This window comes from Chamaea fasciata, unplaced genomic scaffold (assembly GCF_029207755.1).
Source record: "Chamaea fasciata isolate MVZ Bird 193981 ecotype frontalis unplaced genomic scaffold, bChaFas1.0.hap1 SCAF_13, whole genome shotgun sequence".
Taxonomy (NCBI): domain Eukaryota; kingdom Metazoa; phylum Chordata; class Aves; order Passeriformes; family Sylviidae; genus Chamaea; species Chamaea fasciata.
Window position 1 is genome coordinate 334,312 of NW_027094098.1, and position 114,805 is coordinate 449,116.

General features: G+C 40.7%; 1 protein-coding gene and 1 long non-coding RNA gene across 10 annotated transcripts; both read right to left on the minus strand.

Moving 5' to 3' along the window:
• Window positions 1-2,090: 2,090 nt before the first annotated feature.
• On the minus strand, window positions 2,091-71,598 carry LOC136296474 (uncharacterized). 9 transcript variants are annotated; one of them, XR_010722942.1, is made up of 6 exons: window positions 71,463-71,598; window positions 63,410-63,479; window positions 58,050-58,249; window positions 26,977-27,025; window positions 6,056-6,477; window positions 2,091-2,370 (listed from the first exon to the last, which is right to left on the minus strand). It is a non-coding gene; the product is annotated as an uncharacterized lncRNA (long non-coding RNA). The 9 variants fall into 9 exon arrangements; XR_010722938.1 differs by lacking the exons at window positions 2,091-2,370; window positions 58,050-58,249 and adding an exon at window positions 46,053-46,205 and having other exon boundaries at window positions 5,184-6,477; XR_010722935.1 differs by lacking the exon at window positions 2,091-2,370 and having other exon boundaries at window positions 5,184-6,477; window positions 58,050-58,246.
• Window positions 71,599-99,583: 27,985 nt separating this feature from the next.
• RFT1 (RFT1 homolog) lies at window positions 99,584-112,205 on the minus strand. Its single transcript, XM_066195501.1, has 13 exons — window positions 112,131-112,205; window positions 111,939-112,024; window positions 111,202-111,318; window positions 109,561-109,750; window positions 108,891-108,992; window positions 108,031-108,165; window positions 107,030-107,108; window positions 106,722-106,772; window positions 106,031-106,161; window positions 105,034-105,178; window positions 104,610-104,715; window positions 103,358-103,607; window positions 99,584-102,547 (listed from the first exon to the last, which is right to left on the minus strand). The coding sequence occupies exons 1-13, from the start codon at window positions 112,191-112,193 to the stop codon at window positions 102,383-102,385; spliced, it is 1,620 nt and encodes a 539-aa protein (XP_066051598.1). The 5' UTR covers window positions 112,194-112,205; the 3' UTR covers window positions 99,584-102,382.
• Window positions 112,206-114,805: the final 2,600 nt, after the last annotated feature.

A 114,805-nucleotide genomic window follows, 5' to 3' on the forward strand; every position in this document is an offset into this window, starting at 1 on the left:
TAAGCTTCAGTCCTGTGGAAACAGCATTTGTAGAACTATACCTTCTGTTCTGCAAACACCTCAGTCTAACCTGGCCCTATATCCCCAACACAAAAAATGAGATCAAGATTTAGGCCATTGAGGCACGGGGCTCCTTGTGGCACCCCAGATGATAATCCACATCTGCTTTTGGCAGGATGCTTCACTTGGGGCACTCATTCTTGACTGCTGGGTTTTCCCCATCTGTACAGGAAGGCAAATTATACCTGACAGCAAAGGGGAAGTGCTTGTGAAGTGCTCAGGATTGTGCCAACAGCCCTGGCTCCTGCCAAATGCAGGAAAATCAATTAATCCATCTCAGTGGCAATCAATCAAATAATCAGCTGTCTGAATGCTGTCATGAGAACATACATTTCTCACCTTGTTTTGAAAACAAGCATAGTTTATTTGAGGGAAGGAGTGTTGTACACCCCACAAAAGACTGAAACTTAACTTCATACTAGTTTTTCTCTCTCACAAAATGCTTATTCATCTCTAATCTCTTTCTGGTATGAAGTCAGGAGCCAGGGAAATGCACACTCAGGTTAATTTCTACACTCAGTACCTTGATATCCCTTGAATGAAAGAACAGAGCAAGTTATGATTAAGATGCAAAAAATTGCTGCTCTTTTTGGAGTAGCAAATGGTTGGAAGTTGCTCTCAAACTACCCAAAAATGTTTCTGCTATGATGCTGGGCAGCTGGTGTGCTGTGGCTGCTAGTTATTGGAATAATCCTTGTCCTATTGCTGCCTCGGTCGTCTTTTGTTTCTCCCAACAACAGTACAGGGGTTTTCACAGCAACGTGCTTTTGTTCTGTGTCTTGTCTCACATCAAGTGTCCTTAATTGAGGCTGCTACCTGCTAAATATTAATGTTTAGCATTTTCATGTCTTCCATTATGGCCATTCTGAGTTGGCTTGTGCTGCTGTAAGGGAAAAACAATCAGCTGTGTGCCTCCAGGGTAATCGTGGTTTTAGCAGAAGGAAGAAACTGAAATTTAAATTCAATGCCTCCTAAGCCAGGCCATTTCTGCTGACTCAGGTGTGTGTGATGAGCAGCTGCCCCGGGGAATCCAGCCCTGCTCCCACACCCCCAGGCAGAGGGGAATCCTTCCTGCCCTATCCCAGCACAGAATGCAGGGACAGCCGTGCCAGGGTGGGAGGATATTACAGGGATGCCAAAGATGGGTGGTGCAGATGGGCTGGCAGCTGGAGTTACTATAAAAGCTGGAATATTAATTCTGCAGAGACCCCTATTTTATAGAAGCCCAACTCTGCAGTCTCTTACAGACTTGGGACTTATTTTCCCAGCAGATTTTTTGTAGGCTGTGGCATGGAGCAAAGTCAGAATAACCAGGAGAGGCTCAGGATAAAGTGGCAGCACATAAAGATAATTGAGCTATGTAAATAGTGCTCCAGGAAACACAATACCTCTTCTTTAAGTGTGTAGCAGAAGGCTTCATTAAAAGTTTGTTTTGAAGTAGTTTTTCTGCTCTTTGTTCTCGCTCAGTTCCTTTAAAGTTGTTTGGGCTTTTTTTCCCCTTGAAAACAAATCATAGCTAGAATAAAGAGACCGCTGACCTACATTCTCACAGCTGTGTTATACTTAATTGTGAGACATGTCAAATGAAATTCAGGAGTGATCATCACCAAGACAGACTGTGAAAACACCTACTGCTTAAACTCCTAAGTCTGCCCATTTGAAACCATCAGAATAATCTCTTTGAGAGATCCAAGCAGGACATCCAATGACTCAATTTTTCTTTGGAGACATCAGAGCAAGGCTCCTCACCTGGTGCTCAGCCCCCTTGCAGAGTCCCTCAGTGTGGCACTCTCCTTCGCTGTGGTTTTGGTGCACTGCCAGCACCAAATAAACCCGTGAGTATAACAAAGTTCAAGCTGAATTTGAACCCCTTGAGTAAAAATTTCCATAATCCATGAGTCTACCAAATGTACGCAGGTGATGTGAGAAAATCAAAGTTAGTGAAGACTTGGGAGATGCATCTATTCCTATAGCAGAGAAGCAAAATATTGACAGTGAAGAACTGAATGTCTTTATTCCATTTGCTTATTTAGATAGTATTGTAAAAAAACCCTTCCAATTTCTTGTTCTCACATTTAAAAAGCACATTCAGAATGTGTTAGAGTTCATGTTTAAGGCGGCAGACCATTTCTTGAGAGTGCATGTTTTTCCTTTGTGCAGCACTAGACACTCCATAAGGGAACAAAGGCTGGTAGTGAATTTCCAAGCTCATTCTAAGAGGCTTTTGCTTATATTGCATTATTTCTCTCTTCATCCACTCTTTCAATGGTCTCTTGAATGGAACACCTGATACTCTCAGGGGTGACAAATCTAGCAAGCAAGCAGCATACAAAAGATAGTATTAAATACCAATTGTCAACCTTTTTTGATCTCTGAGAGGGTGGAGGAAAAGGGTCTGTTTGTATGATGACGCAAAGTAAACAGTGGACTTGGGGAATGTTTGCTAAGCCAATAACCAGGTACCACCACACCTGGAACAAGGAAGCAGCTGAGACTGATGAGCTGCTTTTGCTTTCCTTGAGGGGACTTCCATTTGGAGAAGGAGGGAGTTGTAAAAGAGGGGATGATTTAAAACAGTCCCCTTGAATGAGCAGCAGCCAGAGGTGCTCACTGAAAGGGATGAGCTGTGTGGGGAGCCTGGTGCTCAGGGAGAAGGGCAGAAGGCAGCCACGTCTCTCAGGGTGCTCTGAGCACTGCAGCTGGAATGAAGGTGCTTGGCCTCAGCCAGCAAGGCCAGAAACACAAAACAAACCAAGCTGGCCCCTCCACAGATTCTGGCACCGGTGATGCTCCAGGTGAGCATTTGAGTAAGAAAAAGCAACCCCTGCTACTGATCTTGTGACCCTACTGAGCTGAGAGCCTCAGCCCAGAGGAGTGCACTCCTGCCTCAGCCCCACTGCCTCCCCCTCACTCTGGCAGCTCATGAAATATCCTACCAACATTTCGTCCTGTGAAACTCCTCCCTCACCACTGCTGATTGCCCAGACACGGCTGCTAATGAGTCCCCTGGTATTTACAGACACTGTTCATTTGGAGCAGTGTTGCCTCATGGATAATTTTCTAGCATAAGCAGGATTGATGCCCACAAGGGCATACCTGACAATCATCGTTTCTGTCATCCATTTGTACAATGACTACCCTGAAAATTCAGGTGAAAAATGTAATTCTTGTTGGAGAGAACGTGGCCCTGCCACGGGTGTATCAAGGAACATCAGTTCACGTTATTTGAAAGTGAGATTTGTCTAACCTGTCCTGCCTTTCACCATATCAAAATCGACACAAACTAACCAAAAGAAACTCATGTCTCTCATATTCATTTCTGAGAAGGCTTGGTACATTTCTGCTGTTCTCCTGTTGTACAGCAGTCATAACTAAAATTATTTTCTCAGCATGTGTAATAATAGTTTTAAACAGATTTCTCATGAGATATATCACTGTCTCAACAAAGAAAAGGCTTTTATCTTTTAAATACATTGTTCTGTCTCCATATTTACCATCCTTCACCAAATCTATTTCATCATTGTCAATTTGTAGAGTACGCAGTAGACCACAATCCAAAAAGTTCATGGGAAATAGTTAATCCTAACAATGAACTTCTCCATTCAGGACAGGACACGACACTAAATACTGATTTTGATGAATTCCATTTCAAAATATCCCCTCGTGTGCCTTACACCTACACCCAGTGGAGCAGCAGGGGCTGTGTGAGCACCAGGTATGTTTTGCATCCTTGTTCCCATTTCTGCCCCGGTAAAGACAAAGGCATTGCCTTTTGTTCATATAAAATGAAGAGCAAATCCTCCCATTTATGCCAGTCTGAGCCATCTCAGATAAAAATACTGAACCCAAACTCTGCTCAGGTCCTGATCCTGCTGGATTTCCTGTTCAGTTTGGCTAACACAGGAGATTCCACCCAAATAAGCAACCAAATATTGATATTTATGCAAACAGAACAAGTGGTGATGTAAACTTTTGAAGTTTGCTTGTGTGTGCTTCAAAACCAGTAACAGTATTTTTACTTTGAACCTTCTATCTCAAACACTAAGAAAAAGGAGCCTTTCAAGTAAACAAATGTAATCCAAATCAAGACAGTACATGCAGCGTGAAATCTTCCACCACATCATAAGGCAGCAAGTACAGTACAGCTCAACTGTACACCACTAATGCCAAGATTTTGTAGTAAAAACATTGACAGACCCTTAATTATTATAGTGCCTCCTGGCAGTGCTATAATTAGATTGAACATAACTATTAGTCATCTTAATTAGTATACACATTCCTTGTTTAGCACAATAAAAATTACAAAGCCAGGATGCCACTTAATTAGGTGACCTGGGAATTGATGCCTACCTATATTTCACTTTTACTTTAAGTGTCCTTACCAAGATTAAATCTAGTATTTATAACCAAGAATGGGTATTTATATGGCACTCCACCTGTACATAAAATCACCTGTTAAATTAATATTTATTAAATACCTCAAGGACATTTCTGAAGTTATGCCAGCAGTTCATTTGGAATTGTATTCCAAGGAAGGAAATACATCACAATTTTAGGAACTCAAGGTTAATTGCATATTCTAATGAGTGTCTTACATATCATAAATTTAAAAGAAAAGAAAGTGCATTCAGTTAAATCCCCATCAACCTTCCAGTTCTCCTGATGGTGACTCAATGTGTCCTAGAGAAGTGCTTGGACCTCTTTAAACCCTCTGCCACAGACACTGTCTAAGGGCTCCACTAAGTAGCCACACTCTAGAGAGACGCTTTTTAACTCTGAATCTCATCCATCACACATTTTAAACAAGTGGAAATTTGGTATAAGTAATTTCTGGTTCTATGAAAACCTTCTGAATTTCACAAGCACCCTAATTTCTGCAGTGCTGACAAACTATCTGGGGACTTTGACTGGATTTTGGATCTCTGTCTTCACCTCAGAAGGTGGCAGAGCAAGGTGGTCTGGACATTTCCCCATTTCACAGGTCAGCCGAGGAGTTATTTGTCTGAGGCTTATTGAAGCTTGTGGTTACAAACGGTCCCAGCTGTTTGTTTCACACCATCAGACAATGATGCTACAGAATTGCTAATTATGTTTAACAATTTTAATTGCACTAGATTCACACGCAGGTTTCTTGAAAATAAAATGTGCCCACTTTGCCATGCACAGATAGACCACATCCATCAGGAGGGACAGAATAAAGCAGCTGGGGGGCTGTGGTGTGCACTTTAGTTATGTGAAAGCACTGACACCAGCCCGTGTTGAAGCCCTGAGTGGGCAGAGTCTTTCAGATCACAATGAACAGCTCCAGTGTGATACTACAGCTCTTAGCAATAAAACTGCTGCTCAGAACAAGAGCTCAAAAGAAATATGAAGACAAAACAAAAATGTCATGACATTTGGTGCAGAAACCAAGGGTGTTTCCTTGCCAGGTACCTGCTGACATTGCCAGACTCCAACCTCTTCCCTCCAGCCAGAAAGCTCACCACAGAACTCAGCAATCTGTTCACACCATCATTAAACCCATTATCCCTTAGTGATGGAAAAGTCTCTGCAAATGCCAAGATGCCACTGCTCTGTGACAAGTCCCCCTCTCTCTAAAATGGTGAGCATTTAGTATTTACTATCACAGATTAATTTGAATTTAAAGGGAAAAAAATGCTTCTGTAGGCAGACTGTGGTAAATATCAATGTTTCATCAGAGCTCCTCTTTCATTAGTTCCAGACCAATTACAGCAAATATTTCTTCTCTGGGATAATTCATCAAGCTATTAATTAGAATATGGAAAACATGAAATTCTCTCTTACTTCCTCACTGCAAAGGACTTTCCAATCATAATTGTTACAGATAAGAAGAAAATGGAAAAGTTATTGTTTGCCACAGATTAAGAGACTTGCCAAAAAATGTAGAAGAGTTGATATTCAATGCACCCAGCAACAGAAAAATAATACAATACATGTGAACAATTTAGGGCAACAACAATATAGTTTTTCTTACCATGACTGGTTTCCCAATTTCTTCTACTCCATCAGACTGGAAATTTTCAAACCACAGGCTCCCCAGGAAATACTTCTGGCTACTTTGGGAAAAATCTTTCAGTGATGTGGCCCCAAGGGGATGATGGCAGGGTGTGAACCCTTTTGAAAAGCTCCACTCTGATTTCTTGTGCCCCCATGAATAGTGAGAAGAGGCAATTACTGTGAATGCTTTGTCCATGATCCCAGATAGTCTGACTTCTGCTGTAAAAATCTGCAGATGGAACTTTTTAACAGGGGCAGATAAAGTGAGGTCCCAGAGCTTCAGCTTTGGCACACAGGAGACGGAGGTGGCACCATCTCTCTGTTCTGATAAGAGGGCACAGGTCAGTCTGTGCACTGGATCACGTTGGATGTGCCAGATTTCCTTCATACAATGATAGTCTGCAAAAACAAAAGGAAACAGATGAGAACACTGCAAGGCTGAGGTTCCTGAGAAGTAATGATGCCACAGAGGAGACACCTGAGTAAGCTGTGAGGGGGACTCCAGTGATCCACCCAAACCCAGCAAGTATTTATTCCATTTTTATCAGGTGCACGCAATTCTCTTTCCTTCCCAAAGCTGTCTGTGCTGAGCATCCCTGGCCATGGCACAGTGCACCTGCGGGGTCTCAACAGGGCAGCCCAAGGTACCACACTACTACATTTAGATAATTTCCTCAGTCCTCATCTCCTCACTCCTGTCAGTCTGGATCTCTCCTGTCACAGCTCTCCTCTCCAAGAGCAGCTTTTGGGTCACATTTCTCAGTTCTGATTCAGAACAGGCTCTGCCATTGACAATGACAGTGTAGAGCAAGGCTCTGCTTCACTCTCCCCTCATGATTCTGTTTCTGTTCTTTCAGGCAACCATTGGGAGTACCTTCTCATGGCTCAGGTAACAAACCACTTTTCCCTTCACATTGTCTCTCCAAAACTGTACTTAAGGAAGGGGAAACTGGTGCCTGACAGTGAGGGTGAGGAAAAGAACAAGGAACAGCCCCACAAGCAGTGAGGATGAGAAAGGAACTGTGGTTACCATCACCGTCAGTCAACTTTATAACTTATTTCTCAACTTCAAGACCCCAGTCTTGACAAAATCTGAAAGATTAAATAACAAGGGAGCAGGTGATTTGCTACGTGAGAAGACATTCTGCTCCAAAATGAAACTTGTTCAGAAAGGGTTCACTCATCTCCACCAAGAGCAGTATTTTGCAACTGGGGAGAACTGAATGAGCAACACAGACTCTGGTCTTTCACTCAAAATACATGCACTTATTTTTGAAATATAGGACTAAAGGATTTTTCTTTAGGAAAGGTTTATTCATAATAAATAAAAGAAAAATAGTTTCAAGCTGAACAGCCTTCCAAATTAGAGCTTGACTTCAGCATTTTCCATTTTATGAGTACAGCCTCTTGCTTTTATTAAGAGCAGTTGAAATTTCAATTTACTCTTGGTTGGCTATAGTTCTTCACTCAACCCACAAAAAACCATTCAATTTATTGAAATGTTTCAGTTTCAGATCATTCCAAGCTAATATTTGTTCAGCTCAGCTAAACTGAAAACCAGGAGCATATGTGTGTTTAAAAATAGTGGAATAATTTCCTCCATCCCGATATCTATGTCAGGCTAATCAGGTCACCAGTGGGAACTGTTGACTGGTAGAAACACGAGGCTTTCTCTTTAGGAAAAATGACTGACCTCGCTTTAGAGCAATTTAGTTTGTGTCAACATTGCCTTTCTCATTAAATAATAGGCTCTAAGAGGCATATCCATTCTTCTTCAGCAGAGACAAGAGCTCTTCAGGCAAGTTCTGGGATGCTATTTTTAGGCATCTCATAGTAATAACCTTCTCAGTGCACTGTTTGGAGTATGTCTACAATAATTATTCCTTGTCCGCTCTGTTGTATTGGTCAACCCCAGAGAGACCTCATAAAAATGTTAGATCTGCACCCTTTCTTGGATGCAGAAAGAATTTCAAATAAATGTAAACATTTGGTAGCACTCAGCTGTAAATAATACCAGAGCAACAAGTTCATTAAACATACACATCCCTCTGTCTGAAAATGCTGAACACCTTCAGCATAATTCTTCCTCGTTTAGTTACTGGGATGACTCTTCAACCACTTCTCACTAATTCTCCCACATTTTCTATTTCTTCTATATATTACCTGGCCAGTCATGCAAGTATTGGTGATGATAACATAGGTAATTTCGTCTGTCAGAACCAAATGAGCAGTGAGAGGAAATATTTGATTCATTTGTCATTTTTCTTTTTTAGTATTTCTTTTTTCCTCTCTTTCCCCCCCCCCCCCCCCCTTTTAATTTATTTTCTCATTATGGCCATTTCAAATCATCTCAGGCTGCTTTGTAAGACGGTTCTCAGTCCAGATCTCAAGGTGACATGCTTTACAATAACCCTGTCCGTATTCCCAGCAATTCCTTCATATTTGCTGTTGTGATTACATAGTTCTCAGGAAATGCACTCCCCTGGAACTAAACATTAGAAAGATGCAAAATCAGCCTAGGAGGATCTAATAAACATATTTAAATACATATTTATACCATCCTCATTATTAGAGCAGGTCATTAAATCCTTGCTCTGTGTTTTGGCTACTAAAGATAGAACACAGGCTTATTCAGACTGTTCTGTAGTGACGAGTCATCTCTGCTGGGAAATCATGTGAGATATCAGTGCTGCTGGAGCACACAAACAGCTCATCAGAGCTCTTTAATGATTTATTAATGTAGTCAATCTGGTGGTGTTTTACAGTGGTTATCAGAGGGCTGCAGTTAATACTGTTGATTGTAGGGCCTAATATCCTCAAGCGCCCTTTGCAACGTTCCACAGGGCAGACTGGCACTGCCTTGACTGGACCCAAGCCTTGGTTTAACAAACCAGTGCACCAGAGACCTGCTTTCAGCCCTCTACAGGCATTATTGATAGCATCCCTTAGGGTTCTCGATCAGATCTAGTACAGTACCACGTCCCCCTTCCTCCAGGTGATGCTGTTGGTCAGCATGATGTGATTTGTTGTTTCTAGGCTGACGGCATCCAGCTCTGTGACTTTTCAAAGCCTAGCCTTGCATATGCTGTCACACCATTTCAAACATATTGAGCTAAAGCAAAGCTGCTTCCTCTTGAAGTCATGTAAAAGGAGGTCTCTTAATGGGTCTGGGAACTATGGAACAAGCTGCTGTCTCCCAGGCTTAACTTTCTAAGGGGAAAAATAATTTAAAGCCTTGTGCTAAGGGCAAGTGTGCTAAATTTGCCTCAGCATGGTCAGAGAAATCTGAAAGCAACATAATACTTTCAGAAGAGTTTTGACTCCTGCTCCAGTGGGTCAGAGTGAGTCCCACAGGGAGGAGCAGTGCAAGGGCAGAAGAGCAGGCAGCAGCACCTGCCTCAGCCTGACCCTGGCCAGAGATGGAAGCAGCACCAGTTGGAGAATTTAAGTCATATTACACACAATTTCCTGCAGCAGCCCACGGGTTGTTGCTCAGGATTCAGCCTGGATGGACACAGGGCTGTGCAGCAGCACAAGACACTCTCTGGCAGGGCCCAGGGAGTGTTCAGGTGCTTCCTCACAACATCAGGGTATCAGCCATGGTGCCAAACCTGAGAGCTTGAGCCAAGGGAGGAAATGCCAACACCAGGACATCTTTAGTCCCATTCCTAATAAAAATACCACTGCTACAATAGACCTCCCTGCTTGTGACTTCAACAGCTCCATGGCCAAAACACGGACAGGCACAAGAGCATTCCCCAAGTCCCACCAGCAGGGAAAAGTCAGATTCTTTACTGAGATGAAGTTGAAGAAAGTGGCACAAAAGCAACAAAAGGATGAAAGAAAACTTAGTTTGAACTGACAAAGCCAAAGCAGCAAGTTAGTGAAGCAATGTGATTTGCTGATCTCTCCAGTGCCGACCAGAATTAATCTTTTTATCTTTTTCTTTTTTTTTCTATTTTTTCCTTAAAAATGAAGATTTCTTTCCTTTCAAATACGTCTCCAATCCTTTCAGTCAGGTTGAAGTCTAGAGGAGGGAGGGATACCAAAGCAATAAATAATTAAAAATACTGCTTCTAAGATTGTCAGTACTGATTACACACGCAAGCAATTTTCTAATAAGCATGAGTGAAAAGGAGACCATAATATTTGGCAACATGAAGCAAAGTTCTGATTCATTAAAGATTGACAACAAGGCCTAAATCTGTTGTGTGATATGCACATATTTATCACACTGATATTGAGTGGAATGGAAAAGTTTCCCAAGACCCGATGACTAAAATCTAGTCTATTGGTTTTTAAAAAATAGGCAATTTTTTTTCACTGTAGAGTTATGAAAATTGTTGAAGAGAATACTGATGCTTAGATTAATTTCCTCAGATTTTAAAACAAATGTGAAAAGAATTTAAAAGGTTACAAAATCCTTTCTATTTGGAAAACTTGAAGTTTGTCCAAATTTCCATGAACTGTACCTAAACACCTGCTTAATCAAATCAATCAAATATTCAGCAAATCAAAGCTGTAGGGTACAGATTACTTCTAATCCTGGAGACTTTAAAAGTCAGCATGATAGTTCAATTTCTAGAGCTGAAGTCTGAACCATAAGGGTAAAAAAAAGTAATTGTACCAGAAAAAATATGTGGATCAAACTTAATTAAGGTGCAGAGAAAACCAGAGCTGTTCTGGATTTTGAAAATGACATAGCAGTTTTTCATCTCTGCCTGAAACACTGGAGGACCTTGTAGTTATTTACCTGAACAGTGAAGAGATATCCAAGGAAAAAATGTAGCAGTTGTCATTGATCTCTAGGATCTTACAAAGATGTTATTTGTGATTTCCAGGACTGTGGAAGGCCTGGTGGCAAAGGCATCAGTACTTACTGGAAAAGAGGGGCTACTTCTGCACCCCAATCTTTCTAAGCATGACCAGCAGAGGTGCCTTGAGAGGCTCCCTGGGCTGATTTCTGCACAGCTACAGGGTGGGAAATAAAATAAAACAGGTTTTGCTTTTGCAAGGTTAAGCAAAAGCTTTGCAAGGTCTTGGTGTGAGCATGAAATTAGCTCAGGCTAGAAATAGTATATGTGTGTGCCAGTTCTTTAACACAGCAGAAACCACAAGATGCACTGCATGACCAAAATTCTACATATGCTATTCCTGAAGCTCAATTATCTCCAGCAGTGTTAAATTATCCCTCATGAAAAAACAGTGAGTACATAAAAACAAACAGACATTCTCCCATGCAACAGAAGAAGCTGTTTGCCAGTAAAGCTAGAATTTGAGCATTTTGCTACCAAATGCTTAAAAGTCCATGAATTCCTATAATTAATGGATTATGCCCTATAAATATCACTGCTGTAATCCACATTCCCAATATTGATATAAACTTGTTTCAAGAGTATTAAGGTCGGTTTACTTTATAAGTAAATATTTACTAATGTTTCTGTAAAACTCAGCTACCTTTTGAAATATTAAAACACCAAGCACATATTCCGTTTTTCTGTCCCCCCTGCTCACAATAAACTGCTGCTCAAGGAGTCCAGAAAATCCCAGTAATTATGATGCAAAATGTAGAGATCAAATAACTAATTCAGAAGGTTTGATTTTAAAGAACGACTAAAACCCCTGAAAATATACAGAGATATTTTAACTGATGTTTAAACATTCACAATATTGGAAATAAGCTATGAAAAGAAATGGAGATGTGGTTATATTTAATCTCTGCAGAGTGTTTCTGCCAGTCTTATCTTCCATATAGGCAATGAATAAAGCCAGAAATAAATTCCTGAAGAAAGAAAAGAAAAGAAGATCATTTGCTATGATTCTTTTCTGCTATGGGAATTGCCTGTAATCTGCAGCATAAAGAAGCAAGCAACCAGTTGGAGCAGCTTTTGGAAAACAGAAGCAAAACCGCTGCAGGTAATCAAGGCTCTGCTCCTTTTCGACTAAGAACAGAAAAAGTCAGACTTATTCTAAGACCTATTCACAGATCAATTTAAAATGTTACAATTTTAGAACTGAAGGTGTTGTCATCCTTTAACCAAGAGCAATCCCTTATTCCAGTTGAAAATATATGATCTTCTCACAACACCACAAAGTTAGTTAGTTCTAGTTGAATTTGTTTCTTTCCTGCCACGCTAGTTCTCAATTTTATGAGTATTTTAAAAAGACACAGAATTTGCAAATCTGAAGTTCTGGGATGATGCTTAGTGTTAGACCAACAGCTCAGTTTTTAATGTCTTTTGATCTTGATGCTGAAATCCCTTGAAAGGATCACAGGATGCTACATTCAGGCTTGTGGATCAGGCTCTGAGGCTGACTTATATTGGATCAAAAGGATCTGGGAACCAGACAGCAATTTGATGCAGAGATTTTCCCGTTCAAACCCAGTGGACTTTGTCCCTAAGTGGAAACTCTGGAACTACAACAGAGTACTGAAATGATATCGTTTGCAGGACTTCCAGAATTTGAGGAACCTAACCTAACCTCGAATTTAGCCCCTCTTTGCACGGAGAGGGTGACCAGGCATTGCATCACCCAAGGTCCCCCCTGCCTGAACTGTTCTTCAATTCTGCCATTTTTCTGTGCATTGGAGGTTCAGAATTGCAGTTTATAACGGTCAGATGATCACGCCCACACACACTGCAAGGCTTTAGTTCTAGATCACTGCTGGAACTCCAGCTCAGGGCAGGCTCTACATTATGTTAAACAGATTAAACTGGGGTTACAGTCTCCAGCTGTGCACTTGGTTCTTCAAATACCTGGGAGTTTTTTTCAACTGGTGCCTTCATATGGCTTTAAGAGAGGCCACAAACTCTGTTTCTCAGCTGACCAACTTGCACAACAGCTCACAGGGATCAGCAAAGTCAGCTAGGCACAGACACTGCCCACATCCCACCTGCCTGAGACCTTCTAAAGCCATCACAGAAATTTCTTCTGATCTCATATTTGCTTCAAAGGAGGAACTACCGGACAATTATTTTGTAACTTCTTTACATTGAGGGTGGCAGAGCACTGGAACAGTGCCCAGGGAGGTTGTGGATTCTCCCCCGGGAGCCATCCAAACCCCAGCTGTTGTGTTCCTGTGTCACCTGCTCTGGGTGATGCATCTTTGGCAGGGGGTTGGACTGGATGATCTCCAGAAATCCCTTCCAACCTGAACTATTCTGTGAATACCCTTGCTTTATAAGCAGGGGTTTGAACAGCTGAAATAAGACAGGTTATGCTTGAAGATGAATGGAAAAATAAGGAAAGAAAGGTCAGATATGTCCAGTAATATTCATATTATTTTTTATCTACAAAAAAAAGAAAGCTTTTATAATGCTAATGCAGTGTCCAAAAACTGCTGAAATTCAACTGCGATGCTGCAAGAGTAATTCAGGTCACAGTTTAAGCTTGTCACATAATTAGTTTACATTTAATCAGAGCGCTGGTATGTAAACATAATTACCATTCTCAGACCTTTAATTGAAATTGTCACAGCACTACTGCAAGCTCCTTCCCTGGCTGTGCTGGAATGGATTTCCTGCTCACAGACACTAAATGGGCACGACAGACTCTGCCACACACCAGCCTCAGCCAGGCTGGGCTCCTCCCAGGGACACTGGGGAAGAAACAGACACACCACCACACCTCAGCCCTAATCACAGATGCAATAAATTAAGTTCAGCTGGTGTTAATCAGGCTAATTACAATTAAGCTAATGCATTACCACCAAACTCATGTACAATGGTTTTCAAGTGTGCCGGGAAACTTGTCTCTAATGGGATAAATCTATACAAACTACAGTTTGTGTGCAATAGTATCAAAGACCATTTGTGGCCTTAGACAGGGTCTTTTCTTCTTGAAAGAGATTACAATTTACCTACCTGAACAGAAAACTAAAAATCTTCATTTAAATTGGCGCACAGTATTCTTTAAAATTTAAGTTATACCTAAGACACCTAAGTCTTGGAAAATATCAGCCCAAGTACTTTGAAATAGTGTGTTAAGAAACACTTTTTCCTTTTAAATGTCTGTTAACACAAAATACAATAGAGGATCAGCCCTGTACTTGCATGCTTCTCCCAAGTGTGGCCTCCAAACACACCTGCAGGTCTTCTCAACTCTATCCCCATTGTCTCTCTCATTCTGAACCTGTCTCCAATTAAATATTATTAAATTTTTTTAAGAACTAGGCTTATACTTAGTTTTTTAATGCTCTAATTAATATTTTCTTCTTGATAAACAGGAGTAGCAGCATCAAAAACTCCAAAGCTGGTACTGAACTTTCAACCTCCTTGTGGCCTTTTGGACAGCAGGGATGAAGGATGTGACACCTTCCAGAGAAAAGTTAGGGTTTAATAACTAATCCCAGCTCAGAATGCAATAGGTTGGCAACATCTCTTTTCTTTGTTTTCTCTTTCTTTTTTTGTTTACTGATGTTTTATTGCTTTTATTGCTGGGTGTGGCCCACCCAGGCTTGATTTTCTTTTGTGGGGCTGTGGAGTGAATGCAATTCCATTAAGAGCTACTCAATATTTGAGGAGCAGCAGACAAAGTTAGCCAGAAGGGAAAGGACAGCCCGAAGCTGAGGGGAGATAATGTGCACTTGCAAATTTTACTTACATTCTCCACAAGTTTAAATTACTTTTAATGAAACATTAAGGGAAGATTTGACAAATGACCCCCTGAGACCAAAAGTTTCACAGGGAATTAGCAGTGAAAATAGATTAACAGACAAATTTTCAGCATGCAGTTTTTGCTGTTAAACCAAAATCTTTTTACTACTTAATTTCTCCTCATTATCTTATTATGTTATACTCAGATCATTCCCCCCTGTGCAAATAATGCAGAAATTATTATTTACTCCCTCTCGCTTGCTAATGTCAGAGTGCCTCTGCCCTAATTCCTTTCAGGAAACTCCACATCCTTCAAAAGGCATCTCCAAGATCCTGCAGAGCACCAATAAAACTAAGTAGTATTTTTCACAATTGTTTAACACATTCAGAATATTTCCTTTGTGCTTCCATAGCAGATGAGCAACCCATGGCTCCAGTGACTGTGCAGAGTCCATACCTCTGATTACCACCTGGTTTGAAGCACAAGGCTACAGGAAGTGTTCCTGTGCAATTGAATTAAGAAGCCATTTCTGCCCCACTGTACATCTGTGCCCCAGCTGACACATTTAAACATGTGAATAAAATAGGTGAGCTACTTTCTTTTAAAAGAGTAATCCTGTATTCTGCACTGGGGCTCCTCCTCTAGCACTAACAAAAAACTATTCCATAGTTATGAAACTAAGGCTTTACCTCCTTCTGCCAGCAATAGCCATTCTTGAGCACTGACTTCTTCACAGACCAAGTTTTGCCACTTTTTAATGTAAATTGTCTGGATAGATTCTTCAGACAACAAAGTGAGCTGAGTTCTAGGTTATTCCAAGATGAGAGGGAAGACAACCTCACTCTGTGTGCTGATCCCAGGAGTAAGTTGCAGATCTCACTGCTAGTTTTGGCTTTAAAACAAAAATAACAGCGTCAGATTCTTCTACCACAGTGGCTGAAAGTGGCTTCTGCATTACCTCAGCCCCAGAAATCTCCCTGAGGTCACCAAGGGGGTTTGCTGCTATCTCAGCCTTCTCTCACCAAGGCTCTCAGAGCATATTGCTATTTTCTATTACAACAAGAACTCTGATTGCTTCTGCAGCCAATTACTTGTGCTCAAAGGGAGCAAGAGCTACAGGAGTGCATCACTTGATGTTAGAACATGTTGTAATTAGTTCAGCCCTAATCACTGGGAAAGATAAAAACTTCCTTTGCAGTTTATAAATGCCAGTATCAACAAACAACATTTTGTTACATAAGTAATTCATGTGATTGACAGAGGGATGGGCTTTTTTGTGAATAAGAATTTCATACATATGGAGTGAAGTGAATTATGTCCTGAAGAGCATTTCATAAATGTCCACTTTTCCAACTAGCAGCACAATTTTGCTGATCACGGCCCAGTGACAGATACCTTATCCTGCCAAGAAAATTCCTGGTGAAGATTAGCCCATTAATCTCTTATGTTTGCTATACACCAGCCTTTGCTAGAAAGGGACACCAAGAGGTCAAGAAAAGAAGTTCAAACCAGTATTTTAATTGTGCGAAAAAAGAATCATCTTCATAACATTCATCCCCGTTCCTAGGAAGAGCTCTAAGAAACCTCTACAATTTTCCAGGACAATCTCCAAATTTTACATCTTGCAAATTTGCTACAATTCAAAAGAACAAAAACACTTCTTAAGATATTAAGAAACTCTTCAGGGGAATTCATTCTGATTTCCACTCTCTTTGACCATCTAACAATAGAAGTGAAGACAATACATTTTTCTTGGAATAAATTCCCCAAATCTGCTGTTCTGAAAACGATCAAACAAAATGTTTCAGCTTCATCATCAGATTCTTTCAGTTTTTCTTAAATTGACAAGTCTACTATGGAAAAGGAGAGGCTCATGAAGAAAGGTTATGCTTCCACAACAGTGGCTTTCCAAACAGAAAATCACAGAAAAACTTATACTACCTCTCCCTAGAGGCAAGATGGGATGCACTTGGGAAAAAAACATCTTCACCAGTGGTAAGGAAACAAGTAATCAGTGAACTCTGTGCTGCTCCAGATTTTCTGTTAAATACATCATTAGTAGATGCTCTAAATAGGAAATTAATCAAGAAAGAAAGCTGTCAGCTATTTCTTTTTCTTTCTTCTTTTTGTCTCCCTGAAACAAATTAAATCATAAAGCTGTGCCAGGTTTCTGTCCTCCTGCAGGGAAGGTGTGGCTGGGCAGCTGAACCTGCAGCAGGCAGAGCTGGCTGTGCCCGCTGCTCCAGGAGGTGATTAAGTGTCACCAATTAGCAGCAGTTGTGGAAATTGGGAGGGACACTGAGGAGCAGAGCTGATGGAAAGGCCAGCTTGAGAGGAACAAGGATTTGTCCATGAAACAGCCACAGCCCAAAGACCTAGTGGCAGAGGGTGTCTGTCCATTTACTGTCCTGTCCCCAGGTCCTGGAACTGCAGCTGTCCCAGACACCCAGGGACTGAATTTGGGATCGTCCCCTCCGGTCTCCACTGCTCCTGAAGGGCAAAGAGCCCCTGAGTGTGCCCCGGCTGACACCACACTGAGTCACCCCAGCAATTCTCCTTGTTCCATCAGGACACTGGGCTGTGGCTGGCCCAGACCCTGCAGCCCTGCTGAAAGCGGCAGCCACAGCCCGTTATCCATTTATCCAACATTGAAACGTAACGCTGCAAAAGTGAGTTAACTACAGGTGCTAAAACTCCCTCCCCTGTGCATTCCCCCTTTCCCTCAGACCCTGATTTGGCCGCTGCATTGCTGTGATCTATTCACCCCACCCAGCAGAATCGCCAGGGTGCTTGTAGTTAAAGGTCAGAGAGTGGTGGGAGCTCCTCTTTAACCAGCACGTTTCCCTGTGCCAACACATCCACAGGCAGTGGGAGAAGCTGTAGCTTTCAACACATTGCAGTGACACAACATCACAGTCTCCAAAGCATCACTAGAGACGCAGTGGGACACTGGCGTTATCAGAGGAGCAGGAAGCGAAATGTCCAAATTGCATCTTTGTCAGTGCCACTTTACTCCTCGCAGGAGCGCCGTAGGTGATAATTGACACTGTCATCGTGTAATCAGCAGCTGCCTCTGGGCACTAATGTGGAACAGGGGCTGCTCTGAGCCCTTCCCGGCCCTGCCGATGAGAGCAGCCCTGCAGCAGCCGGGACATGCATTAGTGCTATCCGGGACATGCATTAGTGCCATCCAGGACCTGCTTTCCCCTACCAGTGCATGGGCAATTCTGCTGTAGACACAGCCGAATTTCAAGTCACTGATGTTATCTCAGCGTGGAGGAGGACTGTACAGCAGATGAACATTCAAACATCCATCAGGAATCCCCACGCCCAGTGAGAGGAGTGCTGAGCTCCGCGGCTCCGGGCAGGGATGCGGGACTGCACACGCGGGCTGGGATGGCGGCTCCTGAGCATCCCAAACTCCCTCAGGGAGGAAGTGTGAACACTCCTACAGCACCAAGGTTAAGGGCAGGGGTATAAAATCCTCTCCACCAACATTAATGTGATTATTGAATTAACTTATCTAAGTGCAGTACCTAACAAATGTTGATCTGGAGATTATTTTAGGGAGATCCCAACATTTCAGGGAGACAAAAAGAAGAAAGAAAGAGAAATCGCTGACAGCTTTCTTTCTTGATTAATTTCCTATTTAGAGCATCTACTAATGATGTATTTAACAGAAAATCTGGAGCAGCACAGAGTTCACTGATTACTTGTTTCCTTACCACTGGTGAAGTTTTGTTGTTTTGTTTGGTTTTTGGTGTTTTTTTGGTTTGTTTTTTTTTTTTTTTTTTTTTTTTCCCAAGTGAATCCCATCTTGCCTCTAGGGAAAGCTAGTGTAAGTTTTTCTGTGATTTTCTGTTTGGAAAGCCACTGTTGTGGAAGCATAACCTTTCTTCATGAGCCTCTCCTTTTCCATAGTAGACTTGTCAATTTAAGAAAAACTGAAAGAATCTGATGATGAAGCTGAAACATTTTGTTTGATCGTTTTCAGAACAGCAGATTTGGGGAATTTATTCCAAGAAAAATGTATTGTCTTCACTTCTATTGTTAGATGGTCAAAGAGAGTGGAAATCAGAATGAATTCCCCTGAAGAGTTTTTTAATATCCTAAGAAGTGTTTTTATTCTTTTGAATTGTAGCAAATTTACAAGATGTAAAACTTGGAGATTGTCCTAGAAAATTGCAGAGGTTTCTTAGAGCTCTTCCTAGGAACAGGGAGGAATGTTATGAAGATGATTCTCCAAAAGTCTGGGTGTTCAATTCACAGAAACAGAAAAGTTTCATTGATGTAAATGGTATCTCCATAAAGCAAAGTATTCACAAAATAATTCCTACGGGATCAGGGCCTCAGTTAAATACAGGAACTCCTTAGGATGTAATTTTTTCAAGTCATTTAAAGATCTTCAACTACAATTCATTAAAATTAATTTTTTTCCTTTCTACACAAAAAAAAAAAGAATGATATTTGGAAGAAAGACAATATGGTCCTCCACAGACACACAGAAATACAGCTTCACCAAAAAGTGAAATCCAAGAAATCTAGTGTGAAGAAAATAAGGTCTAACCCATATGGTGACTGCAGGAAGAAAACTAAAATAGCTTATTCTGCTGGGGCAAAGTCCAAAAGCTGTTGTTTACATCCGACCATTTTATACTCTTAGAGGGTAAGTATAAACAGAGAGAAAAGGTCCCCATGGAACAGATACTTGCTGTTTTAAAAGTCATTCGTAAAGCAGAAGTGTGAAATGGAAATCACTGCCAGTCATAACTACGGTAAAATGAAAAAAAAACCCAAAACATTAATGACCTGAATTGTGCAGGCACTATTACTAAAGTTCTGTGTTTACTTTATTTCAATGCTTCAGCATTCAAGCACGTGTTTGAAAACCAAATATTAAGCATTCATGTTCCGTTATTTTTTGAATTTAGTAAGTGCCTGTTCAGGAATTATGCTTGTGCCAAAGTGAAAATTAACCCAGTTGTCTGAGGTAATACTGTATTTTTATGGCAGGGAAATCTTTTTTATTTCCACAAAATTGAACTATGACTAAAACCTACAATACAGAACAGGCTAAGAAAGCCACAAAAATAACTAATACATATAAAGAATAAGTAAATAATTGCAGATTTTAAAATGAAAAAATGTTCCTGGTAGCTGTGTCATCATTTAAAAAGCAAGCTGTCCTAAAACCCAGCTGTTTTAGAATCTAATGCAAAGACAAAAATCATTACTCTGGGAGAAACAAAAGTTGTCCTGGGCTACATTTCCACAATGTTTTGCTTCAGTCATTCTCCATTTGAATATCAGATCATCTTGCAAATGCAATTTCACTTGCCAGATTTCTGTTTGTGTGTGGAAATCAAAGCAGCCAGGCACTGCAGCATCAACAGTGTATGTGCTGCTGGAGATCTGCCTGTAGGGGAAGTTTCTGACATAGTCTGATTTTGGTCTAGAAAACAAGACACAGAGGAGAGGGCTACACCGTAAAGAATCGCTCAGTCTCCCTTCATTAATAACAACCTTAGACCATCAAGAGATATAATTTAAAATGACTTAATTACATTCAGCTTTACAGAGAAAACCAGACTGTCACACATTTTCAACACTGTCCATGTAAAGGCACTGAGGGCAGAATTAATAGTTCAGAGTACTGGGAAAATGAGGCTAAATTAAAGGAAGGAAGTTTGTGACTGTGTAGTTGGGTTCACACTCATCTGTAGAGCTAAATCTGGTTGTTAGCTTTCAAATGCTTGTTAAGTATGAAATATATGTTAAAAATAAAGATCACAGAAGCATATAACATACAAGCAACACACAAATTCAGAATAAAGAACCAGAAAACAGCTTAACAAATTTCACTCAAGAGCTCCAAATCGTACACACAGGGTGGGTGCTAGGATTCCAACATCTAGACATCAAACAGGTCAAGAATCACAACATCATTCCTCCTCACTGAAAGTGTCTCTATTGTCTTGTTAGTACCACCCCAGCATTTCTATCCTGTTTCATTTCCTGAGAAATTTATCAGAAAGGACAGAGCATGGGGAAGATGTGAACAAAACCTTACAGCAGGGATTAGCACAGAAAAAGGATGACAAGCTGAAAAATGTGATGTAAGAGTTGCAGTGAAATAAAACCTATTAATACAGCAGCAAGCATGTTGCTTGTCATTGTTCTTCAGTGCACAGGACTAAGATCCCACTCTATTGGGCAAATGCCTTGTGCTGTTTTCTGACTGTATTTCTGGTTGTCAGTTCTCTTGTTCTCTCTGTAGGGTTTGTAGAAAATGCTCTGTATAATTGAGTGGCTGCTATCCACCACAACACATTCACAGCAGAGGATATTGCTCTCTCCAGTATGACAGCACAAACACAGACTCGGGTGCCTGTGTGCAAAGTGATGGAGCAAGAGCACTTTTAGCCTGGCTTTTTAGGAATAAGAGAAGTGTTCAGAGGAGGGAACATATGTAATAAAACCAATATAGCTGGAAAAAAAATCCCTTGTGGCACAAAGGTCCTTCCACTGGCAGCTGGAAAGCTGAATGAGGTTTCTGGGTTGCAGTTTGTACTTTACTAGGAATAAAGGATTAAGTTTTAAAAAGATAATATATTTTCATTTTAATATGTCCATGCTAGCAACTTTGTGCAGTTGCTCACAGATCTGGGCAGAACAGAGTAAATTACTGTTAATGTGTTAACAGTTAACTTGCTAACTTCTAAAAACTCTGATGCTAGAAAATGGGGGAAATGTGATTGTTTCTCTTCTAAATAATTGTTTCATGGTGTGAAGCTGGAGAGTCTCCAACCCCACAAAACCTAGAAGTACACATAGGAAATCAACCTGCTTGTCCAAAGATTGAGCTGGACCTGTGAGAAAAGCCATGCAGTGGTAAAACAGAGTTGCAGATATCCTAACCTTTGGGAAAGCAGCAATGTATGTGTTCAACATCAACTCTGTGGTGCGTAGGAGAAAGGAGTGCAGGTGACCTCATCCCTGATAGGTAACAGCTGTGTTAATTACCCAATAGAGCCTCACTCCTGATGAGTCACAGCTACATCCAATAAAGATAAATGTGGTAAATGGGAGTGGGTTAGCTGGTGGAGATGAAGAAGAAGGGTTTTGAGGAGATGGAATCATTGCTGTGAGATCAGTCTGGGCCTGTATTAGTGCCTGTTGTTAGAACCTGCAGTCACAATCTAGCCAGGTAAAAGCCTGCCATCACAGCCTGCACACTAATACATGCAGTCAGTTTAGCAGGAACTAACCAGCAGTCAGAGGCTGCAAGGGAAACCCACAGCAGGAGCTTGCTGCAGCCAGAGTCAGTGAATGGCTGGAGTCAGGATGGCTGAGCTGTAAAGAGGAATAAACCAGGACCCTTTTCATGCTGTGATAAACAAGAAGTCTGTGTCTCAGCTTGTTTCTAGCCTCTAACAAGAAGGCTGCTGCAACAGTGGTGGACCAAGCCAAAAATCCAAGAACTGCACAGCTTCAAAGGCAGCAAGCTCAGAGTTAGGCTCCAGTTGCAATGCCCCTGCCCACACTTACAGGCAGTGCTGAGGCCCCTGCCCACTGTCATGTGAGATCTGACAGTGCTGTATCACATTTACCATGGGCCCCATCACTACTTCCCCAGAGCACTGGGAGTTATAATCCCATCAAACCAAACTCACTTCACTGAGTTTGATTTTGCTTCTGCTTTCATCATTCTAAATCAAATGGGAATGACAGACCGACAGGCCTTGGGAGCACACACAGCACAGCCAGGAATCTCCTTTTGAAGTTTTCAGCAGACTGAAAGCAACAGCTCCAATCATGTGCTGCATTTGAACAACCCTGTCCACATCCAGGGATGCTCTGCAAAGCATCTGACATGTTTCCATTGTTTAGTAACAATGAATTTACACCACAAGAAGCCTTTCCTCAATACCTTTCATTTGTCTATATACTTGTCTCAGTGTTTCCTTGAAGAAAGCAGAAGCACAGGTAGCAATGTGAAATGTACTTTCTGGCCTTATCATCAGTGTTTTACTTTGAATTCAGCATATTAGCTAGCCAGTGATGTCACAGGCTTCAGAAACGTTCACCCAACTCAACAACTTCTTCCTCCCATTCTAGCAGCAGCATGAGAATTCTTCATCGGGGATGGACCTAGCTGGGATAGAGCAGCTTGAGCCAGGACAAGAAAGACAATATGAAAACTTCACACCACCAGGTGACCACAGCTTGCTGTTACTTCTAGATGTGATTCCTAAGGAGAACAAAGCCAACAAGACTTTAAAAGCACATGAATGTGCTCATTAAATGAAAAATGTAAAGTCACTTGGGTTATCTTTTCCTGAATTAGACTCCCCTTGAAGACAAATATGTTAATTTAAAAATAACTACAAAGCAAAACAAATACCTTTTGAGTCTTGTTCTTTGGGGAACCTTTTTCAGACTTCTATTAAAAAAAAAAAAAAACAGCCAACTATGAACCAACCAAGATCAGCATTCCTTGTCCTATTCCCATAAGCATTTATTATACAGGCAACCCCATCCTGAGATCTTCAGCAAATGAAGTCAGCCAAGAATCCCTCTTCTAGCTCTAACATCCCATGGAAGATGTAGAGATTTTTCTACTTTGAGCATCTCTGATTTTAGCCTCAACCTTCCAAATTTCCTGGTAGAACTCCATCGCTGCCCAGCTCTCCTGATCTAACTGGTATAAACTGAAATGTGAATCTGGCTCTGTTAGACACTAACTTCTCTCTGCAGCCTTTTCTAGATGAGCTCTCCACCTGCTGAAAACAAGGGAACTACCAATATTGATAACAAATGTCAAATGTGGTAAATTTGATATCCATGCAGAATTATTTGGATTACATTAATTCAAGTGCTAGGAGGACAAAGAGGGTGATTAGAATGTTAAAAGGATGAAAGATCTGAAGAAAAAGCTTTGCCATGTCCATGGCTCTCTGAAATCTGTATCAGGTATTTACAATCATCACTAGCTCTGAGGACCATGGAACTACTGGAACTCAAGGGAACACCTGCATCTAAACCCTTGCACTTGAGGAATGACAGCAAAGCTGATAATGGTAAATATTAATTCATGAGCGTTCTGCTGCTAAAAAAAAATCTACATCAGAAAAAAAAAAACCCTTCAGATTGTTGCAGAATTGATCTTTTTAATGATTCACATACTCAGGTCTCATTGATCACCTCCATCAACAAGCCCCACTGATGCTCTGTAAAATCAGCACTCAAGCAACAGAATTCTGAATCCTGAGACCCTCACGAAGGGGGATTTGTTATGCCCTGGAGCATGAGAGGCATTGGTAAAAAGCAGCACACCCAACAAAGCACTTGAGTGGAGGTCAGGTCCCGAGAGTTGTGGTTGTGCCATCTGTCAGCACTAATCATGTCCTTCCTCACCTCAAACCACCATTCATGCTCCTGGGAGTTACAGCTGCCCCAGAATGGAGAGGAGAAGGAGGGGAAAAAAGTGCAAGATATTACTGCACACCATTCAGGGTGTTTTGAAAACTCAGAATGTGCACACGCTCTTCTGCCTATGTGAGGTCTTTAAAAAAGTCAGCAGCTTGAGCAAATCCAACCCCCACCATCCATGTTATAGGAGGATTCTCCAGGAACTGTAAAGCCTTATTATTCTACCAATAAAGTTCAATAAGGTATCTTTGATTAAAGGGGTGTAGGCAAGAGGGTTTAACTTATGTTCACAGTCATTGAACTCCTCCAGGAAAAATGCTGGTTATGCATTTAATACTACACAGACCAGTTTTAGGCAACCCACTAATGAACCTAAACTCCAAGCACAGCACTGCTATTGGCATGAACTCACTGCAAAAAGTGTCAGTTCTCCTGCCACCACATGCTTCAATCTAAGGAATTCACTGAGTGTGACGTAGCACACATCAGATTTAGCTCCTGTGTTCACTCCTAGAAAGGAAAATCTCATGCCCTGCCACAGTTGCCAGGGTAACTGCTCTGTCAGGGGGAAGATGGAATCTGTCTGTGTGAGCTCCCCATGACACAACAGCTGCCCTGAGTAACTCAGGCACCACAGAAACCTCAGTGCATCCCAGTGCTTTGCTATTTTGGGGACTGCTCAGGGAAAGGAACACCCTGTGCAGGTTTAAGAAACTGGAGTTTCAGCTCTGCCCCTGTGAGCAACATGCTGCTCCAGCCAGCAGGAAGGAGACAAGGATTGCCTTGGTAGGGCAAATACAGTTGTCTGTGACATTTTGAGTTGATGCAGGGTAAAGAACTCCTCCCCATGGGGCAATTTTCGAGTTAAGATGTGCCTGAAACTGCTAAAAAGTGCACACACTGTATTTTCTGAAATCAATACAGAAGAGGGTCCAACAATACCCCTGAAGCACAGGGTCCTCTGTGCCCCCACAGTAACTGTGCAAAGGCACCAGGCAAAGCAGTGAATAGCAGGGATATAACACAGTTTGGCAACCTCAGGGAGTCATTCAGGAATTCTTCGCTCCTTATCCGCACACTTGTTGCAGTGAGCCTCCCTGCATGTAAAATGCCTCAGTTGTCCAGATGGAAGCAAAGACATCTCCACCAGCTGATCTCAACAGGCATCTCAGCTGAGCAAAGAGCTGCAGCAGGAGATTCCTGCTGCAGAGCATGTGCATCACAAAAACAGGGGCATGAGGGAAGGCTGCCCAGGTTGAAGTGCATAATGCATAAACAGTATCTAAATCAAAATCTTCAAGTTTTAATTGTGCATATGTACCAAGAAATCCAATCCATAAGTGCTTTCACAATAGCCACTGAAACAAAGCCTTACTTGTGCTCTGAAACACAAAACAATCTGTTTGCAAATGGAGATGATGCAACTGTTGTTGTAGAAGTACTAGGTTTACAAATTATTGTTATGCTTGAAAACTCTGCCTTTGATCAACGGGTTTCTTTCTCTCAAGCATTGGCAATTTGGTGCAAGAGAGATTAAAGACATAATTAACACAGGCTGTTGCACCCAAAGAGTCAGACTGAAAAATTTCCCAGGGCTTGAGCATGTTCCTGTGCTTCCACCACCATCACTAATTGTTTAGAATTCTGATTCTACTCCCCCTCCCTCACATTCTCATGTAGAAACAAACCAACCATCACTAGTTTTCCACAGAATCCCTAAAACACAAATCACCTTTCATTCTAAGGTCAGTGACTCTCATGGACTAGAACAACTGCATCCTAATAGAGCAAGTGGAATAGAAGAGTTACTCACAAAAGCAAAATTTAAAGCGATAAAGAATGTCAAGGAAGAAAAAAAAAAAAGAAAAAACCAAATCCTAGTGTCCCATCAGAAAGTTAGAAAAAGTTTAAAATCCATTGCATGCACTACACTTGGAAAAATTCACAAGTTCTTAACATTTGTGAAGTTAATCAATGTTTTTCACCAAATTATCTACTCAGTGTTTCTGTAAGTAATAATGTGGTGAGCATCATCACCTGGGGCTAAATTCAGCTTCACCACAACCTTCTTGATGCTGTAGAAGAGACCCCCATGACTGAAACACTCCTACTACTACAGCTTAGTACTGCCAGTAGCTTTCCCCTGAGCAGGATCAAGGCTGGTGACAGTGTTTTGCATAGACTGGCTGCCTTGTCACCTGTTTTCCTCATTCTCCCTTCTTTTCAAGGAGTCACAGCCACTGGGATGGTTTCCATCTATAAACCCTGAGGTGTAATAAACATAAGAAATAGGTACATCTAAAAAAACTTTAAAACTGACTTGAAAGCATGAGCCAGATCTTCATTCTTTATGTCAGAACTGCACAACACAGCAGCTATAATGCCAGGGAAAATAATATTGTTTAACACCTATCGATTATTAATTCATTCAAGAATGAAAGTAATCTCAACTGACAAGGTAGTGCCAAATCAAGTGTCAGCCCTGAATGCTTAAAATGCTTCTAAAGTTTTGCTCAGACAATAACACAGCAAATCTAAAAAGAGCAAGTAACACAATGAGATAATCATTTATCCAAACTAAAAGTGCATGTGTATAATAAACATTAAAAGGGCATGCATTGATCCATATATTAATCAGATTCATACCCACAGACCAATTTTTCTCTCTCTGGGGTGTGAAGAACAAGGCTATGAATCATATTGTGAACATTTAAGGATCACACTTGAATAACCTAATTGTGTACAGCAATGATAGGATGAAAAGAAACTTAATCAAACTCTGAACTGTTGTGAGGTTTCAGCCTCTTAAATACAGTTCTGTGGCACGATGCTAATAAATTATTTGGATGGAAAAAAATGTTGGTTTACCTTATTAATATTCTGAATCTCATCTGCTCATTTTCTTCACGCTTCATCTCTTCATCAGAATAGAAAAACACAATTACAGAAAAAAACATCAGGGTTTTATGCAAGTTTTGTTTCTTTTTTTTTTTTTTGTTACAAATCATGTAAATATATACTTTTTTTAAATTTACTGCCTATTAGAGGAACTGGAGTTTTGCTACATGTGAAAACTGTCAGCCGATCTTTAAATATTTATCTTTTAATTCCCCTGGTAACATGTACTTGGAAGTGTTTTCATAAATACATCGATAACTGTCTTGTACAGCTCATTAAGGAAGCTTTTTATCCTTTAGTGTAATAGTTCAGTTTACAGTTGCCTGTGAATCACTTTTATGGCCCTCCATTAAGCACGCCCTTCAAACTACAATTATTTGTCAGATTTTGTATATATGGAAGCAATCACCAGAGAAACAATGAAAGCTGAGAAGATGCATGAACACTTGGAGGCAGACCTTGGCCCATCTCCAGCAGTGATTCCCTCCTCCAACACTGACTCCACAGGGAATGAGATGCACTTTACCAGATCCACCCACGCAGGGCAGGGAGGCTGTCCATGGAGCAGGGTGGGCGTGCTGGCTGTCATTAACCAGGATGGGATGCCTTAAAATTCCCCCTCAAATCCCTCATGAGCCTTCCTCTCTGCTCCCAGGACATCATTCTCTCACATGTTGTAGTTTTACAACTCCCCTCATAACCTTGACTACTGAGGAGGGGATCTCCTCCACTTGGGCAAGAAGCACAACCCAAAGCCACGAACACCAGCAAACTTCTGCGCCAGAAAAAACTAACTCACAGGAATGCTGCCCTTCAATCTAATATGCCAAGGTTATTTTTACTTCCTAGAACTATTTCCTAGCAAAATATAGACTTAGATAAATAAGTTTATAAATGGTGAGTTTGAGTTTTTTCCCAAGTGTTGCATATCTTCTCCCGGAGTGCTTCCTTCAAGATTTAGTCTCCTGGAAATTTACACCAGCATCCTATTATTTCCCCCCAAATCTATTTCTGTAACAGAGTATGTGACAGGAATTGCTATCTGCCAGGTCTATGTGAATTCAGGCACACAGGTAACCTTGCAGGGGGCTCAAAGGATGTGTAACAGGTTTAAAATTCCAGCACACATCCAGCTGTAATTGTCCACGCTCTGCAAGAGAAGCATAAACCAAGCAACAGCACTGAAGGATACACTCCACTGATCCATCTAGTGAAGAGAGATGGCAATAATTTCTAAGGCAAGGTAAAGAGACTAAAATGAAGAAGGAATTACAGCAGACTTTCTTCCGAGTGGATGTGCTCTCTCTGCCAAAGGTGGGCAGTAAGAGAAGCTACTGGGGTGCCAGCATGCACAGGGAGCTGAGGTGTAAGAACAGATTAGATTAACATGATTAATCCTCTCATTGTATTCTCTCTGAATATTCTGACCCACTGCTGCTGGAACATATTAAATATTTCACTGCCAGATCTCCCCTTCTACAGGGGCTGTGGGTCACAAGAAGTGAGCTTAGGTTGTGTGCTGCAGCTAGAACTCTTTGCATTTCTGCATGAAAAAAAATGTATTTGTAGCAATACATGTTACATTTTAACAGATACAGATGTGGCTTCTGCCACAGCTGGGCATCACAGACTACATTTCTTCTTGTATCAAATCAAGTCATGACTAATGTTACAAGTACCAAAGAATATTCACAAGGATTTTCCACATAGTGCAAAATACTGCTGCATTTTAATTGGACAGAATTCTACCATATTAAATGAGATATGGGGCACTGATCAGTTAGCTACAAGGCATAGTAGTGTTAAAATTTTTAGCAGTACTTCAGAGAGATAGAGGAAGTTTTGTTCTGTCACAACACTGAAGACAAACACTGATGGATGTGGTGGCTGGTGATAGCTGCATTGTGCCACCCTTCTGATATTCCTGATAGATTTCACTGCTCCTCTCATGTTCAGGAAGGCAGTAATAACGGCTAACAAAAGGCAGAACTGCAGAACAAAGGAAAAAAACTCATTCAAAAGTGAAAGAAAACTTATCTTCTTATCTTCTAAGGAGTTTTCTTGCTTGATTCAGCCACTTTATGTGATGCCTAAAAACCGTTACATCCAAGTTTTTATTATTATTAATTCCTACTAAATATGTCACATCCAAGAGACCATTAATGTGTTTTTAAACACTTTGACATCGAGTGCTGCCACAGTACATATTATTTAAAATACATTTTCTTGTCACACTTGAGCAGGTGGACAAAGAGGTTTCCTATTGTGACACATCTCCAACTACTGTACCAGTAGCCTTTTTTTCTTGAATCCTGCAACAATTTTTCTAATTACTTGCTAATGTGCTTTGAGGTGCTGCAGAGAAGCAATGCCTGTTACTCACAGCTGCTGTTAACAGAAGATTTTTCAATAGCACGAATAGGAGATATTTGTATCTTGGGAGATATTAAAAGCTTTCATCTGGGCTCCAAAATTCCAGCAGCATTTCAAGGCACAAAAGCTCCACACCCTTTGCTCGGTACCATAGAAAACAAGGATCTCTCTCAAACTCAGAGCAATGACCCAGCACAGACACAGCTGGGAGTGAGAGATCCTGATGAAAGCAGAGGCAGGATCCTGGAGCACTGCAGCCCCCTGAAGCCTGCTGGACCTGTGGTTCTCCTGCAGATGTTAACAGCACATTGGCCAAGTCCATAAACCTCCAAAACTCAGTATCCCAGCAACAAATTAGGACCAGGACCCAGCAAAGATTTTTGGCACTGTCAAAAATGCAGGCGTGTGCACTTGTATAAGAAAACGGTTTTACGCTGCTTACTCAGTTGTTTACCGAAGTGAACTTGTGACTCAAGGCTCTTCTCCACTTCATTTTCACTTTGTCCATCTCTGGCTGGAATTTTCTTTCTAGGACAGATGTTAGCCTTCACATGTGACTAAGGAGGGGCAGCACAGGGGGGAAAAAATTTATAACCAGCAAGGAAATTCAAGATGTCAAACACCTTGGGAGATGGCAAACATAGACCCAAGGCTGCAAATTTCTTCAATTTTTGCAAGAGTGAAGGAGAATGTGTTTGTTCTGTATGTTCAGATATTACACACAAGCTCAATGACCTTTACATATTATCTAAAACAGTCGAGATTTAACCTAGCAGTAGCTGTGTATCAGCTAAAGGGATCTACTTTCTTCTAGAGTAGTTAAGAGAAAAAAAGCATCTGCTTTGGTTTGTGTGCTGTGCAGGATGAGTTCCAGAAACTTTATATGCCAGTGTTGCTATGAAATAGGTTGCTGCACAAGCCAGCAAACAGAATCAATGCACTTGCGAGCAGCTTCCGCATTTTTTTCCACAGCAATCCAAAAATGAAATGCCACATGCACAGACTCGTTTATTTCCTAACTCACTCCCACAGCCTCTATTCCTGACGTAGTAGGTGCCACTATATAAAGTAGCCTAACAATCACAGTAGGGATTGATCTGCTTTGCTTCACTAAAAGTAGGAACATAAACTGTTCTTTTTTTATACCTTCCTCAGCAGCTGCACTTCATCTGAGAAACATTTTATTCCTTACACCCTGTAAAACAATTAACACACTTGCACTGCAGAGAAAACTAGAGGTTGCAGTGGTATAAACACTCAACAGCTCCTTGCAGCCTTAAATTCAGTGAGCTTTAATCACACAGTTCCACTGCACAGAAACCAGCTGACTGCTGGTATAATCTAACTGGCAGTCTCAGGTAATACCAACCCCAAATATTTATTATTTGGGTCTGCAAGCTTAATGTGAAACCATTATCAGAAAGTTTTCCTCATTCTCTGAAGACTGGAGAGCTGGCAAAAGGCTGTAAAACACTGAAAGTTCAATTGAACCTGTAAAGCAGAGATATATAGTACAACACAGAAACAAATTCAAGGCCATAGATGTAATCAGATAAACGACTATGCTTTATGTTAACTTGTACAAAAAAACAAAACAAAACAAAGACAAACAAAAAAAAAAGGAAGAAAATAAAGCAACTACTAGATACAGCTTCCTATTTCTCCGAGATTAAATAGACTTTGGGTTCTTTTGACAGGGTATTGCATTGCAAACTTAGGTATTTTTTTATTTTGCCTGGAAAGTATAAATATCAGTGTAGAAAAATGAGCGTTAGTAATGAGATTTATTATCAATATTCTGATCCAGAATATTTTTTTACAGCTTATAAAATCTTCCTACCTAATAACTCAGTTTTGTTTCAGCTGAATTTGTTCTTCTTTATTTACAAAATCCCTAACCAGATGAATCAATCTACACATTCACCTACTTCATAATGCTGTTGGACATAACCTAATTAACTGCTTGGTAAATATCTTTTCCATCCTCCCTCCAATATAACATCACTCCTAGAAAACTATTTGCTACTGCTTTCTCCCATTAATTTTTCATGTGTCAAGCCTCAGGTCTTTTGAGACCAGCTTTCTATCTAGATAATCACTTTGTTAAGGTTTTTCCCCTATTATTGATTTAATCTTTCCTTCCAATTTATCTGGTTCTCCTCACTGTGCTTCTTTATGTCTCGCTATCTGCAGGAGAGAATGGCAGTCTCCTGTTCTGAGCTGAGCTCACACCTGAGCTGTTCCTACCCAAGTTGTGCTGGTTTAGTGACTTCACAAGTTTCTCAGTAGTTTAAAAGAGTTCTGATGGGCCCTGGTTTGCTCATCTAATTCATAAAGCGTTTCGAACTCTGCTCCAGGAGTGGTTATTTCCTTCTGAAAGCAGCACTATCTATGTCTTAACAATGAAGTCTGACCAGTAGTGGCTGAATTTTAAATGAGATAAATAACAAGTACTGCCTTGCAATGCCCCTGTGTGCATCTGGGCAAGGACTGCATTTTAATTTGTGGTCATACATCAGTGTACACAGAGCTGCATTAAAGCATGCAAAATGAAACCTTGGTGATGAGACTTCACTTCCTATTCTGGCATTTTAAAAGTTCTTGTAGCGGTAGAAAGAGAAGTCCACCAATTTTTGTGGAAATCACTGCCAGCAGGATCTATTGCCCTGCCCAGAGTTCACAGCCTGCATGGTGACTCTATTCACCATTTCTGAGAAAAGTTTGGATGTCTTCCCACTACACTCTGCTTCCGCTTTTCTTACATATTCCAATCACAGGGTTTCCCACAGAAAAGACCTTCCTGGTATTTCCCCAGCTGGAAGGTCACAGAGCAAATGTCCTCTACTTGTGCCAGGAGCTAAATTCCCTGCAGACAGGCAGGGTATCATAAACTGGACAGCACAGAGAGTGCAGCTGCTGCGGGGATGCCACAGGTTCTGGCAAGAGGGGGAAAGTGCTCCAAAGGACAACCCTGGTTTCCAGGGACCAATTCTCCACGTGTAGAGTAGCAAAGGCAGTGCAACCCTGTGTCCTGTGTCACCTCACATTTCTGGGTCCTAAAGAGTAGGAAATGAGACCACCAAACAAACTTTCCATTTGCTGTTCACACTGGGATAAACCAAAGCCTAAATATAGCACTCTCCAATAAACAGATTGACACCAACTGTCTCAGTGACTCCAGTTACCATGGCACCTCCCTGCAGAATCCCATTCCATTGGAGCTGCTGCAAAGGTTGGGGGTTTCAGCTTTTTCCTCATACTATTATAAGGTATAAAGGAAAAAAAACAGGTAAAAACCTCTGAATATACCTATATTAACACACAAGGCTTCCTTGAGTTTCTTAGAGTAAGCTTCTGAAATGCTTGCATAGTGTTAATCCTCTAAGTTTCAATAAGGCAAATACCACCCTAAGATATTTGAGCCTACTTTCATAAAGTTACTGGGATTTCTGGCCATCCAAATGAGGACACTAAAAGTGAATCTCTTCTTCGAATTGCTGACTACACAGCATCTTCACATTATGGAAACTGCTGAGCTGAGAAGCCAAAACCAACAAACCTGCAGAGCTGCTAGTCACCTGAACCAGCAGCTGTAAAGGAAACTAGTATTAAATCAATTCAAACACTCCAATACCTAAAATATGTTAATCCCTAACAAAATTATGAATGAATAATGAAGGCTTAGAAAAAATTACATAGAAACAGACATAATTTAAAGGACAACTAAAGAATTAAAAGTATTTAACAGTTCTCTGAGTGGGAGACTTGCAAATCTAACCAAAAAGAGTGTGACTAATTCTAATTTCAGACATTCATATTTTCAATGTTTTTAATAGCTCATTTTCACTCCCACATACAGATGCTGCTCAAGCATCCTTATAAGTTTAGTTTAGTAATTCATAGCAGCAGCAAAAAATCTCATTACAAGCACACCGGGGTTTAAAGTCACACCCGTGCAACAGGAAAACACTTTGGAGCAAATTATCTCAGCCTGCACCTCACATGGCTTTACTGACATTAGGATCCTATAAACTAAAGCTTTTGTTCAATTAATATATTCCCAAACCTCACTTTATTCTCTTTCATTTCACAAATTTTCAGTGTGTCTTCCTGAGTAAAATAGAAAATCAGGATCTACGGGTGAGACATGGGGCTGGTTAAAAACCAAATCCAATTCAGAAGTTCCTGAAGCAAAGCTCTATGCATCCCTATGACTCTGTGAATCCCTAGGCCTGCCTGGGACTCATTCACAGAGTCACTGGTGGCTCTTTGGCCAGTGGTTAAAACTGAATTTAGGTTTCTTAGAATTTGGAGCACGTTCCATTTACTGGATAGTAAAAGACAGATTACATTTTCCAAGCTATTTCAGGTGACCCTTTCACCACACATCATAGCAATAACAAAGCCAGATTAAATGCTGACTAGGGGCTCTGCTTTTTAGAAAAATCAGTTTTTGACAGAACCTCCCACCTGAAATCCCTGTTTGCATCACTTGGCAGCTCCCAGTACCGCTGGTTATCTTTACAGGTGTGCAGGTTTAGGTTCTCTCACATGGCTGTTTTATTTAGCTGCAAATCTTTGGGAACAAGAAAGTAAAACCACCTCAGCTGGCTGAGTACACAATTGCATATTCACAGAATGATGGATGGATGGCTACACCAAGGCTGGCTATCAGTTCCCAGAGGATTAAAACCAAGCCAGGCTGGCATTGCTCAGGAACTCCTCATGATCTGGTGGTGGCCTTTTGGCCACTTTTGGACACCTGGTTGTATAACCTCTGTCAGGTTTTTCTGGTTAAGCAAAGCTGCTCCTCCCCTTGGCACACCTTCCCCTCCTCCCATCACAGGGAAGGTGTCTCCTGAAGATCCCAGACACTGGTAACCAAGAGCTGCTCCAAATCATCTACAGATGGAGCCAGCAAGTTATTTACAGAGAGCTTGGAAGTGCCCACAAAGAAACACCAGCCAAGGAGAGCCATCTTTGTGCTCCCTCCTGAGCATCTACAGAGCAGAGCCCTGATGCTGAATTAAAAGAATCCCAGCTTCCATTACCCAATCTGGCACAATTCAACTCCACTGCAGTTGCATTTTCAACTTTATCCACAGTGTCCTATTTTTCCCCCCTCCCCTTTTATTTCACCTTTTCTCCACAAAAGAAAGCTGAAGGCCCAAAGCAGAGCCAGGAGAACCTCACAACATCCCCTCATTTGTAAGTGAACATGTGCTAAACAGTGGCTTAGCTGGAAGCCACAACAGCCGGAATTCTTTCCACTGCTTTTCCTTATGCTGTTTAACATCACCCAAATAATATTGACATTTTTAAGCCAAGAAGAATGGAGGTCTGGGCAGGCATTTTACTACAGGATCAAACATTACCCAGACATAATCCTGTGGCTTCAGAACACCAACTTCTTTCCATCAGCTACCTGAGCAGCAAACACATGTAGCTGTAATCCCTGCCTTATACAATCTAAACCACCAAGGTTAATCTGCTGCCAGCCTCACGTTGAGCATATTGTGCCTGAAATACACCCTGAATGCATAAGAAACATTCTGCAGAAATCTGAACTCCATGTACTGCTGGGTCTGAGTTTGTAGTCATGTCTTTAAGTTAATCTTTCACCAAATGACAAGCACTATAAAGGACTTAGTGATGCTGCAATGTAGTGAGCACAGTGCTGACCTACTGGAGGAACACAGGCAAGCCACCTGCCTCATTCTAAAGAACTGTTTAGCAATTCTTTTCCAAAACCACAACTGAACTTCTTCAAACAAACAAACAAACACACAAAAAACTCCACCCCAACACCACAATAACAATGAAACCAAACAAAACCCAAACAAAAACAACACACAAAACAAAACACAAAATCAACCAGCCTAAAATAAGTACAGCAGAGGAAATATGCGTTTGGCACAACAAAATCCTCAACTCCTTTCAATTCCTGGGTGAATAAACATTGGGGAAAACTGCAGCTCTCTTGTCCAAAAAAACTAAGAAAAAGATTTTAAGTGTTGAAAGTGAAAACTTGCATCAAACAAAATGCACAAAATTCTCCCTTTAACCTATGCTGGAGGCCACAGAAATATGGAAAGAATGTTTTAATATTTAAATAATATTAAAAGGCCCAAATGAATCCCTACACATTCTATCACGTATTTCCATCCAACCTGCAGTCATCACATTCCTCATATCAGATATTCCCAAATAACCCCAGCTAACTGCAAAATCAGTAGAATTTACATGGCCTCAAACACTCCAAAAGACATTATTAACAATTTAATGCAGATTGCTCTTGGATACCTTAAAAATTAACTCTCATGTGTGTCACTCTCTCTGACTACTGCGAGAATTCCCTTGGCTTTATTCTCTGGGTGATATGGAAGCACTTTCTATCTGATCCTGAACTGAATGGAGACTGGAAATTCTCGTTAACCAGAGTTACCACATGTGTGTAGTCCCTTGCCAATGAGAGTTGCAGGGGCAGGGACAATCAGGAACAGGAAGGAGGAAGATGAGCAAATACCTCAAAAACAGCCTTTAGAGTGGGCTGAGCAAGTTGTGAAATTTAACAATCAGCACAATCTCAGACACCTCTAAGTGTACAGGAGTATCCACAACAGAAACTTTGGCAATTCCTTATCCAATCTCAGCAATGGAGCTCAGTCAAAGTCCTGTAAACTGAATACAGCTGAAGGAAGCCAATTACTGACAGTGTGTTAATGGTTTCAGAAATCCATTATTATATTTCAGTTAATTTGGCTATTGGTATTGTCACAATCTAAATGTTCGCAAACAGATCTGTGAGCAGAAAGAAAAGAAGAATTCACGTTATCTCTATTATTTGTTCATGAGTATGTTCCTGATATTTTGGGAGGCAGTCATTAGCATGATCAGTCTTTCAGTTGTTCTTTTAAACTTTGTGCTCTCCCTCCAAACGCACAGAAACACTTCTATTAACTCATAAGTTAACTTTTTCTTTTTCCTTAACCAAGTATTATGTACAGAAGTGCCTGAATGGACAGCAAGCAGCTACAGCCTCTTTAGAAGCACTTTGTTAGTCCAGAAAAAAACATCTGTATGGAGGAGAGATTTTTCAGTGTTGGCTACTAAAGCACTGAAAAGCTCCAAATTGTCACCAAAATGACAAACCAGAAGCCTGTGAGTGCTAGAGGCAGCACCAAGGAAAGTGCTCCTTTGAGTTCTGCACTGTGCCTGACAAAGATCTCATCAGAACCGGGAGCTGATGCTTCAGGCAGGTAACAAAAGTGAACGTCAGAGCCAGGCACCTCCACCTGTACTGGGTGTCCCTCTGTCAGTGCCCTTTGCAGGCAGCAAACACACAGGGAGGGAAGCGTGGGCAACAATAACACTTGTAGGGATGGGAGAAAAGCTGCTGCTAAACAGTGTGGTTTTTCTGGGGAGACAAGGTCCCCGTTTGGGGTCATTTCAGAGCATCACAGCAGCTTTTGAAGGGTCATCAAGATTTAGAGGAAATCAGACTCAACAGAAATCAGACTGTCCCAGGCCCTGTGTGTGTGTTTGGCCTGAAAAAGGTTAGTTCCAGGTGGGATTAACAACCTCTTGAAATCACACCCTGGCCTGATGGAGCCAATTAAGTCACTGGGAGCAAATTGCTTTTACCAAAGGCTTCTGTACAAGTCCTCAGTCGATTGTAAAAGTGCCCACAAAGACCAGGCAAGCAGCTGAGGCAAAGTCATTTGAAGTTGCTGTCAAAGTTAAATGTGCTTGGCAGTATATTGCTACCATTAAAATGACTAGTTTTTGCTGGCAGTAATTACTGAGATGTCAAAAATCAAATTATGAATTAGTTCAATATAAAGTCCAACATACAAGTGAAGGGCAGGCTCATCTCGCAGACCCCATGTGCTTACCCGTGTTTGCACAGCCCCTGTACACTTTGGAGCTGGATCTGCCCAAGGTGAAGGGCAAGTTTCCCTCCTAACGCCTCCAGTTCACATCTTTCACAACTCTGATCAAAATGCACTCACCAAATGAAACAGAAATAAATGCATCACCTCGATCCCACACTCAGTGGCTCGGTGAACCAGAAGCCAGGTCACACACTTGGCGACCGCAGAATCAATTAACCCATCTAGGAGGAATTAAGCATGGGCAGCTTTGCATTTACTGTAGAAAAAACTGGAATTCAAAAAAGGAAACTGACTACAGTTACTTCTCCCTCATAACTGAATATCTTCTTAGTTAATGCAACAAGCTACAGAATATTCAAACACAGGGACTAACCAAATATCCATTTTACTTAAGGTTCAGTGAGTTCAACCTTATTGTAATTTGCTATTGAACTTCCTAACAGAAGTTGTTACTGAGTTAAAACTTTATAAAAGATTTAGTCCTTAAAGAGGGAGAAAATTCTTAGTGCTTTTTATTAGTAAAATCAGTTTTGAATTTTGTTAAACTGAAATTGTAAACAATCTTGCCAGAAAAGAAGAGAATTAGGTATTTCTCTCTGATCATGAAGGATTTGTTTGCAGGCTCCGTTCAGGGACAGAGTGAAATCTGTCTGGGGGAGGAGGATCAAGGAGCATTTAAATGGGCAGACAGAGGTGTCCTCTCTCCTACCTGCAGGAGCTCCAGCAACAGCTCTGCCACCCTGCTCCTCTCACTGGGCACCCTGGCTGACAGCCACCAAATCCTGAGGTGCAAATTTTCATCACTGAGAGAAAAGTCAGCTCAGCTCTAGAAGTAAGTTCATTCTCCCAGAATCTTTTGTACCTCCCTTTTTTAATCTCTGGAGGACATTTGCAATCCATAACAATTCCATGGCACTTTTGTGTTTTAGATCTCAATGCTCTTCACAAGAAGTGGGAAATATCATATTTTCAAGGTACAGAAAAGAAGTGATTAAAGGACACTGAGTGGTTGTTTCAGGTAAATAATCCAGGAGTACTGAGTTGCAACCAAAATATTTTTACTGTCACATTTGTTAATACCTTTCAGGCAATGATATGTGGATTGGAGCACAAAAACTTTTGCAGTTATGAAAGGGAGAAAGCCAGCAATTTTTCTATGTGTTGTATAGACACAATCCACCTCTTAAAAATAATACTCTTTTAAATCATATTCTACTCTTGAACAGATATTATATTTAAGAAGGGCCAAGGAGGCATCGTCTCAAGACAAAAAAAAACCATGTTCAAATAACTTCAAAAAAGTGGAAAGAACAGCTCAAAATGGAGATCTCCAAGATACAGCCTGAGGTATCTTCATTCAATACATATTTGTCCTGAATGATTACTTTGATAACAAAACAAATAAAGATATTTGAGAAAGCACAGTTTATTTCTTACTAGTTATTAAATATTAGGTATTGAAACAAGAAGTTCAAGGATCCTAAACATGCCAGAGGAATGAAAATGGTATTTCTAATACTACACAAATAATAATATTGGTGTTTTCTGGGTGGTTTTGTAAACTTTTCATAACACAATTTAACAAATTGCCAGTACAAAGGCTGAGAGTTCTTTTAATAGTATAAGTGTTGGTCAAATTCTGTCTTTTTTTTTTTTTCCAAATTGCATAAAACCATGTATTTACACAACAACACAGAATGAGTGCTCGTGGATACCTATAAAAATTATTTTAAAAAGTAACTAATAAACTTTCCACTGATTGTGGTACTGGGTTGTAAGTTTGGCCCATAAATATTTAGCAGACACGATCAGACAGAATTATAGCTGCCCATTACAGCACTGTGTCTCCTTTCCATGGTGCCAGCAAAACACCAACCACTGTTCCAATGGATTCACCCTTTACTCATGTAAGAGATAAAAAAAAAAAAAACACCACCCCAACACTACAGCACAACAAACCTCATTGATTTTGCAAGATGTGACTGCCAAGAAAAATGCCTTTCATCACACTTCATAATAAATTTATCTAAAAAGTCATTTGTTTAAAGTATTGCCTCAGAAAGCTCCCCTGAGACATGCCATCTTGATGGCACTCTTTTCATTATTCAAATATAATGAAGTGATTCTGCATGGTTATGTTGGACTATAAATCACTGCTGTAAAAAAAAAAGGCATGTTCAGCATGTTAACAGACCAAAGATCAGATTCTGAAGAGTGTGTTATTATTGAATATACACTTTATCTCTTGCACATACACAGAAGATAGCAACTCTTAGTACTTTCCCAAATTCCATCATAATTAAATTTGAAAGCTGACAGGGGAGAGAGACTTTAAGCAGAGACTTATTTTGTAGTTCCTGTCTGGTGCTGTTGCAAACTATTTAACTTCCCTGTAGCCTCAGAGACACACATCACAATCCTGGAGAAAGTCAGCAAAAAAGCAGAATATTTGTGCTAGTATTTATTGCAACCAACTTCTGGTTAACAAAGAATTAAACACACGTTAAAGGCTATATCTAATTGACACTAAAAAATCAGCTAATATGAACACTCATTTTAAGAAAAGAGTGAAAGGAGTCGAAAAGGACTTGTCTTCTTTCCAAAACTGCCAGGAATTATTTTTTTAAATTAATTTATACTCCATCCTTTAGCTGAGTAAATGTCAAATACTTCTCTAAGGTTGCAAACTAAAACCCAATGGCAGTGTTTCACACAGTGGATTACCCACAGTGAAAATCATTGTAGATCTATAAGATTTTTTTTTTTTTTTTTTTTTTTTTTTTTACTCCTGGTCATGCTTCACAGCAGTTTTGAGTTTTCAGTTCTTTAAGAAACACTTGACAAGCAGGATCCCCTCGGTCAGTGCCTCACGCACAGGAGGAACATTGCATTACTTCAAACAGGTGAAAAACTAATTAAAATTATAAGCTTCTATTACAAGGCAAGCTAGTGGTGATTTAACTCCTAGGCAGAGAGGAAACAGTCCTTCATACCTGCATACAGCCCACCACATGCTGTGCTTGCTTTTCCCTGTCCAGTTTTTCCTGGAAATTGGTGCAGGCTGTTGAACAGTCTGGCCAAGCCCCTTCTACCCTCAAGTAGCTCCTCTGTTGCTGTTTTACCTTGAAGCCTATGACTTCATGTGAGTAACCGCATTTTTGGGAGACTAGGGTAAGATTTAAAGTGGTGCAAGCAAACAGGGTCAGTGGAGTGCAACCAAATTATGGGAAACGTAATATCCTGAGTAAGGACTGCTGCTGTACTTCACTTCTGCATGGAAAAATGGATATCAGTAAGAGCAGATAACAAGTTTTAAAGACTGCATCGTAGTTAATGATGGCTTTCTTTTATCAATTCTGCAGTTTTGCTTTCCTCTATTTCTATTGCTTTTTTTCACATGTATCATATGTTCACTCAGATCTTTAAAAACAGAGCCAGAAGATACAAAGAAAATGAGCATAACAGAGACAGATCTAAGATACAACTTGTAAAAAGTAAAGTATATCAAGACTGCATAAATAATTTCAATATTAAGGATAGAAATCATGAGTAACCATGGTGGAATGACATTTAACCTGGATGGCAGGAAAGCCTCAAAGACGAGTGATACTGATAGTGGAAATTACAAAATGTCAGTGCACTTCTACTGACTTCCCAAAAATGAGAGCTCTGCAGAGTTACAAACAGAGTATCTCAATACTAGGAGATCTGATAGAACCTTAACAGTAACTGCAGCACTGCTTAGATTTAATGGTTCAAGTAACAAGGGGCTGAAAAGCTAAACAGAGCAGTTAATGTGAAAGCTGAGTCACCAAGCTGAGTTTCCTGTTGTATGAGAAACTGCCAAACTCAACAGCTTTTGTACAACTACAAATAAGTGTCCCGTCTAATACCACTGGCTTTGTTAACCTTGTGGGGCTTTTGTGCAATACAAAAACAATTGGTTTGTAATGTACCAAAATACTGCTGCTGTGTAAAGTTTTGGGGATGTCTTAGGTCTCAATGCAAGACGTAACCAGAAGTATGTATTCTATCACCATCTGCTGAAAACAGCTGGGGAGGTGTTTTTCTTTGTCTCTTCTCTGGGGCAGGGGGATTTCCTCTGTTAATGGGCAGCTGTTAAACCAGGTGGGGCAGTGTTCTTTACCTCTTCTTCTACGCATCCTCCCTCCAGGGGGAATCTGCTGTTAATGGACCATCGAGGCTCACTGCATGACTGATACAATTACATCATCCCAGTGGGAGGAGCCCAGCATTCCTACCTGGATAAAACCCAGGATTCAGAACACCAGGACAGGCTGTTTGCACTGGATTCCCAGAGGAAGAGCAGACCCATCTCACCACCACTGGGGCTTGAGAGGAGCACTACACCCTTCTAGAGGATCATCTCTGCTCCAACAGGACCACATCTGTCACTTCAGGAGGACTTAATTGGACTTCTACCAACACTGTGACCAACAGGGTGTCAGGTTGTATTCTGTCAGTGGTTGTGAGATTTTTTTGGTTGGTTTTTTTTTTTTGGGGGGGGGGGGGGTTTGTTGTGGTTGGTTGGTTGGTTGGTTTTGGGGGATGTTTTTTTGTTTGTTTTGTTTTTTTACTACAGCATTTTAATTTTAATTTTCCTAATAAATAACTGTTATTCCTATTCCCATATCTTTGCCTGAGAGGCCCTTAATTTCAAAATTATAGTAGTTCAGAGAAAGGGGGTTTACATTCTCCATTCCAAGGGAGGCTCCTGCCTTCCTTAGCAGACACCTGTCTTCTCAAACTGAGATGGGGGGAAACAAACTCACCAAAATCACTCAGATTCCTATTCTTAAGTGTACAGAACTAACAAAAAATGCCAATGTCACTGACAAAAACCAGAAGAAAATAGGGCTGGGCATTTCAGGAGACACTGTTCTCTCAATAAAACTATTAATTACATGCACTATATTATCTTGCCAGCATCTCTGAATTGTTCCTCAAAATTTCAGCCCTTACAGGTTTCAGCCTGACCAGAACCTACATATCCACGTTCCACAAATTCTGGAAACAAAAAGGCATGCTCAGAAGTCCAGGAATTGGGGAAAACATGGACCACAAAACCCCTTAACTCAATCCCAGTGCTTGGTTTCAAACCTGTTCTATCCCTCATTCAGATACAATCCTTCCAATTGCTTGATGCTTCTTAGAAAAATTATTTAAGTTGAAATATTATTAGGAGAAGATCAGCAGTTTGAAAAACAAAATTAGGAAAGTACAGAGGGTTCTTTTCTTTTTATGCTCAACAGAGAACTCCTGCTTGTAGGCAGAGGAGCATCTCCAGGTTAAGCATTTCTAAATCACAGTCCTAGCAACGCCCATCTCCAGATCCCATTCAGCAGCCTTTGAGCACCCAAGTCCTCAAAGGACAGCACAAGGGATCACAATCAATCCCTTCAGGGAGACAAGAAGTGCTGGCACTCTGTTCTGACACAGGAAAAAAAAGGCTGGTTACAAATTTGTCTAACGCCCTCTCCTTATTCCTATGCACCACTTCACTCTGTTCAGTTTCACCCTTGCACTTAACATTCCCACCTATATTGAACTGCAGATGATAATTTAAACCCTAAATGCTATTTACAATGTCTGTCCCACTGCGTAAGGCATTGTGAGAACAATTAAAAAGGAGAAGTTAGCGTGAAGGGCAATGTGGCACTCACATCTCTGCAGCAAAAGCTGATTGAAACTTATCAATTTAGACAAGCTGCTTATTCTTGCAGTGATCAGTCAAATTCATTCACGCTCTTAAACACCAGTCATTAACCACATCGACCACATACTAAAAGAAGTGGTTATCTAATGGAAATCACCAAGTGGGGCTTTCAGGAGCTTTGTTTTATAGCAGTGAAAATTCCACGAGTTTCCAAAGAGCTCTTAATGGCTTTTAGAAATTAGACACTAAATTACTACCTGATATAATTTTACTTACACAACAATATGCATGGAAAAGCAGAGTGTAAGTGTATTTTCTGGATAGCTGAACTCTTATCGTTCATGAACTGAGAGAAACCTCCCTCAAAATCCAGAATGACAAACTATGCTTATGGTGTTACACACCAAGGAATAGCAAAAAATTTCTTCAGCAAAGACAGAAAATGAGATAGGACATTTTTAGGATTTTTATAATGAAGCTATATTACAAAATGTTCCAAGCCCCAGTTTACTGTCAAACTGAAGTTGGGGGGAAAAAAATTATATCAGGCTCCAAGTTTCCAGGCAACAGTTTTTAATAGAAAAAACCCACACTAGAGACTGCAAACAGCACAAGACAAAATTATAAGGCAGGGGATATGAGTGAGATGGAAAATATTTCTACATGTTAGGCTCTTCTATGTGAAAATTGTTCGACATTTGAATTTATTTTTTTCTTTAGAAAGAGTTTCTTATGAAACCAGCCCAGACAACCCAAAAGACAAGTCAAGGTTTCTGCTTTCAAGTACTAAAGATAAGACTATTTTTTGTGTAACTCAAGATAAGGAGAAGATATAAAGAGCATAACAATGAGCCAAAACTGTGAAATAAAACTCCAAGATTCTGAGTCATATTTTAGTTCTTTTCATTGGCTTTTTTCTATCTTTTACATTCCCCTTCAAAAGAAAACTACAGTAAATTTGTTTCAGCCAGCAGAATAGGCAGAGGTAAAAAAGTCAGATCTGGATCCTGATTCAGCTTTTAGATTCAAACACTTTTTGAAGACTACTTCAACTTTGCAGCAATCTACAAAATTAAAAGATCAACCTCATTCTGAAATCTTTCATTTAAATTTAGTGGTTTTTCCACAAGTGTAAAGCTCTTGCTTTCCCAGAAAAAAAAAAAAAGTACCAAACTATCAGATTTGTAATAAACTGGGAATAATGTGTATATGGTCAGCACATCTTTATCCATAAAACTGAAATCACACAGGTCAGAGACTGGTTCTGACTTCAGCAAATTGAGCTAATAAAAGAAAATAAAAAACTCTCATCATTGAGGATTTCTCCCAATACCACCTCTGCCTTTTCACCAAATATTTGCAGTTTCCCCTCTCCCAGCCTTTCTGACAGGGCTGGGAATTACTCCCACAGCCCAGCAGTTTTACCCAGCTCTGTCATTCCTGGATTGCAGCACAACCATTACCGAGTTGTGCTTTATTCCCAGATCCCAGTGGGACTGAAGCACAGTGGGATGCACACCCATGGAATTCTAGAAGAGTTAATTTAGGTGGTGATCAACCCTCTGTCAGGTCTACCAGGGTAGAAAACCCAGCAAAAGGAACCATTGGCAAGGTGCATTAATCCATAAATATGTCAGGGCTCCCCAGACACTTTCCCTGTACCTTACCCTACCACCATTTTTATATGCTCTCTCTATTCTTTAGCCAAAAGGACAGACTCTCCAACCCAAAAGGCCCCTCTCAGGCTCAAATGCTTTTCCAGTTTGCAAGTTTGAGGGTGTTTGTAAGTTTGGGAGGGATCCTTTTCAGAGCTCAGTAATATAAAACAGAATCTTCATGGAAGATGAAAGATTTAATTGCCAGAAAGAAAAAAGGTAATGATTCAGTTCAAACATCCCAGCTTTATACAGATCTCGAAAATGTAATCTTTTAACAAATGAGACATCTTTCCACACACTCCTTCACACAAAACTTTAAACCCTTCATTATTTCTCTTTTCTTGCTCAAGTTCTGTAGTATCAGTGGAATGAAGAGAGCACAGAAAGTAGTCAAAGTACTGAATGGTATCTTAAGACTTAGGGAAAGTGATACAAATACTAACATAAAAAGTAGAGCTTGCCTTTCACCTTCAAATCCTTTAACTGACATGCTCTGAAAGGCAATCACTCTTTAAAACTGTATATAATTTAATGCAGAGTCCAGGTTAAAAGGAGGAAGAAAATTGCATAAGTTCAGCAACAATAAAGTTGAACCTGAAACTGGTTTTCCCTGCAACTTATTTCCTGGTCTTATAACTGTCAACTGCAACATTGCTGATTAAATAAAAATATAGAAGTGTGGCAAAACAAATGGCTCCTGCAAAATATTTTGGGGCTTTGTATGCAAATATGACAAATACGAAACATGAATGACTATGAACCCAAATACGTACATGGATGAGTTTTACTGATAGATGTGGTACAAATCAGCAAAGCTCAGTCATCATTACTGCCTGTGTCTGCCTTCTTACTCAAGGATCTTCCTTGGACAAGATGAACAACGTACAAAAAAACAAAACAAAACAAAAAAAAGAACCCTGTTCTTAATGTACCAGGTTCCATGCTGCTATAAATCACATGCAGAGGTGGTGTGACCAGAAATCCCAGCTATACTGAAAGGAAGAGCATGTGCTTCTGCCAGAGTTTTGTTCACTGCAAGCCAACAATTTTCAACTACAAAAGTTTTCTCAGAAAGCTCCTGAAATTGTGTTGACTTCAGGTGAACATAATTTCTGTTTAAGTAACAAATTATAGATTTCTCTTAGTTCAACCTGACTAGCATCAAATAAATTGAGGATCAGTCTGATTCCTCCTCTGATTCTAAAAGGCATCATGAGGAGTTCTCTGGGTTTCTGTAAACATGTCTTTAGAAGGGATTGAACAACTTTCAGCCTAAAGATCAGCCAGCAGTGCTTTAGGGGGATTAATTCCTGCTTGCAGCATAACTGGGCTACATAGTGTTGCTGGTGCTTAAAATGTTCAGGCAATGCTGCAGAATCAGAAAAACACAGTGTTAGAGCCAAAAAAGGTAAAATGAGAGGGAAGAAAGAACTTGCTCCTCACCAGTTTCATTCGCTCTGTAACACAGGAGCATGCAGAGATTAGGACAGAGAACCTCCTCAGTCACCTGTTTCCACAGCATCTTCTGTGATTTAAAAAAAGATCTACAGTCTCACTTGGCAAGAACTTCAGCAGTAAGCTGTTAAATTGATTTTTCTGAAACATAAAATATAAGGAACATACATTATTTTAAGCATTTAATTGACCAGAGGTGTAGAGAGAATGTCTACTGAATATTTCTTCACCATTACAGGAAGGCAAACTTCCACATCTTGCCTTTTGGGAGAAGAACAGGGATTTTAGCAGGCCTTTCCCTTGGCTTTCAAAGAACATGTCTGCAATATCAAACACCACTGTAAGGAATACACAGTCTTTTACCCTTAGGTATTAAATGAGGGCTAGACAGGAAACTTTCTCAGCCATGTTTTAAACAATAAACCACTCCATTGCTTCCTCTTGGAGACTTACCAAACGTTTACTAGGAGCTTCCTAGGAAGTTACCCTTTTTTTGTTTGTTTTTAACAGAAAGCCACTTCCACCCAGCCAACATAACTTAATCCTTAACCCAGAGATATTTTCCCCTGCCCTTCTGTATTAGGGTTTATATGAAAACAAGTAAGAGCAATTCTTTCTCTACTGCAGCCTCACCAGTTGCAAGTAGAAAAAAATATGTCAATAACAACTCCTAAGTAACTCCCAATGCTTCTTTTCTACCTTTCCTAAAGTAACAAAATAAGAGTTACTGCAAATACTTTAAAGATTAAAGACCAGCAGTAGACTATCAGCCAACACAGCTCAACATAAGTGCCCTTATTGCAATATTTTCTCATTTTTCCACACAAAGTTCTTCTGTTTCGTGGATAAACACTACAGCAAAGTGTTCTTATACATATTTAAAGAGAAAACTCAAGTAAAAAAATGGGTTTGCTTTTTTTAAACTCCCATTCATTCCTATGAGACAGAAGGTAATGCAGCCACCAACCACAGAACACAATACCAAACCACTTGCAGCCCTTGCTGGTTTGGGGCTACTTCCCACATAAGAAATAACTGATTTTGAAGAAAATGTACACACAAGCCATACACATTAAAAATGAAAAAGCCATTTCTTATCTGTATAAATTATCCCCCATCTCTGTAGAAGTTGGAATGCAACCCAAGTTTATTAACAAAAGAAAAGGCCCTTGAATCACGACTTGCTGAATTGATTGTTGAGTAGTGTCAAAAATATTACAAGATACAATCCAGACACTAAATCCCCACTTTTAGGAAAAATTTGTTAAGGATTAAGGAAATTAAGGAAATTATGGAAAATTTGTAAAGATATTTTATTTAATTTTTTTCTTGAATGGAGCATTTCTTGACACAGTGGGCAAGGTAATTCACTGCTCTTTGGAAGACACCATAATCAATTGGGTAGCAAGGAAATGTCCTAACTGTGCTCATCACTGGGCAGTAGAGATGCTGTTTTACAGCCTACCTGTATTTGTCTTTTGTTTTTCTCAACTGTTCTTCAGGCTTCTCTCCTCTGTTCCCTTTCTTTGGAACATGAAAGTTAAGGAGATCATCACCGTCATATGAAATTGTTCCTACACTAGTCTTGGATAAAAAAAAGAATCCTAGAGCATTTTAGGTCAGAGAAGTAACTTGTTATATCAGTTTTTCAAAATATTTCCCTATCCTCTGTAGCTTTGGCACAGGCAGGTCAATCTGAAGTGAAGAGCAGAGGGGCAGCTACACAAATTTGATAATTACAGCTAAGGCACAAACCTTACAAAATGCCATCTTTGGTCTTGGCGGACACATCCCAAGGTCAGCCTTCACTCTCAACAGTCCTATCCATCAAAAATAACAGGTCTCAGGTTGAATCAGCTGATAAGAGGCCAGAGTGCAAAGATGCAGAGCAATAGCTCTCCTGCATCAAGGTTACAGCTTCTGGCTTCCACTGCACAGCATGCCAAAGCCAGTAACAGGTGAGCTCTAAGAATCATTCAACAGACTCCATCATAAGAAACATAAATAAATATGTAGAGTGACTAGAATGACTGAGGGCCACTCTTATTTCCTGTGGTACTGTGGTAGCAGACAGGAAGTTTGTCTCACCCATAAATTACTCAGATAATAAAAAAAGTCTGAGGAAGAAGAAAAAAAAAATACACCAAAAAAACCACACCTCTTTGACAAAATTCTGAGTCTAATTCTGAGTCTTCCAGAGTGGCAGGGATTTTGAGAACAGGGAAATTAAATGTTGTACTTTTAGGATGGGCAGACAGGGATCACAAAACAAAACTGTGCATGGAAATGGGCACAATGCAAGTGAAGCAACTGCCCTTCCTTCCCTGGTGAGAGTGCCATGGTTGGAATACAGGCACAAGATAAACTCAAACTTCACATAAACTTTTGAAAACAACAGCAGCTGGAAATGAACCTGGCCCAGGGACAGAGAGCATTCCTAAGATCTTTCCTTCATGTCTCATTCACACTGACCTTTGGGCCTTGCATTTCTTTTGGGACAGAGAGGTTTTAATATACCAGGCAAAGGGGCAAAGCCCTGGCTATCCCAGGACACATCATACAACCTCCCTGAACACCCAGGTAAGGAACATGCAGTAGCAATAATCTCTGGCTTCTCTGGAGATCACATAAAACTGGAAACTATGAAAAGTGTAACTTTGTATAAATAGCTCTTGTGGCTCAAGCAAGGCTTGGGATGCTGCCACATCTCTGAGGAGCTAATAAAAGGCATCTGGAAGAAAAGAAAGTGGTGTGTTCCTTCTCACTGCCTATTTCCCATATCTCTAACTCCACTGACTGAATCAGCTGGCCCATTTTTAACTGCCCTTTCATTTTTACAATTAATAAAGCTGGTAAGTCTACTTCAAACTCCTTGAGTCCTTGTAAATACCTCTTTTTGGTGCCTATTCATCCTTAAAACCTGCTGCCTGACAGAGCCAAACTGGAGAGCCTTGTGTTTCTTTTCCTTTGCATGCTTCAAAGAGCAGTGGAGCTGTTTATATACATCAGGACAAAGCATCAATAAGTAATCAGCAAACACCTTAGGAGCTGCAGCAGTTTCACAGCTGAGCATCTCTAAAAACATTACCTGAAATTGCTCTTAGACCCTGCTTTGGGCACATTTTAGGAGAGTTGTTAATACAGAAAACTTTTGCATGAGTTGTTCACAGGAGTCTCTCCAGCTCGAGGTGCAGCTGCAACCTCTCCTGCCCTAGGCTGTAGTTTCATAAACACATTCTGGTAAACACATCTGGAGAGATGCACTGTGATGTAAATTCAGGCTTGTGCTCAGCTACAAGTATTAATTTCAAGTAGGTCATGTCCAACAGAGCAGAGCTGCTGCCACCAATGTGAGCTCAGCATTTTTGAGGATGAAGTTTAGACTGTAAGTGAAAAGACCTTTGTTTTAAAAGGAAGACAACTAATTAGTAGTACATTGCTCTAAAGGCCATATCCAATATTTGCAATAAACACTTGAAATTTTTGGCCTAAAGTCAGGAATAACTTGAAATGAAATAAAGGTTGCTTACATCTATTCATGGCTACGTTACACCCCGTTCCAACCCCTTTCTTCTGTACCAACGGGACAAAATTTGAGTCCAAAATTTCAACATTATTTCATGAGCTGAATACTGGGGACTGTGGGAAAAATGCCAAAAATCAGCATTTCCTGCTCCCATTTAAGACCTATATTTATTCATTTTTTATAAGTATCTGTGAATTGGAAGTGGGTGGAATAATTACATGAGTAGCCAAGGAAGTAGGTCAGTACCACAGATGGAAAATGCCAGACACGTCATAACCTAAGCCTCCATTTGCTTTGTAATTCAAGCAGTCTGCAAACACAAAGAAATAAATCTAGTTTAAAAAGGAGACAACCATCCATGGAAAAAGTAAGTCTGGAGTATTCAGAGAAGACAGATTTATCACGCAGACTGTACTTAACTGATTAGTCCTTCACACAGCAGGAAACCTTCCCGTGCTGGCTCACAGTTCCAAGGTAAGAGAGCCTTGTTTCCCTTTACAACATAAATGCCATTGGAAGAGTCACTTAAATTGATGGAGATTTTGCTTCTCATTGCAGAGGTAATCCAAGACTCCTGACACAACACTCTCATTGTTGTCATTGTGTCACGTTCCCAGAGCAGAAGGGCAGCAGGAGCCAACAGGGAAGCAGCTTGTCCTGACCCAGCATCCACAACACAGCTCAGAGCAAAATTACAGACACGTCCTGGGGGAACAGGAAAACTTCCAGTGACTCCTCCAAATGCCCCCGAGGTCAAAGAATAAAGAACTTACACATGGTTCCATTGTTTGGGGAAGGCAAAGTTTCTTTCTGTTGCTGTGGTTTGGAAGTCAGTCCATTTGTCTCTGGTGGGATTTGCACGGGGGTGTGTGAAGGTCTGCCATGGCATGTCTCACAGAACAGCCTGACTGGGACACGAGAAATCTCACACTGGCTACCTCAGAACGTTTACCAAGTTCATTATTTCCTGAATTTTGTTATTTAAACCATCCCTTATTAGCTGCAAGAAGCATATGGGACCCTGCTACAATGAAGCTACTCAATATTTTTAGCTGTTTAATATTGGATCAGCACATCATCTGGAGCAATCACCCCTCACATTTCACTTTAATTGGGCTGTCTGGAACAGAAGGGTTGAGAAAGGCACACATGTTCCATTTCTAAGCAGTATGTTCAACTGGCTCACGAAAGGTTAAAATCAGGAATAAGAAAATAGCTTTATTCCCCCAGGAGTAATGCCAGTTGATCAGTTTAAACACAGATGTTTTAAACTCCACATCTAATAAAGGCTATACCAAGGCTCCAGAGATTTGCACAAACAGGGAAATTCCTTCCCTTCTAAGTAGATTCTCATTTTAATATCTTCTACTATGCAAATACCTGACAAAGAAATCACAAAAGCCAAAGCAGTGGGTGGTCTGCTTGGGTGACAGCACTGATACATCTCTAGTTGGTGTCAATATGTGATTTGTTACTGATAAAGAGCACTCAATATTCTCAAAATGCAAATGTTTACATAGCCAGGCAATCAAATGATCAGTCCCACAGAGATTGAAAGATTAATGGATGTGTATTCTTAACCAGGCTTCTGAGTGGCTCAGGGGGAATAAGGACTTATTGCAGCACCCAGCTCTCACACATCACTCAGAATATGCAAGGTCAGATGCACTTTTTTTCAATCACATAACTTGAAAGCAGTTTTATCCCTTGAAGAGATCATCACAGTAAAAATCACAGCAGTAAAAATCACTGCAGTACATTGAGGGAATATTTGCGTGAGAATAAATATCACTCCAACAATTTACAAGTTAAATTTCCTTAAACCTGTTCCTGGTTTAGTGGTGGGCAGCACAGCAGGGCTCTGGTTTGGCTTACCCACCCAAACCACCACAGTAACACAGTGCTTAGAATGCTTCTGGGTAAGTAATTACAGGGCATATCCCACTCCCTGACTACCTACAAACCCTCAAACTCTGCTCATGCCTCCTCCTTCATTTCAGATGATTTGGGAGTCATTTTCAGCCTTTATTGGTAAGTAAGGAAATTTTTGGGTGCAAAAAAACACAACATGTCTTAGAGATTCATCTTGGGAAACAGGGAACCTTGGATTCATTATCAAGAACTGATAACTTTAACTCAGGTACTTCCCAACTTTTTACAAAGTTTCTGAATAACATTCATATTTGATAACATTTTATAACCCCACCCCTGGAGAATTTGATAGGCTGCCTAAGAAGTCCCCACAAAAGTTTCCTCATTCTCCTGTACTGCGAGAAACTGTGTTTGCAGGTAAGAATTTTATTTAATGGAGAGAAAGAGAAGCAAAGGAAAAGTTATTTGAAATTAGATGTTATGCCCTAACTTACCACAGTGAAGATGGAAACAGATAAGTCTTGAAACAGCATTTTTGGTAAATAGCTAAAGCTGGTACGAACAGTTGGTATTCTTTTCCTTGAATTATCTCTGCACCCCATTTTTGTATCTTATCCACAGTTCTCAGGGGTTTGATGCTAGAAAGCTTTAAAAGAGTAAATGCCATCAGTGAGCTGGATCAGGTTCCAAGCACACAATCCTGTGGGTCAACCAGGGTGATAGAACAGGACACAGCATGTGGAGCAAATGCAGTACCAGGGAGAGGGGACAGCTGTAATTCTGAGTACCAGCACAACCAGCTCTTTCTAATCTTCTGTGATCAGTCCTGAATGCTGAATCTTTGACATAATTACAAACTATATAGTCAAGGATGAGCAAGGCTATATTGACAGTCCTGGGTACTTAGAAAACATGACAAGTTTCATCACAACATAGGCGAGATCTTCATTCATGCTGTGATTTGAGTGTGGCAGACAGTGCACCGTCTCAGATATTTGTCATTTAACCATAGGTTATGCCCCTCTAAGACTCACTAAACCTCACAGGGTGGGAAGACAGAGGATGTGCCACCACCCAGGGGCATGAGCCTGCTGAGGAGATCCTGGGCACAGCGAGAGGAATGCACCTCTCAGCACAGGGCTGGCAGCCCTTCGGAAGGAAACCAAAAGTAACCCAGCCAAGTTTCACGGGGAACAAAAGAAGTTTCCCAAGGGCACACAGGACTGTTCCAGGTTTCCTCCAACAGCAAAGGTGAAAAATAAAGAACCAGACACATGGTTTTGGCTGAGGTAGCAGTTTGCACAGCTGTAGTTTACACTGTGCGCCACACGGATTTGCAGTAAATCACCCATAATCCTGCCATCATCTCACTATTAATGTGAAGGTTAAGAGAACTCACAAGGTGAGAAGCTGAATGTGTTCCCTCCACCTCCTGCCTCAGCTCTCAGGAAGGTGGGTGCGACAGCACACCCTTCCAGAAAAGGCAGTTCCACAAAGGCAGTGCTGGTCACCAGAGCTACTCACCCCGGCCACCCTGAGCTAACCAAGCCAAAACACTGCACTCAATGCACTAGACAGGTCAGAAATATGGCTTTGGTTTTGCTGAATTGGTTTTAACATTATTTTCCAAGAAAATAACATTTAATTATGGGGCCTGTATGCTCAGCGTCTTTTTTCATCCCAAAACTACTTCCTTATTAGATACATGAATTTATACCTCTAAGGCACTGTGACAGAAGGCAGCTTTTTGAAAACGCTAAGTAGTCTTCGCATGTGTAATCTGACACTAAACTAAGAACAAAACATAGTTTGACAAGGTCAGGTGAAGATGCTGACTGCAGCAGTTTGGAAGAGAAACTTGGGCATGGCAACACAGCTCTGCAGATGTACTAGAACAGCATCCCTTCCAATACCCTGCTTAGTATTCAATAAAACCTATTAGGACAATCACTTTGACTTCTAATATGCTTTTGTCTCTTACATCACTGGATCGTTATTCTTTGTGAACATGTTGTCAGTATTTAATTCAACTAAGTTTGTATCCATGGCAATGGTTAAGCGTAAGCTAAAGAGAAGGGAATGTAGTCATAGGCCAGCAGCTCAGTAACAAAAAAAAATACAGCAGCCCACTAATGAAGTGAGAAGAGGTGAACAGGAGTGAGGAGAATGCCAACAAAAGAGGGGGGAGCTGTAATTGCAGTTGTGAGGGAGGACAGAAATGTGGGAAGCAACCAAACTCCAGTGAGACTGTATTTGGCAAATCTTGTAATTTTAGCACTACTAACATTTGGTGGTTGCTTCCAGTATTCCCGTAAATACAAACAAGCTTGCAGGGAGATGCTGTCTAACTCCCTGCCACATCAGGTCTGTCAGAGTGAAGTGCTTATCTACATGAATGTCCTCTGCTGCTTTATTTTGCACAGAACAGCAAAGCAGCACAACCCTCACCTCCCAAGCATATTCACATACAAGGGGCTTAAAAGTTTTCAGACCTTCCTTAAAGGATAATACAGTTGTCAAGAAGGTAACAAGGCCCACGTTAAAAATTGTGCCACTTGCTGGAAATGACTGGCAGCAGAATAAAATTGTGACTATCTTTACTATGTAAATGACTTACTATAAGCAGCTCTAGACAAAATCCCAGCCGAGGTTATGAATCTACAGAATCCTGATGCTGATCATTAGAGAAAACTATATATCCCCATTAGTAAACCACCAAGAATGAGCTTTAATGAAATTCACCCAAACTAGAAACCTATTTTGAGATATTTTCCAAAACTACCACAGGCTATAGAGGTTAATGAAGCACAAAACACACAAGCATTTTCTAGATTCAGGTTTCATTACAAAAGAAGCTCTTATATCCAGGTTTTAGGGCAAAAAGACTACCTCAAGCTGTTACTAAGTCAGTCAGCTCAGTATTAGAGATTATAATCACATTTCATTCTAACAGTTCCTTATGCCTTCCAGGTTTTAATTCTGAGTAGCTGAGCTAAAAGAGATTAATCCCAGCACAAGATATACCATCATATTCTTATGCATTTTTCTCAGGTAGACTGCAGTTTTCAATATACAAATTGCCAGCTACTTATCTCCCTTCCTGGTTAAAATGAGTTGTTTCTTTCATAAGGCAGTAAATGAAGTCTAGGAACAAAAAGTGTCAAATCTGTAATGCACATTAAAGCAACTGAATTCAGTCTGTTTAGAAACCTGTACAGTTAAAATTCTTTCTGCATGACTGCTCTTTAAACAATACATCTGAAATCAGCTAAGAAAAAACACAGATCTTGTAAACTAAGCGTCTTTGTCTGCAGTAAGATATTGTTGCATTAATTTGAGTAAAACAATTTTGAAATCTCTTTACCTACTAAACACAATTCTCTCGCACACATAAGACTGCACGCATCATCTCACATCTTTTCTAAATAAAGTGACCAAGCTCTGACTTTTAAGAAATTATCAAGAACAGAAAATGTCTGTGGCCCAAATAGTTGATGGACTAGAGAACGAGGAAACATTCATTCACAGTGGCAGCTGAACATATGTGAGTTACCATTATACATATTATTAGTTTGGCTTCATATTTTACTACTTTTGCCACAATAGACAAACTTGATTTTGGTATGTAAACAGAAGGACTATCTCAGAACTACAGGAACAATTTTGTGAGAAGCTGAAAAACATCAGTTTGGACATGCTCTTGTAGCACACAGTAAGATTGCAGATACATGGGCTAAAAGGTGGGCTGAAGTTTTTTCAATTTAGGAATTCTTCCAACACCACGTTCCTCTTCCTTATTTCCACAGTGTACTTAAAGCCATTAGATATGGTCCTGTGGCCTCTGAAGCATGTAATTACTAAGATAAAATATGAAAACCTTTATTTGTCTTTCTGTGTTGCCAGCCTTGAGGCTGCCAAAAGGAGAGTGCACTGTGCTGTGTTCTCTTGGGCTTTGTCAAAGATTTTAATTGTCCAAACCAACCAGAGCAGATATACCAAAATATGCACAGCTCCACCAGCTGCTTATAAAATTTTTTGAGGGTACAACAAGAACAGGGAAAAGATAAAATTCACCCATAACTCCAAGGGCAGCAAGGAGGCACATTCCATGCTGCTGCAACTGGCTGGAATCCCTCTTTCACATGTCATTACAAATGAAATAAAAACCCCACAGTGACTCCAACACCCACAGGACAACATCCTGTAAAAGAATTCAGAACACCATTTAGGAGTAAGTCTCCTCTGCAGCTTTTCTTGGCTCTGAGGTTGGTTCATAGCCAGTCGGGCCTTCAGAGAATAGAGCAGAAGTCAAACTGTCCTGTGATTATCTCTGGAATTTTTGGAGTCATGTACACTTTTTCATTGAGCTCAATATTCAGCCTAGATTAGTCGGAAAGGCTATCTTAGCCTATTTTCATTCAAGGAGAAACATTCAGCTTGCTTATTCCTTAATTCTTTGTTCTGCCCTGAGCTCCCACACTGAACAGAATTAGTTCTACTGAATGAATTCATCAGTTCTAGCAGAAGCTACTATATTCTCATTTTTCCAAGTTATAACTAAACTTGGGATTGCAAATTGAAAGAATGAATGCCAATTTTCCTTTTCTGCCGATTCGCAGGAACAAATACAGCCCAAATACATCCCTTTCCCTAAAGGGTGTTATCACTGATCAGGATACTGCCAGTATCACTTAAGTTGCATATCAAGCAAGAGGGTTTTTTTTTTCCCCCCTAGATTTCTAGTAAATCTTTGATACATCAGTTTTATCAGTCTTCTCTTATCTCAGATGCTAAACAGAATGTTGTTGAGCAGCTCCTCTATCCAGGTAGGCTGCTGTCCAATGGCTATTTTTTATGCAAGCACAATTTAGTCTTTCTTTTTACCTCATATAAATAGAAAAGAATGGTGTTGGGTTTATATATCAAATATATAACATACATTGGAGACAGGAAAGGGAGAAGAGGTGGAGGAGTGGCCCTTTATATTGAGTGCTGTGTCCAGTTCTGGCCCCTCGGTTTAGGAAGGACATTGAGAAACTTGAGCGCATCCAGAGGAGGCAACGGGGCTGGTGAGGGGCTGGGAACACAAACCCTGTGAGGAACAACTGAGGGAGCTGGGGGTGTTTAGCCTGGAGAAAAGGAGACTCAGAGGTGACCTTATCACTCTCCACAACTCCCTGAAAGGTGGCTGTGCTCAGGTGGGGTTGGCCTCTTTCTCCAGGCAGCAACTGACAGAAAGAGAGGACACAGTCTCAAGCTGCACCAAGGGAAATACAGGCTGGATATTAGGAAAGTTTTTCACAGAAAGGGTGATAAAGTACTAGAATGATCTGCCCGCGGAGGTGGTGGAGTCACCATCCCTGGATGTGTTGAAAAAAAGACTGGATGTGTCACTTGGTGCCATGGTTTAGTTGAGGTGCTAGGGCTGGGTTGGACTCGATGATCTTGAAGGTCTCTTCCACCTAGTGATTCTGTGTGATATAAAAGAATTCCCATTGTGTTTTTTCCTGGCTGAATCCCACTATGAGCATTTCCACCTAACTGAAAGTGGGCAATTTTAAATGTAACAGCAAGCATCTCTCACAGTTAGCTTAAACCTGAATAGATTTTCCGTGGGATTGGCAAGTATTTGATGTAAGTGTAGTGCTTCTATGCCCCATGACAGAAGAGAAGGAGGGTCTATGAGTGCTGTGAAATAGAATAGCTCATGGAATACATCCCAAGAACTTTTGTAAAATATTCCTTTCTGGGAGCAGGGTCATGTTCAAGACTATGCAGAGAATAAAACAAAAGGCTCAAGTCACACTTTATCCAAGCAGGGAGGTCAGAGAGGTTCCAGGATGAACTCAGAGTCAGCCATCAGCGTGCCCAGGGACTGGCAGTGACTCACAAGAAGGGAGAAGAGGGGCTCAAGGAACAGAAATAAATCAGCACAGTCCCACACGTCACAGCCCTCAGTCAGTTCATAGAGGCAAAGGTGATAAATTAATAAATTTAGATCACAGAATTACTTTCCAAATAGCTGGAGACAAAAGTCTCAGACTTCAGGAACACAGAGCAGGGCTGGGTATTTTATGTACAAATCACATAAGTATACAAACTTCTTGATTTCTCTAGCTACTTTAAGGACACTTGAAAGTTACTGGTTGCCTCATCTCTTTCAACACTGAATAAGTACCTGTAACATGTAACCATATGAATTTGAAAGGTTTTTTCTAGAGAGTGAATAAGGAGAGGAACACAACCAATTGCATAAATAACAACCATTGTTAATAATGGGGCTGCACACACACAAGAGCTGCTGCCACAGGTGCCTGTTATTTACTGGTGCCTTTATATACATGTAACTCCAGTGTGACTTCTCCCTGGAAGCTTTCCAATCACAATTTGATATTGTGAATGAACAGTGGTGTCACTGCAATTCTGAGAAATATACTGGAGATGAAACTGCACTCCTTGATGGCAGTGGGGCTTTTGTCAAGGTTTAAATAAACACATGTGCTCCACTATTATTCCTCCCAGCAAGTGTGCCGGTCAACAAAACAAAACAGCCACAAAGAAAAACCAAACCAAAACTGTTTTCTCACCAGAAATCCAAAGTACTTTCCATTTGAGACACTTCCATAGTCCTTCTGCAGCATTAGCAGGCACACACTAGTGCAGATGACAAACTGGTGCTTTTCTAAAATGTTATATAGAAGATCTTGGTCCAGACACTTCCCCAGAGTTCTCTGCATGCAACTTAACTGGAATGGCAGTAACAGTCTGCAGGGGTTTATCAAACCTGCTGCAACAAGGAAGGCACAGATTAACTAATCACTGCTTACCTTTTTTTTTTTAACCTCCTTAAATCATGTATGTTTTTTATAGAATAATTCAACTGCAATACCAACTGCAACAGAAATACTGCAAAACCTTTAAAACACTTGACTTTGTAATTAATGTTGCACTAACATGAGAAGTCACCTGGTTCTCAACAAGTGCCCAAACTAATAACTCTCCTCTAACTATGGATTATCATGAGAAATGGCTGGAAATACGTGTTTTGACTTCTTTAGAAGACCCAGAAAACAGCTCTGTTTTGCTGCTCCTCCCTTCCATCACAAAGGCACACTTTTCACTATGATAAAAATAGTTGTGAAGAGCCAGGGAAAACAAGGATATTTACAATGGAAATAAGTGACATGGAGGTACAAGGTACTTGACTATGTTTGCAACACATTGTCCTAAACCTTCATTAATCACAAGATATAACACTTCTAGAAATATTTCTGACCTGGTCAGAAATGGGGAAAGCCTGTAGGTTCTTTAAAGTCCAGTCCTCAAGATTTCCAGCACAACTGCATATAGGAAAGCAGTTTAGATAAATCTCTCAACATGAATTTTCATGTCTCCAGCAACAAGTTTGATAATCCAGAATCACTGACTAAACCACAGTCTTGCCAATTTTGGGAGTTGTCTGCAACTGTGTAATAAATACCTATAAAATCAACACGGCAAGAACCTTAGATGAAGATCACAGAATATTTATGCCAGCTGGAAATAATGAAAATGTTTTAGGCCAACTGCTGAATTTTGTTATTCTGATTTTCAGATAAACAACATCCAGAATGTATTGGAGCTTGTCAACAACTGACATTTAAAGACATTTATAAAGAAAATTGTACTATTCCTGAAAAAAAAAGTCAACAAAAAACAAACAAAAAAGCCCCTCCAAGTTGTTATTTCTTCCAAAACATGTTGGCCTTGAACTTTTTTTTGCAGTGCATCACAGATTTATTTACACGGTTTAACTGGTATTGAAAAATGCAGAAACTAAACATGCAAACTGTCATCAGAATAAAAGCCACTTCTGCTCTGTTAGTCTTGGTGAGAAAAACAGCTTAGTGTCACTGAAGCACTGCCGATAGTGCCAAAAGAGATACTTTCCCAAGGCTTTTAAGACTTTCTTAAAACAATGAAGTAGTCCTTGACAAAATTTCCTTTGGCCCCACAGAGTTGTAAAGGAGAAGAATTTCCTTTTAAAACATAATGTCTTAGTTTGAAAGACAGGTGTCTGCTAGGGAAGGCAGGAGCCTCCCTTGGAATGGAGAATGTAAAACCCCTCTCTCCAAATTATTATAATTTTGAAATTAAGGGGCTCTCAGGCAAAGATATGGGGATAGGAATAACAGTTCTTTACTGGTGTGTATAACCAGGCAAACAAAACAACACCAACTACAGCATTGATAACAAACAGAACCTGGCGCCCAGTAACGGCTTCCCTGAGCGCGGCGCTGTCCCCTTGGCGCAGTTCCGGGCACAGCCAGCAGGGGCGCTGCTGGCCCCCGGCGGGCGGGGCGGGTGCGATGATCCGCCCGCGGCTGCAGGGGGCGCTGTGCGGCGGGCTCGGGGAGCGCAGCAATGGCGGCCGGGCCCAGGCGGGAAGGCGTGGAAGGGATGGATCAGGAACTCCGGAGCTGTGGCTGAAGGGATGGAAGGGAAGGATCAGAAACCCCGGAGCTGAGGCTGAAGATGGGAAGGGATGGAAGGGAAGGATCAGAAACTCCGGAGCTGTGGCTGCAGATGGGAAGGGATGGGAGGGAAGGATCAGAAACCCCGGAGCTGTGGCTGAAGATGGGAAGGGATGGAAGGGAAGGATCAGAAACCCCGGAGCTGTGGCTGAAGATGGGAAGGGATGGAAGGGAAGGATCAGGAACTCCGGAGCTGTGGCTGAAGATGGGAAGGGATGGAAGGGAAGGATCAGGAACTCCGGAGCTGTGGCTGAAGATGGGAAGGGATGGGAGGGAAGGATCAGAAACCCCGGAGCTGAGGCTGAAGATGGGAAGGGATGGAAGGAAGGATCAGGAACTCCAGAGCTGTGGCTGAAGATGGGAAGGGATGGAAGGGAAGGATCAGAAACTCCAGAGCTGTGGCTGAAGGGATGGAAGGGAAGGATCAGAAACTCCAGAGCTGTGGCTGAAGGGATGGAAGGGAAGGATCAGAAACCCCGGAGCTGAGGCTGCAGATGGGAAGGGATGGAAGGGAAGGATCAGGAACTCCAGAGCCGTGGCTGCAGACGCAGGAGGTCTCGGCAGGCAGGGGGTGCGGGCGGCAGAGCCGAGAAGAACTCGGAGCAGTGTAGGAACAGCGACCCGGCTCCCAGCAGGGCAAAGAGGGGCAGGCTCAGGATCCCCGGACGCCCGAGAAAACGGCGACAGGCTCCTCTTTTAGCGAGGCGGGCGATAACCAGGTGCCGGTTCAGTGGCTGCTCCCAGGAGCAGAGGCTCACCCCACAGCACAAGACACAGGACCCGCAGCAGCAGCAAGTTCCTTCCCCAAGCAGCAGCTCCACTGACCCCTTCCGAAGGCCGAGAGGGAGAGAGCCAGAGGTCCCCCTCCCCACCATGTCAAGCACCCAGTGCTTCTTAGGAACTCAATGGGAAAAAATTCCACAAGTAACAAGGAAAGAAAAGGGAAGAAAACCCAACCCCCAACACATAATCATTAAACAAGCAAACTTGTCCATTCTAAAAATAAGAATTAGTTCTTCATCTGTTTCAGTTATACAATTAGTTATATCTCACCTATAGAAGGAAAATAAATGTTGAAATCTACTTTTTACCTGAAGAAAATGCAAGTAGCCTATTTCAGCACAGAGAAGGGCAGTTAATGCCTGCAATGCTGCTCTGGAGCTTTACTTTCTACTTCATCCTTTCCTCTCACCACCAATGTGCTGATAAAACAAACAAACAAACCCCTCCTGCAGTTACAGTGGTCTCAAACATGCTTTCAACATTTTCCTGTGTGGTGCTTTGTTCCTGCCCAACTGCTCAGCTGCTGATTCAGTTTTGTGTAGCCCAGTACGCAGGTCACACACTGAACATGCCAGGCAAGCCTGGGACAGGGCAGCAGACAGAAAAACCTCCTTGCAATGCCGAGCCAAAAGAAAAAGCATTTGCTCTTTCCTGCAATTCAGTTTGTGCCCTGAGCAAAAATAAAAGCATCAAAATGATTTTCTAAATTCCAATGATTTGGAGAAGTCTCTTACTAGGGGCCAAACGCCTCCCACTGGTTCACGCACACTTGCATGTCAGTGTCTTAAGATTCACATTTAACAAGCATGCCTGGGTTTTTTTCTTAAAAGAAGGGATTTAGCTGCTCCTTCATTTGAGGAATCAGAGGCTGTTGTATATTGTATTTTCAGTTATTCTTCCCAACTGTCATGCAGTTAACACAGTGAGCTATTTCCCTGCAGTAGGATCTGCTATCAACACATGCTTCCCAACTGATTGTTCTGGCTTTGAATTAAGAAAGTTACGTGTCCAGGTCTCTCCAGGGGAAAAAGGTTTTCTTATCTTAGAAAGTCAAAAACAAGATATGGGGTGTGGCAAGACTGCTGAAAAAATGAAAGACTTGTCAGGGTTCTAGGTTACATGTCAAAAAGTAAGGGCTCTTTTCCTGAAGGATTTTGTTCCAGAAATATGAAGAAGTTTTTTCATATTTTAACCTTCCTTAGTGGAATAAAGATGCAAGTAAAAACCATAAACTCCTTAAAAAGCCAAAGCTGTTGCTTGCTAACAGCCTCTACTTGTGGAAATACTGGCTTTTACCAGTATAAAAATAAAACTGTGTGGAAAATTGTCAAAATACACAAATATGAATCCCATTTTAGAGATTTGGAAGCAAAGGCAAAGACAAAGTGAGCTCAGCATTGCAGCCAGAGAGAGGCCACAAGCAGAACCCCAGGTACCCAGTCAGGCGGAATGGTGGGAGCACCACCAGATACTCCCAACAGCCCATGGAAAAACAGCTCTCACCATACAGAGACATCCCTGATCCATTTTGGATGAGCTGCTATTGACTCTCACATGAGGGAGCACAAACCTGAAACCATCACAATACGACTTGCACTGCCACTGTGATTTTAATAACAAAATGAAATTATCTAAAAGCTCATCATTAACAATCTTTGCAAGTGCATGAGATAGCTATTTAAGGAGAGGCAACAGCCTTTTTACAGGTATAACATGAGCTAACATCCGTGATTTTGCACATTCTTTTGTTAAGTGGCTCTTCCTCCAATTAGTGTCAGCATTAGAAGTCAAAGATGAAAATGCTTCTCCACAAGCAGGACTCTCAGTATTAAAAAGAAATTGTATCGTATTTAATGGATGTCTAAAAGGCAAAAACATGAAGGAAATAGAAGAAAATGTATCACAAAACCTAATTTCTAAGCCACATTAGTTAGTGGATGTTTACTGGCCTCATTTGAAAGCTCCTCCTATGCCAGTCTCCCCAGAGAAGTAAGATGTGGAGAGGGAGTTCAAATTTCCACCTTTTTATTTTGCTGAGCAGAGGTGAATGTCTCATTTTTAAAAGAATGAAGCAGAAAGGAGGCATTGCCTCTTCTACATTCCAAAACCTATTATTTCTCAAATATCTTTGGCTATTAGGAAGCAAATTTAGCTATTGATCTAATTTGTTTCAACTTATGAGTACTAATACCCAAGCAAGCATATGTTGAACAGGCTGGTTAAGAATATTTAATGAGAGTTTAGTTACTGATTTGTAAATGAAAAGTGCAAATGTGGCAGTTGCCATAGATTCTTGTAGCTCCTTGCTGGCACTGAGCCCAGCTAGACTTAAAAACATGCAACATACTAATGGGAGAAAAGGAGAAAAAAATTAATATTATGCGTAAAAACTTGCTGTGAAAATACAATTCTGCATATGGATTTTAATGTAAATTGTATGAGCAGGACAAAATAATTCTGAGTGCATTTATGTATGCTTTGTGCTGATGGGATTAATGCAAATATTACAGTCACACCATAAATTTACAATGAAGTGAATGCCTACAGGCAATTCAGTTTTCTATCCTTGGTAACTGTGAACAGAACTGTGTTCTGTTCTACATTTGTCAGCAAATGAAACAGTGAGGAGTAATCTCTTCACTTGTACCTACCTCTTCATGACATTTCTGCCTTGGAACCAGGAAAAAAGAGCCACAGAGAAGACACAGCATGTTCTTGTTCCTGGAAAATAGAAGGAACACAAGGAGAGTGAAAGGGTTGTTAATAAAACCTGACAGTAATAAAAGTTAAACCTGCTGCTTTCATAAATTATGACAAACTCCAGCACTCCCCTCCTCCCCCAATTATCATACCCATTTTTATAAACTCTTGCCTCATTTTCTTTCCTAACTCTTGTCTGGGAAGTAAAAGAAGCCCTGAGAACTGGGCAGTAAAGAGCTGCTTCTGAAAGAGATTAATTGTCAGTACCCTCAGTTCCCATCATGAGGCAGGAAAGAATAACCCTTATAAAAGATATTTGAGATTGGAGAGTCCTTTGGGTGACTTGCCCCGAGTGGCACTGTCCATGGGAAGATTTTTTCCTGTGGCACAATCTGACCCTCCCAAGACTGGGCTCTGTCCTTCTACCAGTCTTGAGAAGAACATTCTAACTCTGATTATTTCTTGGAGGGAAGCTGCAAAGTTGCCTCTGGGTCAGACTTCATTCTCGTCTTTGCTGGGGAGTAACCCAGTAGGAGATTCTCTTCTCTCCCACTGTTCCCTCAACCCCTGATGTCAACTTATACCGTGCTCCTTAGACAGGTAGAAATTTCTCTGCCATGCATTCACAGGCTATCTCAAAGTAATACAAAAAACAACAGGTATCAAAAAATGAATTAAACATTTAAATAAGCAGGTGCTGCAAAACACTGCACAGACAACATTAGCACTTGGTGCTTGTCCTGCGTGGTCACACGCAGTGCATACTTTCCACCTTACAATGGATAGGAAAGTCAGTTTTCCTACAGACTTCCATCACTATAGACTTCATTCCCTTTTACAACATTGTATGAACAAGACTGACATTATTTCACACACATGGAAACCAAACCAGACAGCACTGACATCTGTTTTGGCAGACCTCACATCATAACCAGGAGAGAGACTTTGTCAGAGGACTTGGCATTTCAGTTTGTCATCTGGATTTTCATTTTCTTTCATTTTTTAAGTCACAGCCAGTACTTGGCAGTCCTGCAAGGCACAGCCAGGCAAACCACAGCCACCTACAAAGCCCCTGCTTTGTGCCTTGTCCAGAGACAGTCAGGAATTCTGCAGGATCAGAAAGGATAAAATCCAGCACTTTCAGAACAGCCTTTAATTTCTCTAATTCCCTGAGCAGTTTGCAAGGGCGCCTTTCAGTCACCACACGCTGTCCCAGGCACTGAATGCAGCAGTAGCTGGTGCAAAAATCCCTCAGTATGGATTCTATCCAGCACTTCCAGAGCCTGCTCAGCAGGAACTGCAGATGGAATGGATCACTTTGAGAGCAGCTTCAGAGCATTTACCATCACACCCTGGCAGTGAAACTGGAGGTTTACATTTTGATCACCTGTGGTTGCATTTACAAATTTACACCAAAAAAAAAAAAAAAAAAAACCCAACCAAAAAAAAAAAAAAACCCAAAAAAACCCACAAGTCTGCATATAACAAAGTTCCTATTTTTCAGATTTCATGTTCCCACTTCAGATTAGAAACATACCTTAGCACCTCAAATTAAACATCAAGTAAGTCTTAAAGGGGAGGGGGAAAAAAGCATTCTTGCCATTTATCATTCCCAGAAATTTCAGCCACTTTAGATGACTTTTTTTTTTTTCATTTTTCCTCATCTCCAAATCTATAAGAGGTTAAAAACCAAAACAACACACTAAGCACACAAAATACTAGCATTTCTCTTGAGCCTACGTTACTAAATTGGCAGAGCTATAAGCACTTGAACATGAATTTTTCAATAGAAAACTTCAGAAAACCTCAGCTGGACACACTCCTGTTTATATTGTGTATGTTGAGGGCATAACCTTAAGGCATTAATGTAATACCATAGAGAACATTAAGACATCACACTGAAATATAAAAATCATTGAAGAGTGGAAAAGAAACAACAACCCAGCATTTTTTAAAAATACTAAATTTTAAGGGAAGTGTATTATTTCCAGAACATTTTCTGTGAGTGATCTGAGACTGACTCCTGTTCAAACCACCCATACACACACCCCTGTCCCTCGAGGATAGCAGGGCTGCCACAGGGGTGTCCGTGTGCTTGACTCATCCTTGGCATCCCCTGCCCAGAGACACAGAGTGAGTGATGGGCCACAGAAGCACAAATCCTCAGCCACACATGGGGCAGCAGCTCAGAGTCCTGCACAGCTGCTTATAGGAGAAGCCCTCAGGTTAAATAGAATCTTCCACTACCTCAGCTATGATGGGAAAGAGTTATAAAGCAATTCAGATTTTTATGTGTTTATAGGTATTTGGAAAAATGTTTATGTACTCTAATTAAGTTTCTATAGTCCCTTCTAGTTCCTTCCATAGGATTTCTTGTCATCCCTGAATGGTTACACAGCCGTTATTAAAGCTGATTACACACCAAACAAAGTATCTGAGCACAGTTATAAACCCTTTACAAGGAGCCATGATCTAATACAGGATCTACGTGGCTCATTAAGAATCTGAGGAATTACCCTGAAGAAATGTGCCTCTTTTATAGAATATTATTTGTGTAAAAAGCACTTTTATTGAGTTCTTAAATTACACTGGCGTATAAACTGCCAATCAAAACTGCCTATAAAGACCAAGCAAATGAATCTGGTGAACAGGCACAAAGGATGAAGACAAGGGCTGAGAAATCAAATGAGTTACCACCATGCAACAGCATCTCAGGCAAAAGATACATTTTCTACAGGCAATAACATTTATTACATCTATCAGTTCAAGTCTATCACTACCCCAGCATCAACGAGTTCATTCAAAGTTGAAAGAACTTTAGAGGATACTTTTATGAGCATGATTTTGCCCAAGCAAAATGGGAAATGAAGTTCAATGTCAACTGAAGTCAGAACACACCTTCCTTATCATCATGGGAGCCTGGTCACTTGGACTGTGCAGAGCAACTCTTGTAGCTGCTCCTTTTACCAAAGAGAAATAACTTTTGACAGGACTGAATTTTGCATTTGTTGGCCTCCTGCTTCTAAAAAACGAATAGACTTCAAAAACCAAGCAGCCAAGTACCACAGCCACACACAAGATCTCAGATGCGCTCCTAGGGAATTCATGCTCCTTCCTGCTCTGAGCAGCTCAGCACCCCTCACACAAAATAACTCACTAACTAACTACACAACACAAACTAACTCACTCCACTACATCCAGTCTCATTCTGCCAGCTCACACATTGGCAGATGGAGCTCCATTTTCTGGCAGCAGTGACACTTGTCACATGGGACACTCTCCCTTCCTCTCACAGCAGGTCCCTCAGAGCCACCTGTGAGCTCAAAGCTCCCTCAGCTGATCAGCTCCTGGTCATGTTTAGAGCAGCAAAATGACCAAACGCTTTCATCAGAGCTGTGATCCATGACTGCAATGTGCTGCAAGGGGGTCTACAGGAACAGCAGAGGAGACACGCAGACATTACAAATATTCAGCTGCTGCACTAACAGCTTTGTTTGTTGTCACAGAGGTTTAGGTTGGGTATGAAAAAAAAAAATTTCACCCAGCTGGTGGTTGGCCACTGGAACAGGCTCCCCAGGGCAGTGGTCACAGCACCAGCCTGACAGAGCTCAAGAAGTGTTTGGACAACACTCTCAGGGACATGCTGGGGTTCCTGGGGTTGTCCTGTGCAGGGTCAGGAAGTGGACTTTGATGATCCTTGTGGGTCCCTTCCAACTCAGAATATTCTAGTATTCTTTGTTCATTACCATTGCCAACCAGAAAGCCTAGTGCTTCATTTAATATAGACAGTCCTTTTAATAGCAACCAATATTGACATGTCATATTTAACATTTCCACTGCTGATATAAAAATATCCTCTATTTGTTTAGCATATTAATGTCAAGCCATAACATCTTCAAAATAATCCTAAACTATCTTGACATAAGCAACTAACTAAGAGTAAACCCACAATCATCACAAACCATTTAACAACCTCTCAACAATGTACTAGGCACCCCCAGGCTTACAGTTTATCTGAAAATGTTAATCCAATATTAAAAAAAAAAATCTCAAATATATCAATGATTGTGCAGTGAAATAGCAAATGGCAGGAAATCAGAGAGCATCAGCACTTCTGACCAGCACCCTGAGGGCTGCGTGGCTCACTGGGGCATTCAGCAGCTCTGCAGGGCTTGTCAGGCCAAATCTCACCCAGGCTGGCCACAAGTGAAGTCACCCCTTCATTTCCATTGGAGCCCATCTATCCATCCAACACAAAAAGAAAAAAAAAACCCAAAGAGCAACTAACAAGGAAGAGATGGGGATTTTCTTTTGTCCTTGGAGTCTAGGTCCAGAATGCAGCTGTGTACAAGCTTTCAGCCATCGTTAACGGCATGATGAATTTTTATTTAAAACAAAAACAAGTCACTTCTTAAAGAGTAGTTCTTACAGAAGTAGCCTGTACGTTCTGTGTAACTGAAAGAAAAAAAAAACAAAACAAAAAAAAACCACAAAAACAACACACACACAATCAAAACCCGCACCTACAAAGCATGTGGGATTATTAATTAAGAAAAAAGTACTTTGACTGAATGCATTATAACCAGGTACCGGTTTCTTGGACCATGCAAAGCTGTCTTACAGAAAAAGTAGATATCCACGTATTTGAACCTCTGCCCTAAACCCACACCTGTTCCTATAGAGTATGAACAAGCTTAGTTGTTGCAAGCCAGATTTTCTCAAGACCAAATTTTAAAGCTTCTGTGAGATATTTATGACATGGTTTATTTATGAACACTATGAAATCATTTAACTCTGTCTTGTGTTACAAGAAATTGACTTTGTTATTACATATACCACTTTCTGTGAAGGACTTTATTTGAAAGTTTAAAGAGCAAGGTATTCTTTTGCCTAAATAATGTACTGGACAGCAACTGTAAACTTTTGAAGACCTTCATACTGGAAATCTTGCAGAATTCTTGCAAGAATACTGCAGAATTCTTGCTAATACTTTACATTGTACAGAAAAACTTTATCTGGAATTCCAAAGGCTGCACAGCACAATATTCATCTACTCAGTATTTCTTCCAGCCTTTGCTCACCAGATTCCTGACCAAATGTGGCATTAGCTATCCAAGAGATCTGCTTGGGTAGGTATATTTTTTAGAAAAGATAGGTTAAAAATGTTGCTGTTCAGGGGCAGCTGCACTGTACAGAATGTCATCTCACTGATGGATTTAAAAATGATGTGTGGCTGCAAACTTGAGAAGCCTATAAACAGCCCTCCTCAAGTGCTTCTAGCAAACCTTCCCTTTTTTTTTTGAACACTGCATGTTAAAGAAGAAAATAAGGTCATGACCACAGATGTCAAATTAATTGCCTTCCTTATCAGAAACTATTCTTCACTGCTGCTGGCCTTCAAGAGGTAACCCATAGCTTTCTCTTGTAAGTCCACCTCTCTTCGATTAGCTCATGCAGACACACCACACAACAGAAACGGCGGGTGACAATCTCTGGAGTCACCTAAGCAGATTTAACTCCTTTTTAGCAATGCCCTATAATACTACTCTGCCCATGCCCAAGCTTTGCCTCTTCTAGCCGTTCTCGTGTCTTCATTCCAACCTTCTGTCTGTGACCATTTCTAGGTTAGGGCTCACTCTGGCCTTGAATAAATAACAATATTGCCTGCTAAAACCTGAAGTTAGTAAAGTGAAATATATTGATAAGTTTTTTCCATATCCCAATTTTCTACTATTTTCTTTACATCTTCCACACCAATCTTTGAGCCTGACTGTGTTCTCAGTGGCACAGACAGCAGTGCCAAGCTCTTCCCAACTCGTTATTGAGACATGGTGAACAGAGTCAGCTGCACAGAGGGCAGCTGCCTCTTGAGGCTCCCTATTTTCAGGTTAAGGCACAGCAGCAAGGAAAAACTTGACACGTGCCCCTACAAACATCTGTTTCTTGCACTATTAACATGCTCAGTATTGTGTGGAGAAGGGCCTTGGTTTTATTATGCTTTTTAATCTTTCTCTAAATCTACAGTGGGGTCAAATTTTTTCCTAGCATGTCAAATCACTGAAGATCCAAAGGAGGATGCAGAACACGTAAATGTTCCATGGTCTTTTGAAAGTACTATTTCCTCTCTGTCAAATCCTCCTCGTAAGAGGAGATAGGAGGAAAACTGTCTATGAGCTCAGGGCACTTTCCTGTAGGAGACAACAGCATTCCCTGCAGGAGCTGCCAGTGAAAGGGGCAGAATAAACCATGTCTTCTCCTGGGTGTCACAGAAGCTACTGACATCAGGGGTTTATTATCAATTCTCTTTTCCTAAAAATAGACCAGTGTATAACAACAGGTTTTGGTACTACAGCTAACAATAAATGAATACATTTTACAGACTGTGCTTTATTACAGAGAGATTCCTCGCTTTTTAGATTTCAAATTTAATGTTTCCCAGAGGTCTTACATAGAGCAGAGAAGAGAGGTCCATCCAATTTTTACTAGACAAGCTAAACATGTTTATCTTGGAAAGAATAATTTCATCAGACTAGGTTAGCACAAAGGTATAGGTGCTATTATTTCTGACTGGAGTGTCAGGTCCCGCAACGATATTCAGATTCTTAACTGAGCCCTCACATAAAAAATCCACAGCTCACACCTATAGAGAAACTCATGCATGTTTCCATAGATACAACTATATTCAACCATGACATATATATTGGATGTGCACATATATAGACAATCTTCTAAAAAACAGTCCATACACAGAAACTTAGGCCAACTTTGCTGCTCACCCAACCTCAATCATGATCAAAAATGCAATTAGAATTATCACTTTCCCCTCGCAGGAGTTACCATTTTTAACATTAAAGAATAGCTATTCCTCTGGGGTATTCAATATGTACTTGAAAGGGAAGAATCCAGTCTCCTGAAAAAGATAATTTTGTCTGTTTCTAGTCATCCTTACAGGTCCAAAGTACTGCCTGGAATATTAGATGTATATCTACCATTCCTTTCTGCACTTACTGAAAATTAACTCAGGTACCTTTTTATCCACTTACAATACAATCACTGGCTAAGATGGACTTGCACTGCTTTTAATAAAATCAGTTCAATATTTAACATTGCACACCATGAAGCTGAAGCCTAAAGCTAAAGACTTTGTTTGCAGCAGATTTGGATGTATTGTATTCTGACTCTGTCAGTGTTTCTAGGGTTGTTTTTTGCCTGCTTGTTTCTTTCTTTGTACTACTATATTTGTATTTTTAATATTCCTAGTAAAGAACTGTTATTCCTATTCCCATATCTTTGCCTGAGAGGCCCTTAATTCAAAATTACAATAATTTGGAGGGAGGGGGTTTACATTTTCCATTCCAAGGGAGGCTCCAGCTTTCCCTGGCAGACACCTGTCTTTCCAAACCAAGACATCTAGCTAAAGACTAGCTGTGACATCAAGCAGCATATGAACTATAGTATTTTCCAGAGAAACATTACTTCCGTTACACAAATACTTATCTCACAGTTCTGTAAAAATTCAGCACCAGAGAAATTCCCCCACATGAATTTCCTCTGGTATGCTTATAAGGAATGGATATTATAATCAGATCTACAAGTTACTTCCATTGCTGCCACTCATAACTGAACACCTTTTCATTAGTTTCAATAATACTTAGCACTAGGGGAAAAGCACTTAACTATTAAAGAGAAAACACTCTGTATGTGCACTACAGGCAAATCTCTTTAGTGTCTCTGTCAGCCACACAGAGACCAGATGATCCCTGTGTTTGAGGAAATCCTCCTGAGTCTGTAACCCAATCTCCATGGAAGACCTGAAGCAAAAGTTGGTGTTGCCCCATGTTTGTGACTGTAAACTTTTGTCACAGCATGTTCAAATGGTAATCATTTTGGAAGGCATTTTAAAGGTCTGGGATTAAAACTTTTACCAGCAGAGAGTCCAAATCCCAAGGAAAGTATCAATTTGTACAATAAGCTACTCATTGAAAACTCTCCTAATGTACTTACCCTTCAACTGCTCTAATAAACAGGAGAGCCGGGGTGATACAAGTCCTGGAAGTGTCAAAGCCAGCACTGCCTCTGGATAGAAATAAGCAGCAGACTGGTCACAGAGGGCACAGGACTAACACCATGAAAGCATCAGTGCTTTATTAGTCCCCAGTACCACCTTTTGTACTCCTTTCCCTTATGCATAACACCTGTGTGCCCTTTTACTCCTTTGTGATTGGTCGATACAAATCAGCATTCCCTGCTCCTTTCCCTGTAATGATGTTCACCTGTCTCACACAGCTGCACCTTATCAGGGGTGAGATTGCCTGCAGCACCATCTCTATTCTTTTACAATCCATTCTCCCACAGACTGGGAGCACTGTAAGGGAAGATACACTCATATTACGTATATTAGAGTGAGAAGTCAACAACACAATATAATCAGAATTCTTAATAAAGCTGGCAAACTTCTCAACATAGATGTTACCACTGAGGAATTTGATTTAACAAAAAAAAAATTATTTTTGTTAACAAAAAGGTTTGCCATATTTTCTCCATGGCAGAAAAACATTACATGAAGATAATTGAAAGTTCAGTTCTAGTTCTGATGTTTTTTCAGAGGGGTATTAAAACCTTTCCTACCCTCATGCACTTTAAGGGGTGAGGAAAAGCACAGAAATTTTAATTTAAGGAAAGAGAAATTCAACTAGAAGAGTATTTTATAAAAGAAGTTCAATTTTTCATAATTATTTCTAAATCTTTCATGTGCCAACTGTAAAACACCATTCTGTTCATCGCTTCACCATCCACCAAAAGCTGTGGTTCCCCACAAATTTAACAGAAGCTTTTTTTTTTCCTTTTTTTTTTCCTAGAAAACTGGGCATTATTACCACTTCCTGAACAGCCTTTCCTGATGAATGGAAAGCCATTGTTTACAGGAAGCCTTTGCAAGGCAGGAAAGACCAGACCTTCAAGCAGGAGATATGGGTTTTGTTCATCTCATAAACATTGTGAGAGCTGAAATAAGAGCCAGTGTTACAAAGGCTGCAGTGCTGGGCCTGGAGCTCCCTGAGCTATGCATCTGCATCCAGAGCATCACTGGGAGCTGGAAATGCTCCTGGGTGAGGCTCTGCCCCTCTTCCATAAGCTCTTGGCCCCTGGCACTAATGGACCATTCCCTCCAGGCAATTCCCATGGAATACATCAGCCTGGCAAAGACCTCCACTGCATGCTCAAAGCACAAGATCTGAATGTCCTTGATGGGTTAGGGCTTTTCAATACTTTACAGAAGACAGCATTTTTCACCTTTTGGTTTTTGGGGTTTGTTTTTTTTTTGTGTGTGTGTGTGTGTGAGAATGAAGAGCAGTAAGCTGCTGAGAGATTGAATTAATATCAAAATCAAGCTAGATCAAGCTTTCAAGTTAAGGAACACCTGGCCAGGGCCTTCCTGAATAGCGTCAGTTCTCTCTCTTTACACATTCCCAAGCTTTAATAGCATTCACTTCAACAACTGTAGACTTATTTTCTACAGAGCTCCCTCCTTGTTTTGTAAAGCACAGGTGTAAACCTGCTGTTCCCCAACATTTGGATGCTCCATTTCGAAATCCTCATTTTTATTAATAAAGTAATAAATACACTTTAATAAGGTACCCTAAAAAAAACAGATGGAAGCCTGTAATATGCTGCTGACAGATCCCTTTTCTCAGTGTAAGTGCAGAAGTATTCCTAAGACCAGCAAGAACATTCCCATATCTCTGGTGGGGAAGGACGAGATTGATCTATGTTGTCAGGCAACCAATTGCAAACTAAATATAACACTTCTAAGTGCTTGTGGATCTCAAATTCATTAAACACAGAAACTAGATAAAAGGGGTTGTGTAACAGAAAACATAACCTCCAGCTTTTTAAAAATCAGTGTAATGGTAAAAGCACATGTGACAGCACAATTAGCCAAGATTGAATTTTGTATATTGACTATGAAAATTCCTCTATGAAATATGCAATCCTAATAAGCATGAAAGTCTCACTGCGTACACTCTCGTGCAATGTCAAGTTTCAGCATGTGTGCTATGTGAAGAGATCTATGCTCAAAAGAAAGTATCAAGTGTATCTCTATATTGTTTCCTACTAGACTGATCACAAAAAATTAAGCATTTTACACAGTAAATGTGAATCTTGAAACTTGTCCACAATGGAGCATAAACAATCCTGTATTAGTGGATGGCCAAAAAGTTGAAGTGAATTGGACAAGAAGAGTCAGCTAAAGTACAAAGCAAGTAAGAGACTTGTTGCTGGGGGCTGCAATAACAGCACCATATAAGAGGTAACATGCTCCCATTTTCTAGAAGCAAGTATATTTCAGAGTCATTGTAGATAGTTGCCATCTTAAAAGGTATTCCAGCAGAAGCAGATGGACTCGGACAAGGAGAGAGATCTGGCAACACTCAAAACAGCAGCTTCAAACCTGGGGATACACAATGACATCATGCTAATTAGTTCACATCATAATCACACTGGCACAGCAATGGTGCCGTGAAAATGCTCCTGTGAACCTCACATACATTTGCACACCTACGCCCCCCTTGTGGTGCCTCTGTCCTTGAATAGATTCAAAACTTGACTGTACGATTTTGCCTTGAGCCAACTGTAAATTGTCATTTTAACTGCATAAAATATAAATGCTATCAGATACATGAAAGCAAATAGAACCAGCTGCATGCAGATAGGGCAAGCAGACCCTAAACCATTCTCTGTCACAAGGCAGGTATCAGACTCACAGATTAGAATATTTTATAAGGCTGAGAAAGAATTAATTAAGGGCACAGGGTTGGTTTTTTTCCCCTGTGGTATGTTTTTTAAATGTGTGCAATTCTTCCCCTGATGGTTCTGTCCTTTTCTCTAACAGAAAAGGGTTTCTAAACAGGATCCATAGCCTATAAAGGCATTAAATGCAGACTATAGAGCTGCATTCCAGCAGCTGGGTGAACAAAGTCCTGATAAGGGCAAACAAGGCAAAAAGAAACAGGTCTTAAAAGAACTCAGAACATTTCCAAGCTTAAAAAAAAAATCCAATTCAACTGTGTTCAAAAATATCCAGCTTCTTTTCAAACAAATACAGGTATTTTTGACTCCCTGGTGTATGTTATAGACAAAATATTACCAGAATACTCTGTTGCTATAAAGTGCATATATACCATGTATTTTGAGAGAGAGCTCAAATAGAAACATACAAAATCTGTCTCTAAAATAGCCACTCATACACCAAATTATGTGAACCAATTGCCCGTATCTCACATTGCACAACACTCTTTCCATCTTTGTGACTGGAATCTAGACTTCCGATAGCTTACCACAAGTATTTACTCTGTCTGCAGCACAAACAGAATAAATAAAAAGAGTAATGGATGCAGTTTTTTAATGAGAACAGATATATAAAGGAAGGCCTAATTTTTGCTCATTGCCACTGTTGTGAACAGGAGAAAAACTACAGTAGTTACCAATGTGTAGTGGCGTGGTGGGATGGTGGAAATTCTGTGTCTTGGGTTGCAGTGCAAGATGTAACCAGCAGTGTGGATTCTGTTGCCATCTGTCGAAAGCGGCCGGGGAGGTGTTTTCTTTGTCTCTTCCATGGCCCATTCCTCATAACTCTGTGGGGAGGGGGGTGTGTCTTCCGTTAATGGGCAGCTGTTAAACCAGCTGGGGCCGTGTCCTGTGACCCATCCTCCCTACGGGGGGAATCTGCTGTTCAGGGGCCATCGAGGCTCACTGCAGGGCTGACACAATGACATCATCCCAGTGGGAGATGCTCCACCCAGGGGGAGGAGCCCAGCATTCCCACCTGGATAAAACCTGAGATTCAGAACACCAGCACAGCCTGTCTGCACTGGATTCCCAGAGGAAGAGCAGACCCGTCTCACCACCACTGACCCCTTCTACAGGATCATCTCTGCTCCAGCAGAACCACATCTGTCACTGCAGGACGACTGAATTGCACTGCTACCAACACCCTGACCAGCGGGGTGTCAGGCTGTATTCTGACTCTGTCAGTGTTTCCTTTTTCGTTTGTTTGCTTTTTTTGTACTGCTACATTTTTATTTTTAATATTCCTAGTAAAGAACTGTTATTCCTATTCCCATATCTTTGCCTGAGAGTCCCTTAATTTCAAAATTATAATAATTTGGAGGGAGGGAGTTTACATTCTCCATTCCAAGGGGAGCTGCGGCTTTTCCCTGGCAGACACTTGTCTTTCCAAACCAAGACAAGGGGACATATGGGCAGACCATCAGCCATACTATCAGCCAATGGGGAAACAGGGAGAGGAAAAACCTTCTTGAATTGGGGACGTACATGAACAACACTGGTGGCCAATGGGAAGAGCAGAACTGAGGTAAATTAAAATAATGTTGTAGAGCACCTTGGGGGAAGCCTTTTTGCTCACCCTCGGCTATGAGGCTTTCCTGAAGCCTATGGTAGATTTTTTCAAGGCATCAGCTTAGAAGTTTCCCTGACAGGCTCAGGGGCCTCCACACCAATGTAAAGGAAAATGAGGCCAAAATTATTATGGATTGACTTTGGAAAGCATTCATTTTTTTCTTCTATCAAATCCAATTCTCTACTGGCACAGGTAGCTGCAGACACAGCAAACAATTAACTCCACTCTACATATCTGCTTGGTGTGGAAAAACTTTCCTGTTACAGTACATTGACACAGACAGGTAAGAAATTTCATCAGAAATAAGGTGTCACAAACAAACATGACACTGAGGAAATCAGCATGGACCAAAACTACTCCACACAACTGAACTGTTCTGCCATGCACCGTGACAACACGCCTGCAGAACAAGAATGAAGTCATGTATTAAGCAGCTGGATCGAGCTCTCCACAAATCCACACAATCCATCGACGTCCTAGAAAGAGCTGAGAAGTTGGCCTCTCTCCATCTGATCCCATACAAGCCACTTAAAACAATTCCTTCTTTCTCCCTCTTAATGACATCTTATTACTATCACAGAGCAGAGCTTGTACCTGCCCAATAATCCACTGCCTGTGCCAGGACACTGGATTCACTCAGCCTATTACAATTCTTGTTAGATCACAGAGGCAATACAGATTATTGAATTTAAAAATGCCTTTTGTGGGAAGGAATCGTTTGCCAGTAAGAATACTGGGCTTCTCCCTTTTTGTTCCAACTAGCTGTATGCATCAATTAATTCTATCCCAGTACTCTCACAACAGCCCAGGACCTTTTTTTTTTTTTTTTTGTGGTGTTGATCCTGCTCACATTAAAATAATATAAAACCTGAGTTATTTTCTCTTCCTTTTGTTTGTGTAGAAGCAAGCAAATAGAAGTGTAGTGTCAGAAATCAAACACCTGAGTACTAAAGGAATATAAATACAATAGCTTGGATGTAAGCAGCTCTTGATGCCAGAGAAACTGAAGGTAGCAAATTGCAGTTTCAAATTTTAAAAGCGCTCAGGTTTAAAGAATTTAAAGGAATACAGCCCAGAACTGCAGGCTTATCCTGCAGGAGAACCGCCTGAAGTGAAGGAAAATTTAAGGACACATGCATAAACAGAACATATGGAGGAAGAGGCAACACAATATTTCTAGAAGAAAATACGACTCATGAGGTATGAGAGTTCTTGGAAAAAGTAACAGGCGTGTGGAGAAGATATATCTGCCTGATATAGCATTGTTAGATTTCCACAAGTCTTCTGATCACATATTTTGGTGAAATTTCTCATTAGAGCAATCTGTGAGGGACAGAAATCTACACATTAAATTGGTTAAATGTTCACAGTTGAATGAAACAAAAATAAATTCACTATCAAATACAAAAATAAATTCACCACCCAACCCAGGAAGCCTCCAGTGTGGCCCCACTGCTCAAGCAGCAATCATGCAGAGAACATGCATAGCAGAGATTTCTGCTAAAGGCTAAACTGTTCAACATATTCATAAATCATCTGCAAAAGGGGTGAATACCAAGATGAGAAGTTCTGCTTATGCTGAGAAAGCATCTATAATAATAAAAATATAACTTGTCTGCAGAGATTTGTGGAGGATTTGACAGTGCTGAGTGACTGATAGAAGAGCAGATAAAACTGCACTTACAAATTCAAAGTAGTGCATGCAGAGAAAAATGATCCTTACCTTATACACAGAGTGATTGGAAACTATTACTTCGGAATGAGATTTTGAAGTCACAATCTACACTTCTAAACACCTCGACTCAGACTTCATTAGCACTTAAAAAATCAAATATTAGGAATTATTAACAAAGGAATAAGCATGCTCTAAACTAAATATATCAGTACTGCATCTGGAAAAGAGGCAGATAAGAGTATGATGAAGATTTTTAAGATATTAGAAGACAGGGAAATTTAGATAGGAAAAAAGTGTTCAATAACTCATAATACAAGAGCTATAGGATGTCAAATGAAATTGCAATATGTAATTACATTGTAGAACTCATTCCCTTAGGATATAAAATTTACAAAGGTTCAGAAATAAAGTGGATCACTGGAATAGTGAGGGAAGTGTTATTATGTGGTTCTCCTGCTCTTAAGCATTTTCCTAGGCACCCACCCAAGCATTGCTGCAAACAGGATCCGGGTTTGGAGAACAGTCTGAATTGGGCTGTACTGGGCCAAACAAGCACACTACAGCTCACTTCACATGTGGGAATTGCATTCTGCAAGGGACTTAACTCAAGTGAAGCCTTACAGGATACTCTGAGCAGTTTACAAAAAAATCAGAAAACCAGCCTAGAAGACAGAGTTTTCAACATTCTTCATAACATAATGTTGTTTTCATCCTCTGCACCACAAGAAGAGTATGAAGAAAATTACTCAGCAGACCCTGCCCAAGCCTAAATCACACAGCCACAAACTCCCAGAGAATCAATTCACCCAGAGAATGCGCACATAGAAGCTGTAATGGTTTCCTCTAGTTTTAGGAAAGCAGATTAAGATATTAACTATAATGAAAACAGAACAATAAAGGTAAGAGCAAGAAACTTTATCTCAGTCCAGAACCATTAGAGATCCAAATTTGGGAGAAAATAGCCCATCAGCTCTGGGGTTTGTGATTTGCCACATCAGATTTTTCCTCCTACTAAGTGCTAAGAACATTCTTTGTTTTATTTATAGTTATTGGCTTTTTAATATATAGAAAAATACTGCTGTTGAACTATTAGATGACAAGTTTTCCAGGGTTAACATTAAAGCAACAAACATGTTCTCAGCCTTACTTCAGCTCTAGAGACAGAAATAGTGCCAGCAGCTTTGACACCACAGGAGTCTATAGGAGATATTGTTATAAACTCATAACATCTCGTTTATGCCATTTATATATCATTTCTATTATATTTCCAAAAAATCAAATAATAATAATTTGCCTACAAAACAAAAGTGTGCAGAGCCAGTTGGTCCTAATGCCACTACTTGATAGTTAGAGAAACTAAGGCGACAGAACAAATATTTGTTTACTGACTCGCAACGAAAGTGGCAGAATGAGTAATATAACTTTATTCCTGTATTTAATAACAAACATCGCTCTCTGCATAGCAGCCACATAACTTCCCAAGCAGGTGAAAAAGCTCCTTCTTCTGGATGTGATGCTTTGTGTTGGTCAAGTTGAATTACCTACATTGAAGGCAAGGACACAGAGCAATAAAACCTGTGACTCAGACAACTTGTGATTTATTTCTGCTTCCACCACTGCCCTGCTGCTTTGTCTCGAGCATTAATTTCACCTCACCCAGCTGAACATGTCCCATCCTTTGGGTCTACATGGCACCCCTCAGTGTGCTGTAAGCTCTGCTGGGTCAAGGACTGTGTTTTCACATTCTGCAGCACCACTGCTTCCCCCAGCTGTGTCTCTGGTGCTCTGAAAGCCCTTTGGGCCATGTCCAGGACAAATAGGACACGAGAGGATCCCTTCACACGTGCACAGGGAGGAAAACAATGTAATGGGCCAGGGAGCAAAAATCCTCTTCAGTCACACAGGTGGAATGTTCCTGACACAGGAACGCCTGCAGGAGGAAGACTGTCCAAAAACACCACACACAGGAAACTGGGATGGTTGTGTCACCACTGGGGTGTTACCATGCCGGGCCTGCTGGAGACACAAACACTGAAACACATGGCAGGGTGAGGGTAAGGTCACTGAACACTCCTTGAGTTCTCCTCCCTCATTAAACACCTGAGCTAAATAACTGCCCGTAAAAGAAAACCAGTGATTCATTACCAATTCAGCTTCCCTGTCCTGTGGGGGATAAGGGATGCTCTCAAGACAGATCAGAGAACAGAAGAAAACAAGACTAAGGAGTCCCAAGCTTGAGGCATTCACAAGACGGGTAGGAATAAGGTGGAGCAGAGTTGGTGTATTCATGGTCAGAGAACTGGACACAACAGTCAACCAGCTTTTCATTTTAACACAAAGGACAGTGGAGAGTTTTAATAATTTGGGAAAGGTCAACATCCAGTCCTACCTTCACAAACCTGAGACGTTAACACAAGGCACCTCTGAGAACTTCGCCTATGACTAGAATGGACGCTCCTTTTAGTGTGCCTGAGATGTCATGAGTAGCAAGTCATGAGCCATATGAAGTAGGAGCCAACCCCAGTGGATTTTATTTTTTTTCTAAAGCGTTTCCTGCAATTAGTTTGAGCAACCAACTGTAAGGTGGCATTCAGCTAGAAATATCTTTTAAATGAGAAGCCACAAGTGAGCAAATAGAGGACTATTTACAAACATTTATCATTTATTTGCAGACACTCCTGCAAATGGAGTCTTCTCCCTAAAAAAAATTTGACAGAAACTTAAAAGAATAGCACAATTTTCTGTAATGAGAATATCAGACACTTTGGAGGTTAAAATGTATCCCTGGCTAGAATAAAAGTAGCACATGAAGGTTCATGGGTCAGCTAACTGGAAGACATGTCCATCAATGCCACTAATCCCGTCATTAAGTGCACACACATATTCCACACTCTAGGAGTTAAGGTAATATATTTTTTAAAAAACTTCTGATTGCTCTTTTTGAATTTTTTTCAAAAAAAATCCATATGTTTAAAAAGTCAGTTCATTAAGAGAAGTGGGTCTTTACATCAGGAAAGTTAAAGATTTATATAATAAAGGCCCTGGCATGAATAGCCCCAGTGGATGGTTTTAAAGAGCACAGAGAAAGGGAAGGAGGAGGGGGAAAGCCATTAAAAGCTCTAAGGTCTTCCAGTACATTCTCCTCTTTAAATGCTGAAAAAATAAGCACAAGGAAAGAAACATGGAAAATCTCACAAAGTCTGTACTAACCTCATGTCAAAAATAAGAGAGAGATTCAGTGGAGATCTGGATTTTTCTGAATCATTTAAGTCAGCCTTATCAGAGTATGGTTTTGTTTCTTTTTCAGATTTAATAGGTTTCTGACAGACAGCCTCAGGAAACCTTCTACAAAACGTCTTTGATTACATTACTGTCAATATTTTAGGTTTAAGAGACAGATGTGGGAGCTCACTCAACCTTGCCACAAACACATACCTCAATTTAAACTGCACTGTCAGCATTGCATTACTGCTTTTAAAAAGCAACACACCAACAGGATAACTTTTAATCTCTAAGGTACATTTATATATACACACAGGATTTTAGACAGAACTTATTTCAAAGTTCAAATCCATTTTAATTCAAAGAGAGTTTTGTGACTTCAATGGGCACAAGATCAGATAAAACTGATGAAATATAATCAAGGTGTGTGTGATTGTACCACTAAGCGCTTCTTTTCAGGTGTAGATTTATGCTAAGTGAGAGATGAAACAATCCCCTTTAAGACACTCTAGAACCAAAGCTGCAGCATGACTCTGCCTGTTCTCAGCAGCTCAAAGAGGACATCCAGAAATGAAACTAAAACCAAGAGACTCATACTTGCTGTTTGCAATTTCCTCTGTGAAGAGGTCAGAGAATGCCTTTAACTGGAGTGTCTAACTAACTTCTGAGTGCTCAGACTGCAGACTAATCCGGTATCTCAAGTCAATTTACTTAAGGGCATTAAAATGCTTTGAAAGGAAGATAATTATACCAACAATCCTGTAATTGCCCAGTGCCTTGTGCCAGTGCATGTGAAGAAATGAACATTTTATGTGTGTGGTGTAAACAACTAATGAAGTGAGACCACTGCTATTTTGTCTGTACCACATATACATCCACGGATAACTTTTACATCAAGTCCTTGTGCCCACACAAGCAGACACCACAGGCCACTTGCTTCTTGCACAGTGCTCATTTCCACAGCAAGCACTTCAGCAGCACCCCTGCATCCCACCAGAGATAAAATGATGTAACAGAGCTTGTAGAGAGCTCCCAGCACAGCTAGAGCAAGCACAGAGCAGAAGCGAAACAATGGGATTTCAGAGAGGGTTTCCCATACTCTGGTCTACCTCAGTGTACTAAATCTGCTTCCCACTGTTTAAATGGGAACTGTTTAAACCCCCATTTGGTATGTCAGGGGAAAAGAACATTTTCAACAGTCCTACAGTAACTGGGACCTTAAAGCTGCAGGTATTTCACTGGTCATCTCCACATTGGAAGACCTTTCCCATGCAGCACAACATCCCAAATGCCCAAGGCAACAGCAATTAGAGTTAACATCAGGCTAACCTCACAGCACCACGGGATTGGCAACAATTCTTCACAACATGCTCCAGTTCACAAATGTTTGGCTTTGTGTCCTGTAAATTTAAATTTGCTTCACCTTGCCCACCTCAACAGTATCAGATTTTGGGTTATTTACTGATATTTTTTAAGCAGTGGAGGAGCAGACCTGTGCGTTATACATATTGACTGCCTCTGAAACAGTACTTTGACCTGAAGAGAAAAATCTACTTTTAGAAGTTACTGGTTCACACAAAGCATCTCTTTTCCTCCCTTAACTCCTTTTCCCTTCAGCTCACACCTTCCAATTCTCCTAAAATGAATACATACAGGATAAAGCAGTTGAATTCATTAACATTTAAGTTTGTTCTTCCAGATAGTTATGCCTTATATAGAATAGGCAACAAAGTCAGAGTATTTCAAATACGAACTGCTGCAAGCCCGAGTCCTTTTTATTTTGAGAAGAGTGCAATATGCAAATATGGCACTGCAAAGGGCTCCATTTCAGTAACAACTCATCACCATGTGTCAAATCAAAGCTTTTCTCCTCCTCATCCTCTCAGTATGAGCACTCTTCCTGTGATCTAGCTGGAATATCTCCCCTTTTTTTACAATAATGGGTGAAAGTTATATAAATGCACTTGAAAGCTGAACAAAGCCTTGTAAGACACAGTTAGAGCTGCCAGAGTTTGTAATGCCGAAAATATACAAAATTCATTGAATCATCAAAACGACCTTCCAATTTGGTGATGTTATTCCTTCCCCTTCCCACACTGCATTCCACATTATCATCTATTAAGTGCTTACTTTTGTGGGTTTTTTTGTAGGACATGAAGGAATCAAGGAATTATGTCTAAGATTTCGTGCTGGGAGGTTGATAATAGAATCATCTGTAACCTGAAATAGATACAAAATCCTAACACTACTCTGGACTGCACTCTGACACAGACTTCCCAAGTACATCCAAATAAGTCATTTAACCTCTCTGCCCCGTTTATGCCACCCACCAGGCATTTCAGTTCTGTTCCAATGCTGCAAGTTACTGACATTTAAAGGCAAAAATCTGCATTACAGGAAATGTTCAAAGTTAAAAGTAGTACTCCATCTTTTAATTCTCTGAAGAGCTACAAAGTCAAGACTGAAAAACGGATTTTCTGTAAGTAGTCAAACGAGACCACTTGTACAGGTGAGATTTCTACAAATAAATGAGGTTGCTGGGGGAAAATAAAATCTAAGCAATGGAAGACACAAGACATTAGATGCAACACATGCACTAGAGGCTGCTGTAAAAACAGCAGCTCACCATGCTGCACTTTTGGAAAATCACCATGGTGCTACCACACAAAAAAGGCCACTCTGGGACCAGTTTTACCCACAATACACGTCTGTAGTTCATTTACCTGATGAATCTAAATTGCACAGTCTGTCTCCTGTGATTTCAGCCTCCCTCAACCTATCCTGATTAGTCTTCCCAGCACTTCTTATTCAGTGGTTCAGATTGGCAGCCCCTAACTCAAGGGGCTGGTAATTGTGTCGAGTCACTCGGTGCGTACCTGAGAGGAACAATTAGACAGAATCCTTTGGCACAAAGATAGACACCGAGTGAGGTGAATACAGTGACAAAGGTACAGGAAAAAAACCCCAAAGCTTATTGCTTTCATGCCAGTGTAATTGATGGCAGAAGCTCAGTCACTAGAATCCAACAGGTAATTCCAGCACGGACAGTGAAAATCTGCAGAAAAAGACAATAGATATCCAGCTATGCTTACAGCACACGTGTTTATTCGCCAAAAAAATTTAGTGTTCCATAGCAACTGTCTAAAATAAGCTTGCATCACTGAAAATGCCAGCTTTTCCACTTTTAATTGCAGCAAGCCAATACTATTTTTAGTTTGATTTGATTTGATGAGGATTCCTATATTTGTAGAAGGGATTGCTTTGACCAATAATGCAGATACTTCTTTTTTCTGCAAAAGGTGAAAGGACTGTTTTAAAATAACCCTTTCACACATAAGCAGACAAAATAATTGAAATAAAAACTGATAAGACTACTAATTAACCCATTTGTCATCAACCCATCTGTTACCAAGCAATTTGGTCAATTCATTAACAAGAACTGCCTCATTACATTTAGCACGGATTATGAGAAGTAGGAAGCTTTAACACTCGAAGGCAACAGAAAACCGTCCTTCCTTGTGGAAAAGTTCCTCGTTGCCTAGAAAATCAATTAGCAGCACAGTCAGTTGAGTAGATCATTTACCCCATCTTTTGGCAGAACAAAGGAGTGCAGTAGAACTGGGCTCCCTCTTCCTCTCCCACTCCACCAACGCTGGAAATGGAAACTCCGAGTGCTGGAGACACAAAAGGCCCCAATGGCATTGCTCCTCCCACGAGGGGAAAGCTCATCACTGAATAAGTCTCATCCAGAAAGTAAAAATAGACTCCAAATAGCGATGCCTTGCATAAAGGGATGCTGCTTAAAAGCATCAAGTGTCAGCTAAGATCTTCATGCTATGGAACTGGTAGAGACTGGAAGGTCCCAGGCTCCAGCCCAAGAGGTCTCTGTTCTCACTGAAGTTGCCAAGTTATTCCTACTTAATTAATTTGAAAGCAAAGGTCCATACCAAAAATAAGAAAGTCAGAACACCTTTAAAACACCTTGAAAAGAAATGTAAATGAAGAAACACTTGGAGAAGCATGAAAATATTATTGCAGGTGAAGAAAGCAACCTTATTCATTTGTCACTAATAATGTTTCCTTCCTACCAGGTGCTTCAGTAACAGCCAAAAACCCCAAAACAACAGTCAGACCCACAGAATTATTACAATTAAATATATAGTGGTGCTTTTTCTTTTTCATCTATAGAAAATAGATAGAAGGCTGATAGAACAAGTATACAATTAAGACAGCATTTTAAGTATATGCTTATGAGCAACTTTAAAACATGAAGACAATACCCAGCTCTATTAACATCACAAAGGCCCTGCCCTGGAGAGCCACAGAAGACAGAAAAAAATTCCCAGCTATGTTAAGAATAACTCCTCTGTTATGGGAAATACTTCCATATAACTATTAAAATGACATTGCTATTATTTTTGCTGCTGTAATATGGCATTGCTTCAGGCACATGAGCATTATGTGCAGTAATGTAACCCCTGATTACAGGAAGCAGATAAATGGGCTCCCATGGAGCTATTTCCCAGTATTCCTCATTTGAAAAACACTTTTTTTCTTTTTCAGTTACTGTAAGACAAAAACAATGAGTCTTATTCACAAATCCATTTATAGAAATACAAAAATTTAATTCTCTGGTAGGAAGCTAAATTTTTGGAGTGTTCTCAGAACTCCTGATTCTCTCAAAGTAGCCCTAAATTTGCAATACAAATACCTGGGAGAGAAATACTCAGGAGAGGATAAGAAGCCACATCAATCAACTGAATTCCAATGCCAGCTTGATCCCTGACTGCACCTTACACTTCAAACAGGGAGTGAATTTGGGGAGCCCAGAATTTCACTAGGCTTTTCCTGTAATTTTAGGAAAAATCCCCAAAATTCTGTAGAGAAATTCATAACTGACTGAAAACTATTTACACAAACACACCTTAAGGGACAAGAAACACTTTGTACTTCACAACTATAGATTAGGTCACATAAATAGAAAAAAGAAAAATGCAGAGCCTCTCAGGTATTGCCAGTAAAGAGCAATGCATACTTGTACAAATGAAGATCACAAACAGTAGCTTAGTTAAATCTCTCAAATATGATTAAATTTTGAGTCAAAAAAAAAATCTCTTCACACTAAGAAATAAATTGCATAATTACAAGCAACCTAATAAACTCTTCATTACTATAAGAAGTTAGGCATTAATTAACAAAATTTATTTCACTTTTTTTTGTGTGTTGGAGGATACAACCAGAAAAATCTTGTACAACAAGAGTAAAAGAAGACCCAGAACCTGACAGAAAAACATTCAGAGAACAAGGGATGTCAATGGCTCAGTGCTAAGCAAACCAACTACTGAAAGGGCAGATTTCAGGGAGAAAGGAAGGGAGAATCACAGAAAGGGAAAGGGAAGGTAGGGGAAAACAGCAGAAAATAATAAACTGTCTGCCAGGTAATCAGGTTAAAGCCATTAAAACACCCCAACTGTGCTGAAACACAGCAGTTGTGACAAATGGCTCAGAGGTGCACAAAAAAGCAAGGAGATATCCCCAAATTCCCCAGTAAAGAAATGAAATGCCTCCAGTTAGAGAAAGACCAACACAATTTCAAAGCATAAAAGACACAATCAATTTCAGTTCATCCAAGGGAAAGCCAGACACACACACACCAGTGTTGTTCAGTTTTTCCTTTTAGGAATCACATATTTGTATTAAAAAGGCTGAACTGGTTCTTCAGTATTCAGTGCCACTTGTTGATGCCATGTACTTCACAAAGCCTTTTTGCAGGTCACTTGGGTTAAAAAGAAACTTAGTGAAAGGAAATTCTGCTCAGAATCAGACAGTTAACCACTGTGAAATATTTCTGTCATGCCTTAATTTTGCATTTCATCTCGAATTAGGAGCCCTGAAGGGCAGGTTTAATCAGAATCTGACTGGCAACGTTTGCCAAGACAATTTATCCTTATGACACCAGTGAATTATCCCCACCCCTTTTAATTTGGGATTAAGCAATTTAAAAAAAAAGTATTTGGATAATACCTATAGCATGTTAAAATCCATAATCAGTAAATGGAAAAGGGAACAGATTTTTTTCTATCAGAGAATTGCAGCTACACAATCTACAGTATGTTCTGCATCTTTACATCGGCTAATTTTATTGCCTCTCAAACTTGAGGGCTTTGCTGTCACTTCCACAGATATATCTGTTCCAGAGAAATTTAAATGAGGAGCAAATTAGAAAGTTATAATTTAGGAAAAATTCCTGCCAACTGTTGTGTTTTTACCACATGCAAACCATACATTGCTGACCTATCTCACCTCTTCCTCCTTTTTCCCGCCTTTCAGAATCCCACAAACAGCCACAATCCCTTCCCATTCTTGCACATATGTAACAAATATATGTCTGTATAATCATCTGTCACTGTGTCACCAAATGCAGAGCAAATCTAAGCACCCTGCAGTCTAAGCACATCCTGCCAAGGCAGGCATTCCAGAGCCAGTGTGCAAAATTAGACTAAGTAGCTGGCTGGTCGCAGGGGCACAGGTCTCAGCCCAGCTCAAGCATGTCAGGTGCCTGAAAATCAGGATGAATCCACCCACTGACAGCTGAGCTGGTACCAGGACTGGGCCAGCTACACTGCTTTAGTTTGGCTGTTTTGACAAATCAAACTCAGCTGCTTAAATACAGGCTGAAAAAATTCCAACCCTGAAAAGGATGCAGGTTTTTAAACTTTCAAACCCTTTTTCGCTCCTCAGCCCCTTTCCATGCTTTACCTACTTTTCTGATAATGTAAATTTGTCAGCTCTGTTGTGATAAAATACCCTGGTCAGAGGTCAAGTTCTAGTTGCTTTATCTGCATAGTCACTCACATGCTACAATAGTTCAATCACTTAGTCACACCACCAAGTCTCCACTTGCTGCCTTGGCTTTGCCCTCCAGGAATGAGTTGGTAACCGTTTCTCTACTGACATTCAGGTGCTTTTAAATAGATCTGTCAGGATTTGAGCAGTTCCTGTGAAGAAAGTCCAAAGACTTTCACATTTGTCTTCAACCTTCCACCATTAACAAGCTGAATCCAGTTAATTTGGGGCTCACTCTGAGGGAACACTCTTTTTCCTTCCTGTCCACAAGCAGCACAGCTTTGCAGTCTTGATTCTGCTCTTCCTTTTAAGTGTGTAGCAGTAAGATAAAGTAGCAGTAAGATAAAGTAAGGAAATAAGACTGGGTAGATGGAGCACTAAAGAGAACAAGATACAACAGCATTGCTAACACAGGCAGACTCTCAGGGAAAAAGTCACTTTACTCGTGGACTCACGAGATTTCCTCTAGTCCTACATTAATCTCCACTGCTCCCTTTGCCAGCTCTCAGGCACCAGTGTGTCTTCCAGACTCTTATATCACTTTCTTGCATTACTCATGAACCCTGACGGTTCAGAATTTTGTAGATCTGGATTTCCATCTCATGTTTAAATGTTTTTTCCCACCTGAATACCCAGCTACAGCTCTACCAAGTGGAGTGTGTTTAACTATTTTCACCATCTGTTTTCAGGTCCCTGTGCAAGAAAACAAGACAAAACAACAGCTACCATCCACCTCCCCCTAACCCAAGGCAACAGTATGGTTTTCTTGCAATTTTGGCCCTCACCACCCCTGCTTGCCTTCTCACTATCTTTCTATTCCTGATGTCTGTCAACGTGGCTTTTCAAATAAAGAAAACAAACTCTTGTCTAGTTCACAGATTCTCTGAAAACATTAAAAAGTTTGTAGTTGAATTTGAAGCTAAGGAATTTCTTTGTTCCCCAATACCCAGAGACAAAGAAGCCAAAATATTAATTCAGTTCAACATCTCCTCAGTAGTTGTGATGCAGCAATAGTCCTGGTTTATGAATTTAAAAAATAAATAAATAAACAGAAGAAATCTGCTAGTGAGACTAGGAATTATTAAATATTTTGATATCTGCACTCTACTTCTACTACATAAATCGTCCAAGAGTCACACCTTGAGAAAGAAGGAAGCCCAGGAAAAATCAAACACTTACCAGGAGAGATACTTTTCATGTTAACTGCCCAAGTCATCAAATCAAAGTTCGGAAGAAATATTTTGGGTCGACAGCTTGAATTGAATGCTCAGCCATATACTCCATTCTTCTATATAAATAGGAAGCACATGGGGAAGTGCAATTGTGCAAAACAAGCTTTTTTAAGCATACAGAAAGTGTCAGGATAATAAACCACATAAGCACAGAATTAAATCAAAATTAATGGCCACTAGCTGGTATTTAACTTACTTTCATTTCTCTTTTCTTTTCAGTTTTCCACCCAGCCTGCTCAGCTAATAAAATTGCCATTATAAGGGAGAAGGCACAATTCAATGCTACATCAATTATTATGACTTTATTGTGACATACTGGCATTCAGCTGATCCCAGAAGGCCATACTGATGCCTTGGATGCAATTAATTTTTGATTGATCTAACTCACTCTAATACTGCATGTAAAATGTTCATAGACATCTGAATAATTCTATTATATGTAGGAGATTACTGCACAGAGATCATTTGAAATTAATTGCCAAGTTATTTTAGTAAATGTGAAACACCATTCTAGTCGTATTGTGGTAACAGTTATGTAATTGCTTTACAAAGTAAACTAATGAAATAAATGAACTCTGACTAATATGTGGCATAACAGGGCTGAAAAAGTTAAATGACACTGTAGATATCCTATCTACCTCCCCAGGGCTGGGGTTGGTGAGTCAACCTTTCCATTACAGAACTGAATGGGAGAAGAACGACCTCATATAAAGGGTTTTGTCTCACTAGCTGCAGGTGAACTTCGGGGGGGCTGCTTCTAAGAGCAGCTAGGAAGTGATTACTCAATACCTAGAGTGTTTGCAAAACCTGAGGATAAAGAAACCTTCGTTATCCCAAGGGATGGCAGTTTGTTTTGTGTGTGTGTGATGATGGGTTTTTCTCAGGGCTGTGTAACACTATCTGCTGCACACCAAAAGCAAATTTCACATTTGGAGCTGCTGGCTATCTCCCAGTTAAATCACAGACACATCCAGTTCACAGAAAAGCTTTGAAATCCACAACTGAGACTTTCATGGGAGCCAGATAATGGAAGGGTTGAGGAGCTGGCTTTTAGCAAGAGGGGTAAGAGTCTGAATCTCTGCAAGTCAAGACCTGGGGAAAGCAACTTCAAAGGTAAAGCAAACAAAAAAAAATAAAAAGAGAGAGAGGGCTTTTTTTACAGGCAAAAGGTGCTCATTCCTGGGAGCTGCCTGCAGTCTCTGATTGTCCCATGGGAGCACTGCATCCATACTTCCAATCACCCCTCCAAAGGAGAGAAATACATCACTGTGATACTTTTAGCAGGGTCAGTAGCTCAGAGAGCCACAGGTGCCAAAGCAGCAATTGTAAAACATTAACTCTTACCTCTGAAAGTTGTTTCCAAGGATGTCACAACACTTCCTGCCCTCAGATAATGTTCATTAGAAACTACAACTTGAAATTATTAGTAAAAAATACAGAAATGACAATATGAAGCGGACAAAAAATACTTAATATTTATGTACCTTAAATTATTTTTGTCACTGTCACACGAAGGCCATGACCCCAAGGCAGAGGTAAAGAACCCCCAGTTACAACTACCCAAGGCAGCATGGTATGGGAATTCAAGTCAGTTCAGATCAGCAATAGAGTGAGGAGGATTAACCACAGCTAAGAGCAGGGTGAGATCCCCTGACATCTCATATGGATTGTGTTAGCTAAAAATGAAACCTAAGAGCAAATGTAAATCGTCACAGGAGTTTAACAAACCTCAGTCACATGTCTTCAGCACGCTGCCTGTAAAATCACTGCCAACACTGAAAATGTGGTAAGGAGGGGGCGGAAAGGAAGGCGTGGAGGGGATGAGGTGGAAATTCTATCACAAAGAAACAGCTCCACCTTATGTCTGAGCAGCATGAGCATTTTGTTCAAACTTTCCTTCCAAACACACATGTGAGGGGAAATTCAGCTAACACAGCCCATAAAACAATGGTCAAAAAGGCAACTTTGCAGCATCTTTGCTCTGGAGTTATATTTTCCCACTCCAGTGTTTGCAGTATTACTGGTGGTAAAAACTGTGCTCTCCACAAAACAGATGTTGTGTCATGACCTCTTTACTTTTCCAGGCCAAATTCAATGCCAGCAGTGAATTTCCTAGTGACAAAACAATGCTATGTTCAGCTGCAGTACTTTTTCATATAATTCACAGCTGCAGGGGAAGAAAAATCCACATAACCAGTCAAAACCCTTTATAAACTGTTGAAAGTAATCAGGGAACAAGTTTCAGGCAGTATATCTCAATTCAGGTGACAGAATCCATTTACTATTGGAAAATTCTATTTGCTTAACAAATGGCTTTGGTCCTTTTTTTTCCAGGCTTTACTTTAGCAACAGATGATTTCTAAAACTTAAGAACTTAAATTCATGCCCAAAATATGGAGGCAATTTTAAAATAATTAAGATGTGCTTTTTTATTTGCCGTGATCTGATGAATACCCCCTCACCTTGAACTCTAACATTTAAACCCAGAATTAGGTAATGAAGTAACTGATGATGTCTAAACCTTTTATTAAATGCTACACATGGCCTTCGCTCAAATAATACAGGACGGAGCTGAAGGATCAGCTGGAACATGGATGAAAACATTTCACAGTTAAACACACAAAAAGTGTCTCCTTGGGGTCCCACGGCTGCTACAGCAAAAGAACAAGAAGAAAAACATAGATGGCACCGAGAGCAAAGAGGGGAACAAGGACACAGAGCTACAGGGGGGCAATTCTTTTTGTTCTGTTTGCCAAGATAGTGCTGTTGGCAATGGTTGGCAGTCAGGGCATCAAGGAACCAGAATGCACCTCTCTGGAGTCAGTCAGTCGGAGTGTGGAGGATGAGTCCCTAAGGGAGGGGGGAAGGACATGCAATAAATTATTTCCCTCATGCAGAAATTAAGAAATCTGAAGCATTTTATAAAAATCCATCTTGATTTGACAAAAAAACAATACTGTGCAGCAGATGAACTCCACGCAATTTCTCAAGTGATTTTCTAAAAAAGAAGGGGAAAGCTAAGTCACTCCACATACATGTCCAGGAAGCAGCACATTTTGACATGTACCTTCTGTCCATCAGGAGCAGCAGGGCACCTTTCCCTTGGCCTAAGGTTATCACAACGCCTTTATCTCAACCTGACTTTGTACAAGTTGTCACAGCCACCAAGATCCTGTGCACCCTGCCATGACATAAAAAGTAAGGAAACAAGCCCCCAAACATACAGTTTTACAAATTATTTCAGAGGTGAATTTGCAAACTACCTCTGGCGTTCCATAAGAAATGGTCCCCAGGAACTGCTACTTTAATAAATATTTATGAATACATCAGTACAAACTGGATTCCACTGATGCTTAATGCTTGCTGTGCAGTAACAGAAACATTTTCTTTGGTCTGTGATCTTCTAACACAGGTTCAGATTTGTTTGACACACACACACTTATATTTACCTGGGTGAATGCATTTGGCAGACAGTGCAGGCTGTCATAACCCAAACATCAGCACTTTGTGATGGCAACAAATGGCACAGAAACCAATCAGGGCTTTGATATGTTGATACAATTATTCCTGTTAATGGCCAGGTGATTTACTGATAAGTGAGATATGTCATCAAAATTGTCATTAATTGCAGTGCCAAAGATTAGAGGAACTGCATGTAATGACCTGCTCAAGTTCTGCATGAACTCTGACTAATACATGGCGTAACAGGGCTGGAAAATCTGTATTTTTACTAGTAGATATCCTATCCAGCCTTCAACATTTATGCTTATTTCCTATTTTGGACTGTAAGGACCATTTAACTTTTTTCCTTCTCAAAGCTTAATTTTTTTTGTAATCAAGAGCTGTCTTCAGCTAATATTCCAGGGCAGTGGCATTCTTTGTAAATTCATATGTCATCACTGTTGCTTGTCATTTCTAATGACAGAGAAATACTTGGTTATCACTGAAGAAAAATCACAGTATCACTACTTGTATTATTTTTTAATTTGATGAAGCGATTCATTGAGCAAACCTCCCACCCTTGTCAGGCATTAATTTTATCCAGGCACAAAGTTCTTGATCTTTTTTTTTGCCGATATTCTAGCCAACAAAGCTCAAACAATACTACCTGCTTATGTCTCCTCGCTATTTACTCAATACCTATTGGTTCCACTTTTCCCCTTCAAGAAGCAGCTAACTTTGTATTTAGCACAAAAAATTGTTACAGTAATGTTCTAATACAGCCAGGAAAGAACAATTACTACCAAGAATCATCCTGTTTCCTTGGCACAGACACATCACAGAAGTCTTTGCTCTGAACTCTTACAGCCTGTACAGAAGAAAAATGCCTTTCATGGTTAAGATGTCTTATATTATGACTACAGTACAGATGTCTCTACCATTTTTTTCCTTTATTCTAATGATAAGTATTCCTTTTACAGTCAGTTTTATAAAAAGTAATTGTGTTTATCAATTGAAGTCATGGTTAACACTGAAAATCTTAAAAATACTTAAGGGGAGGGAGGTGGGGGGGAAGGAGGTGGGGAGAGGAGGGAGTTTTGATTAGCATGGACACACAAGCCTCCTCTAACACTCAACTGTACAATCTTCCTTCCATGTTACCTCTACCCCACTTGGATTGCACTATTTCATTTGTAATTTTTCTTTCATATACTCGTTAAATTCCACCACTCTCCAAACTCCTTACTAAAGTACTGTCAGTATTTAGAGTTCCTCTGTTTCAAACCTCTTCCCTTCTGTTTTAGTCACCTCTTTTGGAATCCCTCTATAGCCACACACTTGCTTGAAATCAGCATCACCCTTACTACTCTGAGCTACTTCTCCTCAAGCCAATACTGCTGGGAGCATCATCCTGTAAAATAAACCACAAGAACTTAACAATGGATACTGACTTACTATGTTTTTAATTCACTCTTTCAAAGTTTTATCTAAATCAATGAAAGCAATTCTTCCAATACTGGTCTTTGTATTTTGGTCTATTCTTAATCCTATTATTTATTCCTGTTCCAAAGCACCACAAGCTCTTTCTTCACTTGTAGTTGGTGGTACATTTTCACACAAATGTAGCCCTGTATAATCCTTGGGGACTGAGCCACATGTCCCCAAATGCTGTTTGTACTTTACCACTCCCTCAGCACACATCTGTCTTGGAAAACAGTTGTTTCCCAGAATCTTCCATTACTTTTTCAATGGCTGAAGTTTCCCCTCCTCAAGCAGAAGGGACAGTCCTTTCCTTTACATTCACCAAATTTTCACTTCATTAACCCAAATTACTGTACACCACACGCACCTCACCTTATTCAAAGAAAAGGCGATCTACAAATAATATTTACCATTGCAATATTTACCATTTGCCTTTCTTTGCTCATTCAAGACTGAGTCCGTATTTAATACATTAAATTTTCTACTATTTCAATAGTGAATATTAGGTAATGCATATCTCGCTGCAATCCAAGCATTATCAGCGCATAACCTTCCTCATTTTCCATTTCTGTTCCCTAATTCATTACACTTAAAAGCCACTGTGCTCTCTGTGGATCTCCTGTACATCGACTCTAAGTTCCTCCAGGTAGCACGTGTGTTGTCAGGAAAAGCACAGTCTGCACCACAGCTTCACTACCCTCCACTCCCTGTGTCCATGAGCCCCAGCAGAGATCAGAGCTCCCACTCTCACAGTGACACAGCTGCTTCTGGCAGCAGCAGTTTTTCATCTGCATCCACCTGCAGTTTCTCCCGTTTTGCCCACATGGATTAACAGAAGAGAACTGGTCTAAGTCTTGGTACAAAGAAACTTGGGAAGAGATAGGAAATGTCTCTTCCATGTTATTTGGTATATCCACACCAAAATTATCTGGATTGAACCAACATACCCCCCTTCAGCCCCATGGGCTGAGGTCTCTGGGCTAAACTCTGCACGGACAAATCCAACCCCACCTTGCTCTTCCTGCAATGCTCTTTTCAAAGACCAGGAGACTCCTCAAGGAAGCTGAATGATCCAATCCACAATTCTGCCTCTAACTAAAGCCTGGAAGCTGCTTAAGCTTTTTTCCACTGCCAAGTAACTGCACAGCTGGAGGTTTTATTGTCTAGCCTTTTGTATGTCCTTCATCACATGCACTTCATCACAGATGCTGAACACAGGCTTTTTGCAGCACACACCACTCTGCACTATTTTTCTTCTGTTCTTCCACTTCCACTCTATTCTTGTTCCTTTAATAATTCAACCCCTGTGTTCAAGTCCACCTTTTCTAACTCTACAGAGACTAATTTTCCTTTTCCTAACTGTAATAGATTAAATCAAATTGGTTGCAGTTCACCTCAAGGCCCATCCTACAGCAACCTTAACATTGTCTTAGATGTACTGCTCCCCTGACAGATTCCAAATGCCTTTTCAGCCTTCATCTATGCATCTTCAGCCATGAAAGTTTCCTGCTCCCACACCAGAATATCTTTCAGATGACCTACATGACTATATTTTCCTCTGAATGGGTAGAAATCCTTCCTTTTTCTCCTCACCTGGTGAGCACTCAGCCCCAGTGGAATAGTGAGTACCTTGAATGCCCAGTTACCAAACCTGAGTATTATGTGTTTGTTTTCAGTTTCTGATTTTATTCTGCTCCAGTTGTGGCTTTCACATCAAAAGACTTGGTTCACCTGCACTGCACAATTTTGCAATTCTTAGTCTGAGCTGTTTCATTCAGGCAACTTTGGCCAACTGCAAATAGATTCCACAAGCAGGATATGATGTCCCTGCTCATGGCAGGAGCCCTGGACTCAATGACCTTTAAAGGTCCCTCCCAACTCAAACTATCCTGTGATTCTGTGATATATTCAACTCCAAAAAGATAACTTAGGTATTGGTTTAGATGCACAAAACCATTGTTGAAACTTAGAGAAGCTTCATAGCATAGCACACATACAACACTCAGAGCATCTCTACCAGCAGATGGTTTGGCATGGAATTCCGGCAGCTCCCTGAAATGGACCTTCAGGACTCACCAGTTGCTGCCTTCCAACTTTGTATTTGCAGCCAGGAATGTGTACTTGTGGGTGGTTTCCATCCTGAATCCTGAAGCTGATGCCTCAAGAAAACAATCCTAGTTTTTTTTATCCTGCCCAGCTTTATTACAGATGTTTTCCACAGCTCTCACAGTTTTCCTTGGGAATCTGAGGCAAGGTGCTCGCAGCTGTGCAGCCAAGACTCAGGCCATGAGTCCTGACACTTATCCCTGTTGATCAGAGGAGGTTCTACTCAGCCCTCCTCCAACCTGGCTGTGCTGAGTGGAGTCCCAGAACTTCTCTGATCCTCGTCCTATGCTTCTGCAGAGCTCCCAGATGAACATGTGTGAAGCTACTGTGAATTATCATCATCTGAGAGAGAAGAAAAATATACTAAACATGATCAGTACAGTTCTGAAGGAACCACAGAAAAAACCCTACCATTTCCACAGGTTAGTACACAATCAATCTCAAATGTGAGAACTATTAGTGAGAGTTAAATACTGCCACACACTATTGCCTGTGTTCTTAATGCATCAATAAACCCTACCTAACCAGCAAAGCTTCATGGGCATACTCCAATTCTTCCAAGCAGGTTCTCCTGGTTGCCTAGAGAAGCACTTGAGCAGAGACATGCCTAAAAGTGTTTTATCTGCAGTGACAGAAATGCATTCAGAGAGGGAAGTAACTCACAGACTAAAGGCTTCTCCCCAGAGGGACACTCTGTTCCTTGCACATGCACTGTACTCAGCACACTTCCCTCTCCTCATCCCATAACAGCTCCTCACCCACACTGAGATACTGCTAAAAATCATTACACAAATAAGAGAAGGCATTTGAGTGCACTTTATGGCACTTGTTTTATAAAATTACTCCCCAAAACCCCTTCCATTAGGAAAACAGCACTGCCAAGTCAAGCATCCAGAACCAAAAAGAAACCACAATTAAATTTTTCTGTGCAAGCTTAATCTCCTCACTCTGTGCTGTCAGGGCTGGCAAAGAGGCCATTATACAACCTTCAGCAAGCTGACCAACATCTTCCTTAAGCCAGCCCCAGGGTAGGACTCTTGTGATTTTTGCAATGAGACTGGCTAGGCTGACTTTTTACAGCAAATAAGGGACATACCTACATATGGAGTGGGTTATGAATGGCTTGCCAATGAATGAATGCAACAGGAATCAAAACAAACAAACTAACAAAAGAGCTGAAGATATTTCCAAGTCATGACAAGGCACTTTCTCATAGACAGTGCATGACTGTGCCTCAGTTGCTCTCTGAGATACAGGCACATCCCTTCAGAACAGCACCAGTGTCCTGTTTCACACTCCTCTCTCCCAAGGGGGGGCTGCAAGGATGTATGTCTGGAATATTCCTGCACTGGAGAACGTTAAGAGCTAAACCTTGCAGTCTTCCCCCAAGCTGTGTTGGGTTCTTCCCTTTTTGGAGCAAAAGTGTATCACAAAGAACAAAACATGATTCTTGTTTACTCCTGGATTAGAACTACTCATCCACCCAATGTGTGTTTAAGGATTGCTATCTCAGTTTGGGTTTTTTCCTTCTCAGCACAGCTTTAATTAATTCAGTCTCATTAAATGGGCCACAGACATAAAACCTCTGCCCTCTTGGTTATGTTCCTTGCCACTTTTCTCAGTTCAGTGGGATGGCACAAAACTTTGGAGATAAATTATGCCAAACACATTATCCATGATCCACAAAATCTCATCAGCAAACAACACACAGAGCTCTGTCAGAGGCTCCCTTACCACGTCTAACCAGGAAGTCTGACAAAGGAAAACCCAGAGCTGTGTTACCTTTCCCCACAATTACCAGAAAATCCTGCCTTCGCTGCACGGGGGGCACACACTCATCACATTCCACGAACAGAGTTCACTGCAAGGATGTGCAGTGGCAGACACCCCATGGAAAGGGTTCACTCCTCCTCCCAGACCCCAACAAGGCAGTGCATGAAGCACAGCTCAGATCGGAAACTAGAGAGAACACACATCTTTCTGTGGAAGCAATCCAAAGTGAGGCAGAGATAAGCACTTCCTATCAGTTCTCTTTAGATTCCCAGCTGCTCACGCTTTTGAGCAGGCCCTGCTGTTTCCAGGGCCCAGCTGCACATCACATGTGCACAGCTTCAAACTTCATTTTCAGCTTATATCGAAAACCAGCTCCATTTCCACAGCACCCTCAGAATGCAGATGAGTTATGCATTCTGTGCTGAACAAAACCATTACAGCTCAGCACATGTATTGAAGCACTGATATGGTTCAAAAAGCCTCAGATCCCCTCTCTTTGGCATTATCTTTAAAATCAGGTAATTAAACCACAAAAAAAAAAAAAAAAAAAAAAAAAGTATAATGTACAGACAGCAAGAAATATGAAGTCCACAAAAAGAATTTCAAAGTTTAGACAGAAGGACTGTTCAGGAACCAAGGAATTATAGGACTGACCTGAAGGCACTCACACAATCCTTCACATGAACCAAGAAGTCAATATCCCTTATGGATGCTCAATTGTGGTCAACACTCAAGCTTTGATTTATTACCTTTTGTGTCTGCCAAAGCAGATTAACCATTTAGGCGAAGCTTTAACTCCTCATTTCTTTGCCTACAAAGGGGCTCCTCCTGCCCTACCTTTTTAATAATAAAATATTTACAATACTAGGGAAAAATCAAACATTAGAACAATTGGTTAATTGGTTAGTTCCAACTAGCAGCATTGCCATTCACAAACTAATTAAGCTAAAAAATGTCATTAAAGATCAGATTTATTCCTGGCCACTGAATCGGTTTTTATAACAAAGCATTGTAAAAGGAAACAAAAGAACTTGGCTATTCCAATTCATACAAACAATTTGACAGAAACAAAGAGGGGAAAATTGACTGTAATGATGCCAGGTCTCACAAAACTACTACAGCAAATTTCCATCACAGTGTGTGTTAGGAAATGGTGGGTATGTTTAGGTTGATAATTGAATTTATACAGAAAATATCCTAGAAAATCCAACCAAATTCAAGCATGCGCTGTACCAATGATACAAATAAAACTCCAATAATCATCAAGTGGAAGACTATCCTGGGATGACTTTCGGATGTTTGCATCCCTATTCATCTGTTTAGCCCAGAAATAAGTTCTGTAGCCTTTAAGACTGGCTCCTAGAGTAAAGGGGGAACAGAAGCAGCGTGGGGTTCATTTTCAGAAACTGCACTCACGGCTCCACATTCTGCTCCTGGACTGGGTTGTCTTCAGCATGCAAAGACAGTGAGACAGAGATCTCCTTTGCTTTTATTTTAGCTAGACAAGGCAGAGAAGTTCCCTGGCCCATGGGTTTTTTTTTTCTTTTTTCTTGGAATTCTTTAAACTTGTTCTGGACTGAAAACCCAGAAAAACACCAGGAGCTCACTGTGGGCTCAGGACAGCATTTTCCAGCCCCAGAGGGAGAGATAAGAGACTGGGTGAGCTGAGCTATAACTCAGGGCAAGGACTTCCTCAGTTTTGCCATCTCTCTTCAGTACAGTGAGAAGTTTTATTGTTTCATATTATTCAATTTCTTATGCTTGTAAACACTTTGTTTGTTGAATAAACAGATTTTTCTACTTTTCTCTAAGGAAATTTTTTCCCAAACTAGTTGAGGGAGGGGCTGCTTGAATTTGCTTTCTAGAGGGACCCCGTTCAGAGGTTTCCTCCCAAAATTCACCGTAAACCAGGACAAAGACAAAAACAAAATGTAAGAAATAAACTTTATTTAGTGTTACCTTGAAAATCATTCATCCAGCAAATAAGAAAACGCACCACAAAGCATGAAATCATAACCTTTTCCACCAAAGAAAATGTTTTGTTCCCCTGTGGCTGAAACTAAAAGATTACAGAACACTGTAAAACAGCCTCATGACACCTGAGACAGTTGTGCCTTTGACAGGGTTAAAACAAAAGGGAAACATGGTCAAGTTCACTCTCAACTTTGTCCCTGAGTTTGAGAGTTTGCTGCTTTAGCAATAAAGCAATTAACATCTCTGACATTAAGGATCCCACTGATAAATAAGAAACCAGCAGACAGTTTCATAGGTCTCTACTTGCAGTTTCCTGCCACATAAAACATTAAAAATAAAACATCCCACATCATAAACACCAGTCGACCATCACTGAGCTGCTTACAGATGATGTTTAAATGAGGAATGTATCCTTAATTTGCTAATGAGCAACAATTAAGTCACCTTAAATGTCTTCCTGATTCACATAAAATTTCATTTGAGACGCAAGATTTGCCAGTATGAAATATGACAAGTCATATTTCCAATATGGAATAACACAAATTGGTGTAAAAATGTAACTTGTCTTTAAATGAATTCACTGCATCTATATTAAATAATATTTGAGACCACACAGGTCGCTGTTTGAAGAAGGAGATCTCACATCACCCAACTTACGAGATTACAAGTAGCAGAAGTGATATCAGTGTACAGCTGGGGCGGTAAGAGCAGACAAGGCAGAATGACTTCAAGCTTCAATTTGGTATGAGAAGTTCTTCCATCTCCAAAGCACTTTAGGTACAGGGCTGTACAAAATTTTCCAATCCAAGGAGTTATAAAAATTCACTGTAAAGATTGAGAGATTGCCACAGTAGGATCCCAAAGACAGAAAATTACAGACCTTAAAACACAGCTCACAGGTTCAATTGTCTTGATTTTTTGTACTACAAACAAGTAAAGAAGAAGCAACCGTTGTAGGCATTGACCATTCATAGTAAAGAAGTTTCAATCCTCTGCAATATTTGAAGCTGTACTTCATAACTAACTCTACACCTGACAGAAAAGAGAAAAAAGGCTTTGGGAACCCTCAGAAGAGAAAAATTTAAAAGGCAAAGAACTAGTGAATCCTGAAGTAAGATGACAGAATAATGCAGTTTGTTTTGTTTTGGCAGAATTCAAAACAGCATAAGAAGAATCAGAAACTCTGCATCTACTTCCAGCCAGGCAATGGAGACAACTGCCCTTGGCTATGCAAGGCCACTCCTTTCCCTTCACTGTCACATTTTGACTTCCCTGTGATAATTTTTCAATCACCAAATTCTCATATAAAGTACTTTTGGCAATGTTTTCCAAGTGGGAATTACCAGAGTTTAGAAATGTTTCTAACTATAACCTGAAGGCCCTGACACTAGAAAGCATGTCAGCCTGGGCACTGAGGTCACCAGAATGAACTCCACAATACCACTGCAGTGAATTTTTTAAAGCAGTCTGAAGATCTTGCAGAGTTGCTACATATTTTAAAAAAGCTTTCAGCTGCACACATCTGAGCACACATTTTTGATCCCTTGACACTTTTTGGTCCATCCAAACACTGCAAAGGGAACACTGATTATTACAAACCTACCACTTGTACATTCTGAGACTGTACAGTTCAGATCTTAGACCAGCAATACAATACACCATTAGTACACCTAAACTAGCAGCCTTACATGTAATTTTAGAACTTCTGAATGTCCAAATTTTCAACAATTCCAAAAAAAAGCTAATCCAGAGGCTGAGATAGAACAAGCAAAGAAACAAGGTATGAGGAAAACATTGGAACAAAAGGGAGTATTTACTATCTAGTAAAGAAATCTTCAATATGCTTAATTCCTTGTAAAAAATCTTTTAAAATATATTTAACATTCAACTGGACAGACAAAATGATTGAGACAAGTTTGTTCATGCTGGCATTTAAAATCTCAGACAAACCCAAAAAAAACAATGGAATGAAAGCAAGAAGTTTTATGAGTAACCTTATGAATTGCACCATCAGTGATTGTACTCAACACCTTCTGCAGACAATGCCCAAAACCTCTTCCAGCTAAGGCTTCAGAGTATTTCTGACAAGTTAATCAATGCCCTCAGACATGAAGGATCTGCTGAATGAAATAATCTCACAGAGCCAGCAGGGACACATGCTGTGCACTCCATTAATTTACTTGTAAACATCAGGATTTTCTGTTCCCCACTTCACACTTCAAACAGTGACAGCTCAATCCCTCTGCACCACACTGTGTTCTGCTCCACGAGACTCACACTGGTGTTGGTCCTTGCTCTAGGGTTCTCCTCAGTTTTGGGTATTTTATTGTTGTGGTTGGTTTTGAGAGTTTTTTTTCCCTGACCATTTTCTCCCCAGTTAAGTAGCACCCATGCCAAATAAGGGCCTTCTAAACCATGCCAGGTCTTCCCACAGTGTCCCGTGGCAGGAAGGGGAGCTCTCTACATGCAGTCTGTCAACCTGGTTATGTCAGGGGGTGCAGCTTAGACCTTCAGAGGCTGTTTGAAGAAAAGCTTAGAAAAGAATGGTGCATAAAGAGAAAATTATTCACCTCTCTTTTGCTGTACTGACCAGTTCAGAAGACAAAATAATATTCACGTGGCAATTGTCAACATTGCCACTCCCTTACCAATGCTTCCAAACACACGTGGAAACCTCTTTTCCATATAGATCTTATGGAAGAAACACAGCCCTTTACTGCAAGCATGCACAAGAACTGTTCTGCACAGGAGCAGGTCATGTTCCTTTCTTCAAATAGCGGGAGAGGAACTGGCTCCTGACAAAGTGGACGAGCTTGGTCTCTGAATAGAACATGGTCACAAGGGTTGCTGCAAGGCACAGGGCACCTGTGCTGATGTGGATCAGCCTGGCCATCCAGCCCTTGTCACAGCAGAACAACACCTACAACAAAGGAAACAAGGGATTGCAGGAAAACCAGTCAGCACAAAATACGTTTATACTGTCTTAACAAGAAATAAGGTCCAACACACCAACGTCACAATCAAGCCAAGTGCAGTTTTGCATATGAACTGACCCTACAATAAATCATCTTTAGGAGTCTCAACACTTGCTTTCTTAAGTTCTGTCAGCAAAAAATAACTTTCAGTAGATACCTGGTCAATGAGGAAGCTGCTGTTTTCTGGCATGCAGGAATGTGTTAACTGAAAGGACATAAAACTTCACTGGTGCTATCAGGCAAGTCTGCTACTGTACAGCAACATACAGGCTATTTTCTAACAAAACTGGAAATCTCCCACTCCAAAAAATAAAATTCTCCTTTCTCAGGGATAATGGATTTTCAAGCTGTCAAATTTCTCTATATTGAAAAGCACCAATCCCCTCAATAATCAACCTGCACAATTACCATCTTGTACTGAATAAATGTGTTAAATGTGCTCTTAGCAACTTTTATTTTTCTTCTAGTTTTGGTTACTTGTCTTTATTACAGAATTTTTAGTTTCTTGGTGCCACTGCAAAATTTCCATTACTAATAACTAAGAACGTGGATTAGCTGCACACAGCAGAAATGTGTAAAACTTTATTTTACTTGTCAGATCCACTTATACAGGTTGTAATCTCTTAACAATATATCCTGCCTTTCTGTAATGCAAATCTCCCAGCCTTTTTTTCCTAATGGCATTCCTCTTTTTGTGGACACAGAAGCCACCTGACAGCAGCGTGGCCAGTGAGAGCAGAGAGGAAGGAGCTCACCTCTGAGAAAGCAGTGACCACTGCACTGATGATGTAAACCAGCAGCAGAGCTGGTGAGGGCAGGAGGCCCATGAGAGGTCTGTGGGTGCTCTCTCTGAAGAAGTGATAGATGTAGTGGGTGCTGTGAGCTATTCTGATGCCCATGTTGAAGCAGTTGGCAAGGATAAAGCCCACACTGCCATACCAGTGGGTCAGGAAATAAGAGATGCACAGAAATATGAAAGACAAGGCCAGCATAACAAAATTGTACCTAGGGGAAAAAAAAAAAAAAAAAAAAAAAGAAGAAATAACTTAGCAACACATGCAGTTACAGCATTCATTTACTAATGATCTTTTATTTTCTAACATGAGTAACAGAATTTCTCTTACCATCCTCTAGTGAAAATAAATTTGAGAAATAAGATGAAAATAAAAAATTGAAAGAACAGAAAATACATCAACCAAATTAAACATTATGTGAACAAAATTCCATTACACTAATCAGTTGTGCACTCATGGCAGAAAATCAAATTTAATAACAATTATTAGTAGTGTAAAAATTTGTGCATTTTTTTGCTATTTTATGTTAGGAATATATTAAATAAAATGAATGCTCAAGAACAATTTGACACTTTATTTTGTTTCTGTTATAAACAGTGACTTGGAAAACTAGTGCACATTTTAAAGGGGTTGTGAAAGCAGCCTTTGCTAAGTCCAAAATAGCTCCCACTTTGATTGTGGAAAATAGACCTTGCTGAAATTAATCTGAAAGGGCCACATCAGGGACAGCCTAAACACAGAACCAGGAAATATTCCAGGCTGGAAGGGCTCTCAGGAGGTCACCTAGTCCAACCAAGTACAAAGCAGTAAACCACTGGATTCACACCTACAGCCTGGACCATTCTTAAGTGTATGTCCAGTACCTGTACATGAAAAATGTTAATAGTTGCAAACTATTAAGTCAAGTGATTGTCTTAAAAAGTGTAACTTCAAGCTAATCTGTGCAGAAAACACACATTTAAATTACTTTACCGGTTAGCGATATGCCAGAAGCTAAATTAATATTCTTTATTTCTTTCTTTCTGACATTTTAACCTAAACTTTTCAACTTTTGCTAAAGCTTCTACATCTAAATCTAAATGCAGACAGCCTAGCAAGAAGTTGCTTTTCCGTGGGGCAGGATATTGTTTGTGCCAATTTCAAAAGCACCAATTCCTCTTTAAGGTCAGCACAAATAAATTTACAGGATCATCTTGGAGACACTATTGCCTACCTGTCCACTTCTTCCTTGCACATTAAGGCAGATGTAAAGCATTCTGTTACTCCATTGACAGCAAGAAACAGGACATATAGTGAGTAACACCGGAGGAGATCTGGACCTAAAAAACACATTAGAAAGACAAATAGTTCATGATTTATCAAACCACTTTGTTTTTACAGGCACTGATACCAAGAGATATAAATTGTAATATTAACACTAATAATGGAAACTTCAGTACATTTGAACAGGTTTCCTGTCTAGGTATCTTGACAAGAACACAAATTAAAAAGACAAAGGATTCTGATGAGCTAAATCACAGACTTCAATAGTGCAAAAAAAAAAAAACAAACTGCTGATCTACAAAAAATTCATAATAGCTTTAGGGTTCTTTCCCTGAAGAGTGGTAGTTTTATTTGCCAGGTCTATAAATCTTTACCTGTTCCAGAACTGAGCATTGAGCCTCCATAAATATCCAGAGCCAGCTGAGAATAGGCATAGCCAAAAACGGTGATGGTGAGGCCAATCAGGAGCACAAGTTTCAGCAGCAATTCCAATACATTTGCAGCCATAGCAACATCATCCTGGAAAAAAATGTAGTAAATCACATGAACCAGAATCAATGTAATAACAGCCACTCTCATGCAGAAATGCTACTTCAGAGGAACAAATCAGTTTGTATCATGTAAAAAGGTGTGAAACTTCTCCTTTGTTACTGAATTATTCACACACATGCTCTTAACTTGGTTACGTTTTTTACATATTTATTATTCCACCATTTTTTCAGTTCTACACACCAGGTAGGCTTTATAGAAAATATACACACACAGACACCTCCCTCAGCCTACCAAGGACCTGAAGCACAAGATTTAATTGTGTGCTGATGTGCAATTAGCAGGACAGCTACAGGCTGACCTTCATGAGTGATCCAGAATATTACTCAGTGGAACAAAGGTCTTATTCATTAATCCTCCTCCTATAACTCAAACACACAAAAAAAATCCAATTTTTTTCTTTCCAAAGATGCACTCTTCAGAAACATTACTTAACAGCTATTGATATGTTTAAGTAAATAAAGTGCTTCCAGACAGCATTTATTTAATAGATGTCATGATTTATATAATGGCTTCTATCTCTGGAAATACACAGTAGAATAGGTTTTCCATCACACTGTTTGGAGCAGCTGATGTTAACTTTATTGATGCAAAGTAGCACTAAGCCGCTGCAGATTTTCACTTCTATTTCATTAGCATTTTACCTACTCTCTTTTCTTTTTGGTCCAGCCTCACTCAACGTTTTTGTTCTCCACTTTTCAATTTTAACAGCCTCTATACTCAAATTTAAACACACATTTCTGTCTGTCACACTTCTGTAATGCAACTTATCTGTAACAAAAATTAAGCATCTGACATGCAATTAATCCAAAATAAACATACCTGCTTCTGATCCTTTACAGTCTTCCCTCTTTCCAACACTTTAGCAAAAAATACATAAAAGCTCTCCTCAACAGGTGAAAAGATAAACCTGGCCACCAGTGAACCAAGGTTATTCACAATATCATATACACCTTTAAAAAAAAAAAAAAGCAATCTCAGAGTTTTAGACATATTTTAGTTCCAAGTCTTTAATAACAACATGAAATCTAATTTAACATCTCCAAAGAAAGAGAAAACAAGTGGTATTTAGTGCAACATTGAACCAGTATTCTCTAAAAATTCTGACAGTCAAGCTTTAAACTGCAAGGTTTGCTCATGGCAAAGGTAAGACAAAAGCACCAACTACACAGAAGTGAATCTAGAACAGCACCAAACCACACTTAAAATTCTTGCTGTAGAGGACTTTAGAGGATCCTGATAAAGTTCACTGAATGAGAACAGGAATGTAAGGATTTACTGATACAGGAAAAGAAAAAGATATACATCTAGTGAACATCCCTGCCCATGGCAGGGGGGCTGGAACTAGGTAATCTTGAAGGTTGTTTTAACCCAGGCTATTCTATGATTCTATTATCTTAAAGCTTATATTAATTATTCCCTGAAGTGCATCTCAAAGGCTTTGAAACATGCCCAGATTTTCAAGCTATCTAAGAAAACTCTCGTCACCATTCCACAACACCATCACACTTACCCTGATCTCCAAAATTTAACACGTTCAAAAAAGTCATCACGTATCGTTCACCTGTAAATTCAAAATAAAGAACTTCAGAACAAGCCCCTAAATCTTTCCCAATACTTGCTCAAGCACTTCCAATACCAAGTATTCAAGAGACAAAGCCAAATGGGACAGCACCTAGTTCTGAAAACCCTCAAAAACTCCACTCAGGTTGGCAATCATGTGCCTCATCTTCCCCCACCCAAGCTTTCTGAAGTTTTAAGTCAATTTTGTAAATAGTTTTCATGAGCCCTCTTCCCTCACACTTCTTTGTCAAACCTCACCCTCTGTCAAAATCTGTTTCAAGAAGGACTGTTTGAAGAAACTCCAAGTCAATCGTGCTTCCTTCCAATTAACAAAGGTCTGCAAAAAAAAAAAAAAAACCTGAAATGTAACAAACGTGATTGAAATTACAGAGCAGAAATAGGAAACAGCAAGGCAGAGCAACACTGCAGGGCAGCTCCAGCTGCAGTGCTGGGGAAACTCACAGCGCCACAGTCACTAACCACCAATGTAAAGCATGGCTGAATTCAAGCACCAACATCACTGATCTGGCAAAAACTGATTCCCTTGCTGAAAAGTGCTGCTGCTGCAGATAAAGTACCCATAAGAGCATTCTACAGAAAATACTTATCAGGGTTAGAGATAGGAAATAAACACCCAGGGTGCTTAATGTGCCAGTATAACTTTCACCCTCACTGGAGATATGAATTTTTTACTGCTCTTCAAACTGTCCTTATAAGACTTGCAAACCAAGAACCAGTATATTTTCAAACTATAAATCTAATCCAGAATGCTGTCTTCCTCAATGAGTCTTCTTAATTTCTTTCTTTGCCTCATTAATGTTTGAGAGACATTTGAGTGTCTCTAGGATGCTGTGGAACTTCATGGTTATTTTGTGCAGAGATCAAAGTTTCAAAAAACTACTGTTATTTGGTTCTGGTTTCTTTTCTGCTTCAGATCCAGTGATAGCTGGTCATTCCCCTGCACAGTGCAGATGGTCTATCTCCAGTTAATGTCTATTAATATTTTGCACAAACCAAGCAACAACAAGCCCATAATCACAAAGATTTCAAGTTTCATCATGTTTTTCTGACAAGAAATGTACTAATACAAACTTCAAACACAATTTCTATGTAATATTTTTACTTAATCTATCGTATCTTCCATAGTGCAAAATTAACCCCAAAACCACTCAATTAACTCCCCAGTCTAAAAGTAACACTCAAAATGCCCTCATGTGAGGTTTTAAGATGAAAATCAAGAAATAAATTGTGCAACTTACCTCATCTTCCACGAAGCTAGGTAATAGAGCTTTCACTCTAGCAACTGGAAATGACTTCTTTGTGGCTTCAGGAGATCCCAAAAACATCACAAAATAAATTACATAGCACATTACCAGAACACTGACATATAAAAGCTGGGAAAATCAGGAAGGAGAGAAGAAAAACAGTGAAACAAAATTAACTTAGAAATACAGAATTATATACTAAGTGAAAATACACGTAGTCTTTGTGCCTACCAAATATTAAACTAGCTAAGACTTTGAACAGCTCTTAAGAAGGCTGTTGATCTTTTTATCTTTTTTTTAACCTGTAGGTTATCACAGACCTTTGCTAATTTTCATGTTTTATTCAGCACTTTTAGAACATTGAAGGTCCAATTATAAAGCAATTACTCAATCAAAAATCAAGCTGACAGAGTAGCTACTGCCTACATCTCTTACTTCATAGAACATTTCCAATTTCCATCAATTATAAGTGATCTACAACAGCCAGGGCAAAAACTGAAGGAAAAAAGTCTCTCTCCTTCACTGTCATCAAGAAAAAGTTCTAATCTGAATTAATTGCACTTGATTAGCACCTCCTGATAAGGTAATGCAGGTTGGTGGTACAGGCTGATAAAGCTCTGTGTGATTAGAATAACATAACCTTATTTGCAAGATATGCCTTCACAGACCGAAGGTGTTTCCTTGTACTTCCCTTTAACTCAGTGTCAAAGTACCAAGTCAATAATGAGTGTCAGGAAAATACCAAATATAAATTCTAAATCTTAACCCTCCTAGGAGCTTTTTCTCTGAGCTCCCCGAAGTCCTTCAGCAGGCTAAATATAAACTTCAGCTGAGAGAGAACAAAAGGAACTTACCTGAGCCAAGGAAAAAATGTAAAGGCCCCAGTGAGGATAAAGGATTACTAAAGTAACTGTCAAAATGCATTTTGACACTACTGAAAGGCTTTCAGCAACTACCTTTAAGAAACACAAAACAGAGAAGGGTTATTTTCTGGCAACCTAACCACATACACAAGCTTAAAATATATATATGTTTAATGCACAGAATTTATGTAGGAATGTAAGATTTTCAAAGTCCATGTGAGTTTATTGCAGTTTTTTTCTGCTGAGCTGGCCAGCTTAGATTGTCATTTCTGTGAAAGTTTTCTATTCTAGCATTTCACAGCTCCTCATTCCATTTTCCCAGTCCTTTGGATATAAGGGAGAAAATTTTGCTTGAGATTGTCATGTTCTCAATAGATACATTTCACAATTTTATGAAGAACTGTGGAAGCAGTGTGTCTCTCCCTCCAATCAAAACCTATGTTTTAGGATTTAATCATCTTGAAGGTAATAATGTCTAAATAATCCAACTTGCTAGCTTTAATAGGTACAAATTCCTGGATATGTTACAAACCAGGCCATGCAGTGCTAAACAGTACACATGGGTTTCTACATGCTTGAATATACAAAGATCTAAGTCAGACATCTGTACTTTTCAGTAAAGATTCCCCCCACATGCACACACCCCATGGACTTCACTAACCTTAAGTCTCACAAACAAATGAGCTTGTGCTAAAACCCAGAATGGCTCTCCCAGGAGTTCAACAATGGCAGCAAGACCAAAAGCCACTACACCAGCCTGGTAGTGAGGAACCACAGAAGGGTCAGGTACTTCCAGCAAGTGTAGCCAGACTAAGCCCAAGATAAAAGACCAAAAGACACCAAGAGGGACTCTAAAAAGTTAACATAAAAACTAATTAATGGAATTGTTGCTTCAGCAAAAGAAAACATTAGGTAACAGTATCACATATGGCAACAATGATTACACAAAAAAAAAAAAAAAAAGGCCCTGAGGAATTAATTCCCATTGTTACCATATCAAGAATGAATGTTTTCCTTTGTAAGGAACACTCTTAAGACACTCTCTGCAAGACACAGCAAACATTTTTCTGAGTTGTCCATTTTCTACTCCAGAGCCATAAAGTTAAAAATCTGCATTTTTGTGCCTTAGGACCAACAATTCTGATCTCACATCAGCCTCCACATCCTGTTCTGCTGACACTGCTTCAGAAATACAGAGCTTCTGGGAGATTCCATCCAGTTTTACATCATTAGAGCAAGACCTCTTTGAGCCTCACACTATCAGAGCCCTAAGATACTTAACATCAAGCTCCTAAGACATATTTCAGATGCTTCACTGAAGTCAACCTTCATTTGAAATTATGCTTCTCTACAAGGAAAAATTTAAAACAAAAAAAGATGCACACAGTCAGTGTCATTTTTGTCATTTATGTTCACTTGAAATGCTATCACACAGCAGAAAGCTGACTACAGTAACAGCTTAGAGAACAGGAGCAACACATTTTAAATATTAGTATTAGACCTCTCCTTGACAGGGACAATCCCTCTGCTTCATATCTGGATGCAGACGACCAGACATAAACCCCCCATTCCTGGGCCAGATCCAGTGAACAGCTCGGCAGTTCCAGAAAAAGTCAGGTGCCCCAATGGGAGCATACTATTTTATCATGCAGGGATAGTTTTCCACCAGATCAGGCAGGTACATTTACTTCCCAGCCCAGCAGAGCTACACAGCAGCTAGAGCTGACAGAGGGAGACAGCAGAGAACCAGGAACTAAAGGGGGAAACAAGCCATAAAATCCACTTTACTGCAATGTGTGATTGCTTGTTGCAGCGCCCTGTGGACTATAGGCTGTTCTGCTATAAACAGCACCACAGCTGAAAGAAGCAACCCTACTTCCTCCCTGTTGTTTAATTCCAACTCTTTCTTTCACCTTTTCACACCTCTCCTACACGAACATTTATGTTGCAAGTTCACAAAAGCACACAGAGTAATAAAAGAACAAAACTGAGTAGGAAAAAGAAGGGAAAAAAAAAAAAGCATTTGTGCAACAGGGTTTTCCTTCAACTACAGCCTAAACGAAACTCAAGCAACAGAAGAAATGGCACTTTTGGCAATGAACTTCCTCATGTGCTCCAACAAGAAATCAAGTCCATAAATGCTAAAGCACCAGACTTGAGCAGCTTCCTACATCAGAAACATGACTGAGGCTTCTAAATGCTGAAATAATTATCCCAGTAAATAAACACTTCCTGTCATTCTGTGAGCTCCCAGACAAAAACGAGAAATTCTAAAGGAAGTAAACTGCTAAAGGTATCTTACGTCAGCCACAAGAGATTAATTGTTTTGGTCCAGTTTCTCTTGGCACTCCCACTCAAACAAGCTCTGCGAAACGCCTCCCTGGCAAGGAAGACAACTGTCGAGTACAGCAGAGTCAGCCTAAAATAAGAAAAAAAAAAAAAAAAAAAAAGGAGAAAAAACAATTTCCTTTTATAAGTTGTAAATCCTTCATGTGGTAGCATGACAGTTTTTTACACACGACTGCCTGGCAGACAAATTCTTACAAGTGTGCAAGCATGGTTATATGAGCTAAAATCACCACCATCTCCTACAAACGGAGAGAAAGTAATTTCGTGTGACGATTCACTGGCAGGAATACATGTTGCAGACCAAATGTGAAGATACAGAGTATATCCCATAGCAAAAGCACATTGTATCTAGTTTTTCCTCCGCAAACTGACGGTTTAAACACAAAAAAACAGGCCAGCGCTGCCGGTGTTGCACACCAGAACAGACCTGGGGAGGCATGAAATGACAAAACACTACGACACAGCCCCCAGCAGATTGCACAGCATTACTAAGAGCGTCGCCAGTGACGGGGCACAGACCAGTGCGGAGCACAAGCTCTGCCGCTCTGCCCCTCTGCCCCACAGCCCCACAGCCCCACAGCCCCACAGCCCCACAGCCCCACAGCCCCACAGCCCCACAGCCCCACAGCCCCACAGCCCCACAGCCCCACAGCCCCACAGCCCCACAGCCCCGGGCCGCCTCCCCCTCACCTGACATTGACCACGCCGATGAGCTCCCGGGACAGGTAGCGCAGGGTGAAGGCGTTCAGCCCGAAGGTGACCACCCGGAACAGCACCTGTGAAAGAAGCCGCACGGGAAGCACCTGCGGCGCCCCGCCGAGCAGCAGCAGCAGCAGCAGGAGGAGGAGGATGAGGAGGAAGGAGGGATGGGCCGCCCCGCACCTGCAGCAGGGCGCTGGACGAGGCCAGCCGGGCGGTCTGGCCCAGCACGTCCTGCGCCGCCATCGCCCCGCTCCCGCCGCCAGGAAGTGGCGCGGCCGCCGTCGCACCGGATCCCGTCAGCGGGGCGGTACCGCCCGGCCCGGCCCGGCCCGGCCCTGAGGGGGCACGGCGGCACCGCCCCGCACCGAGGGGACACGGCGGTACTGCCCGGTCCGGCCCTGAGGGGACACGGCGACAGGGCGGGACCCTGAGGGGACACACGGCGCGGAGAGTGGCGCCCGCGACAAAGGGCGAATAGCCGAGGAACTTCAGGCCGCCAGAACTGAGGTGCAGCGCCACAGCGCCGGGTTCCTCCGAAGCCAGCCCAAAACTGCAGCCTGGCTTACGGGAGGAGATAGTGCGGTAGATGGGGTTAATGTCATTCAACAAGCGCTGTTTCCCAGAGATTGCTGAAGAACCTTCCGAGCTCCTCCAATCCCTTTCTAAACTCAGGGCAAACCCACCAGCCTTCGCTGACCTAAGGAGAAGCATCCGAAACGGAGGGAAAACACATGCGCTGCAGGAAGGGGGAAGGATCATCATTCAGTGGAGAAAAAGAGAAAAACAAAAACCCAATGCACACAACCACAAAAACAACGAAAAACCCTCAACCAAACACCAACAAAACCAACCCAGAAAAACCCACCCCATAAAACCCACCCCAAACGCACCTTCAAATACCAAGATGCAATTTAATTGCAACAGATTGGATTTGATAATACAGTGCATTGAAGCCTTCCGAACAGATAAGACTTTGGACTTGGTGTAAGTCAGGACAGTTCCAGACTATTTTGGATCACTGTTTAAGCAGTGATATTAAAAAAAGATTCTATCTTTCTATGTTACAGAACGTTCCCTTCAGAAGCATGGTGCTTCCAGCTCAGAGGTCACATTTTTTTTAGCAATGCTAGAGTTGAACTAAGATTTTTCTTGTCTAACAGCAGCAGCTACAAAGGGCATGGGGAAGGGAAGTATCTGAGCCCTACTTGATTACAGCTTCTTAGTGACAGACTGTGAACAGCACCAGTTTAAATCAGGGTCTTCAGAGAATCTGCAAAACCAACCAAAATTCTTCAACCTCATGCAAAGCAGCCACCTCTATATCAATTGTCTTCTGCATGAAACCTCCTCCTCTGTGCCATTTCACCTACTTTATTCCTTCCATGTTCAGAGGAAAGTTTTCCAGGCTGCTTTTTTCCCCCATTTGGTCATTTTTCTTACTAACATTATTTAAGTAATCTGCAAGTCATATATAGATGTCGATGTGTGTGGCAGAGGAGTTTGTCCTATGATTAAAAAAAACCCACAAGCCAGTGAAGGAAAAAAAAAGAAAAAAAGAAAAAAAAAAAAAAAAAAAAGAAAAAAAGAAAAGAGAGAGAGGGAGAGAAAATCCCAAAACCAAATAGAGATTGTTTTCCCATTGTAAATTTAGGGAGATGGGGAGAGAGAGAAGAAAAAATATGTGTTGAGTAATTGCAGAGACCAATTTTGATTTATAGAAGAGTATTGATTGTAGTTAGAGGGGAGGAAGCATTGCCATTCCCCTTTCCTTTAAGCAGTTTTCCAGTCACCAAATGAAAAAACAACTTAAATACCATCCTACCTCAAACTCTGGAGTTTCCTCTTGTGGCAGTAAAGAGTGACAGGAAAAATGAAAAAAAACTTCTACGATGTTATGGCTTGTGCTGATTTCCATAAGGGTGGATTAAAACCCGTTATAAACTACCAGATAAGCTAAACAGGGAAACAAGAATGCAGTTAAAGAGCATAAAGCATGCACCATAGAACTGTTCAGGTTGGAAAGGACCCTTGAGATCAGAGAGCCCAGCTGGTAACCAAGCACTGCCAGGTCCACCACTGAACCGTGTCCCTGAACCACATCTACTTTTGAAATCCCTCCAGGGATGATGACTCCACTCCCCTGAGCAGCCTGTACCAGTGTTGTTCTCTTGAGGACATTTTTCCTAATATCCAATCTAAATCCCCCAGGGCACAACTAGAGGCTGTTTGCTCTCACCTTATTGTTTGTTACTTGGGAGGAGAGACCAACACGCACCTGGCTGAAAAAGCCTCCTTTTAGACAGAGTGGTAAGGTCTCCCTTGAGCCGCCTGCAATCAGTTATCAGTGTCCTTGCAAGACTGATGCTCCAGACCCCTCAACCATCTTAATTTCCCTTCTCTGGACATGCTCCAGCACCCACCAACACTCCAGAGTAAGAAGGACTCATGTTATTTTCTCTCTACACATAAACATTTCCGTGACAGAAGGGGGTAACTTCAAGGACTAAAACATGAGGATCCACCGCGCTACCTGGAGGCAACGGTCTCACCTTCCCAGGCATCTGCCATGAGCAAACAGTAAGTGACAATAAGCGACGTTTTGTTGGACAGTTTGGCTTGTCACCTCATAAAGCCGAAACAGAAACAGCTGCAAAGCCTGAGGGGGGTGGAAAAAGAAGAGGAATAACTGTAACTCCAACGGGTTTTTATAGGCACCAGCTTTGGCAGGCGGAGGCTCTGGGCATTGGCGCGGTTGGGCCGCGCGGTGGCGGCACCGGACGGGACGGGCGCTCCCCGCTCCAGCGGCGCGCCCCAAACCCTGCTCCGGGTTGTGTCCGGACAACAGCCGAACAGCC

What these genes read in the sequence shown, in the direction of transcription:
- RFT1 (XM_066195501.1), bottom strand. Translation starts at nt 112,193, where the DNA reads ATGGCGGCGCAGGACGTGCTGGGCCAGACCGCCCGGCTGGCCTCGTCC. An exon ending in GTTAAATTTTGGAGATCAGG is followed by an intron (nt 106,162 to 106,721) that starts GTAAGTGTGATG and finishes TTTTTTTTAAAG; the next exon opens with GTGTATATGATATTGTGAAT. An exon ending in TGCAAGGAAGAAGTGGACAG is followed by an intron (nt 103,608 to 104,609) that starts GTAGGCAATAGT and finishes TTTTTCCCCTAG; the next exon opens with GTACAATTTTGTTATGCTGG.